General features: G+C 47.5%; 6 protein-coding genes across 14 annotated transcripts; 2 read left to right on the top strand and 4 right to left on the bottom strand.

Moving 5' to 3' along the window:
• Positions 1-17,477: 17,477 nt before the first annotated feature.
• AP1M1 (adaptor related protein complex 1 subunit mu 1) lies at positions 17,478-26,872 on the bottom strand. 3 transcript variants are annotated; one of them, XM_074163646.1, is made up of 14 exons: positions 26,755-26,796; positions 25,974-26,130; positions 25,508-25,575; positions 24,810-24,940; positions 24,434-24,581; positions 24,382-24,389; positions 24,085-24,112; positions 23,734-23,860; positions 22,415-22,557; positions 21,489-21,560; positions 21,055-21,213; positions 20,282-20,407; positions 20,006-20,081; positions 17,484-19,380 (listed from the first exon to the last, which is right to left on the bottom strand). In XM_074163646.1, exons 1-14 carry the CDS (start codon positions 26,794-26,796, stop codon positions 19,358-19,360), a joined length of 1,308 nt encoding a protein of 435 aa, XP_074019747.1. In that variant the 3' UTR covers positions 17,484-19,357. The 3 variants fall into 3 exon arrangements, with proteins under 3 accessions (XP_074019749.1, XP_074019747.1, XP_074019748.1); XM_074163648.1 differs by lacking the exons at positions 24,085-24,112; positions 24,382-24,389 and having other exon boundaries at positions 17,478-19,380; positions 26,755-26,872; XM_074163647.1 differs by lacking the exons at positions 24,085-24,112; positions 24,382-24,389 and having other exon boundaries at positions 23,728-23,860; positions 26,755-26,857.
• A 329-nt stretch (positions 26,873-27,201) lies between these two features.
• On the bottom strand, positions 27,202-28,557 carry FAM32A (family with sequence similarity 32 member A). Its single transcript, XM_074163786.1, has 4 exons — positions 28,461-28,557; positions 28,220-28,358; positions 28,022-28,075; positions 27,202-27,883 (listed from the first exon to the last, which is right to left on the bottom strand). Exons 1-4 carry the CDS (start codon positions 28,535-28,537, stop codon positions 27,815-27,817), a joined length of 339 nt encoding a protein of 112 aa, XP_074019887.1. The 5' UTR covers positions 28,538-28,557; the 3' UTR covers positions 27,202-27,814.
• A 1,277-nt stretch (positions 28,558-29,834) lies between these two features.
• CIB3 (calcium and integrin binding family member 3) lies at positions 29,835-35,905 on the top strand. Of its 3 annotated transcripts, none has more exons than XM_074163571.1 (6): positions 29,835-29,864; positions 30,443-30,477; positions 32,183-32,294; positions 32,668-32,815; positions 33,731-33,926; positions 34,422-35,905. In XM_074163571.1, the coding sequence occupies exons 1-6, from the start codon at positions 29,835-29,837 to the stop codon at positions 34,441-34,443; spliced, it is 543 nt and encodes a 180-aa protein (XP_074019672.1). In that variant the 3' UTR covers positions 34,444-35,905. The 3 variants fall into 3 exon arrangements, with proteins under 3 accessions (XP_074019672.1, XP_074019670.1, XP_074019673.1); XM_074163569.1 differs by lacking the exon at positions 29,835-29,864 and adding an exon at positions 30,089-30,139; XM_074163572.1 differs by lacking the exons at positions 29,835-29,864; positions 30,443-30,477; positions 32,183-32,294 and adding an exon at positions 30,089-30,139.
• Positions 35,906-38,646: 2,741 nt separating this feature from the next.
• Positions 38,647-43,290, bottom strand: RAB8A (RAB8A, member RAS oncogene family). Its single transcript, XM_074163568.1, has 8 exons — positions 43,152-43,290; positions 42,731-42,791; positions 42,471-42,531; positions 42,010-42,087; positions 41,478-41,567; positions 40,680-40,745; positions 40,081-40,131; positions 38,647-39,337 (listed from the first exon to the last, which is right to left on the bottom strand). Exons 1-8 carry the CDS (start codon positions 43,273-43,275, stop codon positions 39,245-39,247), a joined length of 624 nt encoding a protein of 207 aa, XP_074019669.1. The 5' UTR covers positions 43,276-43,290; the 3' UTR covers positions 38,647-39,244.
• Positions 43,291-43,598: 308 nt separating this feature from the next.
• TPM4 (tropomyosin 4) lies at positions 43,599-63,599 on the bottom strand. 5 transcript variants are annotated; one of them, XM_074163563.1, is made up of 12 exons: positions 63,464-63,599; positions 62,856-62,965; positions 62,634-62,740; positions 53,476-53,623; positions 50,873-50,998; positions 47,662-47,795; positions 46,767-46,884; positions 46,374-46,444; positions 46,088-46,163; positions 45,428-45,490; positions 45,270-45,339; positions 44,119-44,737 (listed from the first exon to the last, which is right to left on the bottom strand). In XM_074163563.1, exons 4-12 carry the CDS (start codon positions 53,587-53,589, stop codon positions 44,655-44,657), a joined length of 855 nt encoding a protein of 284 aa, XP_074019664.1. In that variant the 5' UTR covers positions 53,590-53,623; positions 62,634-62,740; positions 62,856-62,965; positions 63,464-63,599; the 3' UTR covers positions 44,119-44,654. The 5 variants fall into 5 exon arrangements, with proteins under 5 accessions (XP_074019668.1, XP_074019666.1, XP_074019664.1 ...); XM_074163567.1 differs by lacking the exons at positions 44,119-44,737; positions 62,634-62,740; positions 62,856-62,965; positions 63,464-63,599 and adding exons at positions 43,599-44,017; positions 49,869-50,092 and having other exon boundaries at positions 53,476-53,753; XM_074163564.1 differs by lacking the exons at positions 62,634-62,740; positions 62,856-62,965; positions 63,464-63,599 and adding an exon at positions 54,369-54,566.
• Positions 63,600-64,321: 722 nt separating this feature from the next.
• Positions 64,322-64,585, top strand: TINCR (TINCR ubiquitin domain containing). The gene has a single exon (XM_074163562.1). The coding sequence runs from the start codon at positions 64,322-64,324 to the stop codon at positions 64,583-64,585; it is 264 nt and encodes an 87-aa protein (XP_074019663.1).
• Positions 64,586-132,567: the final 67,982 nt, after the last annotated feature.

Here is a 132,567-nt window from a genome sequence, read left to right as displayed (position 1 = left end):
GGGAGCTGGGTGTATCAAGCCCAATCTTGAACGATCTCTCGGATGACCCTTATTCTGATTGAAATCGTTTTGCTCCCAAAGTTATCTACATTTCACACAGATGTGGTTAACTTTTGCAGTTGAAAATTACTCTTACAAGAGAAGAAAAATGTAAACAGTTTCTAGATGTAGAGGAGCTGAATCCCACGTTCTGTGGCTTTTAGCAGCTCCTTCTGCTGTTCATTCGTTACTTGTTTGGGGCTTTTATCTCATATCATATCCAACAACTGGGCTTTGGCTGTGCCAGGGGCACCTTCCTTTGAATGAATCTTGGCAAGCAAGTCCTTTAAATCCAGGATATCGTTTTGGCAAGTGATCCTTATTTTGCAAATGTAGGTTTTGTAGTTACAATCACAGCTCGGAGCGTTTGCCCGCGTAGTTTATGGAACAAGTAGTACGCAATAGCAGATTCAGGTTTATTTTCAGGCAGGAAACCAAGAGTGCAAAAATGCATCATGAACTGAAGGGTCAGGGTGAAGCCTTTTTAAAAAAGAATCAAGGTGGTTGGGTTGCGTTTATCACGCGCAGTCAAGCGGTCTAAAATTGACTTGTTTTGATGCTATTTGGAGCTCACTGTAATGAAAAACTGACTTTGTGAAGATTGACTTTCTGCGTCACAACCCGTCCTGGGATAGTAATACCAACGAGGACAATTAGTTTAACTGTCGCTCACAATTGCTGTTTGTTTGTACTGGGTGGTTTATGGTAGAAACTGCAGGACAGCCTTCCATTCCAGCTCTTGCCAGTGGCCTCAGTAATTGCCCGCTAGTCACTGAAGGACAGACTCACCAAGGACTTTCAAAGCTAGCTTACCCTCCTTCGAATATAACTGAAATTTATAGCTAGCAGCTTCTAAAATAACTCACATCACTACCACCTCCAAAAACAGCTCTGGGACCATGTGGCCTTGTGGTTATGGCTCTGGGGTTGTGGTGATGAAGTCAGAGATTCAAATCCAGTTGTAGGGAGATAAAAAGCTTCAAAGAAAGTGAAACTGTTTTTGCCTTGATTATGTGGAAATAATAACACCTCGATTTACTTACACCTGAAAAACAAAATTCAGAGCTAAAAATAAGGTACGGTGCAGAATAGCATGTCATGTCAGGAGATGCACTGTGGATAAAACCATGCAGCTGGTGTGACGAAAGCTCATTCGAATTGGCGTGTCAGGGGGGTTTTGCTTCTCTTGGTCCATAATATCGAGGTGTAGGGTGATAAAAGTCAAGGTCTGAAGCCTCCACAGGCAACACAGTCAGAGACTAATGGGGTCCACCGTATTTTTGAATGTACTTTTCGGCTGACGGACTGTGGGCTTGGGGTTTGAGATAGGAAAGGACTTTGTTTCCTTGCTTGCTTAGAGCAGCCCAGAGGTTTCTCTAAGCTCTTAGGGGCCATTTGCAGTGTGTGGAGGGACCTGCATAAAAATCCCATGGATGCTATGCTGGAAATTGTTATTATTATACAATAATTAGTAAATGTAAATAGAATAATAGCTGTATCATTGTACATTATACAGGCTCAGGGTGGAGAGGGTGCTTCTCGCTGCCACAAAGCTGCCTTCCTGGACTGCAGTGTCTGTGTCTTGTCTCACATTTTGGGGTCCTTCTGCGATGGTGTCCTGTAGGTTTTAATGAGTTGTCAGATGACGCAGACCTGCTTCAGGTGGAGGACTTAAAAGCCGATGTGTCCTGTAGAGAGGTATGTGTGTGTTTGTGCACGCACACACGCACATGGTATGTATTCAAGTGTCTCAGGCCAAAGAGGACTCTAAACCTGGGCTAGATGTAATTAAATTGCTGAGTTATTTGGCACAAGGAAGCACACAGGTCTTCTCAGCTGGAAAGCTCTGACTTCCCCCTCAAAATACAGAATTATCACGAAGCCATTGCCATTCTGCCGAGTTATTCCTGTAGCCAGTTGATATGTTTCTGGGGACCTTGCTGAGAAATCCTTAGGGGAATCTCCTTCAAAAACTGGGCCAGCTTCAACATTGGCTGTAGAAGGGACCTCCCCACCCCCCCAAAGAAAGAAACCCCCAAACCCCATGAAAACCCCAGCCTTGTAATGTTAACTTCCAGGTTTTGTATCCCTCACTGACAATGAACTAAATTCCCACTGTTTACACATGGTACAAGAGGATTTTTATCCTAAGCTGAGAGCGAAAGTCAGGTTAAAGTCTCGCTTCTCTGTACATAGGATGTAAATGTGAACGCATATTTCAGGGCATAAATGTCTACTGAGTCTCTGCTACAGATAATAACAAGAAGAGTCCGTGGTGCTATTAATTCTAAGAATAACTGTTATTGGGTTATGATGACATCTAGAAGCCCCAAGTGAGCTTGTCACATTTTTCTGATTTATTTAGTAGCTTTTCAATGGGAAAACACAGCGATGGTAATGAGCATCAATGGTACATATTGTCTCTACAGCGCACAGGGAAAATCCAAACCTGATTCATCAGTGACAGGCTTGGCAGATTATTTCTTGAACTGCGTCAAGATTTAGTCTACAGCAGAGACAAGCACTGAAGCATTTACAGAAAGAGAACTGATGTTTCCGTTGTTGGAATATCAAAGATGTCTTTGAATTTCTACAATTAGAAGGAGCCAAATAAAAACCAAATAATTTTCCAAGCAGATGGCCTTAGCCCTCAATACCAAAATTATCAAACTCCCTAAGTAGTGGTTTTAAGATAGATGTTAATGGATCTTTGAGCAAGAAGCATTAGTGATCTGGACTACAGCAACATTTTAATTAAAAAGTTGTACAATAACAGACTCAAAATGTAAACTTCAAAACATTTAAAGCCTAAATTACCCTGGGTTAAGAACTGGCATTGAGTATGTAATTTTTAACATTCCAGACTGCCTTCATTATAGTTCAAGAAGCCACAGAAATACACCGTTACGAGCCAGGAATAGTTCTTCCTTTTATTTGGAAAGAGAATTACAGAGGGAGCTATTGGGAACTGAAGTTTAGTTCCTAAAGCAGGAGCAGGCTACAATATTTTTATACACAACTGCAACCACAGACTTGCACTCATTCAAACATGCCGGACTAAATGGTGCCGGCTGTATAAATACTCAACACTAAGTTAAAACACAGGTTCTTTTTTATTTCAGCTTTGAAGGTTTATCATGCTATTTCTACTTTTGCAATATCATTTAAAGTCTAAATGCCTTACATATATATATATATACACACACACACACACAAAAAGAGTGCTAGTAACTTAAACCTACAAATTAAGACCATGGTTCTTCAGTAGGTTTGGAGAAAGGCTTGATTTTGTTCTGGTCATTGTTGGTGGACACAATGCTTGCTTTCATTTGTGAACATGCGCTTAAAATTACAAAGTAAATCCTTCTGGTTTTGTTATAATTTTTTTTTTTTTTTTTTCCCCAGCCAGTTACTCCCCAACTGCATCATAACGCTCATATAATCTTTTTTTCAGAAATTGGACTCACATAACTTGTCGGTATGCAAAATATGTAAGGCCCCAGTCTGTTCTGAATTACACCCATGCAAACCGTTGAAACTTAAAAGGGAATTTAAAATATGCATGAGTAAGGAAAACAAATGGAGCCCTCAATTGGCGAAGCGCTTTGAGATCTTTAGAAGATCGTTGTACATTTTGTTACCTGTGCCCTCAAGGCAGGGAGGGGAGGGGATCTGACACTTAAACTAGAATTGCTGAAAAGTAGGTTTTATCAGTGCTTTTGATAAATCTGAAGGCGTAGGAGCAGTTAGCCTAATGTTCTAAATTAACTACAATTAATTGAAAAGCTCTAATGGGAAAATATCCTAAATCTCACGCCTTGTCAGAAATCAACTGTTGTTTTGTTTTGCCAAGAGCAGTAAATAAACCCTACGTGAACAGACATGAAAGGACTTTTCTAGAAGTGGTTGGCTGCGATAATTCCACTCAGGAAGCTGCTGAAGAGCAGCAGAGACTGGCTGCCCTCGCCTTTGCCGTCTCTTTCCCCCGTGTTATTATAAAAGAGGGGGAATTGGTTTTGCTTTGTAGCGTTCCTTGACTTGGACACACGGAGCTGTGCTCCTGACGCCTTAATTCTGGGAGAGAACACTTTTTTTATGTACTTTATAAAACGGTTCTGACTATTTTCAGACTGACTATTGAACCACAGTGGAAGCGTATGGATTCAAGATATTTCTGGTGATTGTGTAACTGGAAAAAACTGTCCTGATTTTAAAGTATTTTTGGCATACAAGTGAAAGTAAATAAGCAATTTTAGAGACTCACTGGAAAGTAATTGCTCCTGCAGGACGCTAGCTGTGCCAGGAACTCTGGCAGATGCACTGAGTCCTCGCTATTAAGCTTCAAATGAAAGCATTTTTTTAATGCAAAAGATCAAAACCAAGGATATATAATCTAAAATGTAAGGAATTTGGAGAGAACGGATGCCTGCGAAGGGAAATGTCTATAAACACATGAACTGCATTAGGAGGGAATACAATGGAGGAAAAGCCTGATAAGCTCCAGAGACACCTTGGCTTGCCGTGACGGGAAGCACGAGCTGCGGTGGCGGTGACACGGCCGTAGTGGTGGCAGTGAAGGGTGTCGAGAGCCCAGAGCCTGCTCTGGGGATGGAGCTGCCTTGGCCCATGGCTCTGCTGGTGACACACAAACCTCTGGGGCAGCCAGAGGTGGTCTGGGGCTGATAAGCCCTGCAAGAGCTTGGACCAGCTGAATTGCTGGTGATGGTGAGTTGAGAGAGAGCAAGTGCAAGAGAAGCACCTTGTTTCGGGTGACAGTGAACCACCAGGATGGCAACCTTTAGATAGGAACAGTCTGTCCCTGAGCTTCCATCCAGTGATTCATCGGTGACTACCAAAGAGTCATAAAAGCACCACTGTCAGCTAATGTGTCATTAAAGGAAGTGTTCTGCTTTTTTTTTTTTTTTTTTTTCCCCTAAACAAGAAGTTAACAAAGTAGTATTTTTCCCTGCCTTCATGCTGTAAGCTGGCATTTCAAAGGCTGAAGCTACAGGCTTTTGTTGTTGCTTTACTTGCTCATCTTGAAGCTGAAATTGAATCCACCCAAGCTGTTCTGCAGGCCTCTGGACTGTCAGTGCTCTCGGCGGTTCATCTATATAAAGCCCTGCTATTAGCTCCAGCAGCTTAACAGTCGATCAGTAAACCTCAAGGGGCTGTGGACAGCCACACACTCTGTAGTGAAGGACACGAGTGGCTTTGAAACTGAAGCCACCTGCAGAAAAACGTCAAGAGATGTGTTTGGGCAACCACCCTCTCTCCCCCCGTGTGTTGTGTTTCTTTTCTTTTTTTTTTTTTCCTTTCCACCAACGTTTGCTTGAGCTGCCCTTTTCCTGGGTTCCCAGCCCCGGGGCACAGCAATGACTTTTCATGGGGTAGATTTATCCTGGATCTCTGTAGATGCTCCTTTGGCGATCCAGCCCAAACAGCCATGTCCAAAGGAGCTTAAGCCTTCCTGAGATGCTCAGAATACTCTGATACAGGATGACAGATGAAATAGAGCATTTTTAATGTTTCAGGATGTATGGCTTTGTCTTTAGGATTTGTATCTGGCTTCAATCAACACAGTATCAAAGTATAAAATCAACCATATGAGCATTAGCTCTCCAGTCGCTCTAATGGGGCATTCAATTCCTTTCTTCTGAGATGCACCAAGGCAGGAGAGAGGAAAAGCCTTCAGAGAGAGAAAAGCTTCCCGGTTACAAAAAAATGCCATCCAGCCAGTGAAACTGAGATACGTGCGCATCTCTGGTCCCATTTCCCTGACGGTCACGCCATGAAACAGCTCCAGCTGGGTCGGCCGCTCGCTGCACACCCGCTCCCTCGCAGCCGCCGAGGAAATCAAAGTTGTTTCCCTCCTCACGAGCAGCGAGCGAAAAAGCTGCCTGTGCTGGCCTCGGGTTGGGGTGGGTTTTTTTTCACTCAGTGATTTCTGCTTTTCTATAAAATACTGTCATGGACAGTAAGTATGAGGTGCTGCAATCGTTAATGTTAGCAAAGGTCCAGTTTCCTGACTGATAGAGATTTATAGCGTCATAACTCATCTTTTATTGGTACTTCATTTTTTAGAGCAAAGTCATTGCATTCTGACTGAATTGCATATATATTACTTATATAAAACCTATATATATATATAACATATATAAAACTTATATTTACATGCACGCGCACACACACGTATACAAACCCAAGGGTTTTATCTGAGCGGTGCGTTGGAGGAAGGCTACAATAGGAGAAGGGCTCTCTAGAGGCAGAGACGTCTCTGCAAAAAGAAGCTATTTAGCCATCGTGCATGGCTTTGAAATTAAATGTTTCAATATGTCTTGGGGGAAAAAAACCCACCCCAAACCCCCTTGTTGTATGTATGCCAACATGTATGTGTGTAAGCCAACCCCATCCCTCTATGATGGGAGGGTTTCTACGAGATGCGATGCCGATGCCGTGCCTTTTCCATCTTTCCACTGCCTTTGGCCATGTGGCAGCGCTTCCCAAGTAAACAGGCTTGTGGCAGCAGAGAAGCAGCTCGATTTTTTATCCCAGATGCTTCTGCAACGGGATGATCCTGCAAAGCGCGGCCACACACCTTCCAGGAGCCCCCGGCACCGGGGCTGCGATGGGATCTCGGCGGCAGGAGGAAAACAGGCAGCTTTGGGGTTGTCACTGCTTGTTTCAGGGACACGGTGCAGCCTGAGCGCTGCCTTGTGTATTGGCTTTTCACTTGGCTGTTGGGCTTGGGTTTTGCCAAAAGCACAGCTGAGTTTTCAACTCCTCCACAATTTCGTATCACCCCAACAAGTCGTTAGAAACCACCGAAACTCAAACCTCTACGAAAGCACTGGTCCCGTGAACCGTGAGCTGCTGTTACAGCACCTGATGCAGGGGCTGAGCTGACGCAGCGTAAATCAGGGTGACTGTTAGCAACGCTCCCTTTTCCCTTCGGATTTGGAGGGTGCTGCTGTGGCTGGGGGAGGTGCTGCTGGAGAAGGACATGCCGGTCCCTGTCCCTGCAGTGCCTGGGTGCCAGGCAGGGTTGTAACCTCCTTCTCTCGGTGTTCTGAGAGCTGCAATAGCCTTTCCTGCAGAAAAGCAGTTTTTCAAACGTATCGCAGCCTTTGAAACTGCAGCCCGAGCACACACAAAGCTCATTGCGTGTCTCCTTGAGCTCTCAGCCTTTGCTATCGTTGACAAGGTGGCTATTGTACAGATGCTGGCCCCACAAAAAGAGATTAAAACCCAGCTAGATTTAAAAGTGAGTGATAAGTGAGCTCTTTAGGGCAAGGACTGCCTTTTCCCTTCGGCGCTGGTTCACTTCGTGGCGCAGGGGAGGCTTTCCTGTGCTTGGGACTTCTCGATACCACAGCACGAGTCAGTGCCGATAAAATGATAGGAGTCAGGGCAGGTCAATACCAGGGCTGTTTAGGTAACGGATGATATAATATTGCCGTATGCAGGAGGTTTTCTCTAGATTTGCAGTGCTCCGAGCAGACGTCGACGGGCTCGCTGCAGGAACCTGGGGGGCGACATTCCCTGGCCCTCCTGCTGTGGGTCGGATGGGGAATCACAGCGCTTTCCTCGGGCTGCAAAATCTCTCTCTCCCTCCCAATTACTCTTGGCTTCTCCACTCGTGCAGCTGGTAAGGACGTGCTATGAGGCAACCCCTACAGGCACTTTGGATTTTGAAATGTGCTGCTCGGTGAAGCAAGTTAGTCGTCGTCATATCCCCCCCCCAAAAGAAAAAAAAAAAAAGTCCAGGAATAATATCTTAGAGCCAAAGCGAAGTCTGCCAAGGAACGAATGCCCTTGGGTGGAGATTACTGATATTGTATTTGTTATATTAGGCAGGAGAGGTCAGACCATTCTTTAAAATAAGTTACAGTAAACAAGCTGGGTAGCTGAGCCCTTCAAATGTTTCATTACTGATGAGTTTTAACGTTAAGAGCTTCTATCGTACGAATCTTGATCAAGGGAAAGATAAATGTGCTGTTTTTTAGCATTTCACTACAAACACGGTGTTTGTGCCAACTGACACAATGATTAAACACGATCCTCTCTTCTCAGAAATGAGGAGAACTGTAACCGCACCGAGCTCTCCGCCGCTGATACGAGATAAAAGAGTCAAATCATGTGTGGTTTCCTTCAGACCAAACTTGCGGCATAGCGTTTCGTGAATGATGTTTGGTCCAAAGTCAAAATAATCTGTTTTGCCCAAAGGTATTTTTACAGAAGACTATAAGAGTGTATTCTTTTTCTACAGAATAATAGACAAGGTTCGTTTATCCTTTGTGGCGTGCTCAGCGTTGGCTCTTTGTTAGTGCAAATAGAGGTTAAACGCCCCAGTAAAGGAATGGGAATTAACAGGTGCCCAGTTGCTTTCGGTCTAACGATGGCTAAAAAGGCGTGGTGCTGGTGGTGGGGTTGTATTTTTTTTTTTTCTTTTTTTTTTCAATAAAAATTAATATTCAGGACATTTTCCCACCACTGTGTCCCGGCCCCTCTCCCCGCTCCTGGGTGCTTTTGGCTCCCTCCTCTCGCTGAGCGGTGCCGCCGACAGCCCCAGCTCAGCCTCACGCAGCAGGGTCACGGCTGTGACAGCAGCCCCATCGCCCACCCCTGCTGAAGCCACGGAGCTGGTTAAGGCAGAAAATGAGAAGCAGCTGTTTGTTTCTTTTCAAAAGTATCAGAAAAACAAGAAGATGGTCCCCTCCCCATGTGGGCCAAAGGCCTTCAGCCTTTTCACTTTCAGCCACGCCGATTACAACAGTTCCCTGCCTTTCTCTAAGGAGCTTTTCCATTTTATTTCATTGATGTTCTGCAGGCCCGTGGGAATTAGCTACAACTGTCCTTCCCCTGTTGCAGACCAAGATAAAAACAGTGACGGTGCCACCCAAAAGAGAAAAAAAAAAAAAAAAAAAAAAAGAGGTGAAGAATCGCAGCCCCAGCCACCCTGAGGGTGCTACAAGCTTTGTGCTTTGCAGCCTCTCAGAGCCCTGCAGAAGGTTTGCTTTGCTGAATCTAAATAGGATGCCTCACCCTTCTTGTGAGCAAAGCGCAGCCCTACTTGTGTTTCCTTCGTAGATGGAACCGACTCCGCACCAACAACTCCAGTTAACAGCAACCGCTTTTGCCAGGCTCCACCAAAATGCAAACAAACCTTTGCTCGGCATAGCTCGGTCGTGCCCCGTTCCCCAAACTCCAGCAGATTTATTCCAAACCCTCTAAGCTTTATGGGACACAGGATCGGTGGAGTGCCTCACTGTGCAAATAGGCTCTTCTGCAGCACCTCCTGCAGCCGTGGGGAGTCACACCACCAGAAAAACAGTTTTGGTGGAAATTTGTTGTGACTGGCACCTGCTAATTCCTCCTGTGCCCTGAGATGCCCTCACCTTTGTGCTACAGTCTTGGAATCTTTACTCTGGTTATGGCACTTTTTAATGGCTCTGAACTGAAGGCTGTGGCTGATGGGATCCAGCATGGGGCACGATGAAATGTTGGGCCATGAAAAGGCGCTCTGAGAGAAATGTGCTACAGCTGTAGCAGCTGTAACATTTATATTCTCTCTCACTCCGTGGGTACGGGGAGAGGAGATGGTCGGAAGCCAGCAGACATGAGGCCAGCATCCCCTATGCAAGCACGAAGCCAACAGCTTCTAACCCATATGGCAAAGGATAGGGTAACCGACGTGCTGGAGGGGGAAAGGGGAAAATACTTGGTACTCGGTCCAAAAACAGAGGCGATATTTCCAGCAGTGGGCTGTGGATGTGGATGGAGGGCAGGGAACAGAGTGTTTTTGGTACCCTCTGCCCAAGAAGGCATGGGACATACCATGCGCCCTTGTGCCTTCCCCTGCTGCTGGCTTCCCCCGTGCCCTCGCACGACCGCCACTCTCACCCGGGATTCGTGCAGGAAACGTGGGTGAGAAGTTCCCCGAGAGCAGATGTAATCCTGCCGCGGGGCTGCCCACGGAGGCACCCGGGTACCAGCCTCCCTCCGCATTGACTCAGCGCCTGGTGCCCCGCTCTCAGCCGGGGACGTCCCATGGCATCTGCAGGAAATTCAGACTGAGTGTGGAGGTGTGCGGCTTCTTGCGAGGGCAGGAGCTTTGATGAGCTCAGCAAGGGGGAAAAAAAAAAACAAACCCTCTAGGAAGGATTACTCTGAAGTTTTGGAGGCGAGGGACCGCTGTGATCCTTTCTAGCATCACCTTTAATATCACGCGCTGCAGAGTCCACCTCACGCCCGTGGACGTGAGCTGCATCTCACGAGAAGGTGCATCTTTCGGGGGAGAAACCCCCCCCATCTTCACGCAAGGACCTCTGAGCTCTCCCCACATCCATTTTTTCCAGCAGCAGATACACACACACACATATTTTTCATACACAGATACACACACAAACGCACGCACGCTCTGCTGGAAGCAAACACTTCTTTTCTAACTCGACTTTTGCTGAGCTTTAACTTCCAGCCATTGCAGCTGCCGTTTCATTTCTCTGCTGAATTCATGTTCCTACTCCAATAAAAAAAAAAAAAAACAAAACCAAAACTCTTGTGTTTGCTAGCAAAAAAAAAAAAAAAAAAAAAAAAAATTTCACTTCATTAATTCTAAAGCCCTCTGGCTATCCTGTCACAAAATACTGCTTGGAAAAAAGAAAGCTGCTTCAACACTGTGCCTCGGAGAGCTGCGTTACTCAAACGCTGAAGTCAGGAAGACCAAAATGTTCCCTCCTTTCCCGCCACCTCCACCGGCGTGTTGCAAGAGTGAGCAAGAGGGAAAAAAAAAAACCCCACCACCCTCTGACAATGTCCCATCTATGCACTGTGTCAGTCCCTCGGAAATAACTCCTGTTGTCATCAGCCCCTGATATTTTTGGTATTTGACACAATACACGGAGATAAGTTTGGGGACAGAATTTTGCAGAGCGATCCATGTGAGCTTTTTTTAGAGGGTGGTCAGGCCCTGGAAGGGCCTGCCCGGGGGGGATGGTGGAGTCACCATCCCTGGGGGTATTTAAGAAACGTGTAGATGTGGCACTTCAGGGCATGCTCTAGTGCCCGAGATTGTCGGGTTGGGTGTTTTGTGTGTTTTGGTTTTTTGTTTCCTTTTTTTTTGTTTGTTTTGGGTTTTGTGTGTGTGTGTATGTATGTGTGTGTGTATGGTTGGACTCGATGATCTCAAAGGTTCCTTCCAACCATGAAGACTCTGTGATTCTGAGCGCTGCAGCTCCCAGCTCTCCCAGCGCAGCCCCGGCTTGTCCCAGAGACACCTCAGGACCTTTTGGGACAGCACTGCCCGGACCAGCATCGGCCAGGGATGCTGCTGGGTGCCAGATGAGGCTTCTGTGACCAACCAGAAAACAAACCCCTGACTTTCCTCATGGTAGAAGTCAGTTTTAGCGAGAACAAAACGATCCCTTTGCCCATCTCTACTGAAGAATTTGCTATATAGAAATAGCAGCAATTTCTGAAGTCCGGTGGTGTTTAAGAATGGAACGAAAGTTATTAAAATCTGACTTTGGGAACTCTCTAAAAGCAGCCGAGGATTAGTGCAGTAAAGGTCACGTAGCACTGTTTATTCCGCAGGATTAAAACAAACCCCCAGTTATTAGAATTTCTCATTATTCACCATTTAGGACAAATTCTGAGCCATCATCACGCCAGGGGGCTGCTTGTTGTCGTTTTTGCTTCTCGGTAGTTAGAGTTACTTTGGATGAAACCAGCGCTGGAAAAAACGGCTCCAGCTTTATCAAATGGTCCGAATGAGGTTTGCTATAATCAGCGAGTGGTGTAATTCTGCACAGAATATTAATTGCAATAGTGGCCCCCTTCCAGCCCAGCTCTTTACAGCTCCATTTAAATGCTATTTGCTCTGATCTAATACTCGTTATAGATGTTACTAGACTTTTTTTTTTTTTTTTTTTGCCATGAGGCAAAAGGGCTGTTCCTTTCAACACATAGATCATTCAGCACACGGAACGCTTCTTATTTCAGAGCCCAAATATAACATTTTATCATCTAGTGAATCTGAAATTTGCTTGGAGAGAGCTCAATCCTGCGCCGTAGAAGTCTGCGAGTATTTAATGAAAGCTAAACAAGGCCTGCACTGATATGATTTATGGATTCGTTGTTTATTTGCTAAAGGCTTCTTTACAAGGCTTATATCACCATGTTAGTTACTTTAAATATGTCCATCTGCACTCAAATAATAAAAATATACGTATGAACTGTAATGAAATACCACCCCGAACCACGCGGGGCAAGAAAAATCATTCATGCTGCAACTATAGCAACTACTAAAATAGCAAAGCACACTGATTTCTGACATGAACCTGTTCCTAATGTCCAAAAGACACTGTGTGCCGCGCGCTTTATATACCAGCTCCCAAAATATCCGAGTCCTGATAGGATGAGAAAATACTGTCATGTTCTTGCACCAGGCCAATTACAAAGCTGTAGTTCCTGTGCTGGTAAAGATGTTTCCTGTTGATAACACAAAAGGACAACATAGCACTTGGCTGCTAATGTTATCTGGGACCCTCGTGACCTCTTGGAAACTTTAACAATTGTAGAGTTCAACACACGTAGAAGCGCTCTGTCTTGTGCTTTTGTTTTAATAAATAAGCCAGCAAGAAAATAAACACTCCTTCTGCAGCCGTGCGCTCGCTACTGGCCAGGGAGTCGTTGGAGGTGGCTGGGACGTGGATGAGAGCTCAGCGGCATTACCAAAGGGTTCCTACCTCACACGGGGCACTGCTTGGCTGATAAGTCCTTTTCTAAACAAATACCGTGAAAAGGTGGAATTCTACACAGCAATATTTTCTTTTCTCAATTTTAAATATATTCCTTTTCAACTTATAGGCTTTTTTTTTTTTTTTTTTTACGTTTGAAGATGTAAAAGCAGATTTTATTTGTTTATAAGGTGGGCATTTCTAAACAGACCTCATTCACATCCCCCAAGACTTTTCTCCAACTTTTAGACTGGTGTCTCTTCAAACTCTTCCTGTCTGTGTAGCTTTGTCCCATCTCCTTGGCCGGACTGCAGCAGTCACCAGCACACAGCCTGGAACGGAGCATTCCAGGAGCTTTAGAGAAGAACTTCTTGAAAGTATAGGACTGCATCAGGATTTGAGTATTGTATTACCTCTTACCAGCCTATTTCTAACGCACAATTGAGGTCTACCCAACACCCGACTGGTATTTGCCAGCCCACTCACAAAGCCCTTACGCTAAGACTTCTTAAATCTTGATACAACAAGAAATCCAGGGCCTCTTCTTGCTCCTGGGCTGTGCGGGATTCTTGGATCCCTCATTCCCTTTTACGCTCACCGGAACATGGGGAAGAACCAGCAGCTTCTACAAGCTCTTGAACTAAGGCTTAAAGTGGAAAAAAACCCCTAGAGTTATTTGGAGCAGAGGCTCAACGCCTGGTTCCCCAACAGCACAACCCAGCGCCTGCTGGTAAGGAATCATTCTGTGGAGCCTCCCTTGTGATCCACCAGGTACATCGTGATTTGTAACCCATTGGCTTAAAGATCCATAAATAAGAAATGTATGGATTTAGCCTGGTCTGCCTGACTTCCCTAGATATTCTTCTAGCCTTCAAAAGCCACGGTGGAACAACCACGCTGCTTCAGATGGTCTAAGAAAGTCTCAGATCAGAAAAGAGTTCTTAACTTAGTGGAAAAACATTTTTAAAGCCTTATAATTGGCTATTTGGGCTTTAGCTCTGTGCTAAGGGCAAGTCCTTTCAGCGCTGCTCTTCAGCTCTACCTGCCCAACTGGAAGAGCAGAGATAAAACTAGTCAGCGCTTTTTTTCTTGCTCAATTGTTATTTCTGCTGGAAAGAGGCAGAACTTCTTGCGATCATTTCCTTTGAGCGGTGCTTATTCACAGCAAGTCACAGTGGGAGAGGGTGGGAGGCAGAGTTCATTCATTTTTGTAGCATAACATAGAGCAGATCGTGTTTGCATTTCACTAGATATTTGTTGTTTTACGTTTCTTTGCTTTATATTGGAGAAGGGCCTGCAACAAAACTTTGATCCAAGGTACAAATCCACAGCCAAGGTTTGAACTAAGCCTACAAAACTTTCTCCAGAACGGGCCGTAGCCCAGCACGCTGACTTTGGGAGCGTCTTGTTCTTCACGTTGCTGATCATTTGATTCAGGCCCGTTTCTGCTTATTTATTTGACCATCAGCCTGCAAATGAACTTGGAGGCTCCGGGATTTAATCCTTGATTTTTTTTTTTCTTTTAGGATAACGCAGAGTAATTCCACCTACAGCACGACCAAGTTGCACCAGCGCAAAGCTGCAAATACCAGGGCAGCCAACGAGGCCAGAACGAGCATAAAGAAACACTGGCAGCTTCAAGGGAGAAGGGGAAGGAGAGAGAGGTCATAGGGTTAAGCTGGGCATCAGTTCTGATATTAAACTCAAAATTATCCAAATCCTCTGGTTGAACTACTCTGCCAACAACCACAGAGCAGCGGAACAGCTGAAGTGGGAAAAGTGGCTTTAACCTTCCCCCTGCCGTTGATTTCGCGGGGCTATCGACAATCTCAGTGTCAGATGGCTCTTTGCACCGAGTTCCTGGGAACTTAGCCCAGAACACGCCCTAATAAAACAAGAATCCTTCGTTTTCAGGAGAACAAACACAGAACCGAGTTTAGCTACAACTCCCTATCTTTAAAAACACATCGGGCTTTTCGGTTCAGGAGCTGGTGCTCAAGGAAGAGAGCGGGACCCGCTGCTGCCCCGAGCGATGGTCACGTCGGGAAGAGCCCAGGGCCAGAGCTGGCCACGGTCGGGGCACGGACCCTGCGCTGCCCGAGCCAAAGGGATCAAAGCTCCAGCCCAGTTCACCAGGAAATACAGAAGGACATGAAGTCTTTTAACTATTGCGCTAATAACAAAGTGAAATAACTACAAAAGGGAAGCTCCCGCCTCCGAGTGGAGCCAGCGCCGTGAGTAACTGCGCTTTCCTAAACGCTGAGTCAAGGCAACGTGCCGTAACTACAAGAGAAACAAGTTTTATCTGTGCGCAGGGAGGGCACGGCTCGTATGACACCCCGGATTGCACAAAATCCAGCGGAAAAAAAGAGGTTTACGATCGTTCGCGATTTCAGAACAACTTCTCCTGCGGCATAAATGATATCGTTGTATAATTAATTACCATAGCAATTAAGATTATGCACATTGGCCCTTAACTTTGCTCTCTCACGCTATTTTCTGCAAGGCCACCAGCCCTCGTGGTGCCAGGGCTGCTGAATTGCAAACAGCAGTGGGTGTCAACCACGGGGGGGGGGGTGGTGGAAAAAGCAGCGCTGAACGAATTGCAACACACTGCGTTTGGCACAAGATAAAGAGAGAGGTGCCAAGGTTTAGCCCATTTCTGGTCACAAAATACAAAGTCAGAAACAAACAGGTGTAAGCTCTTCACCCAAACCAAACCCACTATGGATAAAGTCGTGTTGTCTCTCTCTAGGCGTAAGAGTGTTTTAGAGACAAAGTCAGCTCAGGTGAGAGTCGGGAAGCAAATATAAGCAGCCCAAACAGCACACAGGCATAAAAGGATGGCAATAAGGAAGAGTAGAAACACATAAAAGAGAAACAATGGAAGAATCTCCCCAGCTGGAAGACAGAGGTGGGATGAAGCTTTCCTAACGCACCCCTTTTACTTGATTGGGAGGTAGGTTCTGGCTTCTTTTATTGAGACAAAACTAGTTTTCTCTAGAGGTAATCAAGTGGGGGGAAAAAAAAAAAGAAAAAAGATACTCTCATGTTGTATCAAACAGGAGCTTTCAGCTAATGAGGTGAGTCTTAATTCATGACCCAGTGGTGTCCACCACCACCAGTGTCCGACTCCCAGCTGCGCCCGTGGCACTGGAGAATGGCTCATCCCTTCCCTTTGCGGGAATGAACACCGAGACCTGTCAAACTCCATCGAGAAGTTACTGAGCTCCAAAAATCATAAGGCATCAGTCTAAAAATTTTATATATATGTATATATATATATATATATATATATGTTTTGATTTTTTTATTGAGCTCAGAGGAACTAAAATAATACCTTCCAAACCCAAAGACACATTTTGTAGATAGCGTTTGAGTGTGTGAGTTGCTAATTAATGGGTAGTGCGCGGCGCGCCCATATCGCCATCTACTGGCAGAACTGGCCATGGAGGGGAGGGGAAAAAAGCAGTAATTTTGCTGTAATCTTTCATTCCAGGAAAAAGCCCAGGTGTGAGACACACACGCAGCACTGCAGGAAGTCAAACTACCTGTTCACTCCAACGGGGGAGCCAGGAACAGATATCTAATCGGTTAGCAATTAAATAACGCGTAGATGAGGTTGGATTTGCGTGCTGGGGAGGGAGAGGGGGGAACGCTTCCTGCTGCTGAAATATTCCAAGCCAGCCCTCGGCCTTAAGGATGGAGCAGGGGAGACACTTGAGGTTGCTGAGGAAAAATAACCCGATTCCCAGCTTCGTGCGAAAACACGACTGCGGAGAAGATTGAATCTCTGCGGGCTCAGGGCTAGAACAGAGATGTGTTTTCAGAGACACCAAAGTTCAGCCTTTTATGTTCCAAATCCCAGGTAACACAGAGATAGGCAGGAAACCCCACTGAGCTGAAAACACAGATGAGATACTTTACCGCTTATTTGACTTATGCAAATTGTCTTTGAAAAGTATTTTATCTTCATCACTTACCTGTCCCATAGTGGCAGACCATCGCATTTACATTTTTTCCACCTTAGGCAGAAACCAGAAAGATTTAGCAGTTGTACTAAGAACAAAAAACTTAGCAAAAACTAAAGTTATTCCTTGAACGAGAGCTAGGGCTGGAATAACCTCCCCCCTCCCCGTTCCTGCCCCTCTGCCTGGGGGACCCCACGGGGAACCGATGAGGAGGTGGGCTTTTCTTTTTTGTTGCTTTCTGAGACAGAGGGTGCAAATGGGCACCGATTTTATGGTGCACGGGCAAATATTTGGAGACAACACTAGAAAAGCAAAGATTTTGTCAGTAATTGGTAAACAAAATCAGGAATGTGAATCCTTCCAGCTTTTATGATAAAAATAAGTTCAGGTGCACTTACCCAGGCCTCCCACCGAAACAACTGAGGCTGCTCTAAGATCAGAGGCTACAACTTGTCATAGACGGAACCGAGCAGAGCACGAGTGAGGCACGACTGATTCCAAGAGGACTTTTGGCCCTTTATTACTTCCCGGACAAGCACGGCTGATGCCCCATCATCAAAATCAAGTCAAATTGCAGCAAAATATGAGAAAAAAAAAAAAACCAACACTGTTCTGGTCCGCAGGATACAACTTTCAACAGAAAAAGAAATGAAGCTATTAAAAGTCACATTTCACAGGCAAGTAATTAAAGCGAACAGTTTGAAGAATAGAGTCATTGGAAAGTGATTTGTCAACCAGTTACAGTTTTAATATAAAAATGTTTAGTCCAGTCATAAGCTTAATTGTTCAAATGAAAATGAGTAGTGGAACCAAAATCTTGAACAAGATGATTTCATTTGTTTCAACACCGACCTTGTTGGGTGACGACTACAGTAACCTTCCTCCAGAATATCCCTGTCCACACCTACCCCTGCCCAACCAGAATGCCTGGATGCCTTCAGAGACCAGTCCTTCCCGAAACCTTACAGCAGCTGCATCTCAGGGGAATTTAGTTCTTTTTTTTTTTTTTTGCTAATAGTATATACTGCATACACAGATATCTCTACATGGATTTCGTGGGGACGAAGACTTCTCAGTCTCGAGGGAGAGTCAAGGACTGTCAGAGTGGTGCAGAGAACCTTGTGCACAGCGTATTACATCACGTTTGTGGACATAGATTTAGATTTCGGTGGTTTAAATTTAGCACATCAGAAGTACTAAATTCAACCCAAGACATTCTAATAAAAAAAAAAAAAATTGTCAAAAGAAAATACTGATAACCGTCAAAATTTTCCTGAAAAAATCAAAATAACTATGTACACCCATGCCAATCTTAGCTTCTCAGAAAAAAAAATTAAACAACATGTAAAAAAAAATAATACCTTTAAGTATAACATTCTGAACTGTTATCCATTCTGCCAGGAAGTTCTAATAATAGTTGCTTACGAACGGAAAAGACCGAGAAAGAAAGCATCCCCCCTTAGGGCAAACAGAGTTAAACAATTCTAGCAAACTATAGCAAAAAAGGGAAATATTTGCCCTAAATTAACACAAAGGCAAGCTGGAAGAAAGATGGCAATGGTATTTTTATCAGCCTTTTCATAAACAACAATCAATGTCAGGAAGAGGTTGGAGTATATTACTATTATCTGGAAAAATAATAATAACCCTCCCCGAATCTTCCTACCAAATTCATCACCTCCAAAATTGTTTGGTCTTTTTTTTTTTTTGTTTTAATAATTAATTTAAGGTCTTATGCCTACATGTTACAGTTCTGAACTTGCTTTATGAACAGAAATTTAAAAAAAAAAGGAAATACTAGTCAATTGGCATAGGGTTTCCACGCCCTAGGGGCGTCAGAGGGTTGAAACTCTTCAGTCTGTGTTTCCACTACCCTGAACTCGCCATCATCCTGCTTCCACAGAGACCTTCCCAGAGACATTTAATTCTGCCATCTCCTGGTCTCAGTTAACTTTGTCTTTATCACACCCATATATTTGTTTCCAAACCCTTCAATTGAAGTTGTGCCGTCAGATTAATTGGTTTGAAACCACGCAAAAAGAGCAAATAGTATTTTTTGACTTCGGATAGTTTCAACTCATATTCCGTAATTTTTTATAAGTTAACAGAGCTTTGAATGAGTTAAGGCACCCATATGCCCAGAAAAAAAATAATAAATACCTTGGGCTAAATACAACCAAGTGTTCAGCAGTCATTTAATTGCACAATCATCTCCCTAATTTGTAGCATAACGCTGCCAATGTCTTCAGAGATCCTAAAATCCTAGAAACTTTGCGAATGTAATGGACAAGGCATTGACAAGACATTCTCAAGGTTCGTTCTGTATCCCTGGCTCCTCAAGGTAACTGCTACTCCTAATGTAATTAGCATTTAGCAGCAAGATCAGCATGTTCTAAGAATGAAATAAATATTCACACAATCAATACTAATGGTTCAAGATGCTCAAAACACATTATTGAAAACAGTAAATTTCCAATCTTTCGCCCGCCAATCCAAGATTGCAGAAACAAGACCCTTGGCAACAACATTCACAGCTCTCAGTACCACAGAAGCTTCTGCAAACAAATTCTAGGCCTGAAGTTTTGTCGTCTGTGGTCCCTGCGAGGTGCTTTACTGTGTTCGAAGCTGGTAGTCTGTAGAGGGAGAAAAAAAAACATAAAAACCCAGTTTTAATAAGCTGTCTCACTACAGGTAGTGAAGCAGATCAGCACACTGGGATGAAGCAATATAAAATAAAACCAGATCTTTGTGTAGAACAGCCACAAAAACAGGCTCTAAAGCTACCGAGGTAACTGCAGGCAGTGATGCTTCCAAGCCAGGAAAAATGTTAATTAGCAAAACAAACAAAAAGCAAAAACCAAAAAATCCCACTGCTTTTACTTGCAAACGATCTAGTATCTTTTAGTAGATACAGTAGATTTAGTAGATATTTAGTCTTATACATCTCAAAGCTGACAGAATGATATGCATGAGCAATTTCTTTTTAAATTTATATTCCAAAAATCTCATCGAATCCCAGCTTAATTACAAAATACTTTAACAGCACTACAGAGCTACCCCATTGGGTCTTTTATTGAGACACCAAAAAAAAGTGCCTGGAAAAAGCAGCACACTTTAATCTAACATGTATCTAAACTGCATAGTTTAACACTCAAGAATATGAGCAAACTGGTTTTGTGTGTTTCGGTGTGTAGGTATATGCTGGAGAAACAAAATGTGCAAGTTGGAGACATCTACAGTCTCTTGCTTTCCATTTACCTCCGTTCTGGGTGATGTAACGAACCCACGGGAGAGCCTGATAACCACTCTTCTCAATTATCTTTAAGTAGCGAACCTGGAAAGAAAGGTAAGAAATAAAGTCTCCCATGTCAGCCAAGCAGCATTTAGCACAAAAGGAAAAAAAAAAAATTTCTTTTGGTCAAAAATAGGTTTTATGGATAACATTGAACAGGAATCATCAAGAAGATGAGAAAAACTCATGTGTTCAGAGCCCAGCACGTTAACTTACCAGCATTTCTATTTCCAACTACTAACCTGGATTCCTGAAGTGGTGAAATACGGAATCTCAAACTTTACACTAATGGGAGGTTTTCCTTCTTTATCTTCAGCTTCAACACTGGGAAGTCCGAAATGAGCTCTCATCAGGTATTCTTTTCCACCCTACCCAAAAGGGACAGATGTTTTTGGTTTTTTTTCTTCTTCTTGAAACAACAAATAAAAGGCTTGCAACGATACAAATGTCAAATTGCTGAACTATTCATTTCAGCTCTTCTCTCTAGGGCTTAGGAGTTAGCACTTGTTTTTGTTTTAAAAACAAACACTTTTTTTTTTTTTAGATGCAGATCAAATTAGGACCAGCTTCGTACTCAAAGACAAGAGGAAAAACAACAAAAAAAGTTCATTTTTTTGGTGCCACTGACGGAATGGTGACAGCCAGCTGTACTGCCACACCACTCGCATTTGGAAGAGCTCATGCTCATGGAACCACCCAAGAAGCACAGTCTGACAAACTAAACCAGCTGCTGCTAAATCCAGGCCAAGGGATTACACCATCCACAGACATCGCTCAAAAATCCGCTCCCTAACCCAGTTCTGAAAAATTATCCCTGTAAAACAGAAATTACAAACAGCATCTTAAACATCTATTAGCAAGTTCCAAGCCCTCATCCAAAGGAATACAGGAAGAGTCCAGCGCTTCTTGCCTGATACTATTAGAGTCTCCTTAAGGCAGAGTCTGAATGTTCATAAAATATTAATGTTAAGTAATTATTACACTATTAGGCGATAAGACTAAAAATAGCACTTACTGGAAAAGATTTAATGGACCAGACAATTTCGCTGTTCTCTGGAACCCATTTGACACTTCCAACAGTGGTTTTAAACTTTGGCGAGTCGGCGTCGTTTGGAACTGGAATGTGAATCTCCACATTGTTGGCAGTTGATCTACGCTTAAATTGACTTTTTGCCTAAAGAAGAAAAATCAGAAAAACAGGCCTCTGAGTATTTCCATAAGGCTGGTGAGTTCAGAGAGCTGCGAGACACACAGTTCCCCTCCAGCCTTTTGTACACACTGAGAAAGAGAACCGTAACACAGAGACTGTAACCTACAAATGAAGTTTTTAAAAAGATGCAAGTCTCACAGAAATACTAAACACTTGTACAAAAATACACATGCTGCTGGTCAAGCTTCGAAAACAAATGAAAGACTAAAATTAGCCATAATTATTTTAGAACTTCTGACCTTGATCATGTACTCGATGCGGCTGTGGGAATGTTTTTCAATCACAGACTCAATCCAGATGAGTGGTTTCACCTGAGGGGGAAAAAAACACTTCACAGCTGTAGATTTTACTTTGACACGGTCATTAAAGTGTTGCTTCCCCATAAAACTACACTCAACACGTGAACCCCACAGAAAAATGAAAGCCTGTGGTGTTCGAAATGACAAACAAGTTGTGAATTTATGTAAGAAAAAAAAAAGAAAATACGAATGAACAAGAATTGATGTAGCAATGACCAAGTGTTACAAGAATTACAGGCTCAAAAAGGTATGTTTCAGACTAATAATACTTGCAATCCAAAATATTTCATAATTTAACACACTAGGGACTGAACGATGACAAGCGCTAAAAATGACTCTAATTCAAACCACCACTCTTAAAAAAAATAAAATAATTAATGCTAAAATTTTCATCTGTTGTCTCCTATCATGGCTGCGTATCACAGACCTTCTCTATATTGAATTTTTCCTTTCCTGAAAGGAAAGCTCATCCTTCTCACTGTGGCTAGCAAACTCTAATAACATTAAATGACAAAAATACTGCTGTTTTCAGTGTAGCAATTCATTGTGCTTGACATTTCATCATGTAGTCAGCTTAAAAAAAACCACCCACATCACAGAAACAGTATTTCAGACCCAGTTTCAATAGCGGTTGAAAAGACAGAGACTTATGGCCAAGTTATTGCTAAACTCATTCTTACTTCCTCCAAGAAGAGTGAGCACAAAGCTTTGCTGTTAATGGTTGAACTGAAAACTACTGTGCTGCCCGTACTTTAAGAAACGTAAGTAAATAAAATCAAGAGAAAGCTATTAGCAATTTCGCCTACAATCTAAAACATTCTCATATAATAGAGTCCTGCAGTCGAGATCCATACATCCAGACTTACGTGGGTGTTGAGACGATACGACATGAGTTCAAACTCTCCATCAGGCGGAATGAAAGAAATTGTCCTGTCGTTTTCAAAGCGAGAGAGACGAACACACTGGTGAAACTTTACATCTTCCAGTTCTACTGACTTACTTTTGCCACCTAGCAGAAAACACACATTTCAAGGTGCTACGCAATTTATGTCCAAAGTCTCATCCCGGCCAGTTACGCAGCAAAGCAGTTGTCTGCTCCCATTCCTCCCTTTAGCCAATCCCTCCTCTAGCTTGTACAGGTCTGTAAGGCTAGAGGATCACAGAATGATATGGGGTTGGAGAGGACCTCTGGAGATCATCTCCTCCAACCCCCTGCCACAGCAGGGTCACCCAGAGCAGGTCCCGCAGGAACGTGTCCAAGAGGGGTTTGAATGTCTCCAGAGAAGGAGACTCCACCACCTCTCTGGGCAGCCTCTTCCAGGGCTCTGCCACCCTCACAGCAAAGAAGTTCCCCCTCATGTTTAGATGGAACTTCCCATGTTCCAGTTTGTGCCCGTTTCCTCTTGTCCTGTCCCTGGGCACCACTGAAAAAAGACTGGCCCCATCCTCCTGACACCCCCCCTTTAAGTATTTATAGGATCAGATCCCCCCTCAGTCTTCTCTTCTCCAGGCTAAACAGACCCAAGTCCCTCAGCCTTTCCTCATCAGAGAGATGCTCCAGGCCCCTCATCATCTTTGTAGCCTCTGCTGTACCCTCTCCAGCAGTTCCCTGTCCTTCTTGAACTGGGGAGCCCAGAACTGGACACAGTGCTCCAGATGGGGCCTCCCCAGGGCAGAGCAGAGGGTGAGGATGACCTCCCTCCACCTGCTGGTTACACTCTTCTTGAGTGTAACCCAGTGGCACCCCAGGGTGCCATCTGCCTTCTTGGCCACAAGGGCACATTGCTGGCTCATGGCCATCCTGTTGTCCACCAGGACTCCCAGGTCTTTTTCCTCAGAGGTGCTCTCCAGCAGGTCAGCCCCCAACCTGTACTGGTGCATGGTGTTATTCCTCCCCAGGTGCAGCACCTTACGGTTGCCCTTGAATTTCATCAGTGTCCTCTCTGCCCAACTCTCCAGCCTGTCCAGGAAGTCCCACTGAAAGGAGATTAAGCCTAGATGGTTACCATGGCATTCCATTTTTGCTTGGTACCATCACACAAGACTTAATGTGGTTTTCTACACTGATAAAGGGGGTATTTCTATCATCTTAGAACAAATCCTTTCAGCCGAACCTCAACCATCCCAAAACTAAGACTTCAGATAACATCTGTCACGATTACCGAGATATCACTGAAACACTCACGGCCTGTATTATCAAAGAGAACTTTGTCATTCAAACCAAGGCGCAGCTCTGGCATTCCCGAGAGAAAGACTCGCATTTTAATGGATCCAACGATCTCACTCCGTAACACATTTCCATTGGCACTGACCTGAACAGAAAAGAAAGGTAAGATCGCTCTGATGTGATATGTTGTGACATCAAACAACGTTCCCACCCCATCCCCATGTCCCAGATCTTCTTGTATGTCTTTCTCCTAAGAAATTAATCCAGTAGAGCAGAATTAGGTCAGGGAGGTGATGGGCACAGACAGAGGAGGAAAGCAATCACAGACTTGTTTTAGTTGGAAAAGACCTTTAAGATCATCAAGTCCACTGTTAACCCAGCACTGCCAAGGCCACCACTAAACCACGTCCTTAAATGCCACATCTACCCGTCTTTTAAGTCCCTCTGGGGATGGTGACTCAAGCACTTCCCCGGGCAGCCTGTTCCAATGCTTAATAACCCTTTCCGTAAAGAACATACCAGAAATTAGCAATGCAGCCAAGTAAAGCATTATTTGTCTACTCAATGTCCTTACAGGTACTCGGTCTTAACGACCAACATTGCCTGGAGCATCACAGAACACCAGCCACAGTCAGTTTTTCTTGTACCCCTTGCAGGCTTTGAGACAATGAGCCCTTTTCAACACTTCCTATTACAATTCTCATTAAAAGGTACCCACCAAAAGGTTAACAGACTCTATAACATCCAGGAAAACTTCATTTTTCCTGTATTTTATCCCTTCCGATCTCCATGAAACGGCGTTCGTAACAGTGGCAGGCGGGCGTGGAGCTCCAGTTTCAAGTTTGTGACCTTCCTGAGTGATGTACCTTTACAGCACGTAAATGACATGAAAGAAATGAAAATTATACTTTTGCAGCACCTTTAACGTCAGATTCACATCAGCAATAAATAGAAGTTTGATACCACAAAGCTACACTTTATCAAGCATTAGTTTTTTTGATAACTAGACCAAGCCAAAGTATTTGTTTGTACACAGCAAAATGCTCAAAACTTTGCAAGGGGTTTGGCACCGAGTGATGCAGAATGATACTTACTCCTGTAATATTTTACTATCAGTGGTTTGTGGATAACCGAAATCCATAAGCTCATCTAACAACTCATAAATAATAACAAAATTATCCCTAATGCTCTCTTCTTCCAACTCCTTGAAATATTCAGAAAAAACCTGAAAAAAAATGACAGGAGGGAGGGGAAGGAGGAGGACGTTAACTGGGGAACCGCAGCACATTCAGAATGTATTCTTGCATCTAAAATCATAATTTTTAAAACGCACCAAACCAAACCCCTTAAAATTCACAAACAGCACGAGCCTCAGGAAACCCACCTCAATTAAAAGAGAGCTACAGAGTCCTAGAAGCAACTCTTAACTATTATGAAAAATATTTATTCTGGAGAAAATATTTTTCATGCCAGGTACAGACGAACCAAGCATCGAATCTACGCGATAAGCCACTACTCATGCATCAAGTTCACAAGTCTCCTCTGCGCTCTCAGCTCTTGTGCAGCTACTTACAGCCTCGTGTCACAGCCTTTGCCTACTCAGCTACAAAATATCAATTCCATTATTAGCGATTAGGAAGACAGTTCTATAAAATAATCAAATATAAAGTAAAAAAACGCTATCACCACAGAGCTGTTTAAAAAATGCAAAAGCTCTACGTGCTTCTATTTAGATCAGATTTAGACCGAACTGAAAAGAAGACAGAGGTTACTCTTGAAAAGTCATACTCACCTGAACTACTTTATATAAAAATGAAAACACCAGTGATACACAAGCATTTTTCTTAGAAGTTGCAACAACTGATAAAGGATGTTCAGGAACATACATATGAAGTCAGAATTTAAAAAAAAAAAAAAAAAAAGTTTACTCAGGGCCTTTTTAAAAGCCTTTAGGCAACTAGTGTCAGCCAAAAAAAATTAAGACTTAATTAATTAACAGTACTTCTGGCCTAATAAGATACAAAGATAAACATTCAGGAAGTCATTTCTTAGGGTAAAATTAACACAAAGACTTTTCTGCACCCTGTGCTGCTGGTGCACACTGACACCATGTAAAGCATAAAACCACTTTATTTAATAGAGGCTCCTTATGTCACTTCAGCCATTCTCTAGGTTTGTATTTAGACACAACCAGCAAAAATAACACAGCGGCACTTGGCCTAGGGGCACACGTGAGCTATCTGCAGTGTAAAGGATACGATACAAGTTGTTGTGCTTAATCCACATAAAACGAACTCCTCCATGTGCTAGAATAGGAGAAAGAGTCCCCTCTTCTTCCTTTTCCATAAGGATTGGCATAAAATGCTCCACCTCGGACATGTCCACATCTCCACGGTAATTCCGACAGATCAGAACCTATGAAGAGAGGAGCAAAATCCTTACATTTTTTTTTCTGTTTCATGAGATGATGTTACCATGAAAGACCAACCCACAAGGCATGTGGAAGACCTCTTTAAGTAACTTTAAAAAAAGCCACCAAGCTTCGCTGTAGCCGCTGTGCACACTATAAATGCCAACCCCAACCCCAAAATACTTTGCTGATTAAAACGCAAATCCTAATCTTTCATTGCAAAATCATGTATTCATATTTCCCGGAGTTATTCTCCACCCATTGCTGCACACGGCCTAATAACGCTTTTAAGGTGGGAAAACATGCAACTCCTCTGAGACAGACTGCCTCCAATTACGGCTAGGATTAATTACCCCAGGCGATGCCCAAAGGCCCTGCTGGCACACCTGCCACCAGCAGCATCTCTAACTGCGGGGAGGAGACACAGGCCACGACTCCCCTGTCACAGCTCGGACCCGGGGATACCGGGGCTGGCAGCCAGGGGCCGGGAAGGGGAAAGCGGCTCCTGCAGACCCCGAAGGGGCCCCGCCATCCCGGGCCCCCTCACACCCCGGAGCGTGTCCGACCCCCGCGGCCGGGCAGGCCCCTCCGCTTCGGTCCCGCGGAGCCCGCCGCGGCCTGGGCCTCACCTTCCCCTTCAGGTCCAGCACGTAGACGGCGCTGGCCGACATCGCCCCGCCGCCGCCGCCTCCCGCCCGGCCCGCCGTCTCGCCCGGCCGCAGACACACCGACTTCCGCTTCCCGCACGGCACTTCCGGTAGGAAGTGGCGAAACGAGATCCAGCTGCCGCGGGGAGGGATACACGCAGGGCTGCGCCGGAGAAGCGGAAGAACACCTGAACTCAGAGAGACCGGTGGATGAAATAGTCCCCCCTTTTCCCCACTCTGCGCTGGGAAACGGCCCCATGGCGCTGGGAACAGCACGGGCGCTAAGGGAGGAGGCTGAGGGGGGAGCCCCGGGCAGATGCTGAGCACCCAGGTCCTGACCGGTGAAAGCAGAGGGACAATATTTGGGTTTAAGAATAACATTTGGGTTTAAGAGGCGCGCTAGGATTTTAACCATCAAGACAGATGTCATCTCGCAAAGGGATTGAGAACTGTTGAGGGTGGGCAAGGCGCTTCAAAACCACCACGCACAAAGTGTTCCGGGGGGGGGGGGCACTGCCCCTGCTTTTACAGGGAACTCGGCACCAAAACCAGGGTAAAAGCAGCATTTTAATAAGTTACATCGAAGTTACAAGTTCCAGCAGACCCCCTACCTCTGAAAGAACTCTAGAGAGGAGGAAATTATACAATTCCTATAACTTATAAGAGAAGCTTACACCACGTGAGGCTGTCAGGCTCCTCGTTTCCAAAAAGGAGAAGTGTCGGTATCAAAGGAACACTTTTCCAGCTGCCTCACAGCCACTCATCTTGGCCTTAACCTCCCTTTTAAGCGGTAAAAAACACAGCCCTCCGCACCTACGCAAGCCAGAGCTCATCGGCCGAGAAGAGACTTCGCTGAACATTTTCTTTTTAAAAAACAAACAAACAAACAAACAAAAAAACCCCAAAGAATGAAGTAAGGCAGTAGGAAGCCGTGAGCGTTGGGAAGGTGTATTACACACACGCGCGAGGATTTCCACGGCCACCCCGCTCAGTCCAGACACGACGCAACTCCTTGTCCCCACAGCCTCGCAAAGCCGCCCCTTCACTTCGTCCAGCTGACTTTGGGAATGTCGTAATGCTCCGTCAGAGTATCCAAGTGCCGGTTGAAGTCCTAGGGGGAGAGGAGGAGAAATTTAAACGTTGAATATTCGGTGCTGTCAAGACCCCCCTGTGTTTCACAGAGGGGAAAAAACTTCCCTCCAGCCCAACACGCCTGAGTAAATCGGGATGATTTATTGATTTATCTTACCTCCACCCTCTGCTTATGGGTTTTAGAGGCTTTCTTCAGGATCCGCTCCATTTGCTGGAGGAAGACACAGGAGAGGCCGGTTACTTCAGCGCTCGTAGCCCCTCAGCGGCCGCACCGGAGGGGTCCATTAGGGTTTTTAAAGCCCCCCCCCCCACAAGAACCCCCAGAGGGGCCCTGGCCCAGGCCGGGCAGCCCTACCCGCTTCTCCTGCATCTTCTCGTAGGCCACCTGCGCCGGGGTCCGCTTGTCCAGGCCGCGCTTCTTCTCCTCCTCCTGCTTCTTGCTGCTGACGATCTGCTCCATCACCTGGGCCTTGTCCTTCGCCTTTTTCTTCTTCCTGCGGGCAGAGGGCGGTCAGCTCCCGGCCCCGGCCGCCCTCCCCGGTGTATGTCGTCCTCCTCCCCCCCCCCCATCCCCGGTTTCCCCGCCGCCCCCTTACCGTTTGCCGGCGCTCAGGGCCCCGCCGCTGCCTTTCAGCCGCAGCGGCCCGCGCTGCACCGCCTCGTAGTCCGCCATCGCGCCGCGCCTCCCGCCGCCGCCCCGCGGCGCCCCCTGGCGGCCGGACGGGGCCCAGCGCCGGCTCCGCGCCCTCCCTGAGGGGAAACCCGCCGCCGGCCGGAGCCGCCCTGAGGGGAACCTGCAGAGAGCGGGGCCGCCCCAGGAAAAAAAAAGCAGCCCCAACCCTCCCCACACCCCTTGCCCCACGCCGAAATGAACAATTCTGAATAAGTTTTGATTATTTGAAGGCGCAGGGATGAGTGAGGCTGGCGTTTCTTCCCTGAGGGGAATAGATTTTCCACCAGACAGAAGGGCCCACCCAGCCGGACGGTAGGAATGGCCCAGAAATTAAGATGATCAGGGGACTGGAGCACCTCTCTCATGAGGAAAGGCTGAGAGACCTGGGCTGTTTAGCCTGGAGGAGGGAAGAATGAGAGGAGATTTCATCAATAGTTATCAATATCTAAAGGGCGGGTGTCAGGAGGATGGGGTCAGACTCTTTTCAGTGGTGCCCAGTGACAGGACAAGAGGGAACGGGCACAAACTGGAACACGGGAAATTCCATCTCAACATGAGGAAAAAACTTCTTTCCTGTGAGGGTGGCAGAGCCCTGGAAGAGGCTGCCCAGAGAGGTGGTGGAGTCTCCATCTCTGGAGACATTCCAAACCCGCCTGGACACGTTCCTGTCCAACCTGCTCCAGGTGACCTTGCTCTGGCAGGGGGTTGGAGGAGATGGTCTCCAGAGGTCCCTTCCAGCCCCTACCATTCTGTGGTCCTGTGACTTTGTTTTACAGCCTAATCAATCAATAAGGCAGCCTGTCACACGCTCTTGTTGTGCAGTCAGTACCTCCTCCTACCCTTGTTTTGCGTATTTCACGCAGCCTGCAACATCACTGTTACTAAACATTTCCATTTATGTGTATGAACTATATACTCACATGTGTTTTCAATGTTATATGTATCACTATATGTATCATATCATGCTAATAATTATTAACTCATGGTAATGTGTATTAGCAGATAATGCAGAATAGAGTGACCGAACTTTATAGATACTCCAGCACAAACTACCATTAGCATTAGTGTACAATGTGTATTATAGGGAAAATGGGTAGGAAAGGATGAGGGGTTACCATCACTGTTACTCATTTCTGGCATTTGGTGTTCATTCTTAAAGAAGACAGACATTACTGACACTTTTCAGTTAATTTACCATCCATATCTGAAGGAATGAAAAAGAACGATCCATGAAGTCTACCTGCTCCCTCAAAGACACAATCGAGCAGCAATTAGTCGTTTGGCTAAATACGGTAATATGAGTCTTTGTTGTGCACAGAGGAGACAGGTGAGTGATGCTGGATAAGAGCCTTAAGTAGCCAGACTAAAGATTTGATGAAATGCTCCTATTATGATACTTTGCAGCCTGTGGAATAGGGAGGCTGGTTACTTGATCCTCTGCTGTACCTGAACCTCTTTGTTACAGCTTTTAATAACTAAATAGCCAGACCTCCTATAAAGGTGCCTTTGAGGAAAGAGTGATAGGACAGGATTAAGCATTCAGAGCTAGAAATGGGCAACAAGCAAACCATTTTCACTCCGGAGCAACTGGATGCATACCAGGTATAAAACAAACTAAATTCGGGCAGGACATTGAATAATGGCGAAGGTTTTTTTAAAACAATCTCGTTTAAAAATTATTAAGTAGGAGTACTAAATTACAGCAAAGATTTTAGTAACATAGTTTGATTCTTACATCAAGAAGAAGGGTCATAAAATACTCCTAAATATATGCCAAAAAGAAAGAGCTTGAATGCTTGGTCACATATATTACAATATAACTTCATTTAAGTTACTGTATGGGAAGTTTTGGCCAGTGCATGCTAAAAACTGTCATTACGTGTTCTATCTTTTCTTACTTCATAGGACTGCACATTCTTTACAAGGAAAGAAATTCTGAGGTGAGTCTTGTTTTTGCATTTTGTAGGTAAAGGACAGAAATCGCTATAAAGATCAGTTACATATAGGGTGAAGTATTTTAAAAATAATTTTAAAATGGATTTACACAAATATAAAGTGATACCTTTGGGTCATCTGAGCATTTTTGTTGCTTTTTTATGTAAAACCCCTATGCTATCTAGCCTAAACTGAGCCAGAATTTGAAATTTTATAGTAAGGTATCAGTCTCTCTATCAGAAATAAATGTAATAAGTTATATTTTAGTATATACTTTGCCAGTGACATCCATGTTGCCCTCACCTTGTTTTATGACAAATGCTTCAAAGTAGACTGTTATTCTTTGGGATACTTTGCCTGTTTATGAAAACCTTAATGCCTGTGTCAAATGTTATTCATGGGGTTTTTGTGTCTTCATGTAAATAATTATCCTGGTACTCTAAGGTGCATTTTTCCCAAAGCCTTCACACACCTCATCAAACACTCCATTTAATCTCTGGCCAAAGGCTCCGATAAAGACAGGTTGAATATTCTGTTCATGGGGGGCTGAGAGCCTTCCCTGAAAACCTCAACTTGTTCTCCTTCTGTAAAAAAGACTTACCCAGACAGTAACATACATAATATTGAAGTCGCATTTGCCTTTCCTAACCATCGGGCACACTCGCAGAAAGGGAAGTGCTCCGTTTCTGCGTCTCTCAAAACATCATCACACAGTTTTTGCTAATTTCTCTGAAGGGTAGAGCACAAGTGACCATTTTGTACAGAGCATGTTCCTCTTTAGAACCTTGATATCTGTGTATGAATTCTATACAGGATAAAATATTAATGGTTCTGTAATAACTGAAATCTGAATCTGTCTGCCTTTCCATGTAGTAAATAGAGCCCAGAACCATAACTGTGCAATGAATAAGACATTTATTATTGATAAGGATCCGTCCTATTGTTTTGTTGATAACAGCAGTGAACGGGATCCTTACTCTAGCACAAGAACCAAAGCAAATAGCATGCTGAAAAAGCGGTGAATGCGTTCCAATTATTATGCACATTTTCAGTCTCTTGAACCTGAGTTCTATAGAAAAACAGGAAGGTGCTTGGGGTGGATAAAAACCCGGTCGAGTTGGTCCCAGATCTCTCTCTTCCTGCCAATGGCTTTAGGCATTCAGGGTTTTATGCTGACATTTGAACTGAATCTTTCATGTTCCAGTTGAAGCCCATTATTTTTGTGTGCCATTCATTGCGGACGTGGAAAACGGATCCCTTTTGCCTTGTAACAACTTTTTGTGTGCTTGGAAACTGATTAGGTGGACCTTCAGGTTGAAGGTCTCGTGCCTTGTTATCATAAACACATAAATCGTAACTACACTGTGTGCCCGAATACTGTTGCTGTTGCGACTGTAGAAGTAAATCTGAAACTTTGTAAAAAATCTGGTTTTGGATACAGGGTATCTCGCGGTTTGGCTGCCTGACCTGCGTAACCATTTTTTCACCTAATGGTGCCATGGCATGAAGGCTTTCTATTTTTTTTACCAGTCACATCAGGTCATTCTCTTGAATACTGCCTCTTCCCCCACCAACTACAGAGCATACTAAATATTATTTAGCGGCTGATATCATCTGTCTGGTAAAGCATGCAAAGTGTGAAGAATGACACAGAAAAGGCAAACGCGTTGTTCTCGGCGTTCCCTAAACAAGCCTTTCTTTCTGTTTCAGACTCTTTTACAGATACCGAGACCTGGCCCCACAGCTAGTTCCCCTCGACTACACCGATAAACCAGCCGTGACGCTTCCCTATGAACTCATTGGCAGCATGCCAGAGCTAAAGGTAGAGAGCGAGGAACGCCGCTAGAATCGAGTGACACATTTCCGTTTAATCTCCTCTTTATTTTAATAATTCATCCAGTACCAATTGTGGGGAGGCTGAAATAAAAATAAATTTTGGCTACTGAAATCAAGAAGTCTTTCTGGAAGCTTCTAGCGATTCCCTGAAAACACCCTGAAATTGCACAAAGGTTAAAGAATTCTGTAGCTGTGTCTACCTCGGATACAACATTAGACAAGAACATAATCACAGAAAAGGGAGTGTTTGCCAAAAAGGGGTTACAACAGAAATAATCTCGCTCCAATTATGTCTTATCTGCACTGAAGTAAAAGCTACTAAAGATGACCTTCCCTTGCTCTTGTCTTCTGTTTCCCAGGACAATCCATTCCGCCAGCGGATAGCAGAGGTTTTCTCAGAGGATGGAGACGGCAATATGACTTTAGATGATTTTTTGGACATGTTTTCAGTGCTGAGCGAAATGGCTCCCAGAGACCTGAAAGCTTATTATGCTTTTAAAATTTATGGTGAGTGATGCGTAAAAAGTAAACTTTGGGGAAATCCTGCAGTTTTATGTAGGGATGCAAAATACTCATTTTGCCACCGTAATGATTTCTAGTGAGGTATGTTTCTAACACAGCCTTTCTTTTCATTGCATTTGGAGGGCAGTTCTTTCTCCTAGAAACTTCTGGTTTTCTTTCTCCTTTTGTCTCTACCCTCCTCTTACTTATTTAGGATTAGGGTTTACTATAAAATTTACAACCTGAAATTATCTGCAGTTTTCAAGAGCTGATAAACATTTAAGAAATACTTCTGTCTGAGAGGCTGCTTGGAAAAGCGCAGCACAAGGGATTTGGCTGCCAATAAATCTGCAGGGTGGTTCTGGCAGGGGGAGGTGGGAGGCAGGGAAGCACACTTCCAGCATTTTTCTCCAAGGACAAATATGAAGATTTATTTTTACAGTACCATTTTTCAGTTACTTTAAAGCCAAGCAATGTATCAAACAAACAAACCAGCTTTTTTTTTTTTTTTTTTTGTGTGATTTAAACTTTGCATGATTCAGCAAAGATGTTAAAGGAAGAGAAGGGGCTGTTCAGTTTTGGTGAGAGTTCACTTTTTTTAACTTCATGCTATTTAGGTCAGTAGTACTGATTTGCTAGAATGATTTAATTATGGCTCAACTAAATTTAGCCTTTTAGCTATTTACAATTGTTACCCTTAGGGAAGATAAGAAGAAATTATTCCAGGATTTTTATTTTGTTATTGAATTTTTATGCAAACACACACAGATAACTGCAAGATTTCACTTCTGATTTGAAACTTCTACTTATACAAATACCTCATGGCCTGGGAACCAAACCCTTCCTATTAATTAGGTCTTGGCAGTCAACCATGTAAAATGCTGACTTTTGTCACCTTGAATTCATTGTTTCCTTTGACAGATTTTAACAATGATGATTACATATGCAAATCAGATCTAGAGAAGACTGTGAACAAATTAACCCGAAATGAACTTACCCCAGAAGAAGTTAACCTTGTATGTGAAAAGGTGATTTACGAAGCTGATGTGGACAATGATGGCAAGCTGTCTTTGGAAGACTTTCAGCACATGATAATACGAGCTCCAGATTTCCTCAGGTAATACTTGCTTTTAATTTCTAACACAAAATTGCTCTTGGTTCTTTTGTCAGAAGTCTCCAGAACGCGTGTTTTACATCTCCTCTGCCATTCCAGATCATCACTCGTCCCTGACAGTTTCTAGCGGAGCCGTCCACTGCAAAGACTGGGAAAACAGATGCTTGAAAAAGCATGGAGGCTTCTTGACTTGATTTTTGAACCTCCAGTGTACTTTTTACATGACAAAAAAATCCTCGTAATTTAAAAAGTTAATAGTAGCACTTAGGCTCCATTGACAAGTAGATGAGCTGAGGTCACTCAACATGTAACACAGTCTTAATACGGTTTCTGGTGTCTTACACAAAGCAGCACTCAAATCTTGCATTTAACGTACCTATTCTTTGCAGGTGCTTTGCAAAATAAAGTTTCCAATTTACTGTACGGTCCTAGGATTAACTGTAGTGAATCCCTTTGAACAGTGATACATCAATGATCATTACTTCCTCTTTTTAACAGCACATTTCACATTCGAATCTGAATCTAGTGGAACATATAGACGGAAGTGCTTCTTGAACCTTCAACAACTGTTACTTCATCTGAGATTACTGTCCACGAGAGAGCAAAGTGAGAGGACCAAAGAGGACAATTTCTGGCAACTGAACCAGTCTGCGAACTCCATCTCTTGTTTACCCCTTGAAAAGGAACCATTTCTTAAGCTCTTCATCAAGATTTCCCTGTAATTTAACAAAACGCTTATTTCCCCCCAGCTAGAGCAAATCTGGCCTAGATAGCGAGATGGGAAATACTGTTTTTATAAAGTTCAGACACCACCAGGTAGTAAAGGAACTTCTATCAAATTATAACTTCAAAAAAAAAAATCCTAAGAAAATGCCTTATTCAGTAAAATCCCCTTGAAAATAGTTTCAAAAACATTACGGTTAATCAAAATTGCGTAAGCAACTCCTCTGATCGGCTTCAACAGTCTTAACAATTGCCCAGTGAATCAACTTGCTGAGGTGTTCTCCTGGTGTGTCACAGAAGCCCATTACAGGTTCTGAGAAGAACATAGAGAAGAGTTCTCCATTTCAGAATTTATAATGAAAACCCAACACACTTTAAAGGACAAAAGAGCCTACCCTGAGTTCCTGTCCCTCTATTTTTAGAAACACCCCGTTTTCCACACAATAATCCATACACCCGAAATGACGAACAAGACCGACAAGCTAAGTTTGTAAAATTCTCTTTTCATAAGAAGTTTATTTATGCAGTGCTCAGGGTCCTGTACAACAGAGTAAAAACATACATACTGTAATAAACAACAGTTTTGTTTTTAATACAAACATGAGAAAATCAATGAGAAGTGTTTAAGAAAGCAGTTGTAATGTGGGAAGGGTGGCAGCCAAAAGTGGTCGTTCTAAAAACACAATTTACAGTTTTTTAAAAATATAGGGATGCATTAAGTTCCCTTCAAAACAAAGTCCTAAGTCCCAACTCACGCTCAACGTAGAGCATACGGTTCCTGCAGCGAGGCCAGGAGACCAGCCCGCTCGACTCGTATTACCTACGGAAAGAAAAACTCCAATCATCAGCAAAAGAGATGGGTCAAAGAATAAGGCAGCCTGAAATAATCAGACTGCACGTTACCATCAACGTTCAATTGAACAGATCTTTAATTAATCTATAAATGAAGACAGAAGTCAGTCATTTCCCAACCCCTACAAACTTCTAGTACAATACAAATGGAGACCATCCTCTACGCAGCTGTCTGTCCGTTTCCTCTCCAGCACAAACACCAGCCAGTTCAAGTCCAAGAGAACAAGAAACCACGGTCGCTTTTGAGCACGATCATCAGCCAAAGACACCGCCGCCGCCACCACAATAAACCCTTTAACAATTGTCAGCGAGACGATCAGCATCTCACACGAAAGGAGAGACCAAATAATTCTCAGCAGCAGTAAAGAGACTTACAATAATCCATAGGATTTATAAACCTGAGGCTGAAAGTCTGATGCTGGCGTAAGGCTCTGATGTCAAGGAAGGCTGGATGTGCCCATCAGCACGGGACCCGGATCACGGGGGTGTTAAACTGCAAAGTGTTAACACAGCGGTTCCACCCCTTACTGACAGACGAGCTACCGACACCTCTGCACCTGAAAGGGTGAAGACTATCTGAAATATTGCAGCCAGCCTCAAAAATAAGGTCAACCACAGAATTCTATGATACTCAATAAAGTAAGGTAATTTGAGAACACGCTCAAAAAAAGGGGTTTGTTTCTCTACAAACCGAGTGGTAATCGATTACCTGAAATTTTAGTGGCATTTAGACACTGAGAATGTGTAGTGAGACATTGTTAGTTTTTCGTATCTACTTAAATTCCTCAGTTTTACAAACCTTATATAAAATTTCAGTTTTTTAACTCCTTAAACAAAGCTTACATAGAAATACATTACTGTATGGATTTAGGCAGTACCTCTTTCAATCATCCTGTTTTCCATAACATTCATACTTAAAAACCACAGTAATTTAATTGTGTGATGGAAACATCACCTCCATATTGTACTTATCCGAGACCTGATGTCCGTACGTAGCGACACAAAGCCAAGCACACATGCAGCTGCAGCTTCTTTAACCTTTCCCCGTCTCACACTTGCATTTTAGGTTTCATATTGCTTACAGGGGTTTCATTTCTACGTAGAGTCTGTACACCCTGGAAGTCCAGTGATGACTGTAGTCACAGTAACTGCGTGAAACTTCCTGAGATCGGGCAATAACGTAACCAGTTGCTCATGGAGTAAACCCAATTCATTTTGTAAGAAGAAATCATGCTATAAATTAGGGATATAAACATGTGCAACAACCAGCGTAAGTTTAAACAAAAGGTATTCGCATACAAAGAGTTATAGCTTTGAATGCAAAAAAAGTAACTTGAGATTTAGAAAATGGGGAGTGAAATGCACAACTCCATCCTTCAAGTTTTAATCACGTGTAGATTAATACATTTTTTCTTTCTCAAGATGAGTTATCAATTTACATCCTGTCAACAGGCAACAGCCACTATTGTGGTGACAGCCAGCGATACCAAGTTCGTGTAACCACTTATTTTTCCCATCACTTTGAAAAGTAAGCCTGGCTGTAACATCCGGCTACGTTAAAGCAGAAGGATGGACACGCTACAATCCACGTTTACTCCTCAGCCAGAAACAAACCATTAAACAGATCTGGTTTGGGTAGGAAAACAACATTCAGACTGTGCTATCATCACCTCCCCAGTTATGCCTCAATTTCCTGAAGCACAAACAAAGCCTTTCTTTAAAAGCATCCTTTTCTCCAGACAGAAGCATTGCTCGTCCCATCTACAGCTCTGCCTTAACTACACTCCGAAGCACGCGCTGACAGAAGCACATAGTGATGAGAAGGCTCTTCAGTAGCTTAACATGATTTTATCCTACCGATACATCTGCATGGAATCCACTACGGTGCGCGTTCACCAAACCCTCATGCTAAAAAAACCACAAGTAAACAAAAAAAATCCCCATCATAAGGTTCTGGTTAGAGGAAAGCTTTACGTATGATTTTAATCATGAACAGAGCTCACTGGAATCCGCTAGCTAGTTAAAAAAAAGAGTTGGTAGCACATAAAATGCATTTTTATAAACCAGTAACTTACACAGTAAAATTTCCTTTTTCCATTTTAGCAAAACAGGCAATATTCCTGTTGAACCCAATTGCACGCTGCAGATTTGCAAAGTTTAATTATGAATCTGATAGAGCTTTAACTACAGCAATACTTACGAGTGCTACTTTGAGGCCAGAATATAATACCACAAACTTGAAGAAAACAAAAACTGGTGAGTAAATGCATTTAACTTTAAAATCAGCTTTAATTTTACCTTTAAGTGCAGTTGTCAATGTAAACAAAAGCATGTTAACAATTCCAGTGAGTTGCAGGACACAGCTGATATGTTCACTTGAATGAAACACACCATAATTCCAACCGCTCAACAGCAGACTCTGAAGTAGATGGCTCTTACTGGCTCCTTTCGTCGGTCTAATTAAGAATCAGGCTCACAGCCTCGGAACTGCGGGTAATTAACTACCCGGGAGCTTCATTGGCTGTTGCATTTTATACATCGGAATGTAATAGACTGTGTTTATAGGAATAAATACATGGAATATTTCCACTGAGGACTCAAGGTCATTTGCATTGATGCCGGCTATGAACAGGTTTGCTGCTGCTTGAAATCCGAAGCGACCAATACCCAGCAGCAAAGCGAAACTCAGCTCGAAAAGGTTTGCTTTCAGAAAGTGTTCGTATGTGCAACATTTATTTGCATACGTGAGCAAGTGTGCGTGAGAACACGCAACTGGAAGCAGTGCAATACGTTTTCCTGTCACGATTTTAAAACTAGCTACTACATCATGACAGATCTGGAGTCGTTTCTCAGCTGGAGAAGGAAAAGCCGCCCATCGTAACGTCACAGATGCTGAGAGAGTGTCCCTGCCCCGGCCAGGGTCTGCTTCTCCACGAAGAGAGCACAGATCCTTCCCGTGGGACTCACCGGAGCTGTCGTCTCCTGTTAAACGTGTCTGAACGCCTGGAGCACTTCATTAAACACGTTCAAGTCTAACATGGATAAAGTCATTCCTGATGGTAAGGATCCGTTCTATTTACAGCACACTTTGGTTTCTTAAAAAAATAGAGATTCCTTTGAGGAGGATTTTCTTTTTTTTTTTTTTTTTAAACTTCAATCGTACTTGTGGATTGTCTGGAATAACACAACTGAACGAGGAACAGGCAGATAAAGGGGTTTCTCTGCAGTAGCAAAGAGGTGGAGATGCAGGAAGCTTCCTTCTACCTTCTGAAAGGTACGAGCCTGTACTGCTCACCCAAGTGCAATTATGGGATGTTCGGACACGACTGATCTCTATGCGTCTATGGATACGCACGTGTCTCATGTACACATACCTGTACTTTATTAACATCGGTATTTCAGTTTCTTATTTTGATCATAACTTAATCTTTCTAATTGGGATACGTTACAGATACGAACAGAAAAAGATGGAAGCCTGTCAGCAAAGGTGCCGTGTCACAGGTCCCGTCTGACCTGTACCTCTGCTAGACAACACACGTGCCCAGTGGCAATCTGACAAAAATAAACTTGTTTCATCTCCAAAATTGAAGAGTCAGACAATTACTAAAATAAACAATTTCTTATTCAGATGGTCACAAAGTGACAAGGTATGCTGGAAATGCTAAGTCCACAGACAGAGAAACTCTCACTCACAACAGGCACAGTCCAGTCCGGCTGAGCAGCTGCTCAGGTTAAGGCCGTGTCCCTCACAGAAGAACACATCGGAAAAAGCTGCTTTTCTTTTGCTGGTCTGGTGTGATTTTGACTCCCTGGTTGCTGCCTTGCGGGCTATTGCCTTCCTGAAGACGCAAAGAATATTCAGTTACTTATTTATACTTGCGCTGCACCTATTCTTCTTCCTTCTATAAACTCAAAGACAGCTGAGATTTAAAAAAAATAAATAAATTACAGGACGTTTGGCTCTTGCTGGAACAGGAATCGTCAGCAAGACCCAAAATATCCCAGCTCTATCAGCTCACGTGAAGGTGGAATGTTCAGTGAAGGCAGAAGGAATCCTCGTTAGCTTCATTTCATAGGGGACAACCTGACATCCATGTATGTTTATTTGTTGCACAACAGAGAACCCAATCATTTCTCAGGATGGTGTCACTAAAGTCATCTAAACAATTTGTTCTTTACCTATTTTCAAGCACACTAGTTTGAGCACTACCCCGAAGTACGCAGTGGGCTCCCGCACGTCTCATTTATAATATCCCATTTTCCAGACTGCAAGAGCAAAAAATACCATTAAACTGCTCCACCACTCACCTGACTTTCAATAAAACAAATTAAAGATACTTTTATTTAGAAAACCTCAACCATCTCAGCTAATTCCTGAAACGCAGAGACAAGTGTTAAGAAGCCAAGGTCAGAGCGCAGCTTGATAAAATTAAAAATAAATGTCTGTAACCTTCAGTGCACCCTCCACGAAAAAGACCACGAAGTACTTTTTACACACTGCGAGTCACTACGAGCTGTTTGGCTTGCGGTTGGGTTTTTTTTCCAATTTAAACACAGCGTGGACGGCGTAAAGGTTACTCACCAACTTCTTGTCCATTTTCGCTTTGATATCTCTCGCGAGAGTGAAAAACGCCTGCGACAAATAAAACAGTTCAGCGTTACATGGTTAATGAAATATATTCTAATATCTTTGTTTAGCCATAAGCTGCTTTCCCAAGTTTCTACATAAACAGAACTCCTGAAGAACATCAAGTTTTCAGGTTTTTCTCCCCCCCGCTCCAGGTTTTAATGCTCCTTTTCCAACTCCACCACCTCCTTTCCGAGCCCCAGCCCCCCCAACGGCACCCGCTGCCCACGGCGGGGCACGGCCCGGGTTCAGCCAGTGGGAAAACGTCAAACGCCGCCCTTTATCAACCACGTTATCGAATGCAAAAACGTAGCCGAGTTCTTCTAGTTTGCTCTAACGCCCTTGTGCTACACTCTAAACACCGACTTCAATTTAAATAAATTAGCATAACATGGGTTAGACAACACCTTCGCGGACCGCACGGACACGCGCTTAACAACCCACCCGCAGCGTCTAACCCCCGAGTTCTGCATCCAGCCGGGACGGGCAGGGGCTCGAACGGCTTTTTTGCACAAACTGGACAATAGATGTAGGAGAAAGGTGGCAGTACTTACGTTCTCTATGTTTATATTTGCTTTCGCACTGGTCTCCATAAATTTAATCCCAAAACTTGCAGCAAGCTGAACAAAAGCAGGTTGTGTGTTAGTTGGGTAATTGCTGGAACAGCTCTGAATACAACCAACCGCGCAGGGTCTGCGTCTGCCGCGGGTCACAGCAACGCGGGGAGTTACTCGGGCAGAACAATTAGCAAAAATTAAGAACTAGATCTCCTTGCTATTAGCATCTCCTCCTGCCAGGCTTTGTGCTGCTCTTCTACACCCTGCACACGTCTCAATCTGCTCCTTTGCCGTTTGTTTTTCCCTCGCACAGACACCTTGTCAGTCTTGTCACATCTGCAGCGCACGGACGCCCCTCCTCTACCTTCACCTGCAGCTGCCCCCAGAAAAGACAGTCCTGTCTCCCTTCTCTCAGTGGCTTTTGGCCAAAAAGAGACATTTCCCAAGTGTCAAACTCTAGAACGCTTTTTATTTTAGAATCACGGAATGGTTAGAGTTGGAAGGGACCTTAAAGATCATCGAGTTCCAACCCCCCTATCGTGGGGTTCTTCCTTTTTCTAAGAAAAAAATCCAACTTGTTGCTTTGCACCCAACACATCGCGACCAGATAATTCCCAAGTCTTAACCCAGACTCATTTGTTTTATCAGAGCAGGGAAACGTACGGAACTACAGCTGGGGAGACGTTCAATAGTTCTGCTCAGAAACCCCCCCAGGGGCAGAGCAGCACAGAGACAGTGACGAGGGGGAGCTCTATACCCCGAAAAGTCGAAACACGTTAAAGCTCCGCCACTTACCTTCTCCCCTTGCTCTCTGGAAACTTGTCTTTTGTCGTTTGCATCACATTTGTTCCCAAGGATCATTTTTTCCACGTCTGGAGAGGCGTGCTGAGACACAAACACATCAGAGCAAGCACTTGGCCTCGGGTGCTTTTAGACAAACGTTGTCAAAAAGAGGAGGCAAAACAGCAAGTTCCTCATACGGAGATGCTGGTGCTGAGCGTCTCCCGGAGTTAGGGGCTCCCCAGCCCGTGCCCTGCACACCCCCGCCTCTCAGAGCACTCGTCCTGGCAGCAAAACACGGACCCCGAGGTCCCCTCATCACCAGGGGGGCTGCGGTCCCCACAGCCGGTGCTCCCCGTGTGCCGGCACAGCTGACCACCGTGAACCAGCACGTTCCAGAGGGTGTTACTGGTTTTCACTCAACTTATTTTCCAGCTTTCCTCCAGCACGTGAATTCAACTTACCACTTCTGAAACAATTACATTTCAACTACTTTCAGAGGAAGAAGTAACACCTTTAATATAGAGTAAGTAAATAGAGAAATTACCTCTTCAATATTCCGGACCCAGTTCCGAATATTTTCAAAAGACTTTTCGTTGGTGATGTCATAGACTAACATAATGCCCTAAAGAACGAGAAGGAGATTGATTGTTTCAGTCGGTTTAAGCAAGAGTTAAAGACTCCTCCGTAGCAGAAAGGAGCAACTCAACGCAGACTGTTTTTAAAGCAGGTGGTTCCCAGTTCTACGTGACGCGTAACCGCCGCTTGTGCTTTGCCAGATAAGGAGCGCGGGACGTGTATTTACGGCCCAAGTCGGGGGGAGGAGACCTGTCCCCGGAGCTCCCTGGTGGTCCCAGCTCCGCTGCCAGCAGGAGCAGCACCCTCTGACTGACGGAGGAGCGAGGCAGAGGTTACACCTGGAGGAGACACGCTCCTGTGCGGCCGGTGGGACCCAGCTGAACCCCCCCCCGCCCGGGTTCAGTGTAGCGTCACCCGTCTGGCTCCTACCATCGCTCCCCTGTAGTAGGCGGTTGTGATGGTCCGGAATCGCTCCTGCCCCGCAGTGTCCCTGGAACAAGAGAGAACATGGGGCTGAGCCAAACCTGCGCCATCGTGCTCCGGGCACAGCCGCCAAGAGCTCTAATTAAATATCGCTGAGCCTTCCTTCGGAAGCACTAAAGCTCTTCCGTAAGAGATGGCGAGGTGCTGAGGAGCACAACTGGAGCAAAGGGCCGACGGTTCCCCCCCGCCCCGCAGACACCCCTCACCAGATCTGCAGTTTGATTCTCTTCCCATCCAGCTCGATGGTCCTGATTTTAAAATCGATCCCTGCGAAGAGAAGGACTGAATTACTCCCAGGTTCTGCCCAAGAGCAAATGAAGGCTTTCTCCCCCGTTAATTCCCCCGCGAGGCTCCGGGCTCTCTCGGGCTCCCCCCGCCCAAACCGAGTCTCGGCAGCGGGGCCAGGAGCCGCCGCCGGAGCCGCCCCACCGGGCCGCGGGGGGAAGGAAATCACCGAGAGCCGCTGAGGAGCGGGGCCGGAGCCGAGCCCGGGCCGCGAACCCCCTGCCGAGCCCGAGCAGCCGCCCCCCGCAACCGAACTGCCCCGGGCGGAGCGAGCCGCTGCCGGGCCGAGCCCGATCCCCCCCCCCCCCCAGATCCCCCCGACTCCCCCCGGCCCCGCCTCACCGATGGTGGAGATGAAGGTGGCGTTGAAGGCGTCCTCGGAGAAGCGGAAGAGCGCGCACGTCTTCCCCACGCCCGAGTCGCCGATGAGCAGCAGCTTGAAGAGGTAGTCGTACGTCTTCGCCATGTTCCCGGGCGCCGCCCCTCCGCCCGCGCCCGCCCCCCGCGCCGCCCCACGGGCCGCCGCCGCCGCCCGTCACCGCCCGCCGCCCGCTCATTGGCTGAGCCCGGCCGGAAGAGCGCGGGGCCGGCGCTCCATTGGCCGGCGGCCTCCGCCCGGGGTGTGAGCGGCGGCGCGATTGGCGGCGGGGTCGGCGTCACTTCCCGCGGCGGGCGGAAGACGCGTGCCGCGGCGCGACGACGTCACGCCTTTAAGAGGGCGCCGCCTGACGTCACGCAACGTCACGCGGAGAGAAGCGCTCCGAAATGAAAGGGCGGGAGGAGGCGTCGGTACCGGGAGAAGGTGTTTAATACGGGACGTCGGTAACAGGCGGAGAAGGGGCGGGGGTGTGTGTGTGTGTGTGTGTGTGACGCTGCTGCCGGGCACGGCCGGCACCGGGGCGGGGGGGACGGGGACATGGAACCACTGCGGTAACCGTGCGGAAAAGCCGCGGCCGGAGGGAGGGACGCGGGGCTGGGGCGGCCCCGAGGAGGCTCCCGCTCTCCCGCGAACACCCGGCGGGTCCGGCCGGGCACGACGTGGTTGTTTGTTCCGGGGGATGGGGGGGGCGGGGCTGGGGACGGGCCGGGGCGGGGGGCGGGGAGGGCCCCGGTCCCTCGGGTCGCTCATATACAGTTCAGTTCGTTCAGCGTCTGGTCCAGCGTCTGGTGCAGCCCCAGGTTCTCCTCTTTGGCTTGAGCGAGCTTTTCTGGTGAGAAGAAAAAAAAAAAAACAAAAAAACAAAACCAAGACTTAAACTTCATTATTTTCCAGCCTTTTCTCCTTTAAATAACCCCCCCGATCACTTACCCTCCTGCGCAAGACAAGGCTAGGATTGCATCCATTAAAAAAGTCCAGTTTTTTTGGTAATTGCTCTAATTTAATAAGGTTTTGGAACACGTCGTGCCAAATGTGACAGAGGTGCGCTTTGATTTCACGTGTAACCGCCAGGACACGTCCTTCAGAGCTCCCTCTGCCCCGAGAGCCTTTACCGGGGGCAGAGGCAGCGCCACGAGCACACGCTGAACCTGCTCAAAGCTTTCCACCTCCTCGGGAACACCAAAATCCAGGCGTCTGCCCCCAGCGTGGCCCTGCCCCGGCCGCAGCCGCTTGTCCCCGACGGGAGGAGCCGAGGAGCATTTTCGGTCAGGACCGGTGTATTTTAGCTGAGTTATAAGGAAATAAAGCCCGAAAGCTGAAAAGCAGAGGTATCTTGTTTTTTATTGAGCTCAGTTCTTACAGAGGAGCTTGAGGGATTGGCCGGTGGAAGCTGGATGGAAGCGACAGGTATTACAGGCAAGGAAAGCTTAAGAGACGCAGGGAGCGAGAGCGGCCCCCGACGCCGCTCACAGAGAGGTCATGTCATTGAGAGCATGGTCAAGCTCCTCACTGATGGCTTTGTACTTCAGCTTCTGAGCATAGAGCTCGTCTGTCCGTCCCCGGGGCAGAAATGCAGAAAAACAGTCCAGAGGCAGAGGCGCAGAGCGGGAGAGCCGGAGAGAGCCAGAGGGTGGCAGCCAGAGCAGTTGGGGCGGGGAAGAAGAGAAGAGAAGAGAAAAGATGCGCAATTGAATATCAGCACGAAAGCAACAAATCCCCACAGGGGCCGGGTCAGAAGCTGCATCTACGTTTCCTTTTTTGTTAATGTCACTGTATTATTTTTCAGTAACCGGATTAAGCAGGGTTATCGTCCTGTTAGGAACAGAAACACCCCTCGAGGCCGTGTATCTGTGAGTTGGCCAAAATCAGGTTATCGTTACCAATTTTTTGAAAGAGAACCTCTTTCAGGAGAATTCCCTCCGTCCAGGAGTTTCCACGTGGGACAGACGCGTCCAGTGGGCGCTGATCTGCCAACGCTCCCGACGGGCGCTTCTGTCCTGTCCCGATAACACCTGCGCCCGGAGTTTTGTTTTCCGATTTGAAATCGACCGCTTCTAAGTAAAACCCGTGTAATTTCATACCTTCCAGGTCATCAATAGACTTTTCCAGTTTGGCAACTGTTCTCTCCGCAAACTCAGCGCGAGTTTCAGCCTAAAAAAAAAAACGAAATAGAGTAATTGGATGCTGTTAAAAAAAAATAAATTATGCCAAAAGACAGCGTGGGGGTGGATAAACTCACTTCTTTAAGCTTGTCTGAGAGAATCTTGATTTCTTCTTCATATTTATCTTCTTTTTCCGAGTACTGTGAAAATAATAAACAGTCTTTAAGGGAAGCTGTAGCAACAAGAATAGATGTTTATGAAACTGTGACCTATTTATAACCACTTTTCCTTTTACTGCAGCTGCAAAGACCCTTTCCATCCGTTTCTCCTCTTCCCCAAGACATTTCAGAGTCTGCTTCATAAACCATCATTTTAAGACTGGGAATGTCCAGGTTCCTTCGTGTCTCATCTTGGACCTTGACGGGCTTCAGCAGAAACCAGCAGAACGGGCAAGAGAACAGGAATCCATCCACACCAGTTCAGACTGGCCAGAAACAACTCTTTAACAAAATCAAGGTTTTTAACAATTCTGACTGTTAAGAGGGCAAAACCCACAAAAAGAGCAAAATCGAGAGCAGTCAGCACCATACTGGTGTGGGAAACTGAGATTTAGGGTCTGGCTTGACGATTATCAGATAACTGACAAGGGTGTGGGCAGAACAGACTCAGCGTTCTCAGCAGCTGCTGTTGAACAGGCAGTCACTTTCACTTTCTTTGTAATTCTGGGTTATTTCTATGGACTTTCATTAGAAGTTTTGACTTTGCCCCTATCCCTTAAGTTTATGGAAAGAACCAACCTTTTCAGATTGAGCTTCCAAAGATTTCAGGTTGTTAGTGACGTTCTTTAACTCCTCTTCAAGGTCACTACATTTACTGCAGGAAAAAAAATAAATGTATAAATTACCACTGTCCCTGTTATGACTTAATTTAATCTTCAAGAAGTCTGAAAATACAAGCAATGAAGTAATAGTAAAGTCTGAAAGGAGTAAATCGGATACATAGGGTACAAAAAAGCTTTGCTACAAATACAGCTTTGACCTTTGTTGAGTTCTGAACCACTGCCGTGAATCTGCCATTACTCACACTTCGGACACCTCTGCGCGCTCCTCAGCTCTTTCCAGTTCACCCTCCAAAATAACCAGTTTACGGGCAACCTGTGAAGAGACAAGAGCTGTCTCAAGCTGGTCTGTAATTTCTCAGATGTTTCTCAAAGCACTGAGCTCGTGATTTCCTTCTGAATGACCAAATTAGATTAAAACATATGTGTAAGGACAGGACAGACTTTTCCCCCAAATAAGTTAGATTTTGCAGTGTTCTTAGTATTAAATACCTATATGCTGCTAAAATCACTATTAAAATTGCTCCTTTTTGGGAATGTTCCAGGTCGAACCATCATACAAAGACTGACTAAACTGCAGAGTAACAAAGCCGGTCCCAGTTCTCCCGTACGTTTAACCATTTCCTCATCCCTTTTACCTCTTCGTATTTGCGGTCGGCTTCTTCAGCGATGTGCTTCGCCTCCTTCAGTTGCATTTCCTGAATTTCCATTTTCTCTTCATCTTTCATTGCTCTGTTCTCGATAACTTTCATTCCTCTGCAGAAGCCAAAGAAGGGTGTTCAATGCCGAAGTGTTTTAGCACTTTTATCTCAAAGGTCCCAAAGTGGAATTCAGTATTTGTAACCAGAAAGTGGCTCATTATGACCGTATTATCACGTTCCTCAAGGCTAACAGAATTACTCAGTTAAGCTTATAAAAAAGGCATCTCTAGTTGGTGGTCTCTGGCCTGCAATGCACATTGGCACACGCAGACACTAAATTGTACAGGGATATTTAGGGATATTTTAGGATATTAGTCCTATCCAGGGATAGGACTACAAAGATGATGAGGGGCCTAGAACATCTCTCTGATGAGGAAAGACTGAGGGACTTGGGTCTGTTTAGTCTGGAGAAGAGAAGACTGAGGGGGGATCTGATCAACACCTGTAAATACTTAAAGGGGGGGGGTGTCAGGAGGATGGGGCCAGTCTTTTTTCAGTGGTGCCCAGGGACAGGACAAGAGGAAACGGGCAAAAACTTGAACATGGGAAGTTCCATCTCAACATGAGGAGGAACTTCTTTGCTGTGAGGGTGGCAGAGCCCTGGAAGAGGCTGCCCAGAGAGGTGGTGGAGTCTCCTTCTCTGGAGACATTCAAACCCTGCCTGGACACGTTCCTGCGGGACCTGCTCTGGGTGACCCTGCTTTGGCAGGGGGTTGGAGGAGATGATCTCCAGAGGTCCCTTCCAACCCCATAGCATTCTGTGATTCTGTGGTTTTATTCATATATATTCCATTTTTTACCAAAAAAAAAAGAGGAAATGAAGGAAACGTACCTCTCGCTCTCATCTGCTGCTTTCTCGGCCTCCTCCAGTTTCTGCAGGGCTGTGGCCAGCCGTTCCTGGGCACGATCCAGCTCCTCTTCCACGAGCTGGATACGTCTGTTCAGCGCTGCCACCTCGCCTTCGGCCTGTACGAAACAAGCACCCAGAGCCGGGTCATGCCCAGCCCGGTGCCGCTGACACACGCTCTCAGCTAATCCCTTCCCTTAAAACTGCCAAGGCTTCTCCTCTGTACATGCAGGGAAGCTCTATGAACCTCTCTCTCTGCTTTTTGTTTGCTTAAACTACGGCATCTCAGGAATTTCAGGGTATGGAGTATGCGCTTCTCCTTTCTTTTTTAATGGTACTTATCATTCCTGCCACACAACGGATCCAGCAGGGATTGCCAACGGAGAGGTATTTTCAGATCACTTCTCGGGGCTGGGCCCACCCGTAGGATTCCACAGTTAAAAACTGAACTCTTTCCGTAAGGGCTCGTTCCAAAAACTTCACAGTTGGTTTCTCTGTTGTTGGTTTCATCACAGATTGCAGCAATATCCTGTCAGAGCTCACTGCTGAAGTTAAAGCTATTTCATTATCCATTATGGGCTCTTTAGCCCTCAAATGCGATGGAATATTTCCGCGCTCAGCTGGGCAGTCAGTCGGCCTCAGCACGGGAAAGTCAGTCGTTTTTGTAACATAAATAGGGCAAAATTGGATACGTTCTTAAACTAAGTTCACTTTCCTTGTTCCTTGTTTCCTGTGGTACTTAAGGGATTAGGCAGAAAGCATTTCTTAATAATAAGGTCTGTTTATAGATTATTGAATAAACTGCACAGTAATTGGAAACACTATTAATGTTTAAAAAAGACTAGATAATAAATGAAGAGGTTGTTGGGAGAAATGCTCACATATGGACAATATGAACCAATTGGGTGTCCATAAATACACCATTTTTATTAAGATATGGCTCCTTTAATTGTTATTTGAAGGACAATAAAGCCCTACTTTAATAACTGTGCACTTAATAGTCCCCAAGTCTGTATGTTATGTATGATTGTCATACAAGTTATGTATGATTGCCATACATAAGATTAACTTTTTTTTTTTTTTAAAAAACCCACTTTTATGGGCTATATTGTTTTATGTTTTGTGTTAAACACGCTGAAAAAGTATTTGTTTTGCTGAAGCTTCGCAAATTTGGTTACTGACCGCTCCCCTAAGCTGGAGGAAGTGGTTTCCATTCATAGCTGAACCATCTTGGAAAGGATTTCAGTGACTGATCCAAATGGAAGTTGACCCAGGATTCCTCTAGTCATAAATTATCCTGCATTTCATTTGTTTTCTACCCAGTGCCGTGTGTTTAACTTTCTCGATTTACATCGAGGCATCAATCATGTAGAAAACTGGCATCTGTTATGTGGCAGTTTGCAACCCCTTCCACTAGACAGGCCACTTTTAAGTCATATTTTAATTAAGCAAGATTCCAAAGCTATGGAGACGGGGCCACTGGGAAGCTGGAGTTAGGCTGGCTCCACCTCTCCCAGAAGCAGCCCGCAGTCCTTATACGGTAAAACTAACTCGCTGACATGTGATAAAATAGCAGGAAGATGCCGGGAAGGCTGATCACACACAAATCTAAGTGAAACCAGCTGTCCAGCCCCGGGAGAGCCGCACACTAGTGGAGAGTTCTGATTTCTCTGTGAAAACCAGGAGGGAAAGTTATTTTCCAGCAGTTCGGACATTTCCCAGCTGCGCTGGAGCCAGCGGTGCGGCGCCGAGAGGCGGGAACTCCCCGCTCCTTGTCATGCAGCGCTTTTTCCTAATTAAACAGCCATTTCCTACTCAACTCGTAAACGCTTCCCGATGCCGATCGGTGCTCGCAACGCTTTTTTTTTTTTTTTTTTCCGAAGGGAAACGGCCCCAAAGCGCGATAAGCAACGGGAGCCTGGGACGAGCCGTCGCCGTGCCCGGCGCCCCCGGCGGCCGGTGCGGGCGAAGCGCTGCGGCAGCGCCAGCGGTTTCCGCAGGGGGGGTTGCGGAGCGGAGCAGCGAGGGGGACAGCGGAGGAGTGAAGGCAGCCGGCGGCCGAGCCGTCCTCCCGGAGCAGGGGAGAGCCGGGCGCGCCCCAGCGAGAGAGAGCCAGAGACAGGAAGGAAGGAGCAGGGCAACCCGGGAGAGAGCGACCGAGAGAGGCGAGCAGGCAGCCCGGGCGGTCTCACTTTCTCCCGCAGGTCCCGTTCCAGGTCCAGCTCCCGCTGGAGGACCTGGGCGCGATCCTCCGCCTCATCCGCCTGTTGCTGCAGGCACTGGATCTTCCTTTTCACCGCTTCCAGGGAGCTCGGCGCGGCCATGGGCGCGGCGCTGGCGGCGGGCAGGGCGCGGAGGTGCTGCACGTGGCGGCGCGCGGCCCCGCGCCTTTCAATGGGCCGATGACGTCACGCGGCTGGAGGTGGAGGTGGGGGGTGGTGACGTAGCACCGAGGAGTCGGCGCAAGCAGCGCCGGGACAGCGGCGACACGGGGCCGCCCCGCCCGGTCCCCCCGTCCCGCCGGGCGCGGAGGGGCGGGGGGGGGGGGGAGTGGGGAGAGGGGGTGTCCCCGCCGAGCCCGGCCCCGGCCGCCGCAGCGCTCGGTGATGGGAAAGCGGCCGCGGGACTCCCGGGCTCCCCGGGTCACCCCGGCCGTCCCCGGGACCCCGGAGGTGGGGGGTCAGGAAACCGTTGCCGCGTCCGGCCCGTCCGGTTTGTCACTGCCGGGTTTGGGCCCCCGCGGGCAAGAGAGAAGCCAAACCTACCGATTCTGACAGCAAAAGGAAGGGGGTGCGTGGCCGGGGGGCTGGGACTGGTTTTCAAGGCTGAAGCCAAACTGCAGCCTTCGGGCAGGGCAGATCCCTGCTCCTCTCCCAGCTTCCCTCAAACACCACCATTTTGTATACTGAGATTTCACCTTTCCTAAAGGATTTCCACCCACAAACAATCCCCCCCCCCCCCCCCGCCCCGTTTTGGAACCCGCTGCGTTCCCCTGTGGATACCCGTTTGTGCCCCGAGCGGTGCTGGCTCCTGGGCAGAGGGAACAAGGGACTCACGTCCCTGGAAGGTAAAGCTGCCCCTTCCTGCCCCCCGCGCCCAGCACTGCAACACAGACACCCCCGGGGGTTCTCAGCATCCCTGTGCCACACACACAACAGACAGTAGTCCCGGGCAAACACTAGCCCTGAGTACATACATCAGTTGCCTTCTTTTCGGCCTGCTCCAGTTTTTCCTGGGCATCTTTGAGAGCCTCCGAGTACTTGTCCAGCTCATCTTCGGTTCCTTTCAGCTTCTTCTGCAGAGCCACCAGCTCGTCCTCTACCTTTCGAGAGAGAGAGAAAAAAAACCAACACCATAACAAAGGGAGCGTTTTGGTGTGTTATCAGTTACAGCTTAATATGGCTCAAACCTCTCTTTACTGTTAGTTTTAACCCAATGTAACACACGCAGAGTCACAGAGGAGCGGCTCGGAGTTGTGCTGGGGCAGGTTGCCTGAGAACAACCCGGAGCAGTGACTGGGAAAGACCCTCAAAACCCTGTCACCCTCAGGACAGCGCTGCCTGCCACCGCACACACAGACCTGCTTTAACACCTGCCTTGGTACGAGCCCTTTGTCACCTCATTTCTATTCTGGCCTCCACAACACCCCGCAGCAGTTAATTCTACAGCAGAATTATAAATGTTTTAAAATGACGTCCTTGTGTGTTTTTTTCTAACACTATTACTTGATGATTTATTAGCAAACTATTCAATTCCTGTACAGCTAGGAAAAAAACACAAGTTGTTGTTCCCCAATCATCATGTTGAAGACACTTCAAACCAAACGTGACTCTGGAAGCTGGACTGACCAGGTCTGTCCCACGGCAGCCCCTGCTGTAAGCGGGAGGTGGGACGCGATGGCTGGAGCTCCCTTCCGACCCCAATTATCCTCCGACTAATTGTGGGCCAACGAGGTACGCTCCATCCTACCAGGAGGTCCAGGCTCTCTCCTCCATACCATATAAATCCATACGGTACGCTACAACGGTCCTATTTATAACCTGCCAGGAGACTGTTTGATGACAAACCGTCTCATGCTCCCTGAAGAATTTACATTATCAGGAGGCTGCTGATAAGGGCGTGCCTGTGAAGCCAACCCATCTGCTCCATCCCTTCATTTGCAACACAAAACACCTCGGTCTGTAGAGAAACTGATTTAACCGTTTTAGCTCCACCCTCGCATTAATTTAGTCTATCAAAATAGTTCACTCAAAATAGTTCGCGTTTTAGTGCATTGACTTCCTTCATCGGAATACAGCTTTAATCACATTTTTGGTAGCGTGCTATTCTGGAATGTTGTTATACTTTTACTCGGAGTAACCAGCGTGAGAGAATGGAATGTGGTTGCTTGGATGCTTTAGCAGAGGGACAGTGATGAGGAAGGAGGAGGTGACGCTTCCTTTGTGTATGACATGAAAATCACTACTTCAGTACTGGGCCCACATTAAAAAATAAACCAAACGGCTGAAAAATTTGCGACAATTCAAAAAAGAGAAGTAAGATCAAAGATTTATTTTTTCTCTTTTAGTTTTTTATTGTGAATTCCCCTCACATAGTTACTTGAAAATCCCCACAAGTGCGTCATTTATCACTCTGTGGGAAATCACTTTTGGTAACTCGATGTAAAGGAAGGGTAGGCATTCAATCACCATTAACCGCTCGGGATAACGATCTGCTGCGGCTGCTACTGGGCCCAGAAGGATTAGCTGGGGAAACAGCGGCCCAGCCGAACAGCATCTGTACAACACCTCTGAATTTAGGAAAGAAACGGGGACTACGTACACGGGGCGACAAGTGCAACTTGTGGGAGCTCAAGGGCAATGACATAGAAGGGACAAGTAGCTTTCCCTACGCTGGGGGTGGAGGGGGAAGACAGCGGCAGCTGACCCTGAAAATTTAGTAATATCATCTGGGATCTCCAACAGAACTTGAGCACAAGACACATTTGGCCAAATGAATGCTAATAAATATTATAGCAGTCTGGAAGATGGAGTAGAAGCAGCCACATTTAGAGGATGTAAAAGGAAAAGATGTGGGAATTTTACAAGAAGTGCTGTAAGAAACTTGAGTGTAGCCAACTTACATTTCAAGATCCTTCTGAAAAAACTATAAGCTCAAATACGAGGTAGATACCCAGAATAAGGAACATTGAAATGCAAAAGAACGTGATAATGTTATCACTAAAACTCAGTTAAAAGAAGAGCTTTCAAATTAAGATATTTCTGATTATTCTTGACAAAAAAATGATACACCATTATCTACTGTTGAGTCCCAGCTGGTACCTCGACAGGGCACTGTGTATACCAAGGACTAGTCAAGTGAACTTTATTAATTCACTTCGAGGAGAGGCTCAATTATTGTTTAGACCCAGCTGACTCTTCAGGAGGTATTAACACCACTCCTACAGGTGTTCAGGGTGTACAACTTTGATTTGGAGCAATCAGGCCTTTTCCAGGGAATCACAAGCACAAGAAAATTAAGGCAATTACGTAAGATTCAAGAAAACTTAGACAAAGTACCCTTAATAATCTGTGAATAGTGATAATTTCGCAAAGACTCAGATGGCTGAAAAGAGAAGTTCATACCTAGCCCTGGCTGTATGAGTGTAACATCACAAAAAGGCAAAAGGCTTCAAAAGAAGATACACAGAAAATCAAACTTCAAATTATTTTGCTTTCTGAATCAGGAAGCTGCAAAATAGTATTCTGTTACACTCATTTCCACAGTGCATACACAATCAAGGATTTTATTTCTACTTACCTGTTTGCATTTGTCCTCAGCTGCCTTCTTATCCGTCTCAGCCTGCTCTGCTCTGTCAATGGCATTCTCCTTGTCTAACTTCAACATCTGCATCTTTTTCTTGATAGCTTCCATTTTTGCTCAAGGATGGTTTGTATCTGTGGCGCAACTGAAAGAATTCCGAAGAGTAAAGTTCTAGATTTTTAACAGCTTGGGCAGAGAAAGGAGTTGTACCCGGCCAAGCCACAGGGGAAAATGAGCTCAAGTGGTTGTAGAGAGCTTTAAACCCCGAGACCCCTGGACAAAACCCAGATCTATTGGCCTCTTCTCTGATCTTTCACACGCAGCCTTTCTAAGGAATGAGCTGGAACAGACTCACCAGAGGAATCTTCAGCACTCCATCATCTCCTTATTTGGGTCCTGTTTTCTTAAAGAGAAAACTGTTTCCATTTTTAAGCTTCTGACAGAAGCAAAAGTGTTGACATATGAACACATGCTTGAAAGAAAGCTTATTAGCACCCCTCCGTGTTTGCAGAGCAATTAAACAGCCCAATAGATCTATAGGGATGGCCTTGGCTTCTTATAGTAATTGCATAAGACTAATGAAGGAAAGGGAAGGATCTTTTTGGATTACTGCAAAATAAATCCATGCATAAAATAAAATAAAAACCCTACACTTAAGAGATAGCTAAATTTAAGTTATAAAAAGATGCAGGATGTGTTATGAGGCAGCAGGTTTTTTTTCCTGTGAAAATAAGCACTGGTGTTAAGGTACTAGCTATAATCTGCAACAGTATAATAGATAACAGAAGTCAGATTTAGATCTCAAGTTCAGGCTCAAAGGCATTCAGAGAGTCTGAATGCCCATCTTTAAAATTTCACTCACTAAATACTTTGGGAATTGAACAATGCACCTGAAGTTGCAGTCGGATGAGCACTGTAAATTATTTCTCCTGCTTTATGGAGCAATCAGGGGATTGTCAGGGATCTGTCAGGCAAGGCATGAGTAGGCTCTGGTAAGACGATCAGGAGCAGTTCCACTGAGAACACCAACAAGAGCATCCAACAGCCCCGGGATGAGCCCTATTTGCTTTTCCAGCCCTGTTAAACACATCCCCAAGCCCAACTCCCATCCCTTTATATGCTCTTGCTTAGCTGCACAACCCCTGTCACCTGCTTTGCCCTGACTGCAGCAAGGGCTTAATTACTCCACCACCCAGGGCAGACTGAAAGCACTTGACTTTGCGCCACAGGGACCAGCATGTCCTCATATTCCCCCATTTCTTTCCCAAATTCAGGTCCCGTTAACCACCTCATGATCCTTTCCACACTGATTCTGCCCTTGTCCTGCTCTCCACAGCCCTGAGCTCCCTCCCAGGCCGCACACAGCCCAAACTCTCTGCACAAACCCTGTCAGTCTTCTCTCAGAAGCGCTCACAACTTCCCCAGCCGTGAGGGGTACCCAAAGACTCAGCACAAGACCCAGGAACTCTCTCGTCCCCTGGAGTGAGCTGGCATGGCACTGAAAAGCCTTCAGAGAGACTTCTAAAGAAAAACTGCCCTTTATTTACCTCATGGTAGAATGGACACAGAGCTACCACCAGCACAATGCCTATAAGCAAAGCCAGAGCCCCACAAACTATCCCTAAAGGACCTCTGGGTCAGTCAGAGCACTCGCTAGGCTCCTCAGGCAGCCTTTTGTGAGGGATTTACTGCTGTTTCACTTCAAAATAAAACCAATGCTCACACTGCTACTAAAACCAAGCTCTCAACCCCCGGTGGCCCCACCCGCTGCCTGCTAAAGCGGGCTTCGGCCCCCCGTCCCAAGATGGCCGCCAGGAAACGACCCGAGGGGCTGCGAGCTGGAGGCGCCAAGATGGCGCCGCCAAGATGGCGGCGTAGCCGAGGACTACAGATCCCAGAGGGCTATGCGCGATCGACTCACCCTCTCCTCAGCGCCCTCAGCTCCGGCCGGCCCCGCTCAGCATCTCCTGTACCTCCATCCCTCTTTAGCGGCGAGTAAATAACCCCGCTCAATGCGTGTTGTTTTTTTTTTTTTTTTTTTTTTTCCCCCGTATATAAAATAACGCTCTGAATTTTTAACAGCTGTAAGTTGACTGTTTGCTGGGAAATCGGTGCTGGCTCTTCCTGCCTCAGAGTGTGACCATACTCCTCGGCATGCTTCACATAATTAAACATGTTTTTCTCTCCAGAAATCACCGTATTTGCCTCTCCTTCTCTGGCGGGCAGGTACGGCAAGGCGGCCTCGCAGGCATTTTTTTATCCATTTCTGGTGATTTGAGCAATGAAAGATAAAATCTGCAGGTCCTGAGCCTGGGAGCTGGTTTAAGGAGTCAGGGTCAGGCACTAAATTAACAGCGCTGCTGAACCTGCAGAAATGGCATTAAAAACTAATAAACCGTATTGATCACCATCACGGCTCATGCTTCCCCTTGCCCTCCTGCCCCGCGAGGTGGCCGCTGGGCCCTGGCCCTGGGGCAGGGGGTGCTGGAGGGGTTTGGGCTGACGGTGCAGCTGTGGTGATCTCCATTAGCTTTCTTTGGGGCAATGGACACCTTTAATAACTTTCTTCTGCTGGCTGTGACCTGGTGGTCCAGCTCACACCCTGCTCCTGTGAGTTCAAACCAGTCGGACATGTTTTATGGCTCCTTTGGGGCATCCAAAGATGCTGGGAGGGCTGGAGCCCCTCTGCTGGGAGGACAGGCTGAGAGAGTTGGGGGCGTTCAGCCTGGAGAAGAGAAGGCTCCGGGGAGACCTTAGAGCCCCTTCCAGTCCCTAAAGGGGTTCCAGGAAAGTTGGGAGGGACTCTGGATCAGGGAGGGGAGCCCTAGGAGGAGGGGGAAGGGTTTGACACTGAAAGAGGGGAGATTGAGATGAGATGTGGGGAAGAACTTCTTTGCTGTGAGGGTGGTGAGAGCCTGGCCCAGGTTGCCCAGAGAAGCTGTGGCTGCCCCATCCCTGGAGGGGTTCAAGGCCAGGTTGGAGGGGGCTTGGAGCAACCTGGTCTGGTGGGAGGTGTCCCTGCCCAGGGCAGGGAGTGGGACTGGGTGGTCTTTAAGGTCCCTTCCAACGCAAACCATTCCATGATTCTATGATCCCGCTCCAGAGCGGGCCCTGCACAGATGTACCTGTTTCACACACGCCATGGCGGGTGGACGTACCACAGGCCCTGTTTGTAGCTCTTTTTTCAGAAGGAGCAGGTTTTGGGGTGCAGCTTTGGAGACACATCAGGTGGGGGAGGAAACGGAGTGGGGCAGGACTGTGTTAGCCCCGTTTGACCTGGCACATGTGGGAACTCATGTGATGGAGGCAGATGCAAGACCATGCACGCCTCTCCCCGGCACTGCAGCTGCAGGTAGCCTTAGGCGTGCGTTTTGAGCTGTTTCTATGGCTGCTCTCACAGCCTCTTCATAATTTCTGATTATTGAGATGAGCAGAGGTGGATTTCCAGCCCTTCTCCTGCTGCAGGCTTGGGCAGGCTCAGAATCGGGGCTGGGGACGTGAACACTGAACAAGACTCTTTTTATTTCTACTGCAGGAAGATAATTTTTCTAATCAAATCCATAGCATGACTCAGAGTCCACATTTAGAAAGGAACATCAAGGAACTTGTCACCCTGTGTAGCCCTTCAACCAGGTACATTCCCTTCTTCCCATCTCTGCTTCACCGACTGGAAAGAAGTACCTGAAAAATTCACTCTGGTCTCTCAGTAATGATAACCCTGTCACTCCCACAGCCTCTGCCTTTCATTAGCTTGGGAAACAGTGAGCAACCAAGAGAGAAAGAAGAGCCCTCCGAAGCATTTCTTTTCTTTTTTTTTTGATTTTTCCAGGCACCGGGAGGGTGCTCTAAGGACTTCCTTTGTTTTTCCTTTTCTTTCAGAGGGATTGTTTGGGCCCAGCAAGGCTTGGCAAGGTTGGGTGTGTAAATACGAGTGGATACCAGAAGGAAATGAAGTTGGATTGTTGGCGAGTGCGCTCATTTCTTTGGCAGCACGCTGCACGGGGAGCGTGTCACAGCAGGCATTGTAACAGACTGGGGTGGGGGCGTTGGACCTGTGGCCTGGCAGATCTCAGAATTTTCTGTGGTCTCAATCACTGCTCCTTTTCTTATTGCCCAGAAGTTAGCTAGGACCCACATCATGTCCCATTTCACTATCTGGGAAAAACAGACATTTTATATCCCCGTTTTCTCCCCCAGTTCCTGCTCCGCTCTAAAATCCTGGTCATAAAAGATCACCTTCCTCTCTTTGACATTGACTGAGCTCCAGCTCCTCCTCATATGCAAAGCTGCGTGTGTCACAGCTAGAAACATTTGAGAGCAGAAGAAAGCAGCTGTTGACAATCCTTTACCAAATTTCCTTCAGTTTCCTACTATAAGTATCTCCTAATAGTCCACTCTCTCTTGTAAATATTCTGTTCTAGAAAATATATAATATGGTGTATCATTAGGAGTGTACTGTAGCAAAGGTGACACTAAAATGAACACCAAACTTATCTATTCCTGGCATTTCCTTTTAAATGACAAAAAAAATTCCATAAACCCTCACTGAATTTCCGTTCTTTGTGGTTTCTCTCCCTTCAGGGATGTCTCCCAGCATAAAGGGTACGGCAGGGCAGTAACAATCCGTAATTCCCCTTTTCTGATACTATCTCACTAAGTATCCATTACTCACCACAGATGCAGACAAGATACTGGGCTAGGTGTGACCAAAGTGGTAGATCTACTCTTCCCCGTGCCTAGATCCAAGGGGAATTTACCTCTTTTCATAAATAATCCTGGTTATCTGCATTTCCCAGCAGGGTTCTGAACACCTGGGATGCTGAATTTGACGCTGTTTTGAATAGGATGGGCAGAATTCACTCAGCACCTGAAACACGCACCTCCTTGGGAAGCCTGTCTCACTGCCAATATCCAGTACACCTGAAGAACGCCAATCCCATCCTAGTTGCATGTTAACAGTCCTGGCTAATACAGAATGGAGTGGAGAGGATGCCAGAAGAGGAGGAATCGGCAGGAGGAATCTATCCCAAGACTTTGCTCTTCTTTTCTCTTGGCTGGCTGTGTTGCCTTGGCTAGCGAGGCCCGTTCTATCGCAGAGAAGGATTTGCCTTTAGACCAAAGGACAATCATCTGCCTGGACCATCCCCTCTTCAGTGACTTTGCTGTTACAGCCCATTTCTGGGCCACAGTGAAAGCTTTAAGCTCTTCCTTGCCATTAGATGGCAATGTAGATCCACAAATCCTCTTTTCTTCCCTGAGCCCTGGAAAACCATCTTGCTGCTGGTGGAATGGCTGGTAGAGCCTCAAATCTTCTATTTCTGCCTACCTCACTTTTTAAGACTGAGACATCCTGAATTTCTTTTGCCTGCAAATGAATGGAGCTGCTGCCTGGGACGCCAGCTCCTCCAGAGTCCTCAGTGGCACGAGCGCTCGCTCTCTCTCCATCTAGGGCCCTCCTCTGTGCAGAGAGGTTTATTTTTTCGCTCTTCCAGCAATTAATTTGTTGCGTTTTGCTGTTTCCACAAGACATTTTGCTGCCTTGCTTGTTTCTCAGCTTACTGCCAAACCCGGTAGGCGAGTGAGTCATGGGCTGCCGCAGGCCAAACCCCAGAGGATACAGGCTTCTTCCTAGGGTCATGAATCTCCCATCTGGGAACTTATAAAGAACTGCAGTGAGAAATAACTGCCACCGCAAAATGTTTTCCTCTGTATCCATTTTTCAGCTTTTCCATTGTCTGCACTTGACTGGTTCATTTAACATGTGCGTTACTGGTTCCCCCCCCCCTCACATTTCCCTTTCCGCCAGAAAATGTCACCAACTCATATCCAACTTTTGCACAGAAAACTTGCAGGTTCATTTGAGTTCCAAAACCAGGCAAGTTTGTTCCTTCAAAGCTGAATATACATAGCTTTTTTTTTCCCTGGAACCTGTTTTAAGTTCAATCTCATGCCAAGCAGAGTCCATCAGCTCCCGTTAAGCCAATATTGATGCTGGCAGCAAGCCAGGGAAGTTGTAGGATCTTTTGGAGTCCATCCTGCAGCAGGATCTGTCTGGCTTGGTAACTTCAACTGCTTTAGTGGCAGAAATCTTCATTTGTACCAAAAAGAATGAAAGGGGGATAACCCCCTCCCCCCCCTCTTTCCTTTTAGAGACATCTTTTTTAAAAATAAATCTGTTCTGCTGCCAGAGCAGATGGAGAGCTCCTGACTGTCGTCTGGAACGGGGCAGGATGACAGGGACATTTTCCCCTGTGCCAGGCAAGGATGGGAGATTGTGGCTGGGAATTCAGTGGAACGGAGAAGCCATTTGGCCGGGGAGCACAGGACCCTGCAGCCTGACAGGCAGGTGACAGGACAGGGTCAGGACTGTCACTTTCCCTCATCACTCACACCTCCCGTATACATTAACATAAGCACCTGCCAGCTTTTCTGGATTTTCAATGGTCTAAACAATGAGAATTTTGCCCTAATCCCTGGGAGAAGTGCTCCTCCATCATAGAAAGGCTCTCTTTATTTCTGGTGTGCAGGAAGTTAATCGTATTCCTAAGCACTCTTGCAGATGCGAGCAGTATGCTGTAGATAAGTTATATCAGGAGAAAGCGTTATCGCTTGGGCTTACATATTTTGTGCTTATCCATTGGACTCTAAAAAGCTGTTGCATTTAATTACCCATTTTTCAAAGCATTTATTAATCATTTATTAGCTCTTTGTTCATTTGCTGTAGATGTAACTTGACGTATAAAGTGAGCCCAGGCACTTTATAACCAAGCCCATCTCAGGAGGAGGAAAGCACTGGGCGATAGGAAGGGTCTTACTCATCGTACTTATCTGTAAAGCACTCGGCACGTGGCGGTACAGCTCTAGCTGGGGCCTCTGGATACTTCAGGAATATAAATACTAGTGCCTTAAGCTGCCCATCGCCTGAGATATCTGGGGCACTGGATGAATTAGGTGGCAGGCTGCATATCAGACCAGAGATTTCTAACCTTAAGTTATCACTGTCAAGACTCACGATTTGTCCTGCTTGGCTGTTCACTCCCTGCAAGGGAAACTTTCCCAACCCTGTGCCCCACAGCACCCAGTGTGGGTCTCAGAACTCACAGCGCTGCAGCTTTCCCTCTGCAGCATCAGTTGACAGAGTAGGAGGACAATCACACGAGCAGAATCGTGTATTTAAGGAGTCCTAAGCCCCTCTTTGGTAGCCAGAGTTGCAGGTACAGCACAGTCAGCCTGACAAGGGCAGTCACCTCTCACGCTCCATCCCTCGCTGTCCATCTGCTCCCAAACACACACTCACCCCAGACAAACATCAGAGGAAAATCCTTAGTCTTCAGCATGATGGACTGTAAGTCCTGGGATCAGGAAACTTCAGGAAACAGTAAAGTATCTTCCTTGCCTGAAAGGCCAGCACTGTGAGAGCGGTTTCCTCAAAGACTTACAGGCTCTGCCAGGGGAATTAGGGTCAAATTTTCCACAGATGTTGCAATTTCCCTATGATTGTTACTAGGAAATAAAAGTTTCTTTATTTCCTTCTAGAGCAACATCCCACTTCTCTGTTGTCCTCTGCAAGGAGAACAGCACAGCAAGCAGCAAAACACAGCCATTGCCAAAAAAACCCCAAAACCTGCCTAAGAAATGGGTGTCTCTATTCTGGGATTATAAGAAGACATTCTAAGGCCCAGGATCACCTCATCCAGCTTGAGGCATCTTAATGAAGCACCTAATTTAGGCAGGTGTTTCTCTTTTGCTCTAGTCAATGGAGTAAGGAAGCTTGCAGAGCAGCAGAGGAGACAACATTTTATAAATGCTGTTGCTTTATTTCTTTCCCAACAAAAAAAAAATCATAGCCCACCTGGGTTTTAGATTGCTTTTCAAGCTTTCCTAATGAATGTTTCTCTGAATGTTTGCATGTCTTCTGTTTGCCCTCAATGTGGGGAAAAGCTTAAGTCAATAAGTTTTTATTTGATTTGTAAATAATGCCAGAGTGACACATTATCAGAGATTCTCAGAACTCGTGACTCCATGCTTTGTCCTCTAGATACGACATGCCGGAGACATCACCCAAGTGGGCTGCACGGTGCAGGGCAGGGGATAGAGATTAAAATAACTTTGAGGAAAGACCATGTAGAACTTTATCCTGTACCTCTGTTTAGCCCACAAACCGTCAGGAGCTGGTGAAATAATTGCTTTGGACAGATAATAAAACATCCTCCAGCAAAACTAAGGTACTTAATATACTGCCCAAGTCAATTTCCCTTATTTCGGCTGTCCTCTTGCTTTTAATAATGGTTTAATGAAAAATTCAAAATTAATTGGAACTGGCATTAGACATTCACGTGTTCCAGTGAGGGTTTCACTGCTTCAATATTTCATAAGCTGACTTCACTGCTATTCTTCTCCTTATCCTGGCTTTCATAGGCTGGAATATCATCTCTCTTCATAAAATCAAAGGTTGCAATATGTGTGGATGGGGGTACAGGAGAGAAGTTTGCAACCACATCATAGGCAAAAAATAAAAAATGATAGCTGTGTGTTTTCTCTCTGCCACCATCCCCCCTATCTATGTAATGATGCGCATCTGAGCCTCGACTGGAAAGAGATGTCCTAAAAATAAACAGGAGCCGTCTGAAAGGTGTCTGAGGGAGGTATTTGGCAGCTGTCAGGCTGTCACGTATGCTGGAAGGATGGAGCTGATGGACTCGCTGACACCAGACGGGCTCTGCTGCAATAAGAAATGCCTTATGCTTCCCTTGGCACTCGGTGGGCAAATTCTGTTGGCCGGAGCCATCAGACCTCAGTGTGTCTGGGGCCTGATCCAGTTCTGGCTGCCGTCAATGAGAGCCTGCCCTTGGATGGCAGTGGGACTTGGATCAGACCCTTGCTTTACCCCCGAGACTCTGGCTTTACACCAGGGACGGATTTTGGCTCCCTCGGTGAATGTCACCCCAATGAAGGAGGGTACAGCAGGCCCCAGGCTTGTAAGCGTTTGTAGGTCTCCAAAAATGAGACCTCTCACTGAGGTGCCTTGATATGGGGACCAGAGCCTAACCTTTGGTATTTTTTTGTTATAACAGCTTTGTACCGCTCCGTGCCTCAATTTCTCCTGCTCTCATTGGGGTGGTGTTGTCCTGTCTTCAACAAGGTTATTGACATACCTGTAGAGCCAGGCATTTTTAAATGCTCCCAGACCATGACTGTGCTGAAAGCTGCTCCTGTTTCCCATAAGGTGCTTAATGGACACGTGTCACACGGTGCAGCAGTCCTGAGGTGAGCAAACAGAAACACGAAGGCACGACGTGACTCATCTCAAGCCTTTGCAGCAACTCAGCGGCAGAGTGAGGACCCAAGAATCGGAGTCCCCACCAAAACGATCATACCTTTACGGTGAGTGAATCTAGAAAGAAAACCTTGCTGGTAGAAGTTTCAGTTCTTCTCAAGTGCAGAGAGAAATCTCCATGGCCTGTGGTGTCACTGAAGATATTTGCTGCTGTTCTTGGCAGAGACAACGTGCCGGGGAGGGAAGAAGAAGGGAGGTGTGAAGACAGGGTGGAAACCTCCTTGTTTGTCAGTGGGATAGGGGACATCTCTTGGGAGGTGACTGTCTCAATGGGAGCTGACTGTTACCGCATCTAAAAATCTGACAGTTTGGTTTGTTATCTAATAGGCCCTTTTTAATGAAGAGCAGACTCTGAAGTCAACTATCTCGCAGTACTTTGGTCTGAAAATACTGGTCTGCGTTGAGGAGAATGGACAAGGGAATTAGTTCCTGTAATATGGGCTACAGGAAATTACCTACAAGATAAGAGGGTGACTTGATCTTTTTGAGAAAAAGAAAAAAAAAAAAAAAGACTTCCTTATCTTGATGATGTTTGCTCTGAAGTATCATCTTGTGACTGCCAGAGTCTTTCTTGCAGGATCATTCAATTACAGCCAGCTCCCGTGGCTGGCATTGCTTCCTCCCTTTCGGAGGTGTCGTTGTACTTACCAAAGTATTGCTTGTTCCTCTTGGTATTCGAAGCCCGGGTTGTCGCCTGTCTGCGTGGTGTGCCTGCAGCCCCGTGATGCTGTCCCTGCTCACGTGCTACAGCAGGATACGACCAGCCCTTCAATTAGGCAGGGATCTAAAAGGAAGAGGAAATCAAGATGATGAACCAGCGAGGAGCACGTGTGAGTCAATATTAGATATGTGATGGTGTGACAAGCAATGACTGAGTCCTGCTCCTTTTGGGGGGTCCCTGCCTGTTTGCCTACAATCACTGTGCACATATCTCCTCGGGGGAAACTGCACTAACGAGGGGTGTTCACACCAGCCAGGCTCTGTGCCTCCTTTGAGATGCTCTGGCTCTCCCTCATGAGGAATTTTTCACTATGCAGAGTACTTTTCTTCATTAAAAAGGCCACGTTAAATAGTTGTGAGGTTCCTCAGCACCTACTTTGTTGTACCCCATAGCTGGCAGCTTTTTAGAGCCAGAGACATGAGGTTACTAAACCCATTCATTTCTCACATGCACCCACGTTTCTAATGGCCATCGAGATCCAGCTTTAAAGTCCTCTGAGAGTCACTGGAATGAAGGGCACTTTGTGAAGACGTTATAATTATTATGGGATTTAGGGGTGTGTGGAAATGATTCATGGAGACGTTTCCCAGCCAGCAGGCTCTTGGAGCCAGGTGAGCTCTTCCCTGGAATGTGAAGCACGCGGCACGGCAACTGGGAGGAACAGGTTTGGCAGGACATTTTAAGCCGTTCACGGCAGACAGCCTCTTCAGAGCCACATCCCTGCCTTACCGACCTCCCAGCTGGATGTTCCTCTCTGCCACACTGGCCCCGGTGAGCTGCGGAGGATGGACACGCTGCGAAGGAGCCTTTCTCGCTGGAAGAGGTACCACATTAAGGTGCACCTGGCTGATGAGGACCTGATGATGCCCCTGACGGTCAAGCCCAGAGACACGGTGATGGACCTACGGGCTCACTTAGTACGGGAGGGCGTCACTTCCTGGAAGAAGACATTTTATTACAACTCCAGGCAGCTTGAGGAGCACGAGACTCTCAAAGAAGCTAATATCCAGAACGGCTCCGTCCTGCTTCTTGTCAGCAATAAAAGGTAGGCAAGGAGATCGTCTGCAGGGGGGCGGTGCAGAGGAAGGGGAATGCTCGGTGTATCTCAGCCCCTCAGGACGCTTTCCTGGTGGGGTTTGGAGAAAGCAGATCAGGAACTTCAACCCTGCAATTTCCAGCAGGTGGATTGGGATTCAAGGTGCTTCAGCTCCAGACACACTGTGGTGTGAAATAAGGGGGTAAGAGGAGGAGGAAATGTGGTTGATGCTGCCTGTCCTGTCGCTGGTCAGGTCTCACTTTCCCAACTCCGTGGCCAAGCACAGGGGGAGAGACAAGACATGCAAAAGGGCAAAGGAGATTGTTCGATATGAGGGAGTGCTCCGGGAGCCTCTCATCCTTGTTCTTTCTTGTGCCTGGTCCTCTCCTTTTCTTTTTAGTAGACACTTGGTGTGAGTACTCGGGGGTGGCACAGTCCTGCTTTACCGGGGAAGAGCTGTGAGCTGCCAGCTGCCAGCAACGAGTGCTGGTGCTGGACAGAGACGGCGAGAAGCTGTAACTTCCCCAAATGTGGCCAGATCGTGGCCAAAAGCACAGTGAGCCTAGAGACTTCCAGGATAACCAGTGCAAAGGAGACCAGTCAGGGCAAGTATTATGTTCCAGTGGGAATGAGATAATGGACCTGCGACCCACTGGCCACAGGATGGTTTGGATTCAGTGGGGTGAATTAACGCCCACCTGTGCTGCCTTTCCTAATGCCTGGGTGTTGCTGCCAGCATGATTTATTCTGTGAAGCGTTTTGGGGGTACCGGTGGAAGAGGTGCACAGCAGAGTGTGGGTGTACTGTGTCTAATTCAGCTTTCTGAATCCTGAGCCCTCCGAGTTACGTGTCTACGCTGATCAGAGCTTCCTCTGCAGAAAACTCTGCACTAAAGACTTCAGTTCCTGATTGTATGCCACATACTGGAATGGTCCTATTTTCCAGTCCAGAGGCAGCTTGAAATCTCACACAAAGAAGATTTAATAAAGCATTTCCTTTCAGAGCTGAACCAGACACAAGAGATTTCACATCGCTCAGCTGACTGCAAACCCCGAGTCACCCACGGCCCCTTTCTCCAACATCTCATTTCAGCTCTCTGATTAACTTGGCTCAGCTCCTCCTTTTCACCTTGTTTTTAATGGCAGGAGCATTTCTATTTGTTGTTGTTTCCAGTGTTTATTTTCCTAAATTGTACAGCCTCAATTTCTGAGAGCAAAGGAAGGATTCTGAGGGGCTCAGTTGATGGAGTGCACGTATTGACGCTCTTTTGACAGCTGCCCAATTTCCATAACATGCTACACACCTTCCCACATGCTGCAAAAGCAGGGTGTAACTGCAGCAGGGCAAAAACCACCAGGAGATCCTGGCCCCAGTGTGCTGAGTTCAGGGTGCCCACTTGAAGTCACTAGCCATTTTTGAATATTTAGAGCCTTTTGCTGAAAGCTCCAGCTCAATTTTTGTGACCATGTGAAAAAGGGAGTGGGATTTCTAATATTTTTCTCCTTGAATTTCATCAAAACCTCCCTGGCTCCTGAACAAGCACCTTTGTCCAATCTCTCACTCCTTTTCCCAGGGCTGGGTGCATTGTTGGGGGGGTGGACAGCCTCTTCCTAAAGTCACGACTCTCCTCGAGTTCTTGGACACGAAGGATCATTGGGTTGTGACAAGCCCAGCCACTCCCAAAGTATTTTGTGTGGCAGGAGTGATAAATGCCCAGGTATTGGCGATACATTTCTCTAAGGGCTCATGGAGGTGACTGAGCTATCGTTGCAGCGTGGTCCCCCTAGATATTTCTGAGACGTGCTCGTGTGGGGCTTGGCATCATCACCCTGCTCAGCTCCTTGCCAGATCCTCAGCATGCAGAGGGCTGTTTTTTTGAGGGCTCTCTATCGCTTAAACTGGGAATTAGGAAATACAGAGTGGGAGAGAGAAGGTACTGGGTTGTAATTGAGATTACAGCACCATTTTGAGCCTTTTTGGCCAGATCTCTAGGTATTATAAATTCATGTTGCTCCAGCAGTGTCTGTGGAGATATGCTGGTCTGTATCTGCTGGGTAACACTGTGTGACTTTGGGGAACATAAGGAAAGTGGCCTATGCTATGCTGGGACCGTCCAGGAAGCACAGGAGCAAAGAAAAATAGAGAATGTGGTGCTGGGTTTGGCCAGCAGCCCTGAGGATTTAAGAGTCGGTTTTAGTACTTCACCAACTCCATGAAGTATGGACCCTCTCCTTCAAAGGTCAGCGCCTGCTTCTTAAGTTCTCCCAGAAAATCTTGGTGTCTCCTACTTTTTTGTATTGAGATGCCAGCCAAGCAGAGCTATATTAATTCCAAAAGTGGAGTTGCTCTGATTGCCAAGGTCTGCAGCTCGGTGTCGTGCCTATAAATATTAATGGTCACTCTGTATGCTGTGTGTTCCTACAAGGGGCTCACGGGACAGTTTACTTTGAACCAGAGAAAACATGAAAATGACCCTATTTTTCATCCCCCCTCCCCCCTTAATGCCTTTGTAGATAATTGGCATTTAGTAAAGGCCAAGTCAGCATTTCTACTCCTTGCTCGTGTTTTCTGGGGTTTATAACTTAGTCATAAAAATTCACTTAAGGCTGCAGCTTGGCAGGAAAGGGATCAGCATAGCAGCTAATACTGAAAATTTATTTGGACCTTAGTGTTTAAAAGTTCGAGCAAGCCATTTTGGAGTTCAGTCAACATGACCTCTCGCCCTGGGAAAACACACGGGCAGGCCAGAACTGGGAATATTACATCCACGGAGGGTGCAATTCCCCCTTGTGCAGAGCTTGTTAATCACATTACTGCTGCACTGATTGAGATTGCAACCCTGTTGCAGTAGGAGCTGAGCGAAGAACACGCTGAAAAATAGTTTCTGCCCTAGAGAGCTACATATTACAGTAACATGGTTTGCAAGTGGGTAAAACAAGCAAAGCAAGGCTTGAAATGTGAATGAACAAGCAGAGAGAGAACCTCCCCAGCTCCGTGGCCTTGGGCCAACCCGTGGTGTTCAAACCATCGCTGCCCGACGCAAGGAGACCACCAGTGAGTCTCAACACGAGAAGAGCAGCCACCCAGCACAGACGACGGAGCATCCACAAGGGCATGCAGCAGGCTGTCCCAAATGCCCGGGGTGTGATCAGTCCTGGAACCGTGGCCCACGCCACGGCAGAACCTGTTTGGCTGGCTCTGGAGGCGGGTGCAGGGCCCCAGAGCCAGGGAGCTGCTCGGCTGGTCCGGTGGTGATGTGGGAGTTCCTGAAACTGGCACCGCTCTTCCCGAATTGTGTCTGCTGCAGCGAGACACCGGGATGCTCTTTGCTGGCTGCGTGTCATGCATGAGCACCGACCAAAGAGGTCTCCCACGGCGTAGTCAGCAGCAGCGCTGGATAGTGGGTGTACGGCATTAGCTGCTCCTTGTTGATAATTTGTTGGCTGCATTTTGATGTTTGATGTTAGGTGGAGGGATATTGCCTTGAACGGGTGAATCCATCCATTCATCCACTAGTGAATCTCACCACCCATTGAGCTATTTCAAATAGAGGATGTAAATGGGTGATCCAAGTGATTCCTACATGTGCTGTGTGCCTGTCACTCACCCTTCCTAAGGATGTCCAGCTCCGGCTGGCTCTGGACATGGTAGAAGCACAGCACATCGACGGAGCCCTCGCACTTGGTATCAGGCTCCTTTCTTGTGCAGTCACCTGTAGCAGCCACTCAGACAAGGTTTGTACCAATAAATTAACCAGTGCCCAGACCGTTGCAACGCTGGAGTATTGCACTGCAGTATTGGCCCAGTCCAGACGCATTTCGGGAGCTAGCATGGGCCAGGGCCCATTCCTTATGGGCTGTCTGGATGAGACCACGCAGGTTTGGAGGGTAAGAATTTAATAGGAAATTCTTTGCCGTTCCTTGCCAGCTGTCCTCTCAATGCAGAAGAAAGTCCCAGGAACATTTAATTTACTGGCACACACTCAGCCAGAGCACATGGGATCCCCTCAGTCTTTTGGAAGCCAAGGTTCATTGAGGCCAAGCAGCTGCTGTCATCATATATAGCGTGCCCGGAGAATGGAGTTCAGTAAGTCATTGGTGAATAGGTTAAATAAAGTAGATGCCGGCACTGAGTTTAGCAGAAGTCTATTATCTGGAATCTACTGGTGTTGATTTTCTGGCCTGGAGCCACCTGAAACCATCTATCTCGGGGCATTAGCTCAGTTACCATAACAACTCATCTAGGAACAACTCCTGACAGCTCGAGGAGCAGACCAAGGCCCCGCGTGGTATATAAGCCACTCTTAGGTCAAGATAAGCATGTCTAGGATTCTCCCTCTTCTGCAATTCAGCCTCGGTGTCCCAGTGCTTATACAAGCCTTAATGTGCCTGGGATCCTGTTTTATCCTTCAGAGGCTGTTCAGCCTAGTTTTCCAACAGTCCATCCACTCAAGGAGCTACCTCCTGGCAGAATAACAAAACTATCCATCTTTGGGGAACCTGGCTAATTCCCTTATTGGCATTCAGTTTACAGACTCTGATTTTTGGCCTCATAAATGAAAACTATGGCTGAGCCACTTCCATAAGGTCCGGTTTAGCTGATGCTAAGGAACTGCTGCCTACATTTGACTCCCATGATGACAGAAGGGTTGGTGTTCGACGTCATAGATGCTTGGCAGTGGCTCACTCCAGGCTTATATTACTCTGCTCTCCTCTTACCTCTTCTCATTCTCATTGGAATTGCCTGAGAAGCAGTCACCAAGCACAGCAGATGATGTTGGATCTTTAGAAAGAGAAACCAGGAAAATAATGGGATCTCCACAGTTTGACCCCGCATAGAAAGCTGACGTTACAGCCCAGATGAATTAAGTCCCGTACAGTAGCTTTTGGTGTAATTTTGTGATGCCTGCTCCTTGCACTGACCTTCCAGCTCCTGGGGTTGCTCAGCAATTACTCCTCAGCATGGAGGGGAGACTTTTCGCTCCCATCCAACTACTACAGACTTGCCCTGTTAAGCTTAGGCCTAGCAGCAGGCTCCAAGGCATCTCACAGTGGGATAACGATCCTTTAAATAGCACTGGGAGTCTCTCTTCTCGGGGAAAACTAATTAAGTTCTTCAGCACATGCTTAGACATATGTTGACCTGGTATGGCCTTAACAGGCCTGCTTCCACCTACTGGATAAATAAGACTGGCTTAAAAAATATCCTCCAAGAGATGCGTTACTGAGGCAACAGCCAGGTGGGGGACTGACTTCTCCATCTCTGGCTGAAGGTAGTAGTTATGTGTATTACTCGTGGGCCAAACTCTCGGCTGGTGTAAACTCCTTGAAATCAGTTAAGTGATTTTTAAGTTCCGAAAGCACCAGTGCAGTTACCTCTGCTGACCTCGTGCAGCGCACGGGCCTGAAAACGACACCTGTATTAAGCTCAGTTACTTACTGTTCAGCACAAAAAGCTCATTTAACAAAAGCAGAGGGTTGCATCAGTGGAGAACATGGTCCACAGGAGCTGAATTCCTCCCCTGTGTGGTTGCATGGGATTGCAGTAGATTAAGCTGAGCTGATGTGTCCCGTCGGGGTCTCTGTCTTGGCTCTAGGCAAAGAGTTAATGAATGGAAAGTATATTCTAAACCAGGCTCTTTTCTGGCGTGATATGGCACAGCTTCCTGGATTTCTCTGTAGTTGTGCTGATTTACACCAGGTGAGGATTTTGCCCAGTTGGGTTAAACATCCTCTCTGAGTCCTTGGTGTTTTATGGGGCAGACGTGCTCCAGGGTGGGCTCACAGCAAATCCTTGGCTCTTACAATCCCCTGAAATTTCAAGTGAGGAAGGAAGTGCTGGAATATGAATCCTCTGCTGGGTTTTGCAGAAAACCCAACCAGTGGGTGATATGAGCCTAAGTAGACTTGTAGTGTCCTTTGTTAGGACCCGACAAAAAACCCCACCCCACAAACTTTGAACTTCTCTAAGTCCTGATGAAATGTTTGCAGCACAGGCTCAGTTTCTTGTCTGCATAATTGCACAGAGCAATTCACAGGAGTCAAAAAGGCTCAGCCCTGCACTTACTGGCTTGGCTGGGTGGGTGGCTGCCTGGTAGAGCTGCTGCCTACGGGCCACGAGTATCTTGGTTGCAGTCCAAGGCGTGATAATGAGCTCTCTAAGCAAATGCAAGCCCTGAAGAGGTACCCCTAGAAACCTGCAAGAGCTTCAGCCTCTGTTCTGGAGACCCCAGGGGGTAGCCCTAGATGAGTTCTAAGGGTCTTTGGAAGAGTAACTAAGAAAGTAATCCTACTTTTGCTAAGCTTAAGTCTTCTATGCAGGCTCTGTACCCCTGTCAGAAAATGTTTATGGAACCATAACCCTCGAAAGCCACCATTTAGTGCTAATGCACGTGGGCAGTGTGTCTAGAGCAATTCAAGCTCTGTCTTACTGTAAACATCCTCAAAGCGCTCCTAAAGCTACAAGCTGCCCTCTTCTGAGATGAAAAATGGATTTCCGGGGCATGTACTAAAGAGGGAGAGCCTTGCCTATGGGAAAAAGGCTTCCAGACAGTTGCAGGTTATCTGGAGGGTGAAGGCATCTTTTGCGGAGGGATAAATGGGTCTGAAACCCCGCGAGTGGCTTATCCTCAGCTGCACAGAGTGACTGAAAAACCTCCTTGGTTTTTGCATGCCTACAGTGCTCCAAGTATTTGCCTCTTTCTTATTCAGGTAATGCCAGAGAGCTTGGCCAAAGCCATGAGAGACGGGGAGCGTGACAAGGGCTGAAGGGAAGCAGATGGAAGAGAGCTTGGCCATGGAAAGGCAGCCCGGCCACCAGCGTTTGGTAAGTCCCTCCCCACACGCCAGCTCAAGGACTGTTCAGAAAGCAGCTCCGAGTGTTTTCAGCACAGTACCCATGAATAATTAACCCAAACAAAACAACAAATAACGTTTCCTCATCAGCCTGCTGTGTGGTCTCAGCTGCCAAAGGAAAAGCGTGGGTAAGACTGACTCAGCTCCGGAGGGCAGTGAATCAGAGCGAAATGCCCATGAAAGGGTGACTTCTGCCAGGGTGATGAAGCAAGAAGGAGCTGAGGTGGACTTTGCTTAGGGCCCTAAATGGGGACACTGGACATCTGAGACTCCTTCTGGCTCTCTCACAGGATATCTCAGTAAGTTGCTGATCTTGGCCTTTGTTTTCCTACGTGTAAGTCTGAGAGAATTTATTCTTCCCTTTCTCCCACTCTTTGTCCATCCAGCTGGAAGGGACTTAGGTCAGGGACTGTCTGGGCTCCTGCGCCGTTCCTGTACAGCAGGGACCCCATTTCTAGGTTGAAGGCTCCGTACAGCAAATAAGCTGTAAGGACACTACACAGTCCTGGAGCTTGAGAACCTTTATATATCCAAAGGACAGAGACTGGTTGGTCACTGTTACAGCGACTGCCTCATCTGACATTGGGCACCCGTTGTTACACCAAAACTGCCTAATTTTTGAGCCAGGGTTTGTAAGGCACCGCGTTGTTCTTCCATCTGTGTGCCAGTCTCCCCACTCCAACAACTTCTGAACCAGCTGACCTGATTCACCCCAGTTTGATGGAAAGAGAAAGGTCTCACAGACCCAACTGCAATTTTCGTGAAAAAAGAGCAGCTGGATAGAAGAGAGACATTTAAGTTAATATCCTACTGAAGGAAAGGTAATTACACCTCTTGCTCCCTATCTATTTGGAGATGCAGCAGCCAGGTGACCAGCTGGCATTTAGATACTGGCTGGTCAATCAGTGCCTTCCCTGCTTCAAACCAGCTCCTGCTCTTGCAGTCCCTTGGCTGCAAAGAAAGAAGCTGTTGGAAGAGCTGAGGACTTTGCTGGGGAGGCTTGGAGGGGATAAGGATGCCCCGGGGGATATTACAGTGAGCTGGGAGCACCAAGAAAGGAAGAAATAAAAAGCAGTTTTTTAAATACACAAATCACAAGGAAAACGGGTTTCACCAGTTCCCCTGCTCACAGAACAACTTGATTTTTAGGTTCAAACTTATTTTCAGGACTAAATGGATGTTTTTTTAAACCACTATGGCACTTTCCCCAGAAAAGTTCACTGACTGGCAACTAACCATCTTACCAAACCCCTCAAACCTGCATTTTCTGTTTTTCAACTGAAAAACATGCCTTTCTGGACTTTTTTTGGCAATGAGAAAACATTTGGTTCTTTTTTTTTTTTTTTTTTCCCCAACAAAAGCATTTGAAGAAACACCATGGAAAATGGAGTTTCTCATTTTCCACTCTCTTTTTTTTTTTTCCTAGGAATAAAAATATTTCCCCAAGTACTTTCTCAGGCTTTGCAAAGAAAGAGATTCTTTCAGACAAAGACGTGAACACAGTCACAGGTGAAGAACTCTCAACCGAGATGGACAAAGGGTGGGATGGGACTAAGCATGGGAAGAAGGAATGTGACTTTTCCAAGGTCAACCAACAAGTGGAGAGTTGCTGGCGCTGTTGGGTCAGCATTTCTGCCACTTGACCATGCGGCGCCTCTGCGCGTCTGTCTGTCCTGAAATAATGAGTTTCTTGGAGCAGAGCCAGTACTTTCCTGAGTGCTTGGAAAGTGCTTCACGCAGCCCTAGGTGCAGTCATAAATAATAATTTAAATGATAATAATAATATTAAAGTGGAGGCTTGCCACTGAAGATGGGACACACTCAGCAACGGAGTCCTAAATCTGTGCCCCTCTTCTAGTAAAAGGTACCGTTTGCCTCACAAAGCCGGGGTGACCGGGATTCTCTGGACCTGATAATCACAGTCTTTCGCTCTGCAAAAGGCAAACTGACCTAAGTTGAATTAGGTCCAGTATCTACTCTAACACCTCGTGCCTGTAGCTGGCAGCTCTGGTCAGCTCTGGTCGGCTTTTTGCAGCTCAGGAGGATATCTGGAAAGAGTAAATTAACTGTGGTGGTGTGGGGAGCTGCCTGGACTAATGTTTTTTTCAGAGATAGGCTTTGATTGACACTTCAAATCTGCCTGACAATCTTTTATTCTAAGTGCAGTTGCTGCCTTTCTTCAGAGCAGGAAGAGCTGGTTTGGTTGCTGTCCTTCAAACGATGGATCTTATCACACGGGAAAAAGAAGAAGAGAAAAAAAAGCAAACCACCTGGAAACAGCCACAGGTACAGCATAAAAAGAGGTAAAACTAACTGGATCTATTTGAGATATTTCTGTTTTTTCCCTCTATGCCATAATCCAATGCAAGATATAGGAGAAAAGAGGCTCTGCTCTGAGGAACAAGAGCTGACTGTTTTCTTTCTTTATTTGCCTGTTCGTTATGTTGTTGTTTTCCTTTGAGAGATTTCTCCTGCTTTGCAGATAGGACTGTGCCACCCTCCAGTGCTGAGAGGACTGGGAAGGCAGTGGGACAATCCTTTTACTCCCTGGTTCTACACTGTCTCTCCCACTGCCCGTCCTCCCCACGCTGCCTCTTCCTCCTTAGTTTCAGGCATCCTTAACGCCTGCTAAACGCTGGGATGACACCATTCAGCTGCTCTCAGAAGAGATGACAGTCACTTTTTACATTCCAACTTAGACATTTGGGGTTTACCTGAGTCTGGCCAAGAAGGTGGTCTCCAAACAGGCAAACGCGTGCTTCAAATCCTCTTCTGGACACCCACTTAGGTGGCAAAATAGGTCTCCTGTTTGAGATGTCCTGTCTCTCCTTGCTCGTCCAGGTCCATCAAAAAAGAGCCAGGCTCTTTAGACTGCGGAGCAGAGGGCTGCTGTTGTATGTCCAAATACCAGGAAAGATGCTGATAGTAAGAACTGCTCTGAAATGGATGTTTCCCTTGTTCTCTGTGAACACAGGTGTGGAAAAGACCAAGGACCAAAGCTGAAAGGTGTGATAGCTCCCATCTGTGTGCCGGCTGGGATATTGCAAGATGGAGACCTTTGCAAGTTCACATGCTGCACCATGGATGGGATTTCTTCTCATCAGGAGTGTTTATCTTTGGGATCCTGCTTTTGATGGGGCCTCACAGACAGGATTACCAAAAGCACTGCTGCTCGCTGCTGCTTTCACCTCCGCCTTGGAGCCACAGCCAGGCCTTTCCAGCCAGCTCCTTCTCCTGAGCTTCACGAGCAGAAGACAAGCCCAGGCAGGCCACCTCCACCAGTCGCTGTGCTTCACCGAGGTAGCTCCGGCTGAGGCACGTTTCAGCAGCTCTTCTGTGCTTCTCCTCTTGTGGATGGATCAAGCGCTTCAGTTTACAGGGCCATCAGCCTGGCAGCTTTCCTCAGCACTAAATTTACTTTTTAAAGTTACATCAGTGTTGTACCCAGAGGGACTGGAGGAACAGATGCAGCCTGTGAAGTCTGGCTTTAATTCACCTGCCTCATTTAATTTCCTGCCCTGCCTTCTAATCAATGAGTCTGCACTAGCGACCCTGGGAATACAGAGGGGGTTTTTCATATGTAGGAGAATTCAACGCAGTGGCTGTGCCGGCGGAGCTCTCAGGGTCTCCAGCAGGTTGTCTCACCTCTCCTTTGAGGCTGCTTCATTATGGATTTCCTTCCTGCAGAAGCACTTGCACACACTCCCCAGTCCCTGGCAGCTGCACCACGTCTCCTTGCAAGGGCTGGTTGGCACAGGGCGGCTGCGCCGCATTAGCCTCTCTTAGCCAGGCTGGCTGTGCGGCATTCCCTCCTGGAAGTGCTCTCCTCCCAGGTATTCCCAGTTTTCAGCCTCACGGCTTTCTTTTCAGGGCCACAGGCTGCTTTCTGGGGCTCTGTCCCCGTGGTGGCTCTGCCGTGCTACCTCACACGGGCTGCTGAGGCTGAAAGTGCCTCGTTACCTCCCAGCAACATCGCGGGACCAGTGATGCTTCCCAGGGGCTCCTTTCTCAGGGCAGCTGTGCCGATGCTCCCTCGCAGGGCTGTCAGGCCATCGTGCCTTACTGGCCCCGTGGTGTGTCACTTCCCAGTTGGCCCTTCACCGAGGACAGTAGCACCACGTCACCTCAAAGGTGCTTTCAGGACTACATTGCCTCAGATGTTCAGGGCTATCAGGAAGCCCTGATGAAAGGGCTTCTGGCACTTTTGCTTTGGTTAAGCAGACTCTCACTGTCCTGGTTTTTTTTGAGCTCATGTTAATTCCAGGCAGTGCTGCTCACTTGCTTAATCAGCTGGGGTCAAAACCCCAGGAGACAGAAAGGTTGCCTTTGCCTGGTAGCACCTATTTTGTGTCGTTGCTGCTTCACCTCGCGTATTATAATCTGTATCAGATTGCTCTTTGCCTGCTAAAACGGACAATTAGGATCCAGTTGTAATGCAAATTGCATGGTGGAATAAAAACCGTAGGGAACAAAATCACAAATAAGTATTTATGTCAGCCTTTGTTACCGCTTGATGGGTCCCGCTCAGTTACTGCTTGCTGTGAAGCATCAGACAGAAGAGAACCTGGTGTGCCTTTGTGTTTTATAGGCATGAGCTGCCGAGCTGCTCTGTGTAAGACTGCCTTTAGGCACTTGCGGGCCCCGATAATGTGTATGTGTGCAAACCTAACAGACAGATTGCCGCCTACACTGGAAATTTGATGATTGCCTTGTTTTTTCAAGGCTGTGTTTTCTATACTGCAGGCCAAACCCATGGGGTAATCTCCAGTCTCTCTGCACAGGGCTGAGATGACGTGGTGAGAGAAGCGGAGAGATGCTGAAATTTCAATCTGCCACATAATGTGCTCCTAATACTGATGGCCTTGTAAGTGTGGCGTCGTCATCGGTGTCGTTGCTGTTGGTCTTGTAATTGTTGCCTTCCTACGTGTGGTGCTAAATGTTGTAAATTAAGAGAAATATTTAAATTTGTAATGGAACCTAAAGTTACTGTGGAATTAAACACACAGGAGTCCTGCAAATGCAAATGGAAGAGGTTTGTCTTCATTTAAAACGGCAAGCCACATTGACGTAAAGTGATATGCTGCTGATGTAGCTGCTCTTGCTGCACATCAGCTTTGCATTTCCCCAGGCCCCGGGTAACAAAGAATCGAGCTGCATGTTTTCACGGCAAAACTCATCTTTGAGAATTGAGGTGGAATATCCACGCTTACAAAGCGTTATAGCTGGCAGCCAGGGGAGGCTGGTGTTTTGAGGGTTGGCTGAGCTTGTACAGGACTTGTAAGATCCAGAGTGAGAGTGATGCCTCTTCATGCCCATGGAAATAATGGCTTCTAGAAGCCAGCAAGGAGCAAGAGTGAGAGGTGGTGACGCCAGATGGATGAGCCGAGTTCAACGTCCTCCTAGAAGCTATGGCATATAGCTTGTATATCTACTCAGAAAAGCCATTGCAACCACCATAAATGACTCTAAATGGCCTTATTTTCCCGCTAGCAGTGAAATAAGCAGCTTCAATGGGGAGGAGTAAATCCATTTGATTGCACATGTTGCTGAGAATAACCCTCTTATTAGTTATTAGTAATAACCCAATCTATCGCTAGCAGCACGGCCACCAAAGCAGAGCCAGCCTTATCTGCCAGAGGATCATTGTGTTGCTTCTAATGCTTCCAATTACCACTGAACAAGGGGAGTAGGAAAGGCCTGAAGGGAAGAAGATCTGTAGGAAGCAAAAGGCAACACGGAGAACTTGGGTTATAAACAATGTGTGCAACAAATGAAATATATCAGGGCCAACGTACATTTTGGGGAAGAATTCTGCCAGGCAAGGCTGAGCTCTTTCCATTCCTGACTTTCTTCTAAGACAGCGCACGGTATTTGTATTTTAGGTCATGAGATGGTGGAGGTGTTGGCTTGTTAGCTCCTCTTCTGAAGGAAAGAGGGGCTTCTAGACCTTCTACCAGCAGCTGCCAAGCTCAGGGCTCCGGTCCAGGATTTAGATGAAAATTCTCCATTGGAATCGATGGCAAAGCACCTGATCCCCACGGCAGCAGTGTTCTCGCACAGCAATGCCCTGGGAATTTCTCACTCAGAATAGATCAGATTCTGCTCTCATTTATGCAATTATGAATCCAGTGTAGCTCCATTTGAAACAACTGTTTTCATCCAATGCAAATGAGATCAAGATCTGGCCCAGGCTGTTTTTGTACACAATGGAAACCGACTGAATTATGGAAAGCAGGAAACAAATCTAATGTAAATCTAAATGGAAATATCATGCTCTCTCTTACATCAGAATAAATTGGAAGCAAGTCTGTTGATTCTAATGGAATTCATCTGGATTTACACCAGACTGTGGCTCAGCATTTGTCAGTTGGCTGCACACTGACATCAAAACGCAAACCATGCTACCTCATCTGAATAGCTTTGAACAATTTCTTCCTTTTCCTTTACATTTAAGCAATTGCCTCTGCATCCTGATAGCTGATTAGCCTTTTCAAACAAATAAACTCCTGCAAACAGGCATCAACAAATGAGCCCCGCTCTTGCTGGCATTTTCAGAATCTAAATGATGAATCTGAAGTACTGAGCTTGTTTTTGGAGTCACTTAAACTTGCTCCTCTTCCTCTGTGTTCACAACGTAGAGTAGCAGGACTGAGCTCATGGGAGGACAGACCTTAGCAGCAGCTATTCTGATTTCCCCAAAGTACAGCGAATTCATTGCCTTCCCACCAGCAGTGGTCAGGGCCAGCTATTTCCTAGGGCGCACAGGAGACCTTTCAGTAGATAAACAGAATATTGCCCTACTTCCACTCTTGCTGTGTTCACTCGGATGGCCAGAACGGAGCCATACCCCTCCCTAATGGATTTAATAGGAAATTGTGTCATGCTCTGTTCCCGCAGGCGAGTTATTGCTCCTCTCCGTGTGTCTGTGCAGCTCTCCATAGGAGCCTGTTGCTCATGGGCACCCTTCATGGGGACAGTGCGAGGGTTAGGTCACATCTCAGCAGCAAATTTGACTCCCTGGTGAAAGTCACTGGAGAAGCGCAATGTCTGAGGAAGGGCACAGCCACGTCAGCCCCTTCCCTCCTACCTCAGCTCCCCAGCTTCTTACATAGTTCAATTTTTAATCTGTGCTCATGTTTCACTTTGGATAATTAGTAAAATGTATCTTAATTAAAACAAGGGGAGGAGAAGACGACACACAAACAACCTAAAGCCTTAAGCCAATGGGATTCAGGGAGGGGCAAAGCCATTATTCAAATACAAACCTTGCTGGTAACCAGGCAAACATGGTAATAGCAGTTATGGGGAGTGTTTCAGAGGTAAGGAGTTTTCTGAAAGCTGGGTAACTGTTGCCTGTACACCCTTCTTTCACGGGAGAGGCGAGAGCCTGATGCCCAATACCACGGGCCTGGCCTGCAGTCGGTCTCCCGGGGAGAAGAGCCTGGGGAGCGGTGTGGTCAGCAACCCTCCTTTCTACTTCCCTACCACTGATGTTCTGTGGGATCCTCACAAAATTAATTGGGCAAGGTTTTCACAAGCGGCCCCTGTCTATGGCTGTTTAATGTGGAGATGTTCAACCCGAGACATGCACAATCACCCTTTGCTAGATCGTTAGCGACACAGCACGTGAGGATCCCGACCAGCATCTGAATGTGCCAGCCACCACCTCTCAGAGTCTTTATGTTCTCATCTGTAAATTGTTATAATAGATACTTTCCTGATTTTATAAAGCTATTAAAGCCTCTCTAATGAAACAGAAGCTCTCAAAGAGGTGTGATTATTATGGCTTACTCTTGCTCAGGCTTATTCCTGCAGGTCAGCTGTGCTTAATTCGTGAGAGTTTTCTTGCTGCTGGCACCGCAGACCCTACGTGGCATGGAGTGTCCTGCACTTTACAGCATCACCTGGAATAAACGCCTGCAGCCAGGATGCACCTGACAGTTGTGGTGTCGATACACAAACAAAAGCTCCAGCTTCCTCATTGCTCACAGCCTCTATAACTGTTAGCCATGTACCACAGGCTTATTTCATCCATGTGTTAACTCAGAAGCAAAGAGAAAGCAAAAATGAGAAGTAACTGGGTCCCACCCCAATCCCAGCTTTCTCCAAGGACACACCATAGGCACTCATGGGCAGCACTGGGCTGCAGAGTACGTGTAATCCTGGGGAACCAGCTTAACTCAATTTGCCAAGCTCCTTGGAGGGTCTCAGCAGCATCACTGCTCTTTACCCACTGCCTTTAAATGATCTTAGTGCACATGCTAATAAAGCCTGTACTGGGGTAAGGGTAATAGGACCACCAAATAGAGAGTCAAGAGAGAATCACGATGGCAGAGATATTTTCTGCTCCAGCAATACAAGAAGATGGAGAGCAATTATTTGCTTTTATAGGAATAAAACTCTTTAGGCAAGGACCTTAAAAGTGGGAATAATTGTAATTTACCGTTCACACCGTGCAGTGGGAAATCAGGCCCAAGCTTGTAGCTACAACCTTTAGCTATAAATGCTGTGGACTGTGCTGTGCAGAGCTGTGCCGAGTGACTAGTCACATTGATTTCAGCACAGCTTTCCCCAGGGTACGGCACTGCTTTACACGAGTATGGATGTGAGACCCCGCGCTTGATTCTGATCTTGTATTCTGAAAAATTGAGTGATTTTTGGTGGGTATACGCCTGACTGACTTGAAAACGCATGTAACCTGGCTTCAAAACCTGATACAACCTTGATAAGATTCTTATTAAGTTATTCTTCTGATTAAACCCTATCTTTGTTGGGCAGAATCCTATCCATTTCAGCACTGAGACTCTTGTGAACGCAGAGCTGGCTCTAATGTCATAAATCAGGTTTGGCCATGATGGCAATAGAACAGGTTAGCCTATAAGCCCAAAGTCAATTTGCAAACTCCATCTGTTTAAAAAGAAATGCATTAATGGATTCAATGACTGATCTCCTGAAATGTCATTTGAATAGTTTTGACTGTGCATTTGTTTTATTCCTGGGAAATTTTGGAGTACAAAAAGACTTTTATTTTCCTTCTTCATTTGCCAAGAATCTCTTTGAAACTTCTTTGTAATATAGACTGAGGCTTGGACCAGATCTCTAGCTCACGTAAACAGACATATCTCTATTGACTTCTGTAAAGAGATGCTGATATACACGAGCTGAGGATCGAGGACAAGAAAATGAAAGCAAGAAACTGCTGGGTATGAAGCTTTTTGACCAGGGGAGTAGTTACTCCAGGAAATGTGTTATTTCCTAAAAAATTGATTCTTCCAAAATTGATTCTTCTTCTACCTGTTTGGAATATGAACTTCCAGAACACGTCTTACTGATCCAGTGCCATCCTTCAATCAATTCCTTTTTATGCTGATACTTTGAGGACTTTCCCGCTGTCTGCTCTGCCTCCCAGGGCACGTGCAGGTAACGCTGGATGGTTTGAGTTAAAATATTTCATTGTGAAAAAAGCCACAATAAGTTTGTAAAATATAAAGCCTTTGGCGATAGTGCCCAATTGTGAATCGAAGAATGTGGTGATAGGGGAGAGAGTCTGGATTGTTTTAGGTGGTTTTAGTGCTTCTAAAAGCTTGAAATTCATATGCTGTGAAAGCAACAGATAGTGTACATGGATTGATGTGTATAGAGATGCTGGGATGAAGAAGGAGAGATCAGGACATAAGGCAGATGCGGGATAGAGCTCTGAGTAAGGAGAGGCACCCATAGCCTAATGTGACACTAACATTAGGAATGGAAGGAGAAAAGAGGAAGAATGAGTAACTGGAGCCTTGGTCTAGCCCTAAGCACTGAAGCCCATTCTTACTGTGGGGCATCCTTCCTGGTCACTGCAGTGTGGTAGAGGCCTGGGTGCCTCTACCAAGTGCTCAGAGAGGTGTTCAGAAAGGAGTCTGGACGTGACATTATGAGGCAAGACTGTATGACAACAAAGAGGGTAAAAAAAGCAATTCAGGGTTTAAGCCAGGGCTAGTTTAAGGTCTGGGTACACCAGGCTAGACCTGCCCAGTTCTGGTTTCTCACAAGTTCTTCTGAAGCTTTTAGAACTGCAAAAGGATGCTGGAAGAGAAGAGTCTCCTGGTGCTAAGCCTCCACCATCACTGGGGAGGTGATTTTTTTGTAGTTTAATAGCAAGTTGTCAGTTTTCAAGCCTGTCAGTGCAGTGCCTTTCTCCCACAGCGAGCAGCTCGTTTCAGCAAGGAGTTATTCCTGGTATATATGAAAGAGAAAAGAGCTTCCTTTTTTCTTTAAAGGCGAGAAGCAATAGTCTTCCCGACAGAATCCCAGTGATGGTATTGGGCTATGAAAGGCTGAGAGAACTCCCTAAAAGCATTAATTACGGTAATGCCTAAAGCAGCAAAAGCTACGTGGAGAGATGACATAAGAAGGGTGCCCTTGGTGAGACACAGGGCCAGTCCCTCAGGACTGTGTGCCAGTGACCAACCACAGGTGCTTGAGGAAGGAACACAAGACCAGGGGATGCTTAGAAGTGTCTGCTCTCTCCTCTTCCAGCTTCTGGAGGCTCATGCTTTGCCCAGCACCTCCTCTCCTTCCTGTTGCTGTTGACTGAATTTTGTTTCTAATTTCTTTCACTTTGAACGTAGGGAAAGGAGGGGAAGCAGGTCTACAAAGCAATTTCCAATGTGCTTCCCTATCTGTCTGCCTGCTCCGTACAAATAGTTGTTTTTCTTTGGGATAAAGGCTGAAGATAATTCCTTTAAGTGGCAATTAAGCTCCAGGTGGCTGCAGAAAGCTGCAGCTTTCTCCAGCTCCTGCAGAGACACAGCCTGAGCCACAGGTTTCCCTACTTCCCTAAACCCGGAGATTTTTTTCCTGTCTCTGTTTTGTGTCTGGCAGTGATTACAGCCCCACTCCTCCAGGGTGGCCCAAAGTGATTGGAGCAGCGGGGAAAATGACAAACCGAGGATGCTCCATAAACTGGCTGTGTCCTCTTTCTGAAATGCACCGATTTCATAGAGCAGGAAATAGTTTCCTCTCAATCCTGATTTGAACTCCTTGTGTTTCACCTGCAACACCCCTATTTTCCAAGCACTGAGTCCAGTTCAATCTCCTTTTACTCCTGCCGGGCTGGCAGATGTTGGAAAGAGACTTTTGATCACGTTGGATGGATTACTGTGGGCTGATGGAGCAATACTTGCACTCCAAGACTCAAAGTGAGTCTCATCAGCAGACGCGCGTGATCAGTTTGGCTCATTAGTTAATGAGGTTAATGAGGACACCTGTATGAGCCATCTAATATGAAAGGGGACGTGTCTAGCCATAGTGATTGCTCAAGATGACACAGCAAATCACTGGCAGAGCTGGGAGTGAGCAGAGCACAACAGGGCAGGGCTTTATCTTCAGGCCTCCTCCAGGTTTGAAGTCCAAGGGGATGGACACAGCCCTGAGCTTGAGGAGACGGCTCACATTCAGTCTGGTGTTGGGCTTGTGCAATGGGGAGATACAAGGTGTCAGCGCAGAGTCTGCGCTGGAAATATTCTCCGCTATCAGTGATGCTCGTGAACCTTAAGAGAGCTTCAAAGCCTACCCACGCCTCCATTCGCAGAGAAACGTGAGCCACTAACTCAGAGGATCTCCCTTTCCCAGACAGTCTTATTATCCATGGCATCAAATCGTGGGATGTTACCACTTCTACCTGGTTTTAATGATTTATCACCCCTAAATTATGCACCATTGGTGACAGTAATTTTCTCTGATTTGAACAGGTGGATGGAATTATGTCTCTCTCTGTTTGGTGTGCTAACAGGATCAGAATTAATATTTTGTCTTGCCTGGCTTATCTTAGCTAGACAGTAGCTATTATGTCACCTACTCTGTTTCTCTTCCACCTCCCTGCCACAACTAAAATAATTTGATTTTGAGCTGTACTTGAAGCAGGACTCACCTCAAATCAGATTTCAAATTCCTTGACCGGAATCCGATCTCAGTGCTATCAATCTCCGGCGCCTCCGAGCACAGTCAGTCACGTAATAGGATGGATCAAGCAGGGAGAATGCATTTTGTGGGTCACTGCAGGCACCTGTGCACAAACACACGCACGTATTTGACTCCGTGTGCACGCAAGCCAGCACGGGGCAGGGCGAGGAACGGCTCCCCATCGGCCATCACGGCACACAGTCCTGTGCCCCATGCCATGGCCTTAGGGCCCTGCAATCCCTCGTGGAGATCATGGTTCACAGAATCACAGAATGATTTGGGGTTGGAAGGGACCTCTGGAGATCATCTCCTCCAACCCCCTGCCAGAGCAGGGTCACCCAGAGCAGGTCCCACAGGAACGTGTCCAGGCAGGGTTTGAATGTCTCCAGAGACGGAGACTCCACCACCTCTCTGGGCAGCCTCTTCCAGGGCTCTGCCACCCTCACAGCAAAGAAGTTCATCCTCATGTTTAGATGGAACTTCCCATGTTCCAGTTTGTGCCCATTACCTCTTGTCCTGTCCCTGGGCACCACTGAAAAAAGACTGGCCCCATCCTCCTGACACCCCCTCTTTAAGTATTTACAGGTATTGATCAGATCCCCCCTCAGTCTTCTCTTCTCCAGACTAAACAGACCCAAGTCCCTCAGCCTTTCCTCATCAGAGGGATGCTCCAGGCCCCTCATCATCTTCATAGCCCTCTGCTGTACCCTCTCCAGCAGTTCCCTGTCCTTCTTGAACTGGGGAGCCCAGAACTGGACACAGGTTACGTTCCTGCAAGTGTCTGTGAGCGCAGACAGAGAGGAGCATCCCTGTGCACTCCTGAGCACGGCTCTGAGTGTGTCCGTGCACACCTGGCTGTGCGTGTCTACGCTGAGAGGCAAGTGCATGAAAGCAGGAAGGATTTGATTACTCACAATGTGTTTTCCCTCTGCCCTTTCTTTTTCTACATTGTTCCCACTTGTGCTGAATTACAGTCACCACCGCTGGTCTTTGGCTCCCAGTGTGGGACGCTGTGTTGTGTTAGATTCTATACATATTGCATTGTTTGCCTTTTTTTTTTTCCCTTCCCTGCTCATGGTTGTTTGTTTTCTCTTCATGTGTGGCATCAAAAGGCCGTTTGAACAGCAACTATCCAATCCGAATGAAAGGGAACGTTGCTTTTGGAAGATCCAACAGAAGCCTGAACAGAACTGATACTAAATTATGAATTAGCTGGAGATTTTTCTCTCTTCTTTTCCTTCTCTTTATTTTTTTCTTCCTTTTTTTTTTTTTCCCCCCTCCCTGTCTATTTTCCTAACCCTCCTCAAAATGTGCTGGGCACAAAACAGTAATGAAGGGCTGGACTCATTATTTTTGTTTATGGCAAAACCCAAGTGGAACAGAACTCTAAATGGGCTCTGGTTGAGTCCCATCTCCCTCCATAAAGAGTGTAATAAATATCAGCCACATTGATTTTCCTTCCCCATGAACCCTTTGCTATTTGTTCTGGTCTAAGTGCACTGCGTTTTCCTCTGAGGTTTCTTTTGCTCTAACTGTTCTATTATCTGTTGTTGTTGTTAATCTGTGTTGAGTATGTAATTGAGATCCTAAGAGGGAGGTTAAGAGAAACCCCCTCGGGAAGACATTTGACCTACATGAAGAAAGAGAAAAAATAAAATAAATAACCCAAGCCATTGAGGCCAACTTCTCCATTTACCTGGTGGAGCCATTTCCTTTATCAAGGGCCCCCGTCCGCCCCAGGCTTAGCTCTCTTTCTGTAATTAGTTGTATATATGTGTTTTTAACCTCTACTTGATTTTTCCATTGATTTCTTTGCCTCGGGGGGACATTTGCCAGTTGATTCCCTAGGCCTGATTTTCCCATTACCCGCAGTGGTCTGAACTGGCGTTACAGTTGGGGACATCGTGGGCAGAGGTAGGTTGTGGCCCCTTCCCCTTTGCATTCTCATGCTGTGATTTAACCTGGCCCAAGTGAGACGGTACGTGTTGGGGGGTGATGCAGAAGACGTCTCAAAGCACGGATGACAGCTACTTAATTCCCCTTGGATTTCCCAGGGAATGAGGCATGGGCATGGCTGAAAGACTCTGGAGAGACTGGGAAAGGTGTGTTCAGCCAACCTCAGACGCTGCTTGCCCGCTTTCCATCCACCGCTGGCCTCCTGATCCGGGCAGTCTGTGTCCTGAGCACTTGAACTTCCCGTCTCCCTTGTTTGGTTGCTGCCGCGGGGACCTATTGCAAATACACGGAATCCATTATTGCCTGCTCACTGTACCAGTTCCCGAATCTCAGCAGATAAAGAGTTCTTAGTGTTTTCTTAATGTCTCTTTGTAGTTTATTAGAGGCCTAGGAGGCATGTGGGGGAAATGAGAATGTGACTCAGAAATCCCTGTTTGGAGTCACGTGCTTCCTTTGCAATCTCATTTGTAACCAGACTATTAAAAGTGAATTATCTGAGCCAAGTGGCAATGCTGAAGCATAAGGGCTGGGGGGAGGGAAGTAACACTTCCCTCTGGTGTCTCCAGATGCAAGCAGCTTAGTTCAGCCAGTTTAATCTGCCCCTTCCTGGCCATACTGGGATTTTTGCTGTTACTACAGGAGAATTGTTGGTGCTGCCAGTTGTGGACATGGCTGGCTTGATTCCCCCTCCAGACCTGATGAAAAAGTGTCCCCCTTGGCTGCAGCACGGGGATGTCTTCGTGCTCTTGACACGAAGCTGGGAAGAGGAGAGGGAGGTGCCCATGTGATGCCAGCTCTGCTCTCCCTGAAGAATCTGGCATGAGCTGGCAACGTGCGCTGGCAGCCCAGAAACCCTCCCTGCATCCTGGGCTGCATCCCCAGCAGCGTGGCCAGCAGGGTTGGGGGGGGATTCTGCCCCTCTGCTCCAGTCTGGGGAGACCTGCCCCCAGCACTGCCTCCAGCTCTGGGGCCACCAACATCAGAAGGACACGGAGCTGTTGGAGCGGGGCCAGAGGAGGCCACGGAGATGCTGGGAGGGCTGGAGCCCCTCTGCTGTGAGGACAGGCTGAGAGAGTTGGGGGGTTCAGCCTGGAGAAGACAAGGCTCCAGGGAGACCTTAGAGCTCCTTCCAGTCCCTAAAGGGGGGTTATAAGAAAGATGGGGACAAACTTTTCAGCAGGGCTTGTTGTGATAGGACAAGGGGTAATGGCCTTAAACTAAAATGGGGTAGATTTAGACTGGATATAAGGAAGAATTTTTTAACAATGAAGGTGGTAAAACACTGACCCACGTTGCCCAGAGAGGTGGGAGATGCCCGATCCCTGGAAACATTCTAGCTCAGGATGGACGGAGCTCTGAGCAACCTGATCTGGTTGAAGATGTCCCTGCTCATGGCAGGGGGTTGGACTAGATGGCCTTTAAAGGTCCCTTCCAACCCAAACTATCCTATGAGTCTATGATCCTATGATCCATCCATGGCAAGGCCATGAACTGACGGCTCTACTTGCTGTCATGTTTCCATGGTACTTCCATCACACCTGTTTCCAGGGATGTCTAATAAACTGAAACAAATTGGGATGAGGGATTATCAGGCGTTAAATGGTGCTACTGAGCCAAGCCTCCCGCTCCCTTCATTATGACAAATTTCTATTTTCTTCCAGGGACTGACTGCAATCCAAACAGAGCAGGGCAAGGAGGTGGCTGCTGGCATGTCTGGACCTGTGTTAAGCAGTTGGGGCTCTTCCAGGTCCTGGCTTGTCTCTCGGTGAAGGTCAGGTCCTGTTTCTGTTGAAGCAACTTCATATCTCTCAGCAGGGGCTGGATCAAGCCTTTAAGGAATTAGACTCTGCTTCAGTTCATACAAGTGAGCTCAACCTCTTAGAAACTCCCTTTTCATCCCTCCCATTCTGTTCAGGAATCGCTCTGAGTGTATCTATTGACTTTCCATGGAAAGTGGACATACCCATGTAAAAAACCTTGCTGCTGAAGGTTTTATAGAAGAATATTGACCTTCCCATAGATGCTGAAGAGAATAGAAAGTCCTGCTTCTCTGTAAAACTAAACTAAAATTGTATTTGACGAGTTCTATAAAATGCTTATAGATTTTTATTTTTTCCTACTTTGGCCAAAACATCTTTTTTCCCCTGTAAAGGCCGGAGGCAGAATATTTACAGAGAAGGAGGGAAATGATTTTTTGAAAAATATTTGTCCTGGCAAATTGTTGCAAATTTGTAAGCTCCCAGATGCATCTAAATAAATAATAGCAGAACTTTGGCTGCATTTGCAAAAAAATACACTGGATTTATGGGCTTGTTTCAGGTATAATCGGGAGCTCAGTTAGGCTTACTGAGTATTTACAAGCTTTATATGGTTTACAATGGAAGCGGTACCTGTGCAGTCTTGTGGGAAGTAAATCCAGGTCGCACCCACTCCAAAAACAGGTCAAGCCCTATTTTTATTGGTGAGCCTCTGGCTGTTGCAGTCGTGCCCTACTGCGGCCACAGGCTCACAGATCCTCCCAGAGAGGTGGCAGATTTTCAGGTGTCGACATCAGTTCCTTCCTTGGGTGAAAAGGTGAGTCTCTGGGCACTGGGAGAAAACAAATGGTGCACGTTTTGGTTGGGCCTGGAGGGATAGGAGCTCCCCAGGAGGATATTAGGTTGCCAAACTTCACATGGTGCTGGGCTGGACAAGGCTGAGCCGGGCAGAGAAAGATCCGTCCTGTTTCCAAGCTGCTGCCCCAGAGGTATCCCCTGGCACCTTGTGCCTACTTTTAAAAGGTGCAGGATATAAAAGCAGCTCAAATCTTCTGTTCTTGCTGCTTATTGTCTCCCGTGGCTCATATCCTGACAAGAGCTCATCGCTTATCAGCATCGCTTACCCTAAACCCTGCAAACCATCGATCAAGCCTCTTCCCTCCCTAGAGTAGGAGAGTCTCCAGCAATCAGAGAATGTCTTAAAACAAGAACTGGATCTTTATTTGCTTTGTGGCCCTCAGCTTCATGTTTTCTAGGTTTTTCTGCCACAGAGAGAGTATAGAAATGTTCCTCTCATTTTTAAAGAAAGCTGAGATAATCCGTGCCACAGGAGATGGAGCATCGCAAAAGGTTTCCAAAGAATTTAAAGAGCTACCACCTAATACGCTGTGGTCGCAAGAAACCTGTTGTCTGAGATAGCCTAAACCAACTGATTATTAGAATGCACTTAAATATCCATTAATTAAAAATGTATAAGCTCTTTCTACGTGTAAGCTTCATAAAGTACATGATCCCTGCTTTCCTCTGAAACCTCTTTCTTTCTCCCCACCAAGTCTTTTGTTTCCCTATCAGCTCTCTAAGTCTTCTTTCTCTGTCTTTTCTCAGTCTCTGATGGCTTTGCTCAGTTCATCCTCTGTCATTTGTGTCTGGATCTGAAAACATTTCTCAGGACGTTTGACTCATCCATCGTTTAGATAATCAGAAGGAAAAAAACCCCAGTTTCCAGCTATGAACATCCATAAAAAGCACCAAGGAAAAAAACCCTCACCTTGAACTTCCCTTCCTGCTTTTCTTTTCATTTCGTTTGAGAATCTGACTTGACAGTCTTTGCTCTGGCAAAAGTCCCACTGAAGTTATTAAGGGCAAGAGCTTGTCAGGATTAAGAGGATGGATTTGAAATATCTGTGAGTGATAGCAATATCCCCAGTTCTATTAGGCTGGATAAGTATTCGCAAAGGACATTAACCCCGGTGCCTTGAGCCAGCTGCTGACTGTCCTGGGGGGAAAGGAGATGATGTTTCCAATGGGGACACGGCTCCACAGCTGCCTGTAATAAGGTTTTGGATCCCTTTCTGTGCAGAGTTGAACTCAGACCACTTCCTCCTAAAGTATCCACTTGACCATCAGAAACAGGGCGCTGTTAGAAATGAATGGGCAGCAAGGATCCTAAATCGTTAAAGGGGAATTTAAGGGGAATTAAGACCTAAAACTTGACGTTGGCACTGAGTCTGGGCACGCTGGTGTCCATCAGGGATGGTGACACGGCGGGTGCAGCCCGGTCAGGCGGTTCCTGACGGCACTGCTGCTTTCAGGGCTGGATTTGGAAAAGCCACCGAACCTGCACTGCAATCAGTGGGTGCAAATGTTTGGGAACTGGAGCGAGCAGAAGCACCACAATCAGAGACGAGTGTGAGCTGGAGTAATGTTTGCTGTCTTCCAGAAACTTAGCATCCCTTTTCTACCGATGTGAATTTCTGCTGCTTCTCTGCTCCCATTTCCCAGATCAAATATTCCCTTGGCCCATTTGAGAGTAAATACAACTCCTAGGGCATAGGGCCAAAGGAGAATGGATCAGGAAAGGAGAAATCAGGATGGAGTCAGTTAAAAAGGTTTTCTTACACCTTTTAACGCTTTCTTGAGCCTGAAGAGATTCAGGGATCGTGTGTATTCCCAGCTGGGTGCAATGAAGGAGAGTTTACACATACCTGCTTCTGCACAGGCAGGCAGCAACCCATGCTTTATGCAGTAAATTGCTGCTCCCGCCGCCTTCTCTGCTGTAATTCCTGGCCTGACACACATGGCATCTACATGTGCACGTGATTCGCCACCCTCTTGTCAGGGGGAGATCGCATTAATGCGGATGTTAAAACCAAATAAACACTGAAACAAATTCAAAACAAAAATAGTGTTTCAGAGGCTGTGTTCCATTCCCACCACCCACCACCATTTATAACTAATTGGGGCTTTGTTATATTCTCTCACCCAGTGACAGATAAATACTAAACTCCACTGGTTAACAATAATCACCCTAATTATGCCAAGATGACATTTACAATACAGGCAATTGCTAATCCATTACCTCACTCTGCTGAATACTAGAACACTCAAATTAAAAGTTATTCACCCACAAAGAACAATGTTTTAGTAGCTGACACAGCTTAGTAAAGGAATTTATTAAGGTAATTTGCAGTTTTCCCATAAATAAAACATTCTAGAGTTCCCCTGTCACTCCCCCCCTTTCCCCAAAATAATCTTTTGTGATAAATCTCTTTTTTTTTTTCCTCTATTGGAGTGCGGTTAAAAGAATAATAATTGAAACTGTCAGACAGAGTTACGTATTTAAATTTGCTTACCTGAAAGACAACAGAAAGCTTCTCTTCCACCCCTCTAGGTTCTTTTTGGAGAGCTGGGGTGATACTTGTGGCTTGCGATGTGTAGGAGGTCACTCCTGTAAAACCTTTTGCCAACGTAGGGTTTCGATGAAACCTGCTGTGACTGCATCCGGGAGTTGTGCCCAGCGCTGAGACATGCAGCGTGTCGTGGTTGGTGGTCCAGCGGGATAAACCGGAATGGAATGGCAGGACTCTTTGGCCTTCATCGGAGAGATGCTGAGGAGGAAGCAAAAGGGCTGTGAGTCTCCTTAAGCATGGGGTGGGCATCAACTCCAGCACAGGGGTAAGTGCTGAGGCCTCTGCTTATGTGATGTCCCAAACCAAAGCCAAACAAGAACCCAACAGGGCTGCCCATGTATCCCAGCCCATGGCGAGCAGCAACATGGGGAGAAAGGAGGCACCTGGAGGTTTCTTCTGGAAGCCTTTTTCTTTCAGCGATCTCTTCCTGACTCTTTGCCAAGCGTTAAAACACTCACAAAAGAGGAAAACGCCCCACAGGAAGGGAGAGAGTCCCATTGACAAATATTAATGGAGGGAGGAAAGGGTTAAACAGACACAAAAAAAAAAAAAAATCAGAGCTGGTTTCATTGCACCCCCTGAGCAGCCTCTTGCACCTGGTGCCGGCAAAGCCTCTGCCAGCAGCAGATCCAACTAAAAGATGGAGCGGGAAGGGATATTTTGGGGGGTTTGGTTTTTACAGTTATCACAGCAGCTATGGCCAAAGCTATTTGCAATAAAGCAGCAAGTCGCAGCAAGCCATAGAGTCCCTGCTAGCACATACCCGCTGTGTGCCGGCCACCTGCAGCAGCAAGGCCAGCATCCCCGCGGGTGCCAGCGGGGCCCCAGCCCCACGTGGAGCCAACGGGTCGCGGGGGAAGCCGGGTGTTCAGAGCAGCGTCCGCCAAACTGATCACTGCCTGCCCAGGAGATGGCTCCGGGACTTGGAGCGGAACTGCCACACATCTGCAGCTCCTGCACAGACCCGCTCTTTCTGCCCAGGCACTTCATCCCAGCATATAAAAAAAAAAAGAAAAAGATGTGAGCTGTTTCTCTGGGACGTTAAAGCCCTGGCAGCTGGGCTGGAGCAGCAGCTCAGGGTGGAGAGATGTCCAAAGACGTGGTCAAACAGCCCCTGTGCCAGCCCCTGTGCACGTACAGCTGAGCTCTCCAGGACGGACACACTGAGTCTCTCCTGTCTCAGAGATGTTTGATTTACTCTATGCAGGTTGTCACTGGGGCAAACACACTGTGACTCCGCATCGTTCTGCCCCATTTGTGCAAGCCATGGTGTATGTGACCGTCCTAACGATCAGCATTTGGGATAGGAGAGCAAGCCCTGCTTTACTCTACGCTGCCCCGTGGGGATTCTGCCCCTGGCTGAAGCAAGGGAACGTGCTGGAGAGGAGAAACCCTGGCAACTCTGCTTTACGGACCACAAGTGCTTGCAGCATTTGGGAACAGCGCTGAAACAGGGCACACACAGCCACACACCCACAGGCTTTGCATACAGCGCTCCGGTTCAGTTCCTCCCTGCCTGATGCTCTCTCAAGGGTAGCTCGGATGCTCCTGTCCAGTGGAGACAGCTCGCAGGAAGGCAGCTCTCATCGACAAAGATCTGCAAGCCTTGTAATCACCCCTACTCCTTCTTCTCCCCCAGCTCAATTAAGAGACGATGTTTTCCTGCTTACCCGCTCTGCTTTTATTTGCTCCGTCTGATGCTTCTGCGGAGTTTTTCCTGCCCTTTCTTCTTCGGCTGAATTCTAATGGACCGGCCCCGAGCAGACACCCAGGGCAGGAACAAGACAACTTCCACAACTGCTCCTGGGAAAACAAGAGGTTTTTTTCAGGAAAAGGCCTCACTGCAAAGGAAATCTGAGTGAGAAAAGAAGTGTGCCATAAAAGATAAATCTTCAAAATGCACACTGAACCTCATATGGTGGTGCTTCTATTTGGAGATAAAGTGGTATTAATTTGAATGAACTTTATTCCTTCCCAAGGAGGGTAAACGAAGCCTGATTAAAGCCACTTGAATTCTGAATAAGAGAGTCTGCCCGGGGAGTTAATGGCCAGTAACAGGCAGCAAACAAAGCTGGGTAATGCTTGTCACAGCAGGGTTCAAACTTTAGCACATAACTTCTTATGATCTGAAAACTATATTTCATCTCAACATATAAACTGACAACCCCAATTTGTACAGACGTATCAAGACAGTCATACGTGCCACACTTTCCTTGCTCCTGTTCCAAGGCCACACAGGGCTGTAAGTACGCAAGTGAGGGGGTAATAACAGACCAGAAGAGAATAATTTCTAACCGTGGCTTGGAGGGATGCAGTGATGCCCCCACCTCAGCTCTGCTGCCTCACCCAGGGCTGGACCACGGCATCCCTCAACTACCAAAATCCCATCTTAAGTAAGTGCAGAAGCTCGCTGAGCTCACTCCTGCCAGTTGTGACAACAGTCCCAATTCTCACTGCAATTCCTCACCTATTTTCCTCTTTTTTTCCAACCTGCTGTCATCAGTCCAGTTTTTCATTTCCCCCCCTGCCCCCTACCAAATTCCTGCCTGGTTGAACCCAGAAACTCTGGCTCAGTCATTTCTCTTCTGATGGAAAGCTCAGCCAGCATTTCGGTGGCCATTCTCCCCTCTCCCCGGCTGTGCAAGATCCCCAGTTTGGACAATCAGATCTGCACCCAGAGCCACAAACGCTTCACCACTGGAGCTGAGGGTACGGCTCTTCCCTCGATGAACTGGAGCAGAAGGAGGGAACGTGACAGCTGGGTTATGACATTTGTCCCATGGTCCAGCATCTATTTATAAGGGAAGGAAAAGGCTCTGCCAGCCTGGAATACTACCTTATTTTCTCTGATTGCAAATCTGAATTTTGGTGGCGAGAAGCGCTGCTATTCTGGGTGTTTGACCCCCACTTCGCCTCTGACATTAGCAATGCAGAACATTCAGAGTCCCACCAAACCAGGGAAACCGTAATTGCATCTCCACCGACAGATGCTGGTTGTTGAACTGTGAGGAGCAACAGGGGATTTCGTGCTCTCTGTTCTTAAAGGCACAGAAAGATGGAGCTCCCTTGCTCCTCCCTGACCGCAATTATTCTCTGTCTTTTCCATTTTGAGCTGCATATTTCTCCTCTGCCAAGCGCCCACTTCCATCGGACAGTACCTGGTTCTTACACTGAGCGTGCACGGAAGTGAGGGAAAAGAAAGAAAGAATTGAAAGAAAGAGGGAGGGAGAGAGGGAGGGAGGAAGGAGTAACATTACAATCAACAGTTTCTCTTCCTCTCATTTTAGGTCAGAAAAAGTCTTCCCAACTTTACGAAAGGCATATTGAAAAAAAAAAAAAAATCAGTAAATTCATGAACATGCAGTTATTACTTAGCAGACAAATTACATTTCTTCCGAAATGTTCCAAAATGCATTCATTTTCAGAGTACATTACTTTCATAATACTGTGTGGAACATTAAATGAGAATTTCCCTGACTTGGCTACAGAGCACATTTTTATATTTCATAGTCTGACACAGAGCCCAGGGTAACTAATGAAAATCTTTTCGAAAAGTGACAATCTTGTCTAGCAGCCTCGCCTGTTGAAGAGATTGCAACATAAAACAGATGAGTGCCCTGCTTGACAGCTAATTGTGTCGGGCTTAATTACAACAAGCAGAATTTAATCGGCTGTGCAGTGCAGTTTTTTAGGATGGGGGAACCATCTGGAATGTACCTTGCTCCTAGGCTGATGGAGGGGCGGGCATCGCTGGATTTCAAAGACAGGGGAGCAACTGTGCGTGGATTTAAATGCAGAAGAAGTTCCTTCCTTAGCGTATTTCATTTGAGCTGTTTGATGAATTTCAGAGATATTTATGCAAGCCTGCACGCTGCTGCCTCGTGAAGACAAGGTTTTGGAAACCTTCCCAGGCTCAATTTTGATGAGGCTCGTTCCCCTCCGTGGCCCTGTGCTGCGGCCAGACCTCGACACGCTGTCAGCTGTCACGTATTGAGTCACTCTCTCGGTCCCTCGCCTCGCAAGCTCCACCGCGGTGCCCACCTCTCTCCCTGCCCCTGCGATCCTCCGCCGGATCCATCAGGTGTGGGCAGTCCCAGCGAGGGACACGGGGAAAATGCCACAAAACCATGTTGCTCAGGGACAGCTTGGTGGCGTTGGCCTGTTCTGCTTCACAGCCTGGCACCAGGATCCTGCATGCCGGAATACCAGGAGCTGGAGAGCTCTGTTTGTATTGGCAGGAAAATATTTGAGAGGGAAGCACCCTAAGTCAGGGATCTCCAGGCTGTCAGCAGGAGGGGAGGGACAGGAGGGAAGCAGGAGCCCTTTGCATCGTTATATATCCTCCTTCCAGGCTGAGCATCGACACCCAGGGAATACCGGCTGGGAAAACTCCAGCACTGACCTGGTGAGGCTGACGCCGTCTCCTGGTGAACTCTGGTAGAAACAGGCTATCGAGAGCAGACCAACCCCCTGAACTGCAGGCTAAACCAGTCCTTCATTTTCTCCTCCTGAATAGATTTAATACACAGCTATGAAAATAGCCCTTTGTCATGTCAGAACAAGGAAGAATGAAACATGCATTTCAAAGCCTTTGAAACAACAACAACAAAAGGCTCTTGCTAGGGCGGGAGTCCTTCGGCAAGGCAGGAGTCCTTCGGCAGCCCATGCCCGGCAGTAGCTGGGTGCCCACAGAGTGGTCCCCGCAGGCAGGAGCCGGGATGCTCCAGGCCCTGGGAGCCCGGCAGCCAGAGCGGCGCTGCCCGGAGCAAGGAGAAGGCAGGGCCTGGCTCCAGACTGCCCTCACTCACGCACAAAAGTGGGGATTTAGCTATGACTGCCCCAGCCCATGGCCTGCCTCCACTGCCCAGGCAAAGAATTAATCACTGCAAACTTTCAGGACAAAGTCAGTCACAAAAGACACCTCTGAGCTCCCCATATCTGCAGTGTGCAGATGTTCCTCACCTCAGAGGGGTTTTATCCAGCACTCTTTGCTGCTGGGTACTGAGCCCTCGGTGTCTACCCACTGCTGTTTTCATAGAATCATTCAGGTTGGAAAAGACCCTTGAGATCATCGAGTCCAACCATCAACCCCACTCTACACAGTTCTCCCCTACACCATATCCCCCAACATCACATCTAAATGACTCTTAAACACATTCCGGGATGGTGACTCAACCCCCTCCCTGGGCAGCCTCTTCCAGTGTCTGACCACTCTTTTTGTGAAGAATTGTTTCCTAATGTCCAGTCTCAACCTACCCTGTTGCAGCTTGAAGCTGTTCCCTCTTGTTCTATCGCTAATTACCTGTGAGAAGAGACCAGCACCAACCTCCCTACAGTGTCCTTTCAAGTAGTTGTAGAGAGTGATGAGGTCTCCCCTCAGCCTCCTCTTCCTCAAACTAAACAGTCCCAGCTCCTTCAATCGCTCTTCATAAGATTTATTCTCCCGGCCCTTCACCAGCTTCGTCGCCCTCCTCTGCACCCGCTCCAGCACCTCCATATCTCTCTTGGATTGAGGTGCCCAAAACTGGACACAATACTGCCCTGGGTTGAGAGACACAGGACTGGCTTTTCTTCTAATGCTGGGGAAAATTGCACTTTTAGAAGACTCTAGTGTCTGAATTTCTGAAAATATTTACTTTATAGCCAGCCAGGCTCTGTGGGATTCAAGGTTTTAGTGTTTTCGAGCCTTGCCAGGTGCAGGGACAAGGAGGAGCAAGGCCTGGGCATTTGACCCAGCCTGGCCAACAGGAGTATTTCATACCATGAACGTCACATTCAATATAAATTAGAAAAGTTTGCTGCATAGCTCGCTCTCTCCCTTGATGGCGGTGGGTCCAGACAACTCCTTGCCCCGGTGCCGGAGCCCTGAGCCCTTCCCTTCCTCCTGAAGCCATTGCGCTCCCAGTGTCCGCCATTTGCTGTCCCTGCTGGGAGTGCACAGCTTCCTGCTGAGAGAATGGGCTGAGTATAATTCCTGTATATCTTATATGAGTGTCGGGATTAATACTGGTTCTTTAGCATTATTGTTAATTATTTAGTCTTAGTCTATTAAATCTAATTACATTTCAACCCTTGTGTTTCTTTGTGTTCCTCGATTCCCCTTTCCAGGTGGGGAGGGGTCATCGGGTGATAGAATAATTGTCTAAACGGTAATAGATTGTTACGGGTTTTCTCAAACCATAACAAATACTCAAGGTGCGGCCTCGCCGGTGCTGAGTACAGGGGGACAATCATCCACCCCGAGCCGGCTGAGCAAGGCCTTTCCGGAGGGAGCCCCCAGCGGGGGAACAGAATCACAGAATCATTCGGGTTGGAAAAGACCCTTGGGATCATCAAGTCCAACCATCAACCCCACTCTACAAAGTTCTCCCCTACACCATATCCCCCAACACCACACCTAAACGACTCTTAAACACATTCAAGGACGGAGACTCGACCACCTCCCCGGGCAGCCTGGTCCATCCTCTCCTAGCGCTTCCCCGTGACACTCGGGAAGGTTTTCCTGCGCTCCCATCGCAGAAGCGAATCCAAAGAGGCAGTGAGAAGCCACACGAGGGATGAGAACCAGACCCACTCTCGGGATCTCAGGATCTCTCAGGATCTAACAACCCACAGCGCAGCGCTCACTCCTCTCCCGGGCATGACTGTTTAACCCGCCGCCTTCCTCGCCTCTCCGCCGCCCGGCATGGCCTGCTGGGCCCGTCCCTCACGCGGGGCCGGCTGCTGTTCCTGGACACAGGGCTCCACCGCAACGGCGTGTTTTGCCTTGGCTCCCCTGTGAAGTTCCTTCACCTCACGCGGAGTTTTTCCTCGGTGTAATTGACTTGAGGCATCTTCTTCCTTTTTTTTTTTTTTTTTTTTTTTTTCTCTCTTCTCTTCTCTCTCCCCTCTTCCCTTGCCCGTTTTACCCAGTTCTTGTGCAGTTTGATCTCGGAGAGGCTGCTGTGAGCTCCCCGCTGGGCTGACATTGCTCCCACACCTCCCGTCTCCTCTGCTGCTGCTGGAGTCACGGAGGATCGCAGTGTGTTTGTCAGGGCTGCATTCGTGCCTCCCCTTCCCTAAAATCACATTTTGGCCCAGCAGAGCGGTCAGGGTACGGAGCAGAAGGGAGACTCCGCGGCATCTTGCCCAGTAGGGGATTTTTTGGCAGCTGTAGGACAGTCCAGGTGAGACCCCTTCTTTTTCAGTGCTAAATCCACTCAGAGCCAGGCAGGCAGATGAATACTGATGTACTAGGACGTTCCAGTGTACAAGCAGTGAGGCTTCTCTGAAGGATGGATGTGGGCCATGGGCTGGAGGAGCCACCTGAGAACCCACAGCCCCATTCAGGGTGAGGGCTGAGCCCAGAGACCTCCTTCTGGTGACCTGAGTGACCAACAAAAGCAAAGCCCAGGGCTTTGGGCTCAGCAGGGGCTCATCCACAGACTCATGGCAGGTCCAGGTGGGCTTCAGGCTGGTTTTTATGCCTGGGGGACTTGAGAGAGTCCTTGGGATGGTGGAGGGAGCATGTCACTGAGCCTGGGATGATACACAGTGGCTCTCAGCTGCCGTCATTTTCTCACACCCACCCCAGCAAGTCTGCACCCCTCTCCCAGAGGCTGCTCTAGGTTTGTTGGAAGCCTTTGAGTCCCTAAAGGGGCTCCAGGAGAGATGGGGAGGGACTCTTGATGAGGGAGGGGAGCCCTAGGAGGAGGGGGAAGGGTTTGACACTGAAAGAGGGGAGATTGAGCTGAGATGTGGGGAAGAACTTCTTTGCTGTGAGGGTGGTGAGAGCCTGGCCCAGGTTGCCCAGAGAAGCTGTGGCTGCCCCATCCCTGGAGGGGTTCAAGGCCAGGTTGGAGGGGGCTCGGAGCAAGCTGGTCTGGTGGGAGGTGTCCCTGCCCAGGGCAAGGGGAGGGACTCGATGATCTAAAGGTCCCTTCCAACCCAAACCATTCTATGATTCTATGAAACTGGGAGTAGAATTTAGCCCAGGCTCTATGTTCCTTGGCCCTACACTAGATGTAGGACCAAGGAACCCTACGGAAGCAGAGCCGCTGTGCAGCCATCGCTTCCCCCTCTGGGGCTGCTGAAGCAACTCCCAGCTCTGCCCAGCACACTGTGCAGGGAACTGAAGCACATGGTGGGGGTTTGTGTGCATCGAGAACCGTTACAGCCTGTCTGTGAATGGGCAGCACAACCCACTGGTTCCAGCAGGCCAGCAGCACCTGCAGCACTTGGGTTCATTCCCAGACTTCTCACATGACCTTGGGCAAATTGCTTGACCTTATATTTTTTTTGCCCCTTTGTTTAAATGAGGGGAAGAGACCATCTGTAGGAAAAAGCTCTGAGATCTCTAGAGAAGCAGCTCCTGAATCCCACACTCACTTAAAAACCCTCCTTCTGTTTCTTCCCCTCTCTCCTCTGTAATTTTCAAGCCAATAATCATTAGCCATCCCCCAGCAAGCTCCCCCCACCCTGGCAATTAGTATCTTTTATGCCCATTTTACAACTGCAAAAACCAAGAGGCAAGGTCAGCCACTGCCAGACTAGAAGTCAGAGGCAGGGAGAGCATGAGAACAGCCCATTTTCCATCCCAGCATCCTGGCTTTGACCACTAGACCTTGCTACACTCCGAAAACATATCAGGAAAAGCCAGACGACAAGCATTGTCCCCAGCGCTAATCTTCAGAGGACCATATTAGTGCAATTTGATGTCAAGACGCCTTATCTATCATGAAGCAAAGAGTAAGATTAAAGGACCGGAGTTACAAGTGCCTTTTTGTTTGCACTAACTGGCTGAGTGTCTGTCTGGAAAACAGACGCTTTCAATTTAAATTGCTGTCACGTTTGCCGTACAGGAGTAGATTGGTCTCAGCACCCTTATTAAAAATACTACTAGCGTTCTACAGCAGCTGCTTGAAACTCTGCAGCTCTCAGTAACGAGGTTGCGAAGGGGATGTTGAACACCAGATACCGATCACCACTATCCTGGTGTAAATCTGAAGCAGCTTCCCGGATGCCAGTGGAATAACTCCTGGATTTACATCAGAACCCAATGCTGGGGGCCCGCTGGTGCTCCCCACCCTCTTTGCACTAACTCGGCTGCAGCAGGTCCTCTGCTCTCCCGGATGGGCAAAGCCGCTGTGGACCTGGACAGGGCTGCAGAGATTTGCACTGGATGACGCTGCCTTGAGTTTGCCACGCTAAAACTGATATATACACCAGTCAGAATCCAGTCCTTTCAACTGAGTCATATCTCAGTGAGGTGTTACTTCAGAGCATCCCTGAAATGACTGCGGAGGAGAAAGAAGGAAGGTGGAAAAAGATTAAAAAAAAAAAAAAAAGGGAAAAAAAGAAAGAGGATGGGATAGGGGAAATGCGAAAAAGCAAGGCAAGGAGGAGCATGGGGCAGAGCGTTATCAAAGGCTTTCGCTGTGTGCTTAATGATGCTTTAATCCCATAACGACATGGAAGCGCATGAACATGAATATGGAAGGCAGGTACAGCCAGGATCAAACACGCTTGGGTTTTTTGTGTTTTCACCTGAAATGCATCCAAAACACACTGTCAAACAGTGTTTGCTACACTTGTCTCTTACTGCCGCTACTCTGCCTGGCAGCTCCACTGACACTGCTCCAGCAACAGGGTGAGGGAGGGAAAAGGGACTGCAAACTTCCTTGGGGAAGAGGATAATAACCATAACACAGATCAGTATCCTCCCGAGACCGCCCGGCTTCGCTACTAACAACAACAGCCCCGCAGATGGCAGTGGCAAGTTAAAATCCATCCAGCTCAGCTCTCTGACTCCGACTGCAGCCTACAACATCTCAGCAGACACAGTTCCTCCAATATGGACAAACCCAACAACTTTTACCCGGCCCACTCTGCTTATCTTCTTGCTTCAAGGGAAATATTTCCTTTCTGCTTTCTCTTCTTCCCTGGGCTTGCTTTAGGGGTGAGCCAAAGCAGTTCATGGAGCTATAGCGTGGCAGTGGAAGAGGGGGACATGGAGCTGTGACAAGGGGAAGGTTGGAGACATGAAGTCAACACTGAAGGGTCAGGGAGGAGCAGAGCGAGGTAGTGATGGAGCAGATGGGGAGGATGCAGCTGAGCAGAGCAAGGGGAACACACTTTCTCCTTGGCACTCCTGCAAGCTCTGGGGTAAACCCCAGGCTCTCTGCGGCCCTGGGAGCAGTGGGGATGAGAGGGTACTGCTTATTACCGTGTACTTATTTGCATGGTGCCACAAGAGCACAGGGGACTTTATAAGAGCAGGAAAATGGAGCCCTGGCCTTTAAGCACTTTGCAACTCAGCAAGGAGAGAGAAGACTAATATGAGCTGGTGCTTTGGAGGGCGGCAGGGAGACAAAGTGCAGGAGGGGGACTAACATCATTAAGGCATGGAAACAGGAGGTGAGCACAGGGAACTTAGTGGGGCAGGAACTACATATCCCAATTTTAAGCAGCTGGATGTTGCATTGCAGTATCCTGTCTCACCTGTTCTTCGCTCACGTTTCCAGCAGGAAAAAAAAAAAAATAGTTCCGAGTCTAACTTCAGTGGGAAGGGCAGAAACCTGTATTCTTTTCCCTTTAACGGAAGTTTATCTTCTCCAGAGCTCTCAGTTCACAGGCGAAAAAAATGGGACCTGGTGGCACTGTGTATTTCTTTGCCCTGTACCCTCCAGGACACATGGTGACACCAAGTAACTGGGTTATCCTCACCAGGAGCTGAGTGCTGAGGTCCCTGCCCTAAGTTTAAACTTTGCAGCATGGATGTGTGCGATGGAGCTATGCCACTGCACAGGCCAAGCTTCAGCTTCCCCCATTGCTTATGCCGGGCCCCACAATGCAGAAGAGGGAACTCCTATGATCTGAGCTGCCACCGGGTACATGACACCCAGAAATACCCTGACTTTACCTGTAGCCAAGGGCATATTTGATTTCTGGCTCCTTGCAAGAGCAGTGTGGATATTCAGAGCTTGATCCGTACCGCGTCCTTCTGCACCTTGTGTGTGTGGCTGGTTTTCCCACACTGGGTGTTACAGCTTCCTCTGTGGCTGCTTGGACAAGAATAACCCACTAGCTTCCTCGCAAAGCCAATTAAGCAGGAAATGTAAACTCCCTGCCCGACTTTAACCAGGCAAATTGCTTTGGTGTCCTCATGGGCTCTCTGCGAAGGGGAGGTGGCCTCCAGGTGGGCATATCTGGATTCTCCTGTTCCCACATTGTGCTCTCTGTGGCACCAGAAAAGGTCTTTTGGCCACTTGCTCCTGCTCTGCAGCTTGGCCATTTCCTCATCGAGCAGCTCTTTGACCTTCGGGTGTGCTCTGCATACACAACATCCCGGGTTTAAATGAGGTAAAAGATTAAGTATGTAAAGTGTGAGCTGACTCCAGGCTGCCAGAGCTAGGAAGGGAGCAAGGAGATATTAACTTTAATCCATCACTCGTTACTTTATTGTCAAAGTTGAGCAAAATTGCTCCAGCGAGTCTGCTGCTATGGGAGATCCAATGAAGTGCTGGGAAAACCTGACCACTGGTGGTAGCCTGAGCAATCCCAGCTCCACGCGTTGATGCAGTAGGTGAAGATGGCTCCTTTGAAAGACCCTTTCCTCCCTTCGTCTTCCCTTCCATACTTTTTTGTCATCTGCTTCTCTCTCATCCTCTCCCTCTTGCCGATGAACGATGGTTCTGTCGTCTTCATGTTTCCAGGGTAACGAAAAGAAGTTTCCCTCCAGCCCAGAGGTAGAGCAAACCCATTCTGCTGGAAAATTCAAAGCGAGGATTAAAATTTATAAAACAGCACACGACCTAGTGCAGCATCTCCCGTTCCTGCCAATTTGTCCAAATCGCCGCATATAAGCGGCAAAGCTGGGGCCACCTGCACAGGATTATTCAGCGGGTCCCTTGTGGCAGCAGAGAGCCAGCGCTCGCGGGCAGTGGACAGAGAGTTTTGTTTTGTGGAGGCTACAAACCACCAGCAGGTCCCATGGCTCCCTCTAAATCAGTCCGTACTCCTTTGACTAACGATGTTGGTGGATCCAGACATAGCCTGGAGAACGGGGAAGAGAGCAGCTTTATTTTGAATGATGATTCTGGATCTCCCAGTTGGCCTGCTTGATCCTGTCCTGTCCAATCCAGCACTAAAGAGGAGGGGCAGCAAGGAAGAATAAGCAAAACAACTTATGCCCAAGTAAGAGTTTAAGTATTCTTTAGGCAGGATGTGGTCTGGGTCGATCAGTTCCCCCAAGAACCTCATACGACAAAGCTAATGATCTCCTGAGGCACCAACTGGCGATATGATGGTCTGGAGCAATCAGCTTCACAGGACTCAAAAGGCTAACAGTTTATGCACTTAATATTTCAGGCCATCAAACATATTTCTCGTGAATGAAGCCTCTGGGAATTAAGTACCCGCGCTCCTCTCTGGAACTGATTCCAAGGCATCCCAGTCTTTAACCATCTAAATTTCTCAGGCGCTTTTGTTACGCCTCTCACCAAGCTACGCTCCCTGCCCGTGAAGGGTTTACATCCCAGCGATAAGACAAGAGCCAATAGTTTGATGCCAACAGATGGAAGCAATAAGCAAGTACAGCGACTGTAACAGAAATAATAAACAACCACACGTAGAACATTTTCTTCTACGCTAGCCAAGGAAAGTCCATTAATTCTCATCTGGAAATCCCTGTAACATTTGCAGCGCGGCTCTGCCATGGCTGTGCACGCTGCTGCCCCGCATCACACATTTGCCTTGGTAATGTGGGCTCTCACCCAGTGAATTCTGCTGTTTTCTCCCACCAGCTCGTTTCCACAACGCCCAGGGAAGCAGAATACGCTGATTAGCAAGAGCTGAGCCAGACACGGGTGAGTGCTGGGTAGGATGGAAGGGTGGGAGCCTTGTACCACGCAGAGGGGTCTTTCCTGCCCTGTGGACTGGGCTGGGGAAACGCAGGGGTGAGATGTCATATTTATAACACCAGGAGTTACGCATGAGGCAATCTCAAAGCATAATTACTAATAAATGTTTAATTAATAGCTTATGAATGTGTTGATAAGTTCATTAAAATGATGCATGAGCACATGAATATTCCAGAGCAGGCAGGAGTCAGGGAAGTTACTGCTGGAAAGTGTGTTAACAAGGTGATTACAGGGTTTACATGTGGAGTCTGCAAGCGCTTCGCTCACTCCTCTTACACCAACACTTCATGGCCCACTAGGACTGAATGATCTCATTGCAGCCTCCTCTTTGCAAATCTCTCGCTTTTCCTCTTTAATATAAACAAATGGGTAACGTTTTCCAGTTAACAATAATACCCAGCAGTGTGGGCCAAAGCAAATGAGTTAATTGCTTTAAGAAGCTTTAACTGCGTCTCCATCCATTGGAATTATTGCTTCTGGAAAAACAAACATTAAAAAACCCCAGCAACAATAAGCAAGATACCCAAAGGGTCAACTCCAGCAACTGCTGGTGTGGAGCAGAGATATAAATAAAACCAAGCCCACTTTGTCTGCCTGGGCTCTTCCCCTCTTTTTTAGCTCCAGAGAACTGAAGTTGATGAGCTCTGCGAGCGGCTCCCCATCGCACCCCAGCTCTAGAAACGACCTTCGGCCACCACCCTCGCTAACTGCTAGCCCTGGCCTTTCCTTCCCTTTCTTTTTTCACCTCCTTAGGGACAGGCAGGTTGGAATGGAGGCAGAGTTCTGGACAGATTCAAACACTGCCTGATTTTGAAGCCTAGAGGAAGCATGTTTTGGTTTTTGGCGTTATTGCACAGGCAACAGTTTTTGGCTGGGAGATTGGACAGGAAAGCCAGGGTAGCAGACTAAGAGCTGCTCTATCTAATCTCATCTTCTTGAACTAATAATCTCTCTAGCTGTTCATGCTTTTAGATCCGTTCTATATTCTAACTAATCTATTTTCACAGAGCCTCATCCATTCTGGATCCCTCCTCATCTGTTCGAATGATTTATAATCCATATTGGATTCCGAGAACAAGTTTTAAAAGGCTCTTGCGAGGAGACTAAGCCTTGCTATAAGTTTCAGTCTGTGCGAGTTAGGTGCCTAGATAGGAGTCAGCAACATGACAACTACTCCTAAAGTGCTTGGAAAATTTCACGTTTTGTCTACTGCACCCTGAGACCACGTCTATTCTAGTTGGATTTAGGCAACTTTTCATCCAGGTGTAGCCTCACCTGGAGTGGCGGCAGCAGGGAATCATGACACAACATCAGAGAGATGAAATATCATATTTGTGGCATTTACAGAGACAAGACTATAGTTGTGACCTTTTGGTCCTTCCATAGTACAAATAAAAGAGGGGAGCACAAATATATCTATGCTTGCAGGTGCCAAAAAATATCAAGCTTCCCAAGAGGTATTTCCAACCTGCCCATCAGTGGAAAGAACAACCCCCAGTCCTCTCCTCATCACACACTGCTGACTATAGTGGGTACTTTACTCAGGGCCATCAAAAATCACCACAGAGTGAAGAATAATAAAAACCTCAAGCTTGTGACCAGGGCAGCTCTAATTATTCAACAACCAAGTCTTGAATAATTCCACATCCATCACCCAGGATGGAGAGCCGGTGATGTTCTGCTCACACAAGCACCCAGAGATACCCAAACATGATCCAGGGTCTCCCCCCACCCATGCAACAGGCTCATGGTGTGCCCGTGCCATCTGCTCAGTGCCAGACTCACCTCCCACGCAGCAAAGCAGGAACACCCGAACACTGAGCATCCTCAAGGGAACTCCACAGCTTCCAGCAGGGCTGGGAACACAGCTTCCAGATCCCAAATCATGGCCAGTTTCCCTCTATGTACCTGTTTTTCTACCTCCTCAGCCAAAACTGGCTGTGATCACAACCTCCCAGCACCTGAGTTAATGGCCCTGCCCAGTAAAACAGCTCCCACATCACCATCACACCCATCAGCTTAATTCTCACTTTTACTATGGACCACCACCTTTCCTTTGCTTTGAATGCGAAAAGTATCTAAGCACTGAGTGTCTCTCCTCTTAATGTGGTACATCTCGTCCTGCAAAGGATGCTTTGGCTCATATTTTGTGTCAGTCTCATTGTTAAATAAATAAAACCAGTGGCTTACTTGGGAAAAACCTCTAATGAGGTCATAAGGGGTGAAATGCCACCACTGCAACTGGTGACCTTTTCTCATCTCCAGAACAACATTTGCTAGATATAGACCTATACCACTGGTTGTTTATAAAGTGATTGAGGATTTTTGTTTACAGAGACATCCTGGTTTCTGACTTTTGCTGCTGCCCACAACCTCATTCCAACGGTGACTCGCAGATAATGACTTGCAGCCTTGCAAGGGGTTTCACTGAAAGTTTGTGAGAAAGAAAAAAAATCTCTTCTGAAGCCAGAGAACAGGACAGGAGGTTGGAAACATTTAATTTGCTAACAGCAGTCAGCGAGCAAGAAGGGTTTGCAGCTTGGTAAACAAGGAATAAAAAGCCCGTGGCCAAATCTGCTCTGCCCCAAGACAAGGGAGTGGGGGCAGCAGGTGAGATAGTGCTGAGGAGCAGCTCCAGACAGGGAGGACCAAACGACCCCATGCCTCTGAGCAGACCACACCAGCCCCAGCCCCAGCACTTGTCCAGCGCCCCCCCGGGCATTGCAGCCGCAGATTGTGGCCCTCTAGCTCTGAGAAATGGGCAGACCCATTGGCCTTGCTGGCATCTCGGTGCCAGCACTAATAACCACCAAGACCAAACGACAAACAAACTCAGCTTGATAGGTCTGAACAGCTGCTTCTAAGAGCTACTGCTCCTAAACTTGCATTCCTTCCCCAGGGACCGATCCTTCCTCTCACTTGGATTTCCCAGGCCAGAGCACCAGCTCCATGGGTTGCTCCTTGTGGGTGACTACGCTGGTTTCATACCCATCCCCTCGTGCACGCGTATCTGCTCCCCCACCCCATCATCTCAGCATCTCTTTGCCTCTCACCTCAGTCATGTTGTAAACGGGAAGGAGGTTAACTCACCAGCCATCAGTGAAACAGCAACATCCTTCTCCTTGACATTCAGGCGATTGAAAAGCTCCTTGTAGGGTCAAGCCCAGTGGCTTTTAAATAATGCATTGTGTTTGTTATTGTGTTGGCATTTAAGTGCTGGCTGAGAAAGAAAAAGCAACTGGGGTCTCAGCGCTCTGTGTTCTTTATAATGGGGCCAGTGGAAGCCCTTGTGCAGACACAACTCTTGCAGTTGTCTGTCCCACCACTCACACGTTCCCTCTCCGTATCCCACATGGACCACAGCAGCCCATCACGCCTCCTGCACACGTTCTGGCTTCCCATGCATGGTCATGGACACAATTCCACCCTCACTTACCCAACCTATCCCTCTCCATACCCCCAAAACCTCCACACCTTGCACCAACACACCTGAGACTCAGACCTCATATCACTGGGCTGGGTGGATGCATGGACACCTGTACCTGGCCCTGGCAATGCTCCTGTACCCATATCCCTCCTGGCACACTCACTCGCTGCAAAACAGCAGGAACCCAAGGACTGTGATTACCTGGGTGTCGCTCATTGCCCTGGAGATGGGGAGGAAGAGGCGGGTTTATGCACCAAAGCTCGTGCAGAAACCATCAGCTCCTTTCAGAGGAACAGCCCAAGAGCTGCCTCCAGAGCCCACTGTGGAGACAGACAGACGTCCCTTCCAACCCCACGGGCCGTGGCCATGTTCCCTACTAGAGCAAGAGACATCATGGGGAGTTGTGCTCCAGACCCTTCTCCATCACTGCTCTGTGAAAGAGGAGAGAGAGGAAACAGCCAGAATGCACCTTGCTGACTTTTAGCTGAACATTTTGGAGGACCTGGTTTGAATTTTCAAGCTTGTGATGTGTTGCCAAGAGCTGTCACTTCTACTTGGATCAGTCATCTCGAGCGGTGTGTTAGCAGGTGGTGTCACACCTCTGCCTGGGATCACTGAGCAGAGCTGGCCAAAGGAGCTGGAAACACATGTGACCTTCTGCCAGCGCCTCTCCCGCTGTTGTTTGTCACTGCAGAGCGTTTTATTACTGAAGTCACCCTCTGATGCCTTGCTTTAAAGCGGCTGGCAAGCGAGAGTGAGTAGGGATGCAGTCAGCATCCACCAACCTGGTCTGGGGCCAGCACAACTGCGGACACTGCGTCAGGGCTGTGGCTTTCAGTGGCCCGGCTTCCAAGTGCTTTCTGAAGCGCAGAGTCAAATCCTTTGACATTGCTGCAGAATGTGTTTCTGGAGGGTCTGGGCTCTTTGAGAGCAGGTGGATTTTCCCAAGATTGCCTGGTGATGTGGTGACAGCGGGGGAGAACCTAGGCGTTCTGGCTCCTGCTCTGCTCTCTCCATCAGCAGCTCTCCCCAACTCCTCACCCACAGAAGCCTCAGCTCCCTGTGCTTGCACTCCTGGATGTTCTCTCTAAACACCCCAACTGCATATTCCCCTCTACCCAAAGAGAAACAGTTTAATGTATAGGTTGCTTTGGTCTACTCTAATGAAAAGCTAATAAATTACTCCCCTTCTTGCTGTCCCAGGACCCTTTCTGAATATTGAAACCCCCCCAGCTTAGTGCCTAGTCCCAGCGCTAAGGAGCTGATCAAAGTCTCTCTCCTTCCACTACCCACAATTTCTCCCTGATCCTGCAGGTCACCAGGCACAGAGCTGGAGAAGAGAAGGGGAAAAGCAGTGAGATGCTCGGGACGACAGCACTCACCGTGTGTGTCTAGAGGTCCCCGGATTTGGGCTGGTATCTGTCAGTCATAGGTTTTGCCCTTCGAGGATATGATCACCCACTCTATTCCTTGCATCCACCAGCTCAGGAAGAGAAAGCTTGTGTCCCCCCCCAGCTAAAACCCTTTCCACACTCAGATTTTTCAGCCCTGTTTGCACAAACCCAAGCCTCTGCTGAGGAGTGGCATCAACCGAGGGACTGAAGAGCCCAGCTCAGGGGAGCAGGGAGAAAAGCAAACTGCAAAGAAAGAGGGGAGAAAACAGGGAGATGATTTTTCATCATCCTGACACAACTGGACAGAGAGCACCGCACGCGGACGTGAGCGAGCTGGGGACATCTGTGACGCTGAGGGCGAAACTGCCTGGCAGCGCCGCACAGCTCTCCCTTCACGGCGGAGAGAAACGCAACACGCTCGATGTGCCTCTGGAATTAAAGTCTGCGGCAAGGAACGGAGGCTGATTTTTGAGGAAACAGGTCTGCCGCACACCCCTTTGCCTGCAGTATCACCCTTAGCCTGCTTGCTTTGTTATATACAACGGGTAGCCATGCAAAAAGTCAGTGGATCTGCTCCAGATTTACACCACGACAGGAAGAGAATTTTGGCCCAGATCATTTATGTGTGGGTTTTCTTCTTCTTCTTTCCCCCGCCCCCCTTTCCCCCCCAAAGCAATTAATTAGCCTTGGTTTACAGCAACTTCCCTTCCAGCAAAAATCAGGCCTCGCTGCGATAGCAGCCCTAATTGCCATGTCAGATATTTCATAGCCCCATTCATTCCCCAGCACCATCAGCTATTGTTATAAATTAATAAAGCCTGGACACATCCCGTATTTAAGAATGAAAGCACAGAGAGAGGGAGTGTGACGGAGCCTTAAAGAGTCAGGAGATCTGAGGGCTCCTGACAAGACCCCGAGACTCTGATCTCCTTTGCCTGCTTTCCAAAAACAACAACAAAATGTGGGTCTGGAGGTATTTCTAAATGCAGCTGCCTTAAAACACATCCATTCAGAATTACAGGGTATTTTTAGACTGTAAAAGAGAGCAGATATAAATATGTCTTCATCCTGCTGCAATCCAATTGGTTTAATCAGTTACATCACTGATAGGTTTGATCCATGCTATATAAACAGCTTTTATCACAGAGCGAGCACGCAAAGCATATACGTGTGTGTCCCTGGAGATATATATATGTTTTTATAAAATTTGTATATAGTATATATATTTATATACAGGCAGAGACACACATACCTCTCCCTTTTCTCTTTAAAAAACTGCTGCCTGAATCATTTTCACAAATAAGACAAACCCCATATTTTGCTGGCAAAACGATTACGGCTGTCACATCTGATGGACGCCGTGTCTGCAATGAATTATTCATGGAGGCTAATTATAAGCTGGCAGATTTCTGGCATCGTGGCACAAACGGGCTGGAGATCCCAGTTATCTGTAACTGATCTGCTCCTCCCGAGTTCCCGAGGCACCAGAGCAGAGGGACAATCGGGTGCCATTTACTGTTGCACAAACCGATTCACTCCACTTGAAATGAGTTAGGTGGGGCCTCAGCCCTGCTCCTCTGAAGTTCTGCATGGTACAGCATGGCCACAAAGGTCGTGTGCTCCGAACTTTCATCCCAGTCTCTAAGGATTTAAGAAGGGTAATTGTTATGTGGAACAGCTACATGGGGTCTGCCCGCTGCTCTGCAACTCCATCCACCTTCCATCCAGTGGTGGAAGCCAGCAGATGTCCAAGGAAAGACCATAAAATTGGGGACAGCAGTTCAAAGCCAGAGCCTGGGCTACCTCTTCTAATCAGCACTGCTTCCTGCATCTCTCCTGCTTTTCCTTTTTATGATTTCCCAAACGCAAGAAACAATGTGACTCCTCCCTTCCCTGACTCCGACACAGCCCCTGCGGCTGGTGATAAAGAGTCTCTAATAGACAGCCCTGACAATTGGATTTTTCAGAGCAGCAGCAGATGAGGTGGAGGGTACAAGAGCCCCTGACCCAGCCCTCGTTAATCCCCTGCTATTTGGAAAGGTTCTGGGGCACATGCCGAGCCGCTGCCAAAGTCCACAGGCACGAAATGAAGCCTGCCCGTAAGCCCTGTGCTGAATCACAGCCCTGACGTGCAAAGGTGAGGAAGAGGAATCACGGAGTCACGGAATTGTCAGAGTTGGAAGGGACCTTCTAGAGATCTTCTAGTCCAACTCCCCTGCTGAAGCAGGGTTGCCCAGAGCACATCACTCACTGCATCAAGGTGGGTCTTGAAAATCTCCAGAGAAGGGGACTCCACGACCTCCCTGGGCAGCCTGTTCCAGGGCTCTGGCACCCTCACCGGAAAGAAGTTTCTCCTCATACTTAAATGGAACTTCCCATGTTCCAGCTTGTGCCCGTAGCCCCTCGTCCTGTCACTGGGAACCACTGAAAAGAGTCCGGCTCCATCCTCCTTCAACCCACCCTTTAGGTACTTGTGAACATAGATAAGGTCTCCCCTCAGCCTTCTCTTCTCCACGCTAAAGAGCCCCAGCTCTCTCAGCCTTTCCTCATCAGGGAGATGCTCCAATCCCTTAATCATCTTGGTTGCCCTACACTGGACCCTCTCCAGTAGTTCCCTGTCTCTCTTGAACTGGGGAGCCCAGAACTGGAGGCAGTATTCCAGTTGTGGCCTCACCAGTGCGGAGGAGATGGGGAGAACGACCTCCCTCGACCTACTGGCCACACTCTTCCCTATGCAGCCCAGGATCCCATTGGCCCTTTTGGCAACAAGGGCACATTGCTGGCTCATGGAAAGTTTGCTATCGACCAGGACTTCCAGATCCTTCTCCTCAGTAGTGCTTTCCAGAAGATCCATCCCTAACCTATATTGGTGCCTGGGGTTCTTCCTCCCCAGGTGCAGGACCCTACATTTGCCCTTGTTGAACCTCATTAGGTTCTTCTCTGCCCAGCTCTCCAGCTTCTCCAGGTCACGCTGGATGGCAGCACAGCCCTCTGGAGTGTCAGCCAGCACTCCCAGTTTGGTATCATCAGTGAACTTGCTGACGATACACTCTGTCCCCTCATCCAGGTCATTGATGAATATGTTGAACAGGACTGGGATGAGTATTGACCCCCGGGGGAAGGAGGGCTACAGGGAAGGACAATGCAGCCACCAGTTGCACTGGCCTGACTGGGAAGCAGAGGCGCTGCACCAGTCCAGACTAAGCAGCGCGGCGGGGCTGGATGTAGGAGACGTGGTGTTACCTGCTACTGGTTTTCCAGGCAGCTTTTCAGGCGTCCCTCCCTCCCGTCCCTCCTCAGCACTTCACCGAAAGCCGCTGTGAAGAGTCTGTAGCTCTGGTTTAAAGCTTCTTGCTTTCTTTGAGGCTTTGGGTCTTTTCAGGACATTTATCCACCCATCAGGCACTGGCTGGAGAATAAAGCATTACAGGCCCAACCAAAGGTCAAAAGAAGTTCCCCGTTCAAAGTCTCCTCCTCAGCAGGAGTTAAATACGGCATCAAACTCCACCGCCAAGCACAGAGACTCTCCAAGGCTCCGTTTCCATGGCCGGAGCTCATCTCTGAGCAAACCAGAGGCCAAAACTAGGTTTCAGCCAAACTGCCAGGCTCTTGCCCCACACCAGGAAACCCGGGCTAAGGACGGCAGAGAGTGAAGATGTGAAGATTAGAAAAATCCATGACCTCAAATTCTGTGTCTGAGAGAAACATCCAAAGCAAATTTCTTTAGGCTTCTCCAACCCATTAATCTTCTACCCAGTAATATAAGGCTTAATGCTGTTAGCACTGGGCACCTAAAGGGGGAGGTTCAAGGCTTATTGGTTCGATTAGTCCAAATAGTTTTGGACTTTAGTGGATATTTCATTACAGCCCAACAGAGCCAGTTATTAATGGTAAAAACAGGACATGCCCAAAAGAAAACGAAACCCCTGTTTGAGCCCCTGCCTAACCCTGGCTCCCGAGACCCCAATTCCCACTGGAACCAAACCCCCCCCCCCGGGTGACTCTCAGTGTCTGGAACACAGCTCTGATTTCTCACAGGCCTGGGGGGGGTCACGCACACCTATTCCGGTTGTGTGTGCAACCACCGGACTGGAGCGATCCCAAAATCCCGAGTGTGCTGAGAACACCTGAGGCAGAGCAGATAATCTCATCGCACATCCACCCACGTCCCGGCTCCCCTCAAAATAAAAGGGCAGGTTATGAGCAAGAGAATGAATGTCCCTAATAAGGCCAGGGCTGGTAAATAACATTATGCCCGCATTTACTCTGAAACCATTCATATTCTTCCGAGCAGAAAGGTAACAGGAATTGTGCAGCGAGAACAGATCAACAACTGTTGGAAGCTTTCAAAGTTTGTCTCTTCTCTCAATGCATGCTATAAAAATTACCCCCCAGAGTCTTTTCTTTCTCTTTCCTTTTCCTCTTGACATACTGTAGACATAAACTCTCTCCCTCCAAGGAAATTTCTTCTTCCGTGAGTTCCAAGCTCAGTGACATTCTTCATGGTGCCCCGGAGCACAGGGCCTCTGTGTGCGTCTGTCTCTTTGGTGTGAACTTAAAGATCAAGAGTCATTCATTTACAAAAATAGTGAGGACACGTTTTCTCCTTCTTGCCCGAGTCTCTTCCTAAGTCGGAAGGAAGGGGGAGCTTCTCGGATGAAGAGGAAAGCGAGCGGCACGCACGCTCAGGCGATGGGTAGAGTGCTCACGTCAAGATAATTGCAATGCAGAGAAGACAGCCCCGGCTGATGATGTGCATAAATCCCCCTTGTCTATAAGCTGCCTTCCCCACCCTCTGTTCCCTCTGCAGTTTTAATGTTTTGTTTCAACCTTTGGATTGTATTAAAATATTAATGTTAACGTTTTATTATAATTTTATATTCCGTGTTTAATATTTTAATACAATCAAAAGCCCAAATGAAATCTTTCAACATTATCGGGTGAAATGATTATGCGCAATTGAAACAAAACAATCCACCGGAGCCGGGAAGATGTTTTCCTTGAATTTTATTTCCCTGGGTATTTACCAAATGTCATTCTTTTGTTCTGATGGAAGGACAGCCCTTCCCCCCACTTCCAGAATATTAGGAATTCAATTGAATTGTGCATTCAAGTGCCTCAAATTGAGCCAAACACCCCTAATGGAGCTCAAGATTTACCTTCTTGCTAGGAGATGTGATGTACTTCTGAGGCCTGAAAGGAACGGGGATGTCCCAGTAAGGTGCTAGGGGAAGATGTGAGACACAAGGAGGCCCAGCCCCGCTGCCTCCTGCCACGGGCCATCCCAGCACAGCATCCTGAGGTGATGAGTTGGCTGTTCTACCTCCCCAAAGGGTCACGGGGACACAGTAAAGACCACCACGTTGCAGTGCTGTGACAATGAGGGTGACCAGGTGAGCCCCCACAGCTACCCTGTGCTGATATCCTTCCGGTCCTAACATTTCCGAGATCCTCTTTGGATGCCACGTGCCTGTGATACCCCCTCTGTTTTATGGCACGAGAAAGCTGCTAACGCTTCCAAACAATTTTTCAATTTAAGGCAGATTAAGAGCAAAATTCTAGTGGGACTAATAGTGTGTAATCTTCTTTACATTTCTCCTCTTGCTTTATGAAGAACAGTTCACTGCAATGGCGTATTTCACACTCCGATGCTGATATTTCAATTTCCTGCTTAAGTTACAATAAAAACTGCCCACACTGCTGATGCTCCCATGAAGAATAATTTATGTTGATTGACGTTCTTTAATTCCCTTTGGATGCAGCTAATGATTAAGAGATGCCAGGAAATTTAAAAGCACGTCCTACCTGCGGACTCCTCTAAGCTCCTTTGGAAGGCTTTGAAAAGCTTCCAATTTCCAGCACAAAACACTGCTACTGATCTTTAACCACCTTCCTCGTCTTCCCTCTCTTCTTCCCCTACTTCTTCCCCACCCCACAGGAAGACAGAATTAAATTACCGAGCTCAATCAAGGCCTAGGGAATGGAGTTCATGGCAGCAGAGACGGGAGGGCGCTCAGCTTCCCGCAGCTCGTGGCAGGTCAGCTGGCTGCAGGACACCCTGCCTGTGTCCCCAAACAGGTCTTTAGGACAACCAACAGTTTGATGAAGCTGGAAAGTCCTTGACTGGGGTTTGTATTGATTTTGGGGTCCACCGGGACAGATTTCGAGACCCTGATGGGCAACTGCATCCTCCTGCAAATCAGGACCTATTGGAGAACGGAGTGGCCCAAGTCAGACGGCAGCAGAAAGGCGCAGAAGCCCCGAGCCCCGAGCATCGGCAGTTCTGTGAGGATGCGCCCTGGGGTCATCCCCCACGCACCCAATTCAGCAACTTCAGCTATTGGGAAAACTGCTGCAAAGGAAATACTACAGAATCAGGCATCCGGGCATGAAATCAGGCTGCAAACCAGCTCCAAAAATGGTCCCTGCACTGACGCTCTCAAGCCAATTTCGCTGGCATCCTTATGTTAATCCCACATGAGAGAACATGCCCTTCTTCCCCTCCTTCCACCCCCACACCCACCAGCGTGCACAGACCACCCCCCCGTCTGCCCCTCACACACCTTTGCCCCTGCCATGAAGAAATAATTTATATTGGGTCCTTTTGCCAAGACAGTCAATGTTTTCCTTGCATTTGCCAAGGCAGCTGTCTTCCTATCTGCTGCGGACAGGAACTGTGTCTCCGTGAGGAGGATTTGCCTGTATGGCCAAGATTTACTCTTATTCCAAACTCAATTCAGCTCCACAGGCTGCTAATCCAACATATCCACAGCAGAATAATCCATCCAGGACAACCACGCAAGAGCATTTCCCAGTGTGGACAAAATCTCGCAGGCAGTTTGCAGGCTGGTAAGTGAAGAGGAAAAGGGAATTGGTCCCTGGAGCCCCCCCAAATTTCAGCAGATTCTCCCAGGAGTTGCAAAAGGGCTGCTGAAACTCAGAGGGTTAAAAAGCAACCCCAAGCAAGGGAAGACTGAACATCGTTTCAAAATGCTGAGAAATCTTCTCATCAAAATAGTGTCAGAGCCTGTCACGGTGGAGGGAAAACAAACGCGCGATACATGATGGTTCTGCATGAAATGTAAAATGCTGTTTAGTTAAAACAAAACTCTTTCAAAGCACCCGAATGGGGAAGGAGGGGGGGGGGGGGGGGGGGGAAGAGGTAAAGGCAGAAAGCACTCCACTCTCTGAGCTTAAAAGATATTTAAATGGAGAAACCTGTTGAGGCGTGCACAGCCCCGTCTCCCTTTCCAGCATGTGCTGCTCAACACCCACAGCGCAGGGAGCGGTAATCGCTGTCGGGCACGGGGATGGGAGCCCCTTCGCCCGGAGCTCACCGGCCTCTTGCTCGCTTCAACGCACCCCCTTCCTCTGCCGTAGCAGCCACGGGGTGATGGGAGCAGAGGGGAGAAGCCTTTGTTAAGAAGGCAGACGAAGAAAGTAAGAAGAAGAGATGGTGCCGAAGGGGACTGTGATGAACGGTTGCCAATGAGGTGCTGGATCCCTGCGAGTGTAACTCCTGCCCCAAGGTATTTCACTCTTTCCTATGGGCCTATGTGAGAAACCGACAGAAAAACAAGATGTTTCCCAGGCCAGGAAGCAAAATGCTTTTTACAGGGATGCACTGACATTGCTGCAGAAAGTCAGGGTTTGGGGCATGGATTTCAGGATGCCAAGGGACCGCTGTACCCTGGACACAGCACTGCTCAGGCCATGCTTCCTGCTCACCGGAAAACTTTTGTAGACCTGGCTCTAAAGTCCAAAAGAATTCGACTGAAGGGATGCAGGCAATGGAATTGCAGTCAATAGAAAGGGTGCTACAAGCTTTGGGGCTTTGGTGTCAGCTCCTCCAGCTCTCAGCTGCGAAGGAGAACAGGACTCCTGCCTCTTACACCATCTACACATGGTCAGATCCATGCCATCTTCTCTTCCCTGCCCATCTGTGAAATAGATCCTTTTAACACGCAATAGTTAATAATAAATGCCAAAAAGGACCCCGACTTGGAAGACAATGACAGAAACCACAGCTAAGGAAAGAAAAAAGATCCGTTTAAAATCGTGGCAGATCAGCATACCTGCAGAAAGAGACGCTCATGGACATGTCTTTAATCTTTCCCGCTTCTAGCCCTTAATAGCAGAACCTGATTTGAAGACTTGGTGATTGATTTCCAACCCAGACGCAAAGTGACAGGCTCATTTTCGAGTATTGCACAGCTATAATTCCGTGTTTTATTTGTTATTATTTTAACCTGCTGATGGAGTGGGGCTGTATTCAAGGTAGCGGGTAACAACTCTGGCTTGAGGCATTATTTAGAGTTAGGTGTTTAAAGTGAGAGCCTCGTGCCTCTTGATATTTATGAAGAAGATGTGCCTGTAGCTGCAGAGCTCGTATCTTATTTGTTTGTTGTTCAAACAAAGGATCAGGAAATTGGATGCTGTTTCTAGCGAGTGATATCATCTCAACGGTTAAGGGAAGGCCACTGGTCTTTACATGTTTCTCCAGCAGAGCAATGAGGAGAGTTCTCTCCAATTCAAGGTGAATGAGTCACCTTGGGAAGTGCTTCGTCTCTGTAAACAGGTAAAAGCCTTGCTCCATAAACCCCTCGGACAGAAGAGACTGGCAAATAGGGCTGAACAGCATCCTCGAGGTTGTGGGGCCCAACCCTGCTGTATTCTGATTTGTGGGAAGTTTTCCCCATTTCTTGCCTTAATTTCCCCTCTTCTAATTTAAGATCATATTAAGAAATCTTGCCTTGACCCCCATGGAGAACAGCGCACAGCATTTTTCTCACTCAGAATAAGGTTCTTGGAAGAAAAATCTTCAGTGAGAGCCCTTATCCCACTGGAGACCAGTATGAAAAATCCTGCTGTGGTCGAGGGGGCTTTTGCGGGATCAGGGCACGTTGATGTAGCCAGAGCAAAGACTCATGCTGGGTCCCCCCCTTTTCTAGGCCAGAGCAGTGCCTTAGTCCCAGTCTGGCAGCCCTGAAGCTACGCCTGAGTGGTTTTAAACCTCAGCTATCTTACCTTGCCTTGCAGCACGGCTGCACAAAGGAGATGGTGCGCAACTTGCTGCACTCTATGAACTTGCCGGTGAGCTCCTAAATCACTCTGGCAGCTTGGAAAAGTTCATTCAGCCTGAGAAACTGAGCCTGCTGCAGCAGCAGAAGCCAAGGAAGAGACTATCTGCTCAAGCTATGAAGTTTAACCTCTGCTGTGCTTCTGTGCAGGAGAGAACGGTGGCATTTGTGCTCACAACAGAAAATGAGCTTTAAGCGGTGATTTCTGCTGCTCAGATACCCCCGAGGTAGGCGCAAAACCAGAATTTCCTCACACAGCCTGACAGTTTATGCTGAGATGCTGAATGTCTCCACGAAGTCTTCGGCACTGTTATTCCAGCTTCTCATTAACTGTGTAGAAGACCAAACGCTGCCTGCTCAAAACCAGCTAGGAGCTCTGTAGGGCTTTGCAGGGAGAACCAACACACTTCAGCCCAGTGGATTAAGCAAAAGCAATTTGAAGCTGATCCAGTGTTATCTGTTTCTTAAAGATCTCTCATTTTCTAGTCTTTCTCGCTAAGCCCTGGTCAGCAAGCGCCTGGTGTGCCAGGAGCCCACACTGAATGCAATATGAAAACCCTGAGCCCTGTCCCCGTGCCAGCTGGTGACTCAAAGGACATGCAGAGCAGAGGACCACAGCCCCGGTCCTGTGCCGGGCACCCTGAGCGCTGGTGTGACTCACAGCACACCCAGCGAGAGACAGGCAACTACTCTGCAACCTGCCAGTTTGCCAATCTGAGAATGAAAGGGGACGAATTAAATATATATCCCACCCAAGCTGCTACCAGTTCTATTTTGCCAGGATGTTATTCATAAAAACAATCTCTGGTGCCAGCTCTGGTTCCCAGCCAGGGCTGCAAACTAATGAAATTGCCTTTTATACCGAGCGTGCGAACGAGCCTCCTCCTCTGACTGCGGGAATGGGCCAGACTCCTCGCTGTCATCCTTCTGGGGGTGGTGGTAGCCGGGTCCTTATGGACTTGATGGCAAATGGGACGCTGAATTGAGGGCAGAGCTAAAATCGCTGGAGCAGCTTTGAATCTTCTCCAAAGAGGAGACTGCAACAATGAGGTTCGTGATGGAGCCAGCAGCTCCCTCCATGCCTTGGAGCCATTCAGCTGGCCTGGAGGGATGGGAGAAGCAGGGAGAGGCAGGGAATTAGCTAAGCATTTAGAAGAAGAGTTCTTAGAAAAAAAGAAAGCCGTCCTTGGAGAACAATAACCTCTGCCACTGCTCTAAGGCATTCAGATCTGTTTTATTCTCGGTGGGTTTTCTCCAGCCCCCAGCCCCACTGCCTTCTCAGCAGCACCACCCAGTGCATTAAACGACATGTCTTATGTTAACGTGAGCGTTAACAGGTGAGTGGAGGGTGAAGCTCTGTTACCCCTGTGATATCCCTTCATATTAGCATGTACAGGGAAGTAGAGAGTGCTCCAGAAGGCACGGGGAATCAGAGTAACAAATCCAAGAGTCCACAGCAGTCACTGCCTATGTCCAGCCAAGCAGCAGGCAGAGATTTAGCAGAGAAGAGAGCCGAGGGTGGCTGGGCCACCTGGGGCTGGTGCTCTCCCGGTGCATTACTGATGATCCTGGTTACACGGTGTAGAAGTGGCTGCACAGCTGCCTGCCCGTAGGGTGGCTGCATCTGGCCCAGCTTACAGAGCCCATCTGCCACCTACCCAGCCTGCTGAACACCCCTCCTACGCGTTAGCCATAGCCCTAATATGTCACAGCTGTCCCAAGCCCAGAGACCAGGCAGGTACCTACAAGAAGCAGAGATTTTCCTGGAACAGAGAGGAAAATCCTCCCACAGCATGATCATGAGAGCTGAGGCACTTCAGTCCTATTGTAGATTACTATCCTCAAGGCAGCTGCTTAAAAATGATGTGCTAAGGCTAATTTTGAAGCACTGTGTCCTTTAGTGGATCAAAACTCCAACCTGCCTGTGCTTCAGCTTCCCACTGTAGAGAAAGGAAATGACAGCCCTTAGTGCTGGGAGGATAAACCTGAGAGGTGTTCATCTACCCCAGGGATGGGACTAACAGAGGGGCAAAACAGCAGAAGGGAAGCAGGGACTGAAGCTGATGCGACTGAGATGCAGCTAACCATCAGAGTCTGGCACTGAATCCTCCCCCCAGCCTGACGGTCTCTGAGCCACACGCAATTAAACTCGATGCAGAGCCACACAGCGCACCCAGCTTGTTTCTTCCACTCAGCCTCCTCCTTTTCCCTTTGCAAAGCTGCTGACAGCCTTTTTTTTTTTTTCCACCAAACATGGCCCTCTTGTGTTCACAAGAGAAATCTAGAGAAACCAGTAACAACTGCTCTTGAATACGAGAGGGTTATTAGAAAAGTGGCTTTTCCACACCCTAAACTCCATTTACGTGGCTCCGAAAGCCACAAGCAGCATCCTACAGGCATCTGCCCCAAATCCTACAAGAGCGGTGTGAACATCAACTTGAGCATCACGAAGATTTCTGCCTTCCCTCCCTCCTTCCCCACCTCCCTCCGGTTTGGAGGCAAAGACTCCTTAGAGGTTTGCAGATCTAAACACGCAGTGCTTGGAAGAAATAAACCCCAAGTGCTATTATCTGAAGGGTGGAGAGGAGGACCAGCAGTAAAGAATACAGATCAGCCTGTGCGTGTGCGTATACACACGCATGGCCACACGCACACACAGAGGGAGTCTGCAACACGGCTCAGATGTACAGAAATGAAACGAGCAGTCGTTTATATTAGGGTTTCCATAGAGACCAAGTTTTGAAAGAATTAAGGTGGAACGATTATGTATGTTCTGAAGGGCTTGAGATAAAAATAACCTTCCTAAGCATTGCATGGACTAATTAGACAATGATCCTTGACTTCGAGCTCTCCTTGGCGATAGAGGCAACCGGGGCTCCTGGGCTCGCCTGTGTGTTACCGGTCCCTGCTAAAGTGCAATGGAGCACCTGAAACAACGGCAGTGATCCAGAGCCCTGATACCCATTTCCCTGGACGGCTGTTATGTTCTTCAAAGGATCATCACCTGCTACCACCCTGCTCCCTCAAGCAGAAGCAATGTGTGCTCCAGCCCTTCTGCTGTCAGACCTGCTGTCACCAACATCCAGGAGAAACACTCCGGGTCACAAGGGTGGGCTTTCGCAAAAGTAAGAAAGAAGCAGAAAGGCAAGGAGGAGCCCAGTGATGGGCACTGACGGTTTTCCACCAGCCATGACATGGAAAGACTGCCTCACAGGTTACCCAATTCACTGAAACCAGCCCAAAAGCATCTCCCCAATGGCACCACATGCTCTCCAGCCTCAGAGAAGGCTGGCTGAATTCCCACAATTTTCAGGAGCTCCAGGGGGCACCAGGGAATATCATACACAGGGCAGGGAGAGAGATGGGGGGGCACATGGTTACTTTGCTCCTTATTTGTTGAACTTATATTGAAGTTGCTAAGCCCCTCTCCATCATATTTGAGAAATCGTGGCAGTCTGGTGAAGTTCCCACTGACTGGAAAAAAGGGAACATAACTCCAATATTCAAAAAAGGAAACAAAGAAGACCCGGGAAACTACAGGCCGGTCAGTCTCACCTCTGTGCCTGGCAAGATCATGGAGCAGATCCTCCTGAAATCCTTGCTAAGGCACATGGAGAATAAAGAAGTGATTGGAAACAGCCAACATGGCTTCACCAAGGGCAAATCGTGCCTGACAAATTTGGTGGCCTTTTACAATACTGCCACAGACTTGGTAGACAAGGGCAGAGCGACTGACGTCATTTACCTGGACTTATGCAAAGCATTTGACACTGTCCCGCACGACATCCTGGTCTCAAAATTGGAAACTCATGGATTCGATGGATGGACCACTCGGTGGATAGGGAACTGGCTGGATGGCCGCATCCAAAGGGTTACAATCAATGGCTCAATGTCCAGGTGGCGGCCAGTAACGAGTGGTGTTCCGCAGGGGTCGGTACTGGGACCAGTACTGTTTAACATCTTTGTCGGTGACATGGACAGTGGGATAGAGTGCACCCTCAGCAAGTTTGCTGATGACACCAAGCTCGGTGGCGCAGTTGACACGCTGGAGGGAAGGGATGCCATCCAGAGGGACCTAGACAGGCTGGAGAGGTGGGCTCGTGCAAATTGCATGAAGTTCAACCAAGCCAAGTGCAGGGTCCTGCACCTGGGACGTGGCAACCCCAGGCACAAATACAAGTTGGGTGGAGAATGGCTGGAGAGCAGCCCCGAGGAGAAGGACTTGGGAGTGCTTATGGATGAGAAGCTCAACATGAGCAGGCAGTGTGCACTGGCAGCCCAGAGAGCCAACCGTGTCCTGGGCTGCATCAGGAGAAGTGTGGCCAGCAGGTCTCGCGAGGTGATTCTGCCCCTCTACTCTGCGCTCGTGAGACCCCTCCTGGAGTACTGTGTCCAGCTTTGGAGTCCTCAACACAGAAAGGACATGGACCTGTTGGAACGGGTCCAGCGGAGGGCCACGAGGATGATCAGAGGGATGGAGCACCTCTCCTATGAAGACAGACTGAGAGAGCTGGGGTTGTTCAGCCTGGAGAAGAGAAGGCTCCGGGGAGACCTTATAACAGCCTATCAATACCTGAAGGGAGCCTACAGAAGAGCTGAAGAGGGACTCTTTGTCAGGAAGAGTGGTGACAGGACAAGGGGCAATGGTTTTAAATTGGAAGAGAAGAGATTTAGATTAGATATAAGGAAGAAATTCTTTACAGTGAGGGTGGTGAGGCACTGGAACAGGTTGCCCAGGGAAGTTGTGGATGCCCCATCCCTGGAAGTGTTCAAGGCCAGGCTGGATGGGGCTTTAAGCAACCTGCTCTAGTGAGAGGTGTCCCTGCCCATGGCAGGGGGGTTGGAACTAGATGATCTTTAAGGTCCTTTCCAACTCTAGCCATTCTATGATTCTATGATTCTATGATTCTATGATTCTATGATTAGACTCATGAGACTAATAAGGCTGTATGAGAGTCTATGAGAAATGCCCCGCCATGGATCTGGCACTGCTTTCATACCCAGGTACAAACAAGAAACCAAAATACAACAAAAGGGAAGACTCTAAGCCAAAGAAAGAATGGGAAGATCTCTGACAGCATCTCCCACCCTGTGTTATGATAGAACAATTGCTCAGTCTTGGCCAAACCTTTAATCCCTTTGAGACTGGGTGGGTTTTTTCCTACGTACTGTAAAAAAATGCAGTTTGGGTGGCAGGTCAGCAAAAACTGCTCATGCACTTGGGTCAAAATGGCAGTGTGGGAAAATTCCTCTTCTGTAGAAGCCAGAACAAAATCTTCTCAATGCTTCATTTTGAAAAAAAGGCATTTTGTGCAGAACTGCAATAATAGAGTAAATGCATCCAGGAAAGCAACAAAGTTTTGCTCTGGTGTGGAAGAAATACAACTCTTTGAGGCCAATTCCTTCTACTTCTACTTTGGCAAGGCATAATGGAAAAAAACTTTGTTTCAGGTGGCTTCCCCCCACATACATCACTCCCCAGTTTCCTCCAGTTAAAGCCATGAAACAAATTAGAAATTTCTCACTCAGCTGTAGTCCTTAGCCAGAAGAGCAATTTCCATGCTGCCCTCAGCCCAGCTGTCTCACAGTCTGGCTATCTAACAAGCCACAGTGACTCCCAATATATTTTTCCTAAAGCAAATTCCTAATGATGGTTATGAAAACCTCCTTATGGTTTCGCAGCTGATGCAGAGTAACATACAGTAACAGGCCATGATTCACACACAAACATTTCTAAAAGCAGCCTCTGATTTTTGGGGCTGTGTGTGGACCCCAGATGACCTGATTTTTGGGGCTGTGTGTGGACCCCAGTGTGGACTTCGGGGACTAGGAACGCCACGCTTTCACCACCAAATCTCCTGCTCTTCACCTGAGCGCTGCTCCAATGCACCCTCCAAGCAAGTGCTGATGCCTTCTGTGTCACCAGCTCTGCCTCATTTACTTTTTGGTGGCTCTCACCCAAAGACTAAGGGGGAAAAAAAATAATCCCCGTTTTTCTACAGCTTCTGCAGCCTGACAGACAGTGGTAAGAGTAAAGATGAAGGGCTCCAGATCCACTGTAGTTTAAGAAAGGGGGAAAACAAATAAAGAACAGTTTTGATTCACAAGACTGCTCCTCCAGGAGCTCTTCAGGCAGGATGGAGATTTCTGCCTCTGCACCCAGGAACTGAATTACTAGAGGAACATTTCCCCCTCCCACACAGAGTAATTCCCCACAACCTCACCTCTCTGTCTGAAAGACTGCAGTGTCTCCTTCAGAAGTGTCTTTAATATGGAGGCCAGCTACTGTTCTTGGCAATGGTAATGTAAGTCTGGTGTAGCACCATCGATTTCCGAGTGTGACTCGTGCTTTCCTTGGGTGCACATGATAAGAGACTCAAGCATCTACTCCTGCTTCCCACGGCACCCCCCTACAAAAGATCAATCCTGCCTGAGTAAAAGGGAGAGCTGCAAGGGTTTGAAGTTAATTCAGGCAGACAGCGTGCTCCTCTCTGCAAGCAGTGCCAGGGCTTTGGCATCTGCAAAGGTTCCATGTGACGCAGTAAACCTGAGTCAGACCCACAAAGACACGATCGATGAGGGCAGGAGTGGGGAGGCAGGACGTGTCTGGCAGAACGACACGGGCCTCGAGTGCCCTGTGTTGCTTTGGTGTCAGCACAAGGCGAGGGGGGGGGATATGTGATGTGGTTTGACATGAACAGCAACAATTCAACTTTCCTCCTTTCAAAACAGCAAGTTCCCAACTCATCGCCTCTTCTCCATACAGCCAGCAAATTACCAAATAGATTTATTTTTAGGCTGGTCTCCCATCAAACTGGGTTTAGGTGATCAGTGTGTCCATCTATATCCTTTCCCGTTTTCCTTGTCCCCCCATACCTTTGAACTCGCTGGCCAATCCAAGCCTAACCTGACAGAGGCAGAGGTCTCAAAAAAGTTAAATCCCGAGAGATAAAATACAAATTTGATCAGGGTTGTCAGACATGGCAACGAAGAGGAAACCTGAAGCATCAGCTCAACCCTTGCTACACACTAGAGACACCACTGCAGAAGGGACTGAGCCAGAGAGGGCCTTGCAAGCAGGTTTTCCCTGAGCCACATGCGGACAAGACACTTCAAGATCTGCTTTGGATTTCCCTCCAGAGCTGCCCCCGCTCCAGCACCCTGCTGTCTCCAGAGCTGCCTTCATCTCCATCAGGGCTCAAAACGGCATCTTGAACCTTGGGAGAACTACGGCATGTGCCAGTGTCTCTTTCAAAGATACTGACACTGAACATGAATCCACCCATTTATTGACATACCTGAATTTGGCTTGATTTGCACCAATACGTGAGCTTTGGGTCATAAGTCTGCAGTAGAATGTTGGAATGGGTCCAGAGGAGGCCACAAAGATCATCCAAGGGCTGGAGTACCTCTCCTATGAAGACAGGCTGAGAGAGTTGGGGGGTTCAGCCTGGAGAAGAGAAGGCTCCAGGGAGACCTTCAAGCCCCTTCCAGTCCCTAAAGGGGCTCCAGGAAAGCTGGGGAGGGACTCTGGATCAGGGAGGGGAGCCATAGGAGGAGGGGGAAGGGTTTGACACTGAAAGAGGGGAGATTGAGATGAGATGTGGGGAAGAACTTCTTTGCTGTGAGGGTGGTGAGAGCCTGGCCCAGGTTGCCCAGAGAAGCTGTGGCTGCCCCATCCCTGGAGGGGTTCAAGGCCAGGTTGGAGGGGGCTTGGAGCAAGCTGGTCTGGTGGGAGGTGTCCCTGCCCAGGGCATGGTGGTGGCACTGGATGGGCTTTAAGGTCCTTCTAACCCAAACCATTCTATGAGTCTATGACTGAGTTTCCAGCTGCTTTCTCCTAAATACAGGCCTCAGCCTCACCTTATCATCATCTTTTCACCCCCTATGGTGCCTCCGATCCGTGGGCAAAGGTGCCCCCTCCCCGTGCCAGGCACCGTACAAACACGACCATCGCAGGCTGCCTCGACTTGCCCACCACCGGCTCAGACAACAACTTCAGCAGGAATTTGCCTGACCCTACCCGCTACGCTGGGACTTGGCCTTTTCTCAGCAATTATCTCCTGCAAAAAGAAAAGCAGCTTTGGTGTTCAGCTGTCAATACACGTGAACGAGTCCTGACCCACATCCCCCCCCCTCCCCTTCCTCCTCCTCCTCCTTCCTTCCCGCTCCAGGAAGATCAGCTCCAGCTGCTGCAGGTGTTGCCAGGGTTCCTGGGGAAAAAAAAAAAAAAAAAAAAAGTACAACAAAAATCCTCTGTTGAAGGTCACCAGCCACAAAGCACCACGCCAGAGAGCGGGCAGAGCGCACCAAAGATTGATGGCGCTTCAAGGTTTAGGTCTGTCTGTGCTGGGAGGGTCTGTGGAGAGAGCCAATAACGGCTAATATGATTTTACATACAAATGAATCATTTCGAGGAATGAAATGCCCTGAACAAGCCTGGACGTGGCCACGCTCCTGTCCTGAGGAGCAGGGGGAGGTATTCCCCGCTGATTTCAGAGAGCGTAATGAAAGAAGAGAAATCACGTATTTTGGCAGGCTGAGGCTGTGGGGGCTCTGGGGGGCTCTGCAGCCCTTTGCTCAGGCGATAATACCAATGTCAAGAGGGGCAGCGTGGCCCCCGGGCGCAGCGCAGGGCTGGGTGGCCCAGACCCTCACCCTTGCTCTGACACTAGAGGCCGGGTGGCCTGGGAGGAATTTACGCCTCCTCTCAGCGCCCCTTTTTAAAACAAGGATACGGACATCGTCTTCCTTTGTAAAAGGCCCTCAGAGCTAGCAAAGAGGAGCACTGCATCACGGAGAGTTATTGCTCCGTCTAACTCCTTCCCCTGCCCTCCTCGAGGTGGTATCTGAACAGCTTCTAGCCCCGCACAAAGCTGTATGACTCACGCCTGTCACACGCGACTCCTCCGCCATCCCCAAAGGGAAAAGCAGGTATGTGGTGGCATGTTTTGTGTTGGCAGGGTTGTTTCGCGTCTGGGCTCCGTTTCTGGACGAAGGGCTCCCCGTGTGCGCTGCTTTTTTTAGCCAGCTACAGCGCTCTGTGTCTACGTGAGAGAAGCGAGGGTGATAAGCTGCTTGGAAACCAGGCAACAGGCAGCCATTTCACAGTTTGGGGTTATTCAGACCTGACATTTAGAGGCAAAATATGCTTGGAGGAGGCAATTTGCCCAACCCCAGTGGCACCAGGATGGGGAAAGCTGGCTCAAGGCTGGGACTCGGTCCACTGAAAGCCTCCTGGACTCTTTATTTCCACCTTACGTCTTAACTCTTGTCCCCTTCCTGAGATTCAGGAGAGAGTTGGGGAAAAAAGGAAGGACGTGGACCTGTTGGAGTGGGACCAGAGGAGGCCACGGAGATGCTGCGAGGGCTGGAGCCCCTCTGCTGTGAGGACAGGCTGAGAGAGTTGGGGGGTTCAGCCTGGAGAAGAGAAGGCTCCGGGGAGACCTTAGAGCCCCTTCCAGTCCCTCAAGGGGCTCCAGGAAAGCTGGGGAGGGACTCTTGATCAGGGAGGGGAGCCATAGGAGGAGGGGGAAGGGTTTGACACTGAAAGAGGGGAGATTGAGCTGAGATGTGGGGAAGGAATCCTTTGCTGTGAGGGTGGTGAGAGCCTGGCCCAGGTTGCCCAGAGAAGCTGTGGCTGCCCCATCCCTGGAGGGGTTCAAGGCCAGGTTGGAGGGGGCTTGGAGCAACCTGGTCTGGTGGGAGGTGTCCCTGGTCACCACATGCAGCTGCTTCCTCCAGAGCCGGCTGCGTGAGGAAGATCAGGTCAGGATTCACAAGCTGTAGCTGGTGCCTGGAGTGTGGTCTGGTGCCTCCTGAGCTTTCCATTAGCAGAGGTGCCCCAGAGAAGGGGAACACAGGGTATTTTCCTTAAAAAATATTTGGGAATTTTTAATTGTTTACCCAAAGAAACATACTTATTTTTTTCCTTTTCTTTTTTGAAAGTGCTTTTGCAAAAAGTACCATGATAGGAAGCTTTTCATTTCAGGAACATTCGATTTTAAGATCTTTCTGAAAGCCCCAAACAGAAGTTGAGTGCTCCAGACACAACTTTTCAATACTTTGAAATGAAAATTCCCCACAACCTTCATTCTCCTTGTCATAAAAGATCTATTTCATGGCCCATTTGGAAAATACTACTTTTTCTGCTTTTTTCTTCAGATTCGGAACAAAACCCACATTTCTACAGCCTCAGTATCCCATCTCCCCAGCGTGAGCTTTGCTGTGACCTTCTAGTTTTCCCGCGAGGCATCTACTCGGCCAGCGTCAGGCGTGGACGGAGCCGGCAGCGCAAGAGTTAACATGGTAATACTCCAAGGATTTTGTTTAGAGTTTTATAGCATTACATACCAGCCTTATTGGATTTAAATGGCTTAAATTAACTGGGTTATTTAATGGATTGTCCAGATTAGGGAGGAATCTGCAAAGGCTGTTACTTCAAGAAGAGCAGCTGCATTGGAAGAAAAGATCTCCAAGTAACATTAATATCCTGGAGGCTCACAAGTCCTGACAGGCCACTCCTGTCCTTTATTGACATTCTCTCATACGCATTTAGCCAGGTTTGTGTTTAGTTTAATAATCTCCTGAAAGTTTAATTGTTGCTTTATTCATCCATGACCTTTCCTTCTCATCTGGAGACATATTATTGCTAATCTACAAATTTCAAGAACCAGATTTATTTGCAAAACCAATTATTCTGCTATGCAAATCTCCTCTCTTCCTGCAGCCTGCTTGAACAGGGCTTTTTTTACAGCCACCATAAGATATAGACACTATTCAAATATTTAAATGTAAAATTTATCTATATTTCTTTTCAAGCATGCCCAGGTTCTATGTGGTGCAAAGTTAATTAAAATCTTTAGAATCAAAAGCAGGTTTCCTGACCTTGATCCAGACCTGACAGACTTTAACCTCCAAAGTCCTCGCTTAACCACAGGGGAACTGGAACTACCAGCAAAGCGGAAATCACTTCACTATCGGTAAACTTCTAATGGAGAAACACGTCCTCTCCATTAGTGTCAGACATGACAACACCAGCTCAGCCCCGGAGACACAGACACAGGTTTCCTGAGCTGTCTGCAGATGCATGACCTGAAGGAGGTGCAGAAAAATGCTCTGAATGAGAGTCTTTGCTACACATTTTTACCCCCAAACCCTCTCGGTGGCACTTTCTCCATGTGTCCCCCGAGGGATGCCTCCCCTCAGCCGTGGGATTTGGAATCCCGCTGGCACAGGGTGGGAGACAAAACACTTAATTTGAATGCGGGGCCGCTCTGAGCTTCTGCAGGTCCAGAGCACTCTTCCAAAATCATCTGTGACCACAGTACTTAACGTTAACTTTAGCTGTCCCCTGTCTCAATCTCCCCAGCTCTGGCAATGGCAGGAACACTACCTGTTTGTGTTAACTCAGATTTTGAAGCGGTGAAGTGCCACCTACTATAATCCTCCTGCCCAAAGGCACAGCCAATGTCCTACAACTACGGAGCGTCATTAACACAATTACAGGCAACCAAGAAATCAACATTTTATACTAAGCCTTATGTCAGCGAACAGCATTATCAGGGAAGCTTGCACAATTAAACCATAATTCAGTGGATGGATGTTAAGTACTTTACAGATGAGCAAATTAAGAAAGCATTAGCCACAGGATTCGAGGGAGAGGCAACGTGGGTGCCAGCCAGTGAACAGAGACCTTCTGCTCCTGCTCCCAGCACCTACCCTGGCACTGTGCCTGCTCGCCCAGCACCCCCCGGCTCCTCTGAACCCCCCATCATGACTGCAGGGGGTTCTGGACCCCCCCAGACCTGGGGTCCCCCAGCACTGAGGGCCCCAGTACTCCAGACAGCCAGGAGATGCCGTGGGTCACTCAGCTACCTACCCACTTGGACCTGACTGAGAAACAACCACTCCTGATGGTTTTGCTTCAAGTTGATATGTCAAAAATAGTTCCATATCTCACCAACAAATCACCACCGTCAGGCTGATGGGCAGGAAACAACTCCAGTAGTCTTTCAATGAAATGGAATTACTTGGGAGCATAAAAAAACAGACTGGAAATACGTGGTTTTGGAACAGCCACCTCCTGTCCCACGTACTGAAGCAGAGGAAGGAAGGAGGATGAGGATTGTTTGTTTCCTTGAGATGTCACAGAGTGAGAGCTCTGCTTTAGGTATCCAACCGCGGTTGAGCCTTATGCAGTTGTGTCTGGAGCAGCCCCTTTTCCCTGGATACCTGCAGAGCTCAGAGACGGGAACTGGGCACCTCCTGGCAGCCGACGCCAGCAAAGTCAAGCACGCCACTGGCTTCAGTAAGCTCTGGCTCAAGCTTTATATATTTCAGATATGGGTAGCTGTGAGCTGTTTTCCACAGTCTGTGGATTGTTTCTCTTGCTCAAATAATTTAGCTTTAACCTGAGGCTGTGGGCTCAATCCCTGCTGTCAAAACCCAGTGTGTAGCTTTGCATGCAGCTCCTGAGGGTACGGGGGAATACAGCATGAATCTCTCCGACTCCTTCAAAGTCTAGCAGAGCTGCTTTATGTTTGTAGAAATCGACATAAATAAAAATAAATCTGACAGGCTTTAGCCTGTGTTTCTCCAGTATATCCTTGTCTGCACTGGATTTACCTGAGTTGGTTTATATCTAAGAGCTTCGATAGGGATATGTTTACAGCGAGACAGACCCCAATAAATATTAGCAGGGATAAGGGTTCCCTCTCACAAATACATCCCAGCAAAGCAACCCGTAACGTGCAGCCCGTGGGCACGGGTGAAACTAGTGACACATCAGCAATCCCAGGTTGGGTGTCCCAGCCGTTTCCGTGGCTGCACACACGATCTAGTTGGGGTCCGTCAACCCCACACTCACAGCAAACCAGGCTGCTTTAATTACCACTACAAATGCAAGTTACAATGCAAATTGCTTTGTTTTCACTGCTATTTTAGCTTGAGTTAAGAACTGCTTTTCGTTCTTCTTAGTAGAGGCAAACAAGACTCATAAAACACTGTAATAGTGTCCAATTACACTCGGAGCTGGAAACCTGAAAGGTTCCAGCTAGAAAAGAGGCCACGTTCCCCTGCTGCTGCATGTACCGTGTCGTGGGCATAAATGAAATGTGAATTACACCACTTTTACCAGCGTAAATGATTACAGAGGAGCTGCAATCCAAGGTGAAGCTGAGCCTTTAGTAGGTTTATTTTAAGCTCAGACACCATTAAATATGACAGAAACATGAAAGAAGCTTCCCCTCGGTGACATCTGGATGAAAATGTGACTGATTTTCTGGTACCCTGCAGCCGGACTCTGGCACCTGTACCGGGCTGGCCACAGGTACTCAGTGCTGGGATAAACGTCTCCACGAAGGGCACGACAGTGTTTGCAATAAGGGGCCACTGTCACTTTGCCAGAGTTGTTTGATATTTTTAGCTTTTCATCACAAACTGACTCTCATCTTGCCTCGTAAAGCTGCCAGTGAGGCAGAACTCCACCGAAACCCACCTTCTAATCTAAGTGCATGTCTAATCCATTAACGCCAAACCCACTGAAAAGCGGTGGGTAGCATCACTCTGGTCTAATGCATATTCAGCCGAGCTCAAGGCAATAAGAGAACCGGGCTGTGGTTTCGCTCGATGAAGCCTTCAGTTCAGGTGACTGCGTCACTGCTGTCCTCTTCAGCCCTGTCCTCCTGCCATCCTGCACAGTCCCTCCACGGTGCTGACACCACCAGGGGTGTGAACAGGCTGAGAAACGGACTTGGAAAGTAGATCAACTTAAAAGTGAGCTTTTTAAAGGTGGGTTGATGTTCAGGCAGATCAGTCCCGCAATCCACTTTATGTCAGCGCAGAGCACAATGCGGGCCCTCGGGGATGAGATGGATCCATAAGAAACAGGGACACCCTAAGCCTGTTCCCGTCATCACGGACTTTGCTGCATGATGCCGCATGCTCCAGACCTGTCTTTCCAAAATAGGTGTCAGCCTTGTCGCTTCCCAAAGCCGCAAGGAGCAACAGCAGCCTTTTAACTGACATCAGCGCTCAGCCTCTCTGCCAAACTCTTGGGACACAAGACCCTTTGTCTCCAGATTACACTCATCTTTTCCACTTCTCCTTCAAATAAGATGAATCTTATAATTTGTCACAGAAGTGGTGGTTTCCAAACATCATTTATCCAGCGGAGGCTGGGAGGGGGATGCTATTCTTCAGGTCAATTTGTGAGTCATTTGGCTTGCCAGTCAACCAAGTTGCACTCACTTGGAGACAATATATCTGAGCTATAAACCTTAACCTCGAAGCATAACTCACCCGCTGCAGTGAGTAGCCTGTCATCATTGAGAGCAATGATCCTTAACCCCTTATCTAGCTCTGGGGAATCATTATCTGCAGTTGTTAATTTAAGCTTGGTTTAAGTAATAAAAAAGTATTTCTTTCTGCTAAAAATGTGTCACTAATTCTACTATTGCTTCATTATTCAGTTTCATACTGAGTATTTTCATTGATTTCTCATCAAATTGGCATTCAAATAAATACAGAATCACAGAATCGCCTAGGTTGGAAGGGACCTTTAAGATCATCTAGCCCAATCTTAAAAAACAAACAAACAAAAAAAAAAACCACCACTAACACTAAACCATATTCCTGAGCACCATGTCAACTCGTCTTTTGAATATCTCCAGGGATGGCGCCTCAACCCCTTCCCTGGGCAGCCCATTCCAAGGCTTGATAACCCTTTCAGTGAAGAAATTTTTCCCAATATCCAATCTGAACCTCCCCTGGCGCAACTTGAGGCCGTTTCCTCTTGTCCCATCGCCTGTTCCTTGGGAGAAGAGACCGACCCCCCCTGGCTACACCCTCCTTTCAGGGAGTTGGAGAGAGCGAGAAGGTCTCCCCTCAGCCTCCTCTTCTCTAGACTGAACACCCCCAGCTCTCTCAGCCTCTCCTCACAAGACTTGTTCTCCAGACCCCTCACCAGCTCCGTTGCCCTTCTCTGGACCCGCTCCAGCCCCTCAATGTCTTTTTTGTGATGAGGGGCCCAAAACTGGACACAGCCCTTGAGGTGGGGTCTCACCAGTGCCCAGTACAGGGGGACCATCACCTCCCGAGTCCTACTCACCACACTGTTCCTGATCCAGGCCAGGATGCCGTTGGCCTTCTTGGCCACCTGGACACACTGCTGGCTCGTGTTCAGCCCACAGTCGACCAACACCCCCAGGTCCTTTTCTGCTGGCCAGCTTTCCAGCCACTAAATACCATAGGTACTAGCCAATTAACGTAGT

This window comes from Numenius arquata, chromosome 25 (assembly GCF_964106895.1).
Source record: "Numenius arquata chromosome 25, bNumArq3.hap1.1, whole genome shotgun sequence".
NCBI classification, from domain to species: Eukaryota; Metazoa; Chordata; class Aves; order Charadriiformes; family Scolopacidae; genus Numenius; species Numenius arquata.
Note: the sequence above shows the minus strand (reverse complement) of the source record. Positions and strands in the feature narration are given on the sequence as shown.

Excerpts from the sequence above, each read along its gene's own strand:
- AP1M1 (XM_074163646.1), bottom strand. The coding sequence starts at position 26,796 with ATGTCGGCCAGCGCCGTCTACGTGCTGGACCTGAAGGGGAAG. Across the intron at positions 25,576-25,973 it reads TAAGCACAACAACTTGTATC|TTGTTGCAACTTCTAAGAAA; the intron begins GTATCCTTTACA and ends ATCCTTTATCAG. Across the intron at positions 19,381-20,005 it reads TTACATCACCCAGAACGGAG|ACTACCAGCTTCGAACACAG; the intron begins GTAAATGGAAAG and ends CTCCCTCTACAG.
- FAM32A (XM_074163786.1), bottom strand. The coding sequence starts at position 28,537 with ATGGCGGACTACGAGGCGGTGCAGCGCGGGCCGCTGCGGCTGAAAGGC. Across the intron at positions 28,076-28,219 it reads AGAAGATGCAGGAGAAGCGG|CAAATGGAGCGGATCCTGAA; the intron begins GTAGGGCTGCCC and ends GTCTTCCTCCAG. Across the intron at positions 27,884-28,021 it reads CCCATAAGCAGAGGGTGGAG|GACTTCAACCGGCACTTGGA; the intron begins GTAAGATAAATC and ends CTCTCCCCCTAG.
- CIB3 (XM_074163569.1), top strand. The coding sequence starts at position 30,089 with ATGGGCAACAAGCAAACCATTTTCACTCCGGAGCAACTGGATGCATAC. Across the intron at positions 32,816-33,730 it reads TTATGCTTTTAAAATTTATG|ATTTTAACAATGATGATTAC; the intron begins GTGAGTGATGCG and ends TTCCTTTGACAG. Across the intron at positions 33,927-34,421 it reads CGAGCTCCAGATTTCCTCAG|CACATTTCACATTCGAATCT; the intron begins GTAATACTTGCT and ends TCTTTTTAACAG.
- RAB8A (XM_074163568.1), bottom strand. The coding sequence starts at position 43,275 with ATGGCGAAGACGTACGACTACCTCTTCAAGCTGCTGCTCATCGGCGAC. Across the intron at positions 42,088-42,470 it reads CCTACTACAGGGGAGCGATG|GGCATTATGTTAGTCTATGA; the intron begins GTAGGAGCCAGA and ends CTCGTTCTTTAG. Across the intron at positions 40,746-41,477 it reads CCAGAGAGCAAGGGGAGAAG|CTTGCTGCAAGTTTTGGGAT; the intron begins GTAAGTGGCGGA and ends GCTTTTGTTCAG.
- TPM4 (XM_074163563.1), bottom strand. The coding sequence starts at position 53,589 with ATGGAAGCTATCAAGAAAAAGATGCAGATGTTGAAGTTAGACAAGGAG. Across the intron at positions 50,999-53,475 it reads CTGAGGACAAATGCAAACAG|GTAGAGGACGAGCTGGTGGC; the intron begins GTAAGTAGAAAT and ends CTCTCTCGAAAG. Across the intron at positions 47,796-50,872 it reads CCGAAAAGAAGGCAACTGAT|GCCGAAGGCGAGGTGGCAGC; the intron begins GTATGTACTCAG and ends TGTTTCGTACAG.
- TINCR (XM_074163562.1), top strand. The coding sequence starts at position 64,322 with ATGGACACGCTGCGAAGGAGCCTTTCTCGCTGGAAGAGGTACCACATT.